General features: G+C 54.9%; 2 protein-coding genes and 2 long non-coding RNA genes across 9 annotated transcripts; 3 read left to right on the top strand and 1 right to left on the bottom strand.

Moving 5' to 3' along the window:
- The first annotated feature begins 5,219 nt into the window (after window positions 1-5,219).
- Window positions 5,220-21,718, top strand: Hk3 (hexokinase 3). 2 transcript variants are annotated; one of them, XM_005078347.4, is made up of 19 exons: window positions 5,230-5,380; window positions 8,262-8,381; window positions 12,083-12,245; window positions 12,937-13,091; window positions 13,172-13,291; window positions 13,396-13,491; window positions 14,220-14,319; window positions 14,392-14,575; window positions 14,981-15,136; window positions 15,303-15,536; window positions 15,854-16,149; window positions 16,263-16,402; window positions 16,484-16,603; window positions 18,484-18,579; window positions 18,758-18,857; window positions 20,488-20,671; window positions 20,769-20,924; window positions 21,060-21,293; window positions 21,381-21,718. In XM_005078347.4, the coding sequence occupies exons 2-19, from the start codon at window positions 8,286-8,288 to the stop codon at window positions 21,559-21,561; spliced, it is 2,811 nt and encodes a 936-aa protein (XP_005078404.1). In that variant the 5' UTR covers window positions 5,230-5,380; window positions 8,262-8,285; the 3' UTR covers window positions 21,562-21,718. The 2 variants fall into 2 exon arrangements, with proteins under 2 accessions (XP_021087641.1, XP_005078404.1); XM_021231982.2 differs by lacking the exons at window positions 21,060-21,293; window positions 21,381-21,718 and adding an exon at window positions 20,013-20,067 and having other exon boundaries at window positions 5,220-5,380; window positions 20,769-20,909.
- Window positions 21,691-77,578, bottom strand: Unc5a (unc-5 netrin receptor A). 4 transcript variants are annotated; one of them, XM_040756014.1, is made up of 16 exons: window positions 77,303-77,578; window positions 35,153-35,374; window positions 31,782-31,928; window positions 31,429-31,532; window positions 31,086-31,266; window positions 30,363-30,530; window positions 29,631-29,795; window positions 28,165-28,353; window positions 27,757-28,059; window positions 25,209-25,296; window positions 24,774-24,942; window positions 24,341-24,574; window positions 24,109-24,258; window positions 23,865-24,029; window positions 23,133-23,311; window positions 21,691-22,938 (listed from the first exon to the last, which is right to left on the bottom strand). In XM_040756014.1, the coding sequence occupies exons 1-16, from the start codon at window positions 77,370-77,372 to the stop codon at window positions 22,773-22,775; spliced, it is 2,700 nt and encodes an 899-aa protein (XP_040611948.1). In that variant the 5' UTR covers window positions 77,373-77,578; the 3' UTR covers window positions 21,691-22,772. The 4 variants fall into 4 exon arrangements, with proteins under 4 accessions (XP_040611948.1, XP_040611949.1, XP_040611951.1 ...); XM_040756015.1 differs by having other exon boundaries at window positions 31,782-31,925; XM_040756017.1 differs by lacking the exon at window positions 30,363-30,530 and having other exon boundaries at window positions 77,303-77,576.
- On the top strand, window positions 35,369-37,285 carry LOC121143668. Its single transcript, XR_005880973.1, has 2 exons — window positions 35,369-35,693; window positions 36,028-37,285. It is a non-coding gene; the product is annotated as an uncharacterized LOC121143668 (long non-coding RNA).
- An 11,987-nt stretch (window positions 77,579-89,565) lies between the features above and the next one.
- LOC121143667 lies at window positions 89,566-102,995 on the top strand. Of its 2 annotated transcripts, XR_005880972.1 has the most exons (4): window positions 89,566-92,705; window positions 93,635-95,293; window positions 96,398-96,466; window positions 100,008-102,995. It is a non-coding gene; the product is annotated as an uncharacterized LOC121143667 (long non-coding RNA). The 2 variants fall into 2 exon arrangements; XR_005880971.1 differs by having other exon boundaries at window positions 93,635-96,466.
- The last annotated feature ends 6,739 nt before the right edge of the window (window positions 102,996-109,734 follow it).

Genomic DNA, 109,734 nt, shown 5'->3' with positions numbered 1-109,734 from the left:
GTGCATGCCTTTAATCCCAGCACCCTCTGTTTCACAGAGAAACCCTTGTCTTGAAAAAACAATAAATGAAAAATATTTTTAAAAATCCTCTGACCCCCACATGCTCACTGTGGTGTGTGCTTTCCCTGTACACTCACATTATATTATACACAATAATAAAAACAACAACAACAAACCCACCCTGTAGCACCTGAAAGGATGCAGGCAAGGGCCTGAGGATTGAAATGAAGACAAAAGACAGTGGGTCATTCTTGCAAGGAGAATGCCCTTTATTGCAACAAGAGGGGAGCATTGGATACCAGTTAGCAGGCACGGTGGAGAACTACCAAGGTCAGAAGTTCATGTTCCCAGGACCTTCCGGCAGTAAGAATGGACAGATGACATTCAGGCTTCATTGGAAGGAGGGGAACAAGAAGTAAGCTCCTAGTCACAAGCTGGTCAGCAGACCCCTATGGGGGAAGGGTCCAGCAATCCCCCCTTTTTTATATATATAAAAATGAGCATCTGCCTTAGGTTGCCCAAGGAAAGGGAAGCGTTTTGTTTTTGTCTTCATAGGAAAACCCATCTCCAAATAGTGAGAAGATACTGAACGTGTGGATACCTAAAGAAGAGGGGACGGCTACCCAAAGGACCATCAAAGAGGAATCTGATGTTTGGTATCAGTGTCTAATTCTCTTAACTTTGTCTTTTTACTATGTGTTTCTCTTTACTTCCTAATGCTCTTTTGGTCCCAGTTCGCTTAAACAGAAGCTGGCTTTGGAGTTGGATTGGCTCTCCTCTAAATCCAAGCATGTTGTTAAAATAAAATTTAGAGTTTCTGTATTATATCAAGGAGCCATTGATGTAAGACAAGAAAACAAAATCTAGGAACTGTCATCTGTTTATACTCAGGTCTTTCTCTGAAGGTCTAACTTCCCTCATATTCACTGTCTTCCTTATTGTTGCCTTTCCTGGTATGCATACATATAAAAGTTGAAAATTTCTCTGTTAACATTGTTTGAGTTTTCCACAGAGAACAAAGAATTTCCTAATAGCAATATCTTCAAAAACTTCGGAAAGAAAATGGGGCCCCACATCATCGACTCCACCTGACAAGTACCATCCTGAAACCAGTTTGGGACTACACTACATCATTCTGCACAACTCCAGACCAATGAACCGACATGATGCACCTTCCACAATCTGGCCAGAGCCTCAGACAAGAGCTTCAGTCAACATTAGAACTTTAGTCAAGAACTTCAATCAAGCATCTCCTGCCAACAGAGACTGAATGCAAATGAGACTTTCGTTACACTAACATTTTCTTCCTACAGGATCCCATGAGGTTGTTGTCCCATTTCAGCAGGAAGTAATTTTGGGAATACTACGCCCCCTTTCTGTACTGTTGGTATTGCAGGATAGTTTATACCTGTTAGTGTTATTTTTCAGTTGTTTAGGGTTGGGATTGGAAGGAGGTGTTCAGACTTGGGCATCTCTTTCAGATAAGTTTAGGATTTAGATGGGATAGATAGGATAGGATATGGGTAGATTACAATTTGTCACCTATGTATGTATATATGCTTTATATATGTTTGAGACATTTTGTATATTGACACAATTTAGTTTTGTCTTAAGTCTAAATCTTTTCTTTAGACTAAAAGGGGAATTGTAGGGAGAGATTTTACGTGCCCGTAGCACGTAGAACTCCCATGTGAGGGTGTTCACAGGTTCGTAGAATGTTCAAGGGATAAATAGAGCTGGGGGGAGGAAACTCTTTGGGTTTCAGTTTCAGCCCGGAGAGCAGCGTGCGGACCTTTAGGTCTCAGCTTTCTTGGCTTTCATGTAAGTGATTTGTCCTTCAATAAAATATCATAGGACATTCCTATTTTGTGTAGTTTAATACCTCAGCATTTCCACCCAAACCTTAGACTCAGAAAACTTGAAAATTTTCATGAATCACTGGGAAAATGGGTGGAGTTTGAACCTAGATTTGTCTGGTATCAAAGTTCTTGCTGTCTTTGTTGTCTCTGAGGTCCCATTGAGTCACAACACTGAGGGCTGGAAATTTGAGCTCAGGATGGGCTCCTTACCTGTGCATCAAGGCAGCTTTAGCCTTAGGTTGATTTTAGACTGTGTGAACTGGGGAGAAGAACGGGCAAGGAAAGTTGGTGGTTACCAGTGGGAAGATGGAACATTGTGGACCCTCCAGTTAGGAAGAGTGCTGAATATGTGCACGGGGAGGTGTTGCTTGCTTGCTATTTGAAAAACCTTGGACTGGTGTGGGAGGGCTCTTCAGTTTAGCAAAAGGTAACCGATACTCCATATCAGATCTAGAACCTGGTCCTGAGGCCCTAAAGGTGTCTAAGATAACTGATATTCCATATCAGATCTAGAACCTGGTCCTGAGGCCCTAAAGGTGTCTAAGAACCATGAGAGCCCACAGCTGAGCAGATAAGGTAAGTAGATGATTTTAATAAATACAGTAATCTGGCCCCAAGCTGGGATCAGAGCTGGGCCTAATTTGTTAGGGGAGGGAGTCCATTGCTATTGATCCAGAACTAATTTAAAGATGAAGGGAAAGATGCAAAGGTTAGAGAGGTAGTGGTATCAGGAGGTCATTGTAGACAAATGAGCACGATCAGACAGACACAACAGAAGCAGTGTAGTGCTTTTGGGAGAGCTGCAAGATGCATCCAAAGCATAACGGACATGGGAGATGATGGACTGGGGCCTGCCTCGCTGGCTGTGGGCACTGTAGGCTGTGAGGAGGAAACCCAAGGCAGGGAGGGCCTGGCCTTCCAGCCAGCAACGATCTCTAGTTTTGCTGTTTGGCCCTCGCCATTCTACAGTCGCTTCTGGTGGTTGAAGACTGCACTAAGGTGTTCAGGGCACCTTGTCAGAACTTGACTTTCCCTTGTTGGTCAGTGGCCACCTGGTGTCTGCTTGAGTATTGCTGTGTCTCTGCTACAGACAGGACTGGCACAAATGTTCACAGGTCTCAAAACCTGTGACCTTTTTCTCCATGGGCCTTGACTTAGGAGGTCTATGGCACACCCCATGACTAGGGTCAGGCCCTACTTCCTGGTGAAATGAAGACAGGACTTTTGGGAATCATGGACAAAGAGTCATGAAAATAACCTTCAGGAGCATATCCTCATGTTGACTCGAGAGACTGCAGCTGTCACGAGCCACATTCAGTTCCGCAGTCTCCCTCAACTAAACAAAGTTAAGGGACTGGAGCCTCGGACTCCGCAAGGTGCTGTGTTGTAGATGGTGGTCAGTTGGCTTTCTCCAACATCATTTTTGACCATCTTTCATTGCCTGCATGTCTAGTTGGTATCCAGTAAACTACAGATAGGACTGTGCCTGCCATGTTTACAGGTCTGATCACAATGAAGCTGCTACAGGAGCCGCCTCTGCTCATCTGTGTCCTGTGGAGGCTTTCACTAACTGGATAATGGCATGACTGCTAATGCAGTAGCCTTACGTTTTAGTGCGCCCACCAGTTGGCCTGAGTTGTAACAGGCACCTCCAAGCTGCTTTGGTTAGGCATTGTTTCTGACTCCTGCTTTCTCTACATGGGCATGCTAATTACTCAAGGAGTGTACGTCTCTCCAACCTGGTGGTTCTCCACCTAACACTGTGACCCTTAATATAGTTCCTCATGTTGTAACCCACAACCATAAAATTATCTTTGTTGCTACCTCTTTACTGTAACTTTGCTACTATTACGAATTGTAATGTATTTTTTGATGGTCTTATGCAACCCCTGTGAAAAGGTTGTTCAACCTGCAAAGGGGTCACAGCCCATTGCTCTAACCTATCTCTTCCTTCAAGGCTGAAGGCACAAAGTTAAGTCTTTGTCCTAAACCTTCAGTCATCTTGTATCCAGCAACAGCAAAGTTTCTCAGGACAGTGCTTCCATCTCAAGAATGACAACTATGATATAGAAGCTATACCCCAAAGAGCTTCCAGCAGAATTCAGACTGGTCTCCTTGAATGACAGAACAGCTGATACCTTGCAGGATCAGAGCTGAGAGTGATGGGTAGAACCACACCTAGATCAAGACTGCTAAATTACGCATATCTCTCGACTGCCCCAATTCTTTCACTGTTTGAAGTACCCTGAAGAGAATCCTGGAGGGTACTGGGCACCTCTGTCTGTCTCTCTTCCAAATGCACACTGTTTTTCATTATTACTCATGTCTTTGGTATATTGGTATATTAGGGGTGTTTGCGACGCGTACACACACACACACACACACACACACACACACACACACACACACACCCCTGTGGTTATAAAGTGAAGATTGTTGCAGTGTGCCTAGTTTACTACATTAGTGCCCCAAGATTGCATTTTAGGAAAATAGTTAAATGGAGTAAGAGCATAGTGACCAGTGGCACCACAGAAGCTTAAGGACCCATCCTCTAGAAGGGAGGACTTGCAGACAAGTCACTCCCCCTACCTTGCCTGCAGGCTAAAAGCTAGACTCCTTGGTCTGGCTGTTACCTGTGGGCATCTTCATGAGGCCCCATGAACTGTACCTGATTCTGTGAGGACACCTGTCTGTATGAGCGCTGGCTGATGCTGCTGCCTTTGCCCAGCTCACACTCCTGCAGAGTCATGATGGCCCTTCCTCTTAGGTCCCTTGCTTCCTACACAGTTCTTGCTACAGTTTCAAAAGTTGCTTATTGTAACCACATATTTCCAGGCTGGTCTCTTCTTTCTGAGGAACTTAACCACTCCAAAACCTAGTGTTTATAAAACAAACAGAGCTCCTAGCATTGCAGAGAGAATTGTGGTGATATTTTGTTAATGATCTAACCAATAAAGCTTGCCTGAATATCAGAATGCAAAGATAGCCACAGCCATAGATGGCAGGCGGTGGTATACACTAATTCCGGCAGCCACGCTAGTTAGCCATAAAAGCTGGGTGGTGATGGTGCACGCCTTTAATCCCAGCACTAGAGAGGAATATAAGGCTGGGAACTCACTCTCTTTTCAGTCTGAAGATTTCATAGAGGTAAGAGCGCTCTGATGGTTGACTGCTTTGCTTTTCTGATCTTCAGCTTGAACTAAATATCTGTCTCTGGGTTTTTATTATTGGTGCTACAGGAATCCTTAACACAGCTGAGTTCTCCAGGTTCCTGTCGTCATCTTGTTTGTACCATGGCCCTGCCCACCCTGGGTTCCTCATAGGGCAGACTTGTGGGGAAGTGCACTTTCCTGAATTAGTGTGTGTCTGTTCAGTGGTGGCTGAAGAAGGAGGTGGAGCTTGGGGAGTTTATAACAAGTCATCCCCCAGTTTCAATTTTGAGTTCAGTCCAGGGTCACCAGATCCTCATTCGGGAGAAGAGCTGAGACCCGAGGAAGGTAATCAACTTGGACATATCCTAGGTAAGCAAGTACTTCCTGTAACCTGCATGCCTCATCCCAAGCCTTCTTTCTTGTATATGCTCTAGCTGATGGAGGCTAGCAAGACTATGCCACTAGTCCTCAATGGTGATGGCAGTGCCCAGCCTCAGAAGTGGTCTGTAGGATGTCATGCAAAAGGAGCACTCACTCCATGTCACTGGCTGAGTTCAAACATGGGCAGACTTGGGCTGGTTTCTGGCGATAGAGGAATGAAGACATGTTTCTCGCTCTAGGAAGAGACAGGCTGAATGCACTGACCTAGAGTTTAAATGCGGGCTCCTTGGAGGGAGCTTCTTAGTCTGCCATGTGCTGAGTAAATGTTGAGTGTGTGAGCCGATGAGAAAGTAAGTGACTATGCTAGCTGGGCCTTGCTTCAGCCGCCCCATTTCATCCTTAACAGGCTGTTTGAATGCGTGTCCTCTGCCCACACATTTGGAAACTAAGTGTTGGTATGTGTAATTTAGGGGAGACTTGTCAGAAACAAATTTTTGGTTTACTAAATTATTGATGCCTTTTGAGACAGGGTCTTACTGTGTGGCCCAGGTTGTCCTCAAACTTGATACTCCCGCCTCAGTCAACCAGGTGCTGGGTTTCCAAGCTTGATCCCCTGGCCTAAATTCCCCCAACTCTGTCCTGGCATCAAAGATGCCGAGGTGACTCAGACATCACAAGGTTGTGAGGCTAGCCCTTCAGACTGGGGACCAACTTGAGTGAAGACTAAAAAGCAGAAGACCAGCAGTCAGTGTGGCTGGATTTTAGAGAGTAGAGAGAGGAAGCTAGGGTGAGTGCATGTGAGGGTTCACAGCTCTGTGGGGAGCCACAATAGTGTGAGCAGGGTCCTGCAGTCCCACCACAGCTCTGTCTGCAGGGGGAGCCACGACAGTGTGAGTAGGGCCCCACAGTCTCACCATGGAGTTCTGCTGTCTGCAGAGGGAGCCATTATAGTACGACCAGGGCAAGATTCAATCTGAGGAGCAGAGGCGTCACTCAGGATTGTTGGAACAGTCAGTGGTCGTGGGGACGGGATGGCAAGGACAGGCAAGACAGTTCTTTCTCAGAGCCCCAGTTAGGTCATAAGTGACTGCTCCCTTCCAAGCAAACCTCGTAAAGCTTCTAGTCAAGACAGAGGGCAAGAGATGTGTGGGAGAGTAGTGGGGAGGCAAATCTGCCTTTACTGAGTTCCAGGAACCTCTCCACCAGGATAGTGCAGTCTAACAGACTGCTGGCGTTAGCATGGGGCATAGGTCAGAGGGTGAAAAAAGGAGAAAAAGAGGGAGTGTAGACAAAGGCACAACCCGAAGCTTGGAACCCTCCCTGCGGATTTAAAGGCAAGAGGACAGGAGTTCCTGATGACCCAGCCACCATAGGCTGTCTGCAGGAGCTACGGAAGGCAAGAATGCAGGTGCCCAGGGACTCCAGAGGCTTAGGGCTGGACAGAAGGGGAGGACTGGGGGGATGCCGGGGCTGAGAGAAGTTGCTCTCGGTTTTGCTTTTGCAATGAAGGTAGAGTGCCCAGCAGACTGCTGTGCCGTCTTGCCTGTCTGCTGGATTGTCCGTCTCCTTCACATTCTACCATAGGCTCCCCTGCGGTTAGCGGAACAGTAGTGAGTGACTGGTGGCAGTAGCTCAGCTCAGCCGAGTACCTGACATTTCTATGGACTCTTACAGCATGACAGGGGTCACTAGCTCCTGCCGCTCTTTATAATTTTTTCATGTGTTTGCGAGAGAACTGAGGATAGTGGAGTTGCAGTTCAGATTCCTCGGAATAGATGTAAACAAGATCTTTTTGCTCACTTTTGTTCCATGTGGCCTTCTGGCACACTGGACCTCATTTCACAGGAGAGGAAAAGGGGGCCTCAGGTTTGGGAGGTCTGGTGCCGCCGTTGTGTGGAGAACTGGAGTCCTGGCTCCAAACACAGGCTCTTCCATTCTGCCTCACTGTCCTGTCCAAAACCTAGCCGTGAGTTGAGGTTTTGTTGCACACTGAATTTTACAGTGAACCTCCCAGGCCTTGTGCTGTTTGGCACAGCAGCCCTGTGAGGGTGGACACGACCTCCTCCTGCATCACAGACACTGAGCCCGAAGCTCTGAGTCAGCAGGGACTCTTCCAAGCTCAGGCCATTAGTACATCCCTTTTCTGAACCACAGATTCAATCCTAAAACATAGGCCCCTTCGCACACCTCTCTATCCCGTGTCCTTTGTCACCTCTGTCTCATGTCCTTTGTCACCTCTTCATCCCGTGTCCTTTGTCACCTGTCTCATGTCCTTTGTCACCTCTGTCCCATGTCCTTAGTCACCTCTTCATCCCGTGTCCTTTGTCACCTCTCCATCCCGTGTTCTTTGTCACCTCTGTCTCATGTCTTTCTTCCTTGGCGTGAAACTTAAGTGCTTGACCTTGTCCTGAAAACCAGCTTGTTTGGTTTTGGTCCTATCTTACTTTACAGTTTGTCACCTCTACCAGGCCCCTGACCTCCCAGCCACATTTACCGATGCCTTCTCTCCGCCGTTGCTCGTGCCAATCCTACTGTGACGTTTGGTGAGGCTGTGAAATCCCTGAGGGCAGAGCCTGCATCTGCTTTACCAGCATGTTCATGTGGGCATTAGGAACCAGAGGAGATGCATGAATGAGCATTTGAACTTGGAATGAGCTTTCCCATGCTGTCCCAGTACACATGCTTCTGGAAAATAATTGCCTCCTTGTAGACTGCTAAAGGATCCTTGCTATCAGAAACTTTTAATTCTGCTTACAACTCCCTGCTTGGTCCCCTTTGGAAGGAAAGAAGTTGTAGGTCTAGGTTATTGTGCCTCTTGGAGCCTATAGAGTAAATGTTTTTGAATCCAGATCTCCATTTTCCCTTTTAGGTAGTCAATACCCACTGTGGAAACATGGACACCATTGGGTCTGTTGGTTTGCAGCCTCGAGAAAGAGCCTCAAACTGCCCACAGGAGGGCATGCCAAGGCCTCCAGATAGCTTAGAACTGGTAAGCCTAGCACTGAGCTCCAATTCTGGGCTTATTTAAGACTGTCACAGATATGATGACTAGAGGAATGGGTTGCTGGGCTCACACCCTCATGGCCTCTTTTCAGTTTGCTGAACTGCTAATCTCCAGCCTCTGTTCTTTGAGATTCCAAATACCTGCAAGGTGTAGATTGGTTTCTGGGGGATGGGAACTGAAGACGTGAAAAATGACTCGTTTAAGATGTAAGAGTTTGTAGTGAGGATTTTCAACTTTACTGTGCCTCAGAAGCTATGTCTAACCACAAGGGTTCTCTTGTAAAACACTTACACTTTCACTATCAGCTACACTTTTACAGACATATCCACCACAAAAAGGAAGCAGGAAAAAAATCTGACAGAATTGAAACTTTCAAAAATTAACTTTGCCAGACTTTGGTGGTGCATGCCTTTAATTCCAGCACTCGGGAGGCAGAGGCAGGTGGATCTCTGTGAGTTCAAGGCCAGCCTGGTCTACAGAGCGAGTTCCAGGTCAACCTCCAAAGTTACACAGAAAAATCCTGTCTCGAAAAAAACAAAAACAAAAACAAAAAATAAATTTTATAACCTATTCCATGACTCATTTATCCTTTCTTATAATCTGATATTACCTACTGTTTCTTAGCCCTCATTCTAAATGTTATGCTACACACACACACACAATATATATATATATATATATATATATATATATATATATATATGCTAGGAGCTGAGTCCTTGGGTCCCTTCTCTCCAGTCTCTCTGGCACAGTTTTCTCACAGGGTCACTGTGGTCAGGCTCCAGAGGTGACGAAGTGCTGAATTGGTTTCCTTAGAAGTCATCAGTCTGTCTCTCCTTCCTTCCGTCCCTCCCTCCCTCCTCCCCTATCTCCCCCCATCGGAGCCTCCCTTCCTCTTTCCCTTATCTTTCTTTTCTTCTCCCCTCTTGGTCTGGTTTTGGTGGGATGAGTATTGAATCCAGGGCTTATGCTTGGCCACTACCCCCAGCCTTTCCCTTCATCTTGACTAAGATTCACAAGTCTTACCTACCACACCCGGGAGCAGAGAACGCTTATGTAAACTATTTCATAACTCTTGGTCTCCATTTCCTCATCAGAAAAACAGAGGAAAATAACTTGAATTATTCAAATGTCCTCCTCAAAAAAAAAAAAAAGGCCTCGTGGAAATAAAGGAACCACATAGAGGCCATGCCCATGAAAGCGGCCTTGGAACACTCCCTGTTTGCAGTTCCCGTAGTTTTCTGTCTAGTTTGTTACCACCTATGGTGGCATTACTGTCACACATGCACACACCCCTTCTCATTTGTGCAACCACTCAGACCCTGCTGTAAGAGTTTCCTCTCTGTTCTGCCCATAGCTGGGCTCCAGAAACCAGCAATGACTGCCAGCCCAGGGCTTGTTCAGGGTCATCATCCTGTCCTTTCTCACCTCCTTCCCCCTCCTCCCGAGACCTCTGCTCGGGTCCCACACCTGCTGTACGTACCTGCAGTTTAGCAACGTCCCTATGGCTTTGCTTGGCTTCACGGGGACGCCAAGTGCGCTACAGCCAGGACCCCCACTCAGTACCCCTGGCCTCACTTCAGACTCCCTTTCCATAGCCCTAGGTCGAGGGGGACAATCACATCATCAGTGTCTAGCTGCGTCTTCTAGCCCCTTGCCAGACCTTAACAGAAGCCTCTTTGTTACCCACGGGTGCAGAATGAGGCCTCTAGATAATTGTGTTCCATGCCCTGGAGAGAGAACCCTTGCTTCACCGAGCATCACGTGTGTCACTGCTCTGGCACTGAGTTTAGCCCCTCACAGCATCCTTGCTCTCTGCATGTCACCGTTTCCACTTGACAGAAGCGGTCATTCACTCAAACAGGCGATGGAGGTGACAGAGCCAAACTGACGGGTACAGCAAGCTCGTTAAAAGAGTCAGCACTGAGACCACATCCAACTTTACACCCTCTCCAGCGCCTTTCCCCTCCCTCTCCTGAATGAGGCCCAGACTGCCATGACTTTCCTGGGATCACAAAGCCAGAGAGGGGCAGAGTGAGGACTGAGATTTTTCTCTTGCTCTTTTTGTCTGGGTTTTCATGGTTCTTCTCGGGGGAGGTGCTAGGTTTTTTGTTTTGTTTGTTTTTTTTTTTTAACCAAGCTTCCCATTGATGTGGGAACATTTTTGTAGTCAGATCAACCTGGGTGTACAATCCACCCTCCCCTTCAGAGCTCCTTGGGCTCTCTGAGCCTCAGCTTCCTCATTTATGACACAGAAACAGTCCCTCCCAGTGTGCACGGTGTCTGGGAGCATTCGTTCCAGTGCGAATATATAACAGGATGCCTCAGACTGCAGTTAGGGTGATTTGCCACCCCCAGACTCCTCATAAAGAGGGTAGCATTGAGTCCTCACCCCCCTTCCTCACCCCTACTCTCTTTAGAGCAGTGGTTCTCACCTCCCTGTTGCTGCGTCCCTTTTAACACAGTTCCTCAGGTCGTGTTGACCTCCAACCCATAAAATCATTTTCATTGCTACTTCATAACTGTAATTTTGCTACTGTTATGGACCATAATGTAATCATCTGTGTTTTCTAATGGTCTTAGGAGACACCGGTGAAAAGGTGGATCCACTCCCTAAGGAGTGGCAACCCACAGCTTGAGAACCAGGGCCTTAGAGGGCCTTTGTTCTCCGGGTGCTTCTCAGATTTGTGTCCAGTTTGGGGCAATGGATCTTCAGGATAGAATTCCTGTGCCAAGGAGGTGGGGCCTTGGGGAAAATCTAATAGAGCTGGAGCCCCTGAACTGTGGCCCTCCAACAAATGGGGCTTCTTTGGGTGATCAGGAGGGCCAGTCATCCAGGGATTCCTCGCAGAGCAGAGGCCTGTGCTCTCCCTATTCCTTGAGCTTCTAGTACAGTGAGAACCTGGGATATCACATCCTTTACCTCCTCTCATCCTGTCAGCCCTCCCATCAAGCTCTGATTCCCCCATGCTCCCCCAGACCCACTTGTAAAGCCTCCTTCACTCCTACCTAAAGACGTGACCTCTCCCCAGCCACTCGTTCCTGATCCTGCCTCTCCATTTCAGTAGCCACCAACACTACCAGCACCATATTGTATGCTGGCTGTCTTCCACAGGGGAATCAGGAGCGCTCAGCAGAGGGGGACTTGTCTAGCTGTGTGGTGGGGCAGGGTTTGGAATGGGGCTAGGTGTTTGGCAGGGCTTAGTTGATGGGCTGGGGGAGGCAAGCGCTAGGTGTGACGTTTGTTCGTCCGTTTGTTCACTCACTGGTGACATACAAAGAGACAGCTGCAGAGCTCTTGATCTGGAGACCGGGGAAGCAATTATAGCAGCAGGAGAGAGGCTTCACCAGACCTCACATTTCAAAAGCTTGATGGTCAGGGTGGAAGATGTAGGAGCTGAGAGGAAGTCACCAGGAGACACAAAAGGGAGGTGGTTTCTCTTCCCGGGAACCTTCAGAGGATGCAGGAGTCCTGGCTTGACTCTGAACAGCAAGAGAGCCCAGGTGTGAGGAGCAGCAAGGAGGGGGACCAGAAGACCAGGGAGGCTCTGGGAGAACAGAGCAGGGTGCTAGCCAGCCCTGGAAAGCAGGGGACCTAAGAAGGCAGGGGTGAGTCAGGCAGGATGTCCTCTGTCCCCGGTGAAGTTGGAGAATGGCTCCCTCCATGTTGGATTGCTCTTTCTCAGGTACAGAAATGCTTGCAACAATTCCAAGTGACAAAGACTCAGCTGCAGCAAATCCAAGCCAGTCTTCTGTGCTCCATGGAGCAGGCACTGAAGGGACACCACAGTCCTGCCCCTTCTGTCCGGATGCTGCCCACATATGTGGGGTCCACGCCACATGGCACTGGCGAGTAACGCAGACTAGGATGGGTGGCCGGGCATGGAGAATGTGCTCTGACCTGGGGAGGGCATGGGGAACATGCTCTGTCTGACCTGGGGAGGGCATGGGGAACGTTCTCTGACCTGGGGGGGCATGGGGAACGTGCTCTGACCTGGGGAGGGCATGGGGAACGTGCTCTGACCTGGGGGGGCATGGGGAATGTGCTCTGACCTGGGGAGGGCATGGGGAACGTGCTCTGTCTGACCTGGGGAGGGCATGGAGAACGTGCTCTGTCTGACCTGGGGGGGGCATGGGGAAGTGCTCTGTCTGACCTGGGGGGGGCATGGAGAACGTGCTCTGATCTGGGGAGGGCATGGGGAACGCGCTCTGACCTGGGGGGGCATGGGGAACGTGCTCTGTCTGACCTGGGGAGGGCATGGGGAATGTGCTCTGACCTGGGGGGGCATGGGGAACGTGCTCTGACCTGGGAGGGCATGGAGAATGTGCTCTGACCTGGGGAGGGCATGGGGAACGTGCTCTGACCTGGGAGGGCATGGGGAATGTGCTCTGACCTGGGGCAGGGGGCGTCCCTTCTCTCTGTCCACCATCGCTAAGGCCCCTTTTATTGACCTTCTCGGACTCTGGACGTTTCCCTGGGAGGCAGGCGACTCTGGTGTTGCCAGTTGCATGTCTTTTCTATGACCTGTTTGCCCTCTAGAACAGGGAGACTTCCTGGTGCTGGAGCTGGGGGCTACGGGAGCCTCACTACGTGTGTTGTGGGTGACACTGACGGGCACCAAAGAACATAGTGTGGAGCCCAAGAGTCAGGAATTTGAGATCCCTCAAGAGGTGACACTAGGCACTGGTCAGCAGGTGAGTCGCCGCCGCCGCATCCTGGCTGGGTGGCCGGGGCGCGGGTGGTCAGAGCTGAGACGCTCATCTTGTTCCCAAAGCTGTTTGACTTTGCTGCCCGCTGCCTGTCTGAATTCCTGGATGCACATCCCACGGAGAACCAGGACCTGAAGCTTGGGTTCAATTTCTCTTTTCCTTGTCACCAGACGGGCTTGGACAGGGTGAGGCGGGGGACATGTGGGGCCGGTGAGTGGGAAGGGACTGCAGCTCATGTGAAGGCCATGAGGGGAAAAAAAAAAAGACAGCTCTGCTTTTCTTCCCCCAGAGCATCCTCATTTCCTGGACAAAAGGCTTTAGGTGCAGCGGTGTGGAAGGCCAGGATGTGGTCCAGCTGCTGAGAGAGGCCATCCAGAGGCAGGGCGTAAGTGAAGGCCAGGGGGATGGACGGCTGCCTCTGCTGGCCCGGGCCCGGCAGCTGTGGGTTCCGCCTGCGTCCCTGCTCTCCTTTGGTACACACAGCCTTTGATCCAGTTTGACCCTGGGGCTAACGTTGCTCCCACAGCAATCAATGAAAGGGAGGCTAAGAAAGACTCAAATAAGATGACCGGGGCCTGGGGGAGGAACAGGAAATGAAAAAACCCTATGATCCACCCCTCAAGATCCTCTCATTCTAGCAGGCAAAGCGTTCTAACAGAAGAGTGCCCCGTGTTCAGATAGCTCTAGCGGCAGCAGAGGGCGCAGAGAAGGATCAGCCTGTCTTGTGCCAGAGCCGAGGGAGGCTTGGGAAGAAGAGCTGATGTGAGGGGAGCGTGTAGTCCTAATCTCAAGGCTCGAGAAGGCCTGACCCTTTCAGGCTCACTCCGAGGCACTGATTAGAACTCAGGTTAGAAGGTATAGTTCGGGGTGCCAGGCCAGGGTGTGGGTGAGGCAAGCATGGGTCAGTCTTCAAGGAGACACCAGCTGTGGGGCCATCTTCCTGGTGCTATGGGTAGGAGCCTCTATGACCCTGAGAGCCTGAGTTGGGGGAGGGCCCGGGGTATGTGTGAGGCAGGCAGGCAGGCATTTCATGGACCCTGGGTATTTCCTCCAAAGCCTTGGCCCTCTGGACACCCAGGCTGGCTCTGACTCCCTGTTCTCTCCATCACCCAGACTTACAATATTGATGTGGTGGCCATGGTGAATGACACAGTGGGCACCATGATGGGCTGTGAGCTGGGCACCAGACCGTGTGAAGTTGGGCTTATCGTAGGTGAGCCATGGGCCATGTGTGGAGGGTGGTAGCTGCTTGGTGGGCAGGCTCTGATGGGATCTTCCCTGCCAGACACCGGTACCAATGCATGTTACATGGAGGAGGCACGGCACGTGGCAGCTCTGGATGAGGACCGTGGCCGCTCCTGTGTCAGCATTGAGTGGGGCTCCTTCTATGACGCCAAGGCCCTCGGGCCAGTACTGACCACCTTTGACCAGGCCCTGGACCACGACTCCCTAACTCCTGGCGCTCAGAGGTGGTGGCCTGTTGTCTTCCCTGACTCTGCTCTAGTGTCACTGTCACTATTCTAAGCTACCTCTTCCCATCCATCTGAGGGTCTGCAGCTTGCCCTTGGAGGGCCCCAGGTCAGACTCCAGGAAGAAAAGCCTCAGAGTACTAGAACCCAGTTTTCAATCCTGGCTCTGTCTAGTCAGCCCTGGCTGGTTGGGGGCTGCTAGTTGAGAATAGCTGAGTGAGATACTCCTGCTGTCCTGGGTCGTGCTGCCTTTCTAGGAGATATGACCCAGAGGGTTAGAAAGGGTAAACCCACTTGTTCTCTGGGAGGTCACTTGCTTCTGGAACCTTAAACAGTGATTCCTCTTTGAGGGCTCAAGTGGGCTGAGGCCGTACGAAGGGCTCTGTCCATTTGTTTCCACCACAGGTTTGAGAAGATGATTGGGGGCTTGTACTTGGGTGAGCTGGTGCGGCTGGTGTTGGTCCACTTGACCCAGCATGGGGTCCTGTTTGGTGGCTGCTCCTCTCCCGCCTTGCTGAGTCAAGGCAGCATCCTCCTGGAACATGTGGCCGAGATAGAGGAGTAAGTAAGGGAGGCAGGAGCTTAGACAAAGGTCAGGGGGCATCTGCTTGGAAGAGGGTAAGGTTCCCTCTCCCCAGAGTAACTGTGGGGCTTTGCTGGGATGGCCAACTACGAGGTTGCCTGAGCCCCAAATCAGCACCCTGTGTTCTTTCCCTCCTCCCTGCAGCCCCGCCACTGGGACAGCCCATGCCCACACAATCCTGCAGCACTTGGGTCTGAGCCCTCAGGCCTCAGATGCTGAAATGGTAAAGCATGTTTGTGCGGCTGTGTGCACACGGGCTGCCCAGCTCTGCGCCGCTGCCCTGGCTGCGGTCCTTTCCCGCCTCCAGCACAGCAGGGAGCAGCAGACGCTGCATGTGGCTGTGGCCACTGGAGGGCGAGTGTTTGAACGGCACCCCAGGTATTGTGAGAACAAGATCCTATGCAAGCAGGTGGCGTGAGTGTGTTTTTATGATGTACACCCAGAGGGCATTCTGGTGTCACGTGTGCAAGCTGGTGGACGTGAATGGCAGAGTGAAGTTGGGCTGGGCTGTGGGAGGCCACGAGGCACATAGGGAGAGAAAAATGTTTCTTTTCGTATGTGCCAGGGAGAGGGGCACCGAGGGCAGTGGATGTATGATTGGTGCCAAGGAACAGGCTTAGGACTGAATTTATTTAAGATGGTAAGCTCTAGGGCTCCAGCATGCCAAGCTGTGTGCACCTGGTGTGTTTACATAGGTTCCACCGCACTCTAAAGGAGGTGGTTACGCTCTTGGTCCCAGAATGTGACGTATCCTTCATCCCCTCTGTGGATGGTGGTGGCCGGGGCGTGGCAATGGTGACAGCTGTGGCTGCCCGCCTGGCTGCCCACAGGCACGTCCTGGAGGAGACCCTGGCACCCTTCCAACTGGACTTGGAGCAGCTGACGGTGGTGCAGGCACAGATGCGGGAAGCCATGGCCAGGGGGCTTCGAGGAGAGGCCTCCTCCCTCCGCATGCTGCCCACCTACGTGCGAGCCACACCCGACGGCAGTGGTGAGTGCCTTGCCTGGGCAGAGACCTGGGATGCGGGTTCCTGGGAGTCGACAGCGTGTGCTAGGGCAGGAACCACCGTTTCTATCCTGGTACTGAGGGTCTCTGTCCCACAGAGCGAGGTGATTTCCTGGCCTTGGACCTAGGGGGCACCAACTTCCGGGTCCTGTTGGTCCGTGTGGCCGAGGGCAGCGTGCAGATCACCAACCAGGTCTACTCCATCCCTGAGTGTGTAGCCCAGGGCTCTGGACAGCAGGTACTCACGGTCTGGGTCCCCATGTCAGAGGTGGAGAAGGTGGGGGAGAGAGTCCGCCCCTTGACACGCCCTATCCCGCAGCTCTTTGATCACATTGTGGACTGCATCGTGCATTTCCAGCAGAAGCAGGGCCTGAGTGGACAGAGCCTACCCCTGGGGTTCACCTTCTCTTTTCCATGCAAGCAGCTTGGTCTGGACCAGGTAAGGGAGTTAAGTCCAAGAGGTGATTCCCAAGGGCCTCCAGTTCACATATCCTTAAAGAGTGAGCAGGAGGCCAAGGAAAACTGAGGCAGGGGAGCAGCATTGCTGAGGTGGGGATTGTATGCAACCCTGGCTTCCTCCAAAGATGACGTGCCCATGGTTAGGGTGACAGGCAGATGATGTGCCCATGGTTAGGGTGACAGGCAGATGACGTGCCCATGGTTAGGGTGACAGGCAGATGATGTGCCCATGGTTAGGGTGACAGGCAGATGACGTGCCCATGGTTAGGGTGACAGGCAGATGATGTGCCCATGGTTAGGGTGACAGGCAGATGATGTGCCCATGGTTAGAACAGCACTGGCCTAGGTTGGTGCTGACCAGAAGGTACATCCTAGTTTAGTCTTACCTCTAGTGTTCTGCCATGCTCCTGGTGTCAGCCATGCCTCTGGTGTCAGCCATGTCTCTGGTGTCAGCCATGCCTCTGGTGTCAGCCATGCCTCTAATGTCAGCCATGTCTCTGGTGTCAGCCATGCCTCTGCTATCTTCCTTCAGGAAGCAGCATTTGTTCTTTTCTCCAGAAGAGGCTTGAGGTCACAAGTTTCTTTGCTTGCTTCTCAGCTTGGCACACGGCTGTGTGCCTCATCTTAGTGGCAAAGTGGCAGTCATAGGTCAAACACACTCATGACACATCATCGTCTTCAACCTGTATGCCAGACTGCTCAATGCATGCCTCCGAAGTCTGGCATAGGAACAGCTAATCTTAGGCCTCTTGTCCAAGATCCCAGGAAACTTAGCACCTGCAGTTTCTGTTTGGAAGTTTTTCATGCGGAGGAGCCTGCTGCCCCTGGAGGCCTCTGCTGTGGCCTCAGGTGTCTTACAGCCGTCATGATCTTTATCTACCAGCATGCATGCATCATTTTCACCGTGTTCCTGAAGCGCAGCTGTTTTCTCTGCTGTTTCTTACACCATGGTCTCTCTTACACCATGGTCTCTCTTACACCATGGTCTGGATGGTGTAGCTGCCTAGTTTCTCCTTCAGCATGGCTCCAGGTCAAGCATCTCACTTCCTTTAGCTGCTCTCCACAAGGTGTGGGAAGTGTGTCTCAGTGTGCAAATCTGGGCATGCAAAAATGTGGCTTACTTTTTTTTTATAGCTGAATATAGCTTGTGTGTTGAGCCCACGTTCTTTCTGAGGATAGTTCAGTAGTTGGACACTTGTATGTGGCAGGTCCTGCACAGCGTCATATTCCTTTGACAGCTGTGGCTAACTCCTCCCCTCCTACCCTTTCCCTCAGAAATCCACAAAGAAACAGTGCAGCCCCTTTCCAGGTACAATTCTGCCTCTTGTTACTAAGTCGCATTGCTCACAAGAGAGGCTTGTCTGTCTCCCCTCCTCCTACCCTGCCCAGGTGGCTCCGGCTTTTCAACTCACCCTTTGCCTCTAACTCCGAGAATTCCTTCCTTCAAAATGACTCTGGGAATTTTTCTTTGAAAGGCTGGGATTTGCTGACATTTGAGCCTCTAAAGTTTCTCCATCCTCCTCTTTCCTCCATGCAGCAATCATTCTACCAGCTCTGCTCATTCCTAATCCAATTCCAAAGGCCCATTCCTTCTGGGCAAGCATCTTAAAACGGCCAGACCTCAGACCACCTGAGCACTCTGAGACTAATAATGGAAGACATAGGCCAAGCCATTATTAATAGGTTTCTTCACACCGACAGTTTCCTGGGGAGTTGAGAAGGGGGAGAAAGCAAAGCCCTTCAACCACAGGGCAAAGTGGGCAAGGAGCCCTGAGTGGAAAGGGCAGAGACTGCACACTTCTGGGGGACACAGGGTTTGTGAGGCAGAGTAACATCCCTGTCTGCTTGATCCCATCTCAGGGCATCCTCCTGAACTGGACCAAGGGGTTCAATGCATCAGGCTGTGAGGGCCAAGACGTGGTGTATCTATTACGGGAAGCCATTAGGCGCAGACAGGTAGGAGCCTACCTCCAGGGGTGCTTTGGGGGCTATGACAGGCCTGGAGGGGAGCAAAGTATCATTTGCTTCCTTGAGGGGAGCAAAGGGGCCCTCTACAATAGAGACCTCTGAGTCCAGTGCTGGTTGCCATGACAACTATGTTGCCCAGCAACTAGCAGCATCCTTTTGTATGCAGGCAGTGGAGCTGAATGTGGTTGCCATTGTCAATGACACGGTGGGGACCATGATGTCCTGTGGCTATGATGATCCCCGTTGTGAGATAGGCCTCATTGTCGGTAAGGAGGGTCTTGCCCTTTGTTGCTCCAATGCCTGATAATTCATTGCCTTCTGTTGACTCCGTAGTTGGACATTTCTCTGACCTTGGGGACAGGGGATTATTTCTGTCTGACCCAACAGTTCTGGGCCATTGGACTGGGCTAGGAGTCTGGAACTAAAGCATTCCGTCCCAGTTAGCTACTGATTTAGTCACTGGATCTTTCCGAGCCTCAGTTTGCCCATTTGGTAAATGAACCTCTATGAGACTGGCTTTGCTGCTCCCACCTGTATGACCTTGGGTAACACACTAGAGTCTTCATCTTAAGGTACAGGTAGTGACAAGAGGCTAAGAGAATGGAATGAGAGGTGCCGTGCCTGGATCAGGGTGCACACTCTGTCTGGCACGGGGAGGGCTGTGAGGGTCTTCAGGTAGTGAAGGGTCTGAGACATGGGTCAGCTCTTACCCTGGGGCTATTTGGTATCTGGATAAAGAGCTGGGAAGACACGTAAAAGAAGAGGAACTCTGCTTTCTCAGAACAGAGCACCCGGAGGGGATTAAGTCCATACCGGCCTGTGGCACCTACAGTAGCTGACTCTGACTCCACACCCAAGGGCAGACAGGCTAAGATCAGAAAGGGACCAGTCCTGAACAAGTGGGAGACGGCTCTAAAGGAAGCGCTTGGGCAGGGGAGGAAGGCTCTCAAGCCCCCGAGCATGAGGATATGGTGGCCTCTCATGGGCCTCTCAGGGAGGTGCCTAGAAGAGACGTAAACTATTACAGAATGCCCGGTGGGGCTGTCAAGGGGCCCACAGCTCACAGCTGGAAACCGGTAGGGCAGTGGTTTTCACCCTCCTAACCCTGGCCCTTTAAACAGTTCTCATGCTGTGGTGACCTCAACCATAAAATTATTTTCATTGCTACTTCACATTGTAATTTTGCTAGTTATTAATCATAATGTAAATATCTGTGTTTTCAATGGTTTTAGGTGGCCCCTGAGATCCCTGTGAAAGGGTTGTTTGACCCCCCAAAGGGGTCATGACCCACAGGTTGAGAACCACTAGTGTAGACAGAGGGCATGCCTTTTTCCCTCTGCTTCTCTCTGTGGCTTTTCTGAGTCTTTTGGTCGACTTGTGTCCCAGGGCTCCCACAATGCTCTTCTTTTTGTTTCTGTTAGGCCCTGTGGAAGTACTATCAGAGAAAGTCATTCACTGCCGGCTTCTGACCAGGCGGTAGGGTCTTCGTATCAGTGTTCTGGTCCCCAGCTCCTGGCCCACTCCAGTTAAAGGCACACGAAGCAGTCAGGAGGCTTTAACCTCTCACCAGCACAAGGGTGGAGCCACCCATACCTCCCCGGGGAGTGATACGGTCGGCGGCAGCACAGGGGCACTTTTGGATAGCACGGGGGGGAGATGCTGCACCAATGCTGGTCCCGGCAGCAGACACAGAGGAAATTCTGAGGTTTTGGTACAGACAAGGTCTACTACATCAGAAATGTCAGAAGAGGAGACCACGACCAGGGACTGGCTTTGAATGTCGGGAGGTAGAAGAGTAAGGAGCCTGCACTCTGATGCTTGGTGTAGGTTTAGAGGGAGTTTAGGCAGGGGAGGAAGGTTCTCAATCCCCCACCCTTGACCCTGGCCTGCCTGCAGGAACGGGCACCAATGCCTGCTATATGGAGGAGCTCCGGAACGTGGCAGGTGTGGCTGGGGACGAGGGCCACATGTGCATCAATATGGAGTGGGGTGCCTTTGGGGACGACGGCTCACTGGGCATGCTCAGCACCTGCTTTGATGCTAGCGTGGACCAGGCATCCATCAATCCGGGCAAACAGAGGTACGGCTGAGGCCCAGGCAGTGAGCAGTGGGCTGCACCAGCGAGTGTAGCCGATGTGCCCTCGACTTCATGTGGATATGCGCTCGCCTTCACACAGGTTTGAGAAGATGATCAGCGGCATGTACCTGGGGGAGATCGTCCGCCACATCCTCCTGCATTTAACCAGTCTTGGAGTTCTCTTCCGGGGTCAGAAGACTCAATGCCTTCAGACCAGGGACATCTTCAAGACCAAGTTTCTCTCAGAGATTGAGAGGTGCGTGCATTGCAAGGCCGTCTGCCACTGTGGGGAAATGCTGGCTGCTGCTGGTAGCGGAGGGAGAAACCCCGAGAGAGGGAGCTCACACAAGCTGTCCTTACTACTCTCTATTTTGTTCCTTCCTGGCTCCAGTGACAGCCTGGCCCTGCGTCAGGTCCGAGCCATCCTGGAGGATCTAGGGCTGACCCTGACCTCTGACGATGCCCTGATGGTCCTAGAGGTGTGCCAGGCTGTATCTCGGAGGGCGGCCCAACTCTGTGGAGCAGGCGTGGCTGCTGTGGCGGAAAAGATGCGGGACAACAGGGGCCTGCGGGAGCTGTCGGTGTCTGTGGGAGTAGATGGGACTCTCTACAAACTCCACCCTCAGTGAGTCTGGGAAGCTGGGTCAGGCGGGGAGGCGTGGCCAGGTGGGCTGGGCTAGCCTGGGCTGACCTCAGCTCCTTCTCCTCACAGCTTCTCCAGGCTGGTGTCAGCTACAGTTCAGAAGTTAGCCCCTCACTGCACGGTCACCTTTTTGCAATCAGAGGATGGGTCTGGCAAAGGTGCAGCTCTGGTCACTGCCGTTGCCTGTCGCCTTGCCCAGACGGCCATGGCTGACGGACTCTCCAAGAATGATGCGATCACACCAGACTAAGGCCTCCGCCTAGCCTGACTCCTCCTGGTGGGCCCGGCCACCCGGGACTCCCAAAGGAAGCCATGTGTGGCTCCCCCTTATAACCATCTGACCATACTCAATGGCTTTCTGAGAGAAGTCACACTCTGGTTAGCAATATATATATATAATTTATTTACATTCACGTCCGCTAAAATCCCTACGTGCCCCGGCAGCCGGGCAAGGCTGTGTACATAAGGCCAAGTGTGAGTGCACGAGAGCACTTAAGACAGAGTCAGGACACACGCTTCACACAACGGGCCCCACGCAGGGGCCCTGGTCGGGCCCAGGGACGGGCACGCTGCGGCACACACACACACACACACACACACACACACACACACACACACACTTGCCATTGTACAGCCCGGCACTCCCATTGCATATTCACACGCCCCGCTGGGCAGGGCACCTCGAGGCTGGGGGCAGGGGAAGGATCAGGGAGGAGCCTTTGGGTGTCCCTGGGTGGGTGGGAGCAGGGCAGCATGTGAGAGGCAAATGTGTACCGACACCGGGCGTGAGACACGTGAGCACGTGAGCAGCCTCCAGGTGCCCAGCATGAGATGTGTGTAGTGGGGGAAGGTCCTGCACGACCCGGGGAGGGGTGCGTGTGACATGAACACACCAGGCATGCAGGAACACGTGCCTGTGTGGTGACTGTGTGCCTGAATCCAAGGGCCAGCCCCTGTCCAGCTGGGGCCCTTAGTCCCCCAGGCTTGAAGCCAGGCCCCTCAAATGTACCCCTACCCAGCAGGCACGGAAATGTTTGCATAAGGCCCACCTCAGGCAGGAGCTCTGGGGGCCATGTCCCAAGCCCAGCATGTGTGTACATGCTGTGTGTATGCGGGGCCCCTGGCGAGGGACAGGAGGAGAGGTAGCATCACACGCATATACACACACACACACGCACAGATGGGCTGGGCTCAGCCCAGGCTCCAGGCACTGTCCACTCTGGGCCCTGGGACCAGGGCTGAGTGAGAGCAGGTGGCTATACCAACCTGGCCAGGCAGGCCATGGAGGGATGGAATTTGGGCAGGGTCTGAAGGACCAGTGTTAAGGGACAACTTCAGCCAGGAGGGGGCCTGTCCAAGCAGCTCTCCCCGAGTGTGGGGGTAGGGCCCCTGTCTGGCTTTTGCCTGTCCCTGGCAGGAGCCAAAGCTGGTGAGAGTGTAGCATTACCGGCCCGGCTAGTCTCAGCACTCGGCCTCTGACACTGTGAAGAGGCCAGCATCCGGCTGGCCCAGTCCAGCCACGGCTGCCGCCAGCTGGCCGAGGTTGCCGTTGGGGAAGTGCCGTGCCTCCCATAGGTTGAGGATCATGGCTGTGGGACTGGGCTTGGAGGCAAAGAAGCTAAGATGGCTGCAAAGAAGAGGCAGCCTTGGTCAGTGGTCTGGCCTCACTCCAGGCTGCCCTGGCATGCCCCAAGTCTAACCAAAGGTAGGTAGGCATCCCCTCAAACACACCAACCACCCTGGCCACTGGTGGTTGTGGCACAGGCCCTGAAAGCCCCCTGTCCACCCCTGTAAGCCCCCACTCTGCCTATCTCCACCCACCTGTCCAGGTGAAGTTTCTGGGCTAGGGTCCGCCAGTCGGCACCCCGGCTGCAAGGTGGGTCTAGGCTGGTAATGATCTTTTGCCGAATGAGGAAGGGGATCTTGAAGGCACTGGGGCCCACCAGGGCTGGGACCCCCCCTTCACTCTCCAGAGCCAGCAATTCTGCAAACCTCGTGTCCTGGGTTGTGTGGAGAATGCAACAGGTGCCAGTCAGAGCTCAGCACACTGCTGCCCCTGCTGAGGGGGGTTTCCAGACCACCCCAGACAATGGGGACGGCAGGGCCTTGGGCATCCTCTCCCTTATGCACCAGTGCTCTAGGCTTTGGGGTCTTAGATGTAGCCACAGTGAGTGTTAGAGGAAGCCTCTTATGACGTTCCATGCCCCCACCCGCGGCCGGCACTGATGCTCACACTCGTCCTTATCTCACCAAATGCCTCAACTCAGTTCTCACTGCCAAAAATGTGCTTCCCACCCCACTTTCTGTCAGACTCCTGCTCACCCTTCTTAAAGTCCCTCTTCGTGAGGCCCTCAGGGCCCCAGACCAACTCTACCTCCTCCTGCCCCCCCTCCCCATATCCCACTGCACTTGTACAAGTCCCCAGCAACTTGGAAGAAGCTAGAAGAGTGGATAGGGCTGGTGGCACGTTGGCAGCTAGGTCCAGGGATGAAGCGGTTCTGGCGGGGCGGGGCGGGGCGGGCGGGGGTGGGAGTACATCATCTTTCGGCCCACCTTAGTGATGTTACAGTTGATGCTGAAACTCTGCCCATCTCCCTCCACCTGCCACACCCACACCTTGCAGGCCAGGTCACTGGTGCTGGGGTTGACGCGCTCCAAGGTGAAGGTGCAGTGCAGATACTGCTGGGTGCCGTTCCAGATGTGATAGAAGGGGATCTCCTGCGGGGAGGGACAGGGAGGCCGCATCAAGTGTGCCCAGCACCGGACCGTGGCGCTCTGGCCATGGCGGGGGCCTCACCTGGTAGCTGACCAGGAGCTTGCTCTTCCACAGGGAGCTGGGCACATCGTGGATGGACAGGCGTAGGTTGTGGTAGCTGTCTTTGAAGTGCAGGACGCGAGGCTCCTGGATCAGCTGTCCGCCCAGCTGCTTCTCCAACTGCACCACCTCCTGCGGGGCCCAGACGGTCAAGCAAGGCCCGAGGGTGGGGGCACCCCCTGCTCGGGGCGGGGCGGTCAGCCCGCGTAAGTACCTTGAGTGCATCGTGGGTGTCATGCAGGCAGTACACACGGATGCTGTACTCGAGGGACGTGCAGGCCACGGGAGCAAACAGCAGGAGTTTGAGGCGCTTGGTGGCAGCCACACTGAGGGCCTCTCCCACCAGGGCAAAGCGGCCGAGCTGCTCAGTGAAGACATAGCAGGCACCCGCCTCCAGCTGGCAGTAATAGAGGTGACAGGGCGACTCCTCACCAAGGTGTAGCACATCCTGTGGGGTAGGGGCTGAAGGGTCAGTTCCTGACCTTAGGAATCCTCAGAGCCACCAGGCCACCCTCAGCTCTAAGGCGTGGCCGGAGCGAGGGAGACTCGGGACCACACAGTTATCAAAGGCCGAGGGCAAAGGAATGGGAGGCCATGCTCACTGTGAGGCCAGCGTCTGGGGTGGGCAGCTGCTGTTCGCTGCTTACCTCCCAGCTGCCCTCGCAGGACTGCTTTTTGAGGTACAGGCTCCAGCTGTCCGGGCGGGGCTCTCCGCAGTGGTCCATGGCAAGGATGACTGGCCGGGTGAGCAGGACCCCTGGAGGCCCACAGCTAACGATGGGACTCAGCAGGGTCTGACAGCCGGCTAGGGGCAACCTCAAGTGGAGAAACACGGGCCGGGAGGGAAAGGCGTCAACGGCCAATCCTAGAGACTGAGGCTAGGGGACGAGCTTTGGGTAGGGCACAGGAGCTGCAAAGCAGGGTGCCTCATCCCCGTCCTCCCTCAGGCCAGGTCAGAAAAGGCACAGCAGGGCTGGGCGCATGTGCAGGGTATGTGTGTGTGTGTGTCTGTGTGCGTGTGATTCAGGACAGCAGGTGGGCGCCCTCCCAGCCCCCAACCCCTGCAGGGCCCAGGCCCACACCTCACGTCTTCTGGCTTGTGCAGTGTGAGGTAGATCTCGTAGATCTTTCCCCGGGGGATGGCATCTGGGGGAATGAGGAGGCTGATTCCTGTAACAGCAAAGGCCAGGACTTATGGCTACACATACCCAGCACCCTGTGAACTAGCCAGACCATAACTTTCCCCTGTAGCCTGCCTTGTCTGAAGACAGAGATGCTTCAGGGACTACTGTACCGTCCCGCCACCCACACAGGCACGACTGAGTCAGGGAGACTCCAAGAACATCTGAGGTAAAACAGCCAGGAAAAAGCATAATTAGCAAAGAAGAGACCACGTATGCTGTCCCCACCTCCCCTGGTATCCAAATGATATAATTTGCATTGGCATTTTCTGCTTAAAGTCTTCCCATCTTGTGGGCCTGCCATTTAAGGCCTGCCACTCACTCTGAGCTACAATCAGCAGTTCCTTCCGCCCTGCTCAAGCTCCTCCCTATTGGTCCTGTTGCCTCTTAGAGCTGGTCACTTCCAGCCACTGTCTTCACCCTTGCAGGCAGTGACGGGCCTCTAGCAGGCCTCTAGGGACAGCATCATCGGCCCAGATGTCTTCCCATCCCACTGCTGCGCCCTGCCCCAGATGCTCTCAGGAGTGGTATCAGCGTGTGTCGGGGAGGGGAGTGTGGGGTCTCCAGAAGGATGGAGCAGAGTGAGGCCGCCCTCCAAGGATAGGACCCACACACACACGAGGAACCTCTCAGCTCACTCAGGAAAGGGGGGATTCTGTGACTTTGTCCCTAAAGCAGGGAGATGTGGCTCCAGGGTGTGCTGGGCTGGACTTCCAGGCCAGTCAGTGCTGTATAAGGACATCACAGTCTGCCAGTGTGCAGTGTTGCTCCGCGGGGCTCCACGCTCTGACACCAGAGTCGCTGGGCTTGTGTAAGTGCACTCTAGGACATCCACCACCTGTGTGCTGTGGTTAAGTGATGTGTGGCTGCCTCACAGACGAGGGCATCTATTGACCACGGCTTGCGGCTGTCGCTTCCCTCACTATCCCGTGCTGTTTCTAGAGCCCCGGGGTTGCTCTTGCTGGAGACAACCACACACACCCTGGCGTGAATGCTGGCTGGAGGGAGGTGCACGTACCTGCATGCTCCTTCAGAATTGAATACTCATGCTGGGCACCCAGGAACTGAGAGGAAAAAGGGTGCTGGCTCTGAGTCCAGCAAGGAGAGGGCCAAGTAGACGCCAGTAAGGCGCACAGGGGAAACGGGCAGCCTCCCGCACTGCCAGGGGCCACTAAGCACCCACCGCCTGTCTGTCTGCCTTTTCGGTGGAGCTGACAGCTACTGTCTCAGCTCTCTGCCCCATGAGGATTTATCGTACCCTGTCCTGTGTGGGGGGGTGTGGGGCGCAGGCAGCACCGGCAGATGAGGCAGGGGTAGCATGGTGTGTTCACGTGCCAAGGCCCTGTAGAGACTGTCACTTACAAAGTGTAAACCGGAGGCATGAGCACACTGCAGCTAGCGGGGGGGGGCATGCCAGCCTTGTCATGTGGCATTTTGGGAGCAGCAGGGAGCCCTAGAAGGAGATGAGTAGGGGAGGGACATAATCAACTCTGGGTTTGTTCAGCGAACGTTTGGGGCTGGGGATGAGTTAAGGAGTGGGACGGTCTGGGCGTGGTAAAGTATCGGGGCAAGCTGGGAAACCGGAGGAGGCAGCCGCTGTTGGGAAGGGCGAGCACAGGGAACACAACAGTATGCGACTACAGCTGACTGGTGTGAGGGGTGAAGGAGACAGAACAGGGACCAAGGTGACCCCCAGCCTGTCTCTAGCTGAGGCAAAGCCTGCGCTGAGTACGGGCTGGGGAAAGGGTGGGAGCCGATTCTGTTTTGGGCACAAAGACAGGTGCTGTGAGACATGCGGACGGAGCTGCCTGCGAGAGTGTGAGCTCTAAGGCCTGGGAGAGCTGTGGGCTGGACGGCAGAGTGGGCCAGAGCACTTGGAGAGAAATGGCAGAGAGGGAGTTCTGAGGAATGCCGGAGACGGGCAAGGAGATCAGGGGTACATGGGGGTCACCCAAAGAGAGGGAGCAGGGATTTCAGAGTGGAGGACTCAGCCTTGTTAATGGTCGCAGCGATTTCTCCACACATGGCCCGAAATGTCTCAGGGACCCTGTCTGAGACGCTTGTGCGGAGTGGCAGATAGGACCCAGGATGCAGTGGGGAGAGTCTAAGGGGTGCTCTGCTCTCTTGGCCATTTGTGAGCCTCTGGGGTCTGGCGTTTGCCCTACTTCCGAGCCTGGGGCCCAACACGGAGCCCACCACATGTAAGGCCGACTCTCTGACAAATGAACAGACAATATTTTCACGTCCACAGGCAGCAAGGACGCACTGTTCCACTGCTTCACTGTAGCTGCGTTCTTCCCTTAATGACCTCCTCTCCCGCTAGCCAGACTCAGCCCTCCACAGAGGCTGGTGCACGGGGGAGGATCACCTGGGCTGTTCTGGTCTTCTCTGGGAGGAAGAGGAGACTAGTCTGAGCCCCCATGCTCTCTGGGGAGCTCTGGGGTCCTACCTGTATTAGGGATCATCAGCCGGCCCCCGAGGAAGTTGAAGGTCCCGTAGGCCATGTTGCTGGTGCCGCGGGGCAGGGTGCGAAAGTAGTTTTGGGTGGAAAGGCGGGAGACGAATTCCTCAGCCTCAGAGGTGGGTGAGCTGTGGTGCAGGGTATGACGGCCACCACCCAGCGGGCTGAGCAGGTGACCATTGGAGAGCTGGAACTTGGGGCTGGACCCATCCTGCCGGGGACACAGACTGCCCTGGTAGGTGGTGGTGGTGGTGCTGAGGTCTGGCTGGATGGTGAGCAGATGGGGATTGTCTATGGGATAAAGACAGACTCCGCTGGTGGCTCAGAGGGACTCCTCCCGCAACGGCCCCTGCCTTGGGGACTCAGGCAGCAGAGCTGGGGGAGGGGCCACCTCACCTGCCTTGTTGGGCTTGATGCTGACAGGCTGGAAGCCTGAGGTGAGGATAGACGAGTCGGCCACGTCTGAGTCCAGCCCTTCCTTCTTGCGGCAGTAAATGAGGATGAGGACGAGCAGCAGCAAGATGAGGCACACGGCCACGGCCACGAGGCCTATGTACAGAGCCACGTCCTCCGGGCCAGAAGCAGCTGCAAGAGAAAGGATGGCCTTGGGAACGGCAGGGCTGCAGGGGGCGTGGGGAGACGGGAGAATAAGGCTTCAGCACCCCCCCCCCGCCCGGCGGTGGACGGAAGGCAGGGAGCACAGGTTGGCGTGCGTTCTAGTCCCGCACTGAACAGGTTGTATTCCTCACAGGCATAAGAGGTGGCCTGAGGTTGCCAGGAGAGTGGAGGACGAGAAGAGCTACTTCCCTGAGGTGATGGACGGTCTATGCGTGGCTGCCAGGCTGCGGGCCAGGGTGGCAGGGGCGAGGTGTGCTCCTGGGATACCCAAAGTGCGGTGCTATAGTTTACACGAGCCTCATGAGAATTCATGTATGACAGGCCTGGCCCCCAGTGTGTCAGTGTAAGAGGCAGTGGGACCTCTTAAGAGGCGGGGCCTGGTGGGAGGGCGTTAATCATATCATTTGTGAGAGCTGTTCTCATTCCATGGGGGGGGGGGGGTGTCCATCTCTCCGTGTGTCTGTCTCTGTTTCTCTCTCTCTCTTACATGTGATCTCTCTCTTGTATGCAATACTGACATGGTACCATCTGCCTCTAAGCAGTGTGGCTGCGGGGGTGGGGGGACGGGGACAGTTGCATTTGTCAGAGCCCGCCTCATGCTATTTGGAATTTAAGCCTCTAAAACTAACAAACCTCTTTCTCTATTTCATTACAGTAATGGACAAACACACGGGTGGTCAGCTTCGCGCCCGTTTCCAGGTCACTTTGAGCCCTTACGCATACCGTCAGCCCTGGAACTGGGGTGAGGCGGGGGGCTAACCACTTGGAGGAAGCTCTATTGATTTTTGAGAGTTTTGCATAATGGAAGAAATGTCCATCAGAAAGGAATTGACACAGATAATTAGGTTTTTAATTGAAAGAATAGGGGAGGGTGTAGTCTAGAGAAAAAAAAATCCAACAGAGATCTTTAATTGTTAGTTATGGCCTTGTAATTAACAGGTCTCACGAGCCCAGCATCCCCACAAGACTTATATGTGAGCTTGGGGGATGGGATAACTCCAAGGCTGTGGGAGAGCAGAGGGGTGTACACGGGTCAAGGTTCACATCTGTGGGTGTCTCGGGAGGACGGTGGTGAGTCTGTGAGCACATGGACGGGTGTTAGAGATGAAGGGGAACCCAGGGACCCTGAGCTTTGGAGAGACACAGTTGATGGCAAGAGAATGGCGGCCTTGACCACCACCTCTGTGGCCGGACAGGGTCAACTCTGGCAAACGGAAGCGACCCCTGGGGCAGAGAGGACTCACTGTGCAGGCAGAGGTCACTGGTGCAGTTGCGGGTGTCCAGGTCAGCACCCCGGCACTCCTCACCTCCGTTGCGGGGTGCTGGGTCAGAGCACTCGCGGCTCCGCCAGTGGGTGCAGTCGAGCCCACAGGCCGACCACTTGCTCCACGAGCTCCAGCTCCCATCCACTGGACAAGAAAGCAAACAGCGCAGTCAGCTCGGGAAGCTGGCCTGGGTAGCCTGCCTGTGTGGCCCACTAGTCATCCGGACCAGGCAGGGCCAGCTGGCTTGACCTTGGGTACAAAGCCAGGGTCAAGCCCTCCGATCTTGTAGGACCTTGAGCTGTCCAGCTAGCCTTGATGACACATGCTGATGACAGGGAGGCGCGATGATGCCAGGGGCTGCTTGGCTCTCCCCACCCAGGGAGGCTTGTCCTGGTCCTGAGGTGGGAAGGGCTCTTAGTCACACGACTGCCCTTCTGGTCCCAGGCACAGGTGGATGTGCAGCCCCAGGCTGAGCCTACATCCTGTCCTCAGGTTGCATTAGACCCTAAATCGAGCCCAGGCCCGGACGCAGACCGAGCCCTGACTCTGGCCACACTGCGCCCTGATCCCCACCTCAGACTGAGCCTGGCCCTGCGAGGCAGGCGGGTGGGATGGAGCCATGGGGGGGCAGGCTGGTGGGTGCGATGGAGCCAGGCCACGGAGATGGCGTGGTTGGTGAGGAGCGATGCAGGAGGCGGTGGCCGCTGGTACCTGGGCACAGAGTGGCGCAGGCTGTTTTCTGGACATTCTGCCCCTCACAGAAGGCGCCCCCGTTGAGAGGTGCCGGGTTGGTGCAGCTCCGGCTCCGTTTCTGCCAGCCACGCCCACAGCTGGCGCTGCAGACGGACCACTCAGTCCACGTCGACCACCCACCGTTCACTGGCCGGACAGAGAAGGACTGGGGTCAGGGAGCGGGGGCATCCTCAGACACGCTGGTCCGAGGGACGGGGCAGGAGGGAGAGGCCCTGTGCGCTGGGAGTGCGGCTGCTGTGCTGGACGGGTGCTGAGGAGGGCCTCGAGGCCGGGCAGCTCCTTCAGTGTCGGGCACGCAGGCTACACTGTGGCTCACAGGGCACCTCCAGCTGGAGCCCAGCTTCTCAGGGCAGATCCTCTACGACCTCCCTCTGCCTGCTCTCGGGGCTCCCAGATTGTGTGGCCACTCCCCGCTCGCTCCGAGGCCCGAGGCACACAAGGATGGCGGGCTGTGCTCCTCTGAGCCCCATCTTGTCTCTTCAGCTCTCACCCTGTGCTCCCCACGCACGCATGGCCAACACCTGTCCCATCCCTTCGCCCACACACACCTCTGGCCTCTTTCCTAGTCAGGACACTGTGTGGTCAGCCTGGCCCTTGCTCCATGCCTTCCCATCCTACGAGGCACACACCGCTTCCCTGACGGCACCTCAGTACCCTCTGACCGGGGAGCCCGGGACCCACCATAAACAACCACAGCAGCGGAGGCACTGCGGCGACGCGCCACGATGTTCTTGGCCACGCAAGTGTAGTTGGCCGTGTCGGCCAGGCGGGCCTGCCGCACCACTAGGCTGTGCTCCCGCGTGATGTACACGTTGGGATCGAGGGAGGGGTCCACAAGGTCCTCGTTCCGGAGCCACTCCACCTAGGGGGGGACGCCATGCCACTACACAGCTGGCCCAGGCTGGCCTGACCAGGGGACAGAGCCACCGCTGAGGAGGTGGCAGCCAGGGGCCTGAGCGTTAGGTGGGGCAGGAGGTCTGGGGGCCCTGTGCCCCTGCAGAGTGGGTCCTGCAGCCCCACTCACCTCAGCCGGGGGGATGCCTTCTGGGGGACGACAAGGCAGCACAATGCCCTGCTCCAGTGAGACTTCCTTGGCCAGTGGCTCCTGCTCAAAGTTCTTGCGCAGATCTGGAGGAAGAAGTGTCCTTAGGTGTTCAGCTTAGCCCGACTGGCTCTTGGCCCTTGACCGTGCAAGAACCATGATACACGGCAGAAGAGGAGCCAAGTGCACCGGGGGACCCGGGAGGATTTACGTCCCCAGGGACTTCCTCCACCCACCAAGGTAAGGCTGTGACCTCCAGGGAGTCTGCGGTCCCTTCTCCAGGGGACACCCGCTAACGACCACCCCCTCACAGCACAGGCCTGGCTCGTACTCACAGGCGATCCGGATGTAGGCCTTCTGACTTTTGGTGGTGCCGGAGGAGCTCCACGCTACACACTGGCACCAGTATTCCTCCAGCCCGAACACTTTCTCCACCTGCTGCCTTGATACATTGATACGGACCTCCATGGTTGGCAGCCCTGCTGGATTCAAGGGCTGCACTGAGTGTCCCTGTCCTAGACCACTGATGCCCTACAGCAGCCTGTGGACACTGTGCCCCCCCCAGCCTGGAGGGAACTCCAGGGTGACTGAAAGGAATGCTGACACATCTCCTGGACACGAGGAAGTATGGTTTCTAGAACTTCCATTCCAGGTTCCGGCCTCCAGGAGCCCCTGAGAAGAAGGGTGAAGCAGACAGGCTGAGCTCTTTGGAGGTAGAGGAGGGTAGGGAAGTCTGCTAAGCTCCCTGGAGGGCTAGCAGGTAGATCTGACAAGTGATAATGTAACAGCTATTATCATTACAGCTGCGAGGCAGGATGGAAATAGACTCCCGGGACTCAGGGTTTCCCTCATGCCAGGGTGGTATCTCACTCATGCTGCTCCCTTCCCTGGAACCGTTCCTACTCTGGGTGTGCTCCATGGGGCGGCCCCACTCTGGATAGAGAAGCAGGTGCAGAGAACACCCGGTTTGTCACCAGCACCAGGGTGGTCTGGATCCAGTGCGGTCAATATTCTGCAGACACCCGGGGTGGCCTAAGTGTGCTCATCCAGGGCCAGCAAGTGGGGGCTAAGGGGGCTGGTGGTCGGGGGCGTCTGGGTGTGCTGAGAGAAACCCATCTCCCACCCTACTCAGTCCCTGCCTTCTGCAGCATCCAGAACCAGGCAGTGGGGTGCTCGGGGGAGGAACCCTGGTCTCTCTGACAACCCGGAATAGGGGATGCCATCCAACTCCATGCCTCTTCTGCAGCCAAAACCACTGTCCCAGGAGTGAGAAAAGACTGTTTGTTTCCAATTTCTCCTCCTCGTGACCCCAATTTCCCTTGGGTCACTGGCTTATCAGAAAGAGAGAGAGAGGCCAGCCGCCAATGTGTTTCCATTGTTAACAGAGAAATTCAATTAGGGTTGCATTTCAGGAGCAGTGAGCCCAGCTGAGCCAGCCAGCCTGGGAGACTGTTTTCCTTCTTCATTTCTCCAACATGTCCTCCTGACCCCTTCCCAGACCCTCCTCATGGAGCCTCTCCAGCTACAGCGCCGGGACCCAGCTGTTCCCATCATCGCCCCATCCTGGCTAGTTGTTACAGGTGTGCATGTCTACAGCCGCCTGGCTGGGATGACGACTACGCGACTGGACACTTTCTCCTGCTGTCCCTGCTCTCTTGGGTGTAGGGCTGGGTGGGGCTAAGAACCAAGGCACCCTTCACAGGGCCTGGGTGCAGGAGGCGAGCCCTGGGCATCAGCTATCCGTCAAGCACTCATAAATGTGGGGCCTCTGAGACCAAGGCGTGGGTGGAGCAGGGGCTTTCTCCTTTCTTCCTGTCTCAGGGTCAGGGATGGACAAACTCCAGAACATCCTGGCCTGGGGTACTGAGTGTCCTCTGGGTAGACAAGCCTCCTGATAGCCCCCAAGCCCCAGACTTCCTCGTCTTGGGGCTTAGCTCGGAAGGAGCAGCACTAAACTGAAGCATTGTCTCTCTTTACCTCCTGTCCTCCTCCTTCATCCCCCTCCCCACATCTCCCTGCTGGTACAGGGTGCGCGCGGACCCTCGGGGCCTGCAGGATGGGAGTGGCGAGCAGCAGGTATGGTGGGCCGAGCTGGCACACGGTAGGGAGGAACCCCGCCTCTGTGAACTCGGGTGGCAGAGGATGGGTGTCCTCTCTGTGGCCCAGAAGACACGGTGGGAGCACTTTGGGGGTCCTGGACAGGTCAGGATCAAGGCCTCAGTCTTCTCTGAGAGGCAGCCTGCTTTTGAGGACTAGGTCACGCCGTGTGAATCTGGGGCTCTTCAGCTTGCATTCACAATAGCAAGTGCTCCCAACTGTTCTCCGGGCCACCGCCTCACCATCTGCCCTGTGCGATCCTCCCACAGCACAAGTCTGACTGCAGTTTTCCTGACATCTGCTTGCACCCAAGCCCGAGCCATGCTCCAGGGCCGGTGTTCTGTCTCTCACCCTATCCCTCTGGACAGGGCGACACTCCTATGTCCTTCTAAACTTGGACGCTATCCCTCCTCTTGAAGTCAGGGCAGCTACCACCCACTCCTGCTTCCCCACGGCACAGGCCACACTCTGGGTCACCTTTCTGAAACTTTCTTGTCTCCCGTTAGCATCTGTATAAATCCCGGCACTGCCTGCCTGCCTGGATGGCGCTGTTGCTCACCCTCATGCTGGTGGCTATGCGTCCCAAATGGGCTGTATACTGGGGTGTGAGCTGCATCTCAGGCTGGCTGCGGTCGTGGTGCAAAGAGGTACACGACTAAACCAATAGGCTCGATGTGTATTAGTGGCTGCTAGTATTGGTGTTAGTTATGTGAGTGTGAGTGTGGCTGCCTCTGTGACCCTGCTTTGGGGAGTACTGGAAGCCATTCAGGGCTGTCTACCATGACCGCTTGCCCAGCCTCAGGCCAAGGCTTGCAATGGGGAGTTGGTACCCCACAGGAGGGTAGGTACTCCTTGGTTTTGACCTCTCTGCCCCTTTCAGCTGGGTCTCCTTGGGTCTGCTTCTCCCGTTGGCCTCCACACTGTGTCACCCATAGCTCTGGCCACGTCACTGTGTAGTCTGAAGTCCCATAGGCCGGTGGCACTCCTTGGGCATCCCTGCTTACACCCATGCATCTCCATTGTTGAGCCGTGACCAGTGAGCCTGGACTTTGTTTGGGCTACGCCCCAGTCAGGGGTATTGTCTCCCGCTTCTCTCTCTGGTCATTTCCTAGTTCTCCATCATTAAGCCTCCCCCGAGGAGCATGTCTGTGAGCCCCGAGGCAGCCTCAGCTCTGCTCTCCTCTTACTAAGAAGTCACCCCACTGTCTGCCTCTCTTGAGGGATCGTGAAATAACACAAGCATGCTTCAGCAGAGAGCAGAAAACAACCAGAAAACACACTCTTCTGCGGAGTCTGCGCATTTCCACCCCGTTCCTTCCCAGCCTCCTCTGGGCAGGCTGTCCTGATTTTGTGTACTGCTGAGAGACCCCGGGGCATTTCAGTGGATGGGGGTGTGTGGGCCTTCCCTCTTGCGTCCCAAGCTGATGGCCAGGGAGTCTCCCAGAGAAGACCTGTGTGTATTCACAGAGTGCCAGGTGTGGGATTCTGCCGTCCCTGGTGACGCAGATTGAACCGGCCAGGAGACGGCCGCACCTGGTCCTGTTGCCTGCAGGTGCTCCCAGCCCCTCGGGCCAGCTGCCTCCCTCCGGTGAGCGCATCTGGGACTCACCACTGCTGCCATCAGTGCTGCGCTCGGTCACGTGATCCACCTGCCGCACCCACTCCCCATTGCACTTGAAGAAGATCTGGGTGGCGGGCACAGCCTTGCACACCAGCAGCACGGGCTTGTTCTTGACGATGTACACGTCCTCGGGCTCCACCAGGAAGTGGGGAAGCAGGTCTGGGCTGGCACCAGGCGCTGGACTGGCCACCGTGGCACTCTGCTGGGCACCTGCAGGAGGAAGGGCGGAGGTAAGCCGGGGCTTCCGAGACGGGCAGAGGCAGCTGGCATAGCAAAAGGCCGGCTTTGGGCGGGGCCCAGGAATAACAAGTGCGGTTGAGCCACTGGACATTCTTTCTGAGCCTGTCCTCATCTCCAAGTCAGCATAAGAAAGGACACACGGCTTTCTGAAGACGAGGGTGGAGCAGTGAGGCTAAGACAGATTCTGGCTCTCAGGAAGCTGTGGACGTAGGACAGCAATGAGGAGCCTCCGTATTCTCCTAGAAGTGTTGGGATTTGGCCCAGCAGGCCCTCGTCCCAGTAGATCTAGGTGAGGGGGGGGGAGGGCCCCGGCACTTAAGATAGGTGCCATTAAGTACAAGACGAGTGGGAGGCGGGGCATGTGCCCAGAATGTAATCTTGAGCAGCAACAAGCGGGGTGCTGGGTGGACTTACAGTACGGAAGACTGGGGAGGGGTGGGGTGGGGGAGGGCTGGTGAGGCATGATGGGCAGGCATGTCAGGGTGGCCGCCAAGAGTCTTCCTGGAACTTCTAGGACCTGAGCCACTCCCCGTCCATTCAAGAAGACCTGAATATGGGCTTCCTTCTCATTTTAACGCAAACCTAGCGCCATCCCACAAGCCATTCGTTACTCATTTACACAGGTCATTGGCTCCAGGGCACTGGTGGAGGTAAAACCCCCAGAGCAGTCCGATGTGTCTGTCTACCAGCAGGACACCTGAAAGGGTGGGGAAATGCTCACCAGTGCCCCCTGCTGGCCCGGCCAACCCTCAAGGCTGCAGCAGCTCCCACTGACACACAGATTAATAGCAGCCTCTGGGTGTAAAAGTCCCCAGGAAGTACGTTCTGCTCCCCGGTACTGGTGACCTCGGGAGGCTGGGTGAAGTCACCGGCTCTGCATCTGTGGCATGGGGTCACTCCAGTGGCTCATGGGGACTCTGGAGTGCGTCCCTGAGGCTGGCTGCTCTGAGCTGTCCCTCCTCCAGACCCCACTCCTCCGCTGAGGTCTTCCTTTCCCCTGCCGCACACCTGCTCTTCCCTCCCGTGACTGTTTCTGCAGCCACCTCCCCACAACTCTGCAACAGACGCCAAGCACAGGAGCAGTCAGTGAACACAGGGCTGCCCTTCCCAGACCACCCTGTCAGGTTCAGGAACGCGCGAGACAGTTGGAGGCGAATCCAGACTTTTCACTGCCCAGCAGAAGCCCCTCCCCCTAGGGCCCCAGCTCTGGCCCTGCCCTCAGGAAGTGCTCAGGGGGACCCTAAGACCCACTCACTCTGAGTGTGTGTGTGTGTGGGAGGGTGCTGGGGGTTGAACCTAGGGCACCGAGCTTGCTAAGCGCATGTGCTCCACGGCTAAGCTCCACCCACAGCCTTCAGGCCCAGGGAATGCTTCAAGTCTGAGTCTGGCTCACAGATGCATCTTAGGGCTCGTGCAGACTTCTGAGGTCTGGAGAGTGAGGGGGAGCTGCGGGGCGGGGGCAGGAGGCAGTTCTAGAGTGTTGGTGTAAGATGAGTCCTGGTAGGCACGGCAGCCTCTTAAGACATGAGCCGGGACAAGTCATAGCATCTCCGTAGTCCCCAGGACGGCACACATGAATGGCCAAGCCAGCCCCGAGGCAGGGCCCTGGAAGGAGCCCCACAGTTCTTCAGGGCACGTCTCAGTCTGCTTCTGCCTCCCCTCAACTGGCAGAGGCTCAGCATCATACCCGTGCCTGTCTCCGCTCAGGGCTGGATGGGTGCGGGCCCCCTGCGGCGTGTGAGGCAGAGTGGGTGCTCAGGCCTTCCGCCTCCCTATCGATCAGCGCAGCAAGCCCTACTCACGTCAGCCGCCCGTTGAACCCAGCACAATCCCTCATGTCTGCATTTAACTGCTAATGAAAAATAAATGTACTGTGACCAATAAGGGACATAGCTCACTTCTCCAGGGCCTCCGTCACGCCACTCTGCTGTGGCCTCCCTCCCACTTCTGGGGTGAGGGTATGTCTCAGGAGGCCCCAGGGGTACCTCCCAGGCTGTAGCCCTGTCCTCTATCAAGGACACTTATGGGTGAGTAGTAAATTTGGGTCATATCCTTAGGGACAGCAGGGTGCTGTCTGGGTGGTCAGATCTGGCCCCTGTGGCGGGCAGCTGCACACTCTCCCTGTCCACACGTTCCGGAGAGTTCTCTCATCTGAACTACACGCATGCAGCATGGAGAGCCTCAGGCCCGTCACAGTGTGAGCCACTACTCTGTGTTTCCATATGAACCCTCCACTAAGGGTGGGACCCAGCAGTACGAACTCAGACCCAAATGACCTAGGACCCTGGTATGGAGCACCCGAGTTCTCTGGCTGGCCCAGACCTCCCCTTCCCAACTGCCTCAGCCGGACCCTCTGGCTCCACTCTGGCTGTTTGCCTGGCTTGAAGGGGGGTCTCAGGATGGGCCAAGGCTGGCATCCCTGAACATTCCACTCTGGCATCTGACACGCCTCCATCTGGCTGCAGAAGGCCTACTCTTGGGCACTGACTCCCCACCTCCCATGCCCATCTCAGCCTGAAAACTGCACATCTGACGCTCTACACGCAGGGCCTGTCTCCACCACCATGGCAGCTCTCGCCATAGGAGATACAGGCGGGTGGTCAAGACTCTTGTCCCCGCAACTTATCCCCAGTCCTGGTCCCTGCTGTCTGTCTCAATGCTACTTAGTATACCTGCTCATAGTGCAGACCAGGCATGGATGCCAACTGCTCTCACCCCCAGGCTGCTGAGGGCCAACCACAGGTGGAACCTGCCAGGGCACAGTGGGACTTCAGGTGGCCCCTGACGCTGCATGGGGGCAGACACGAGCAGGGCTGGCTGCCACATCTGGAAGTCCACTCAGCCTAGCTCCCTAGGGGCTTCTCCCAATGCGCCCACCTGGGTCCTCCGACCCACACAGGATGAGGCCCAGCAGCCGTCTAGGGGTGGCTGTGAGGCTGTGGTCACCAGGGATTGCAGACTGGGTGTGCAGATGACTTGGCCCTGAAGGACGAGAGGCCCGTCTCTCTCAGGAGAGCTCTCACTTTGTTGGAAGGTGGCATTCCTGTCCACGCTGCTTCCAGCAAGACAGGGGCAACACCCTAGCAGTCCCCTCTCCCCATGTCTTCCTGGGGATGAGGGACGAGCACGTGTGTCTACATGCATGTACAAGTGCGCATACATAGAGGCAGGTGGGGGCCTGAGGGTGGTAGCTACATGTGGAAGAAAACTAGATGAGGTCCCAGGGCCAGCGGCACAAGCAGACAAGAGTCCTGGGTAAGGGGCCTTGCTGCCTCTTCTGTGACCTGAAATGTACACTTGCATTTAGCATACCCAAATTGAGTGCCTGCTGCATGCCGGAGGCCATCCCAGGCTTGGGGACACGGCAGGAGCAGGCAAGAGTCCTCGCCCAGAGGCCTGGGGGAACAAAATCCGGCTCAAGCACTGCCCATACTGGCAGGGGTGTGGGAGGGCAGGGGAGTGACCAGAAAGATGGGGTGACAGGAACCCAGAGGGAAGCAGGCCTCGGGAGGGGACTTTGAGTGGTGTCCCAAATGCCATGGCCAGGCTAGAGTGCTTAGGGTTAAAAAGGGAAGAGCGAGGTCGCAAAGCGGCTGGGCTTGTTTGAGACCAGTGGTCAGAGCAGAAGGATCGGAGGTGTGTGTGTGTGTGTGTGTGTGTGTGTGTGTGTGTGTGTGTGTGTACACCGCAGAGTTGCAGAGGAAACAGGACTTTAGGACCCAGGAGGAACTTGGGGCTTCACTGTCCAGTCTCTGGGAAGACTTCCTGGGCCAGGACATTGTCTTGTGGGAGGGTCTCGGGAGCGGGTGGGCATCCATGGAATGTGGTGCCTGGCCCATTGGGTCCACCTGGGAAGGACCAGGGCAGGAACCTGCTCCTGTGAGGTCTCAGATCCACATACTCACTGTGATTAGTTTAATGGTCAACTTTCCACAATTCAGAGTCTCAATGAGGGACCGTCTAGATAAGGTCATCGGCAGGCACGTCTGTGGGGACTGTCTAGATAAGGCTGTCCGTGGGCATGTCTTTGGGGGCTGTCTAGATGATAAGGTTGTCTACAGGCATGTCTGCGGGGACGTCTATATAAGGTTGTCTACAGGCATGTCTATGGGGGCTGTCTATATAAGGTTGTCTACAGGCACGTTTGCGGGGCTGTCTATATAAGGTTGTCTACAGGCATGTCTATGGGGGCTGTCTATATAAGGTTGTCTACAGGCACGTCTATGGGGCTGTCTAGATAAGGTTGTCCATGGGTACATCTGTGGGAATCGTCTTGACTGCTTACTAACTGATGCAGGAGGATGCAGTCACTGTGGGGAGCACCATTTCCACAGCAGGGCATCCTAGCTGGGCAGGAAGCACGCATTCATGCATTTTCAGCTTGTGACTGGATGCCACGTGGTCAGCTGTTTCAAACTTCTGCCGCCTTGATTTCCTCACAATAATGAGCTGTAACCTGGGATTGTAGGCTAAAGGATCTCCTCTTCCCCAAGTTGCTTTCCGTCTTGGTATTTTTATCACAGCAGAAATGAAATTAGGGCAGTCACCCACCTGAGGATCTATCTATCCCATCCCGTAAGGCTCCTCCCAGGACACAGGCTACATGCAGCATTGTGGGGGGCTTTGACTGCACGCTGTCTCTCGTCAGACCATGATTCCTGTGGGCAGGGGCCCAGGTCTTCCTGGATGGCAGTAGAATGTTTGTTGAATGACTAGATGACCACAATTCTCCCTAAAAAATTAAAAGTCCTGCAAGGTAACCCTTCCTTCTTGGTCTAAGAGAAGATCCAGAGAGCAGGCAGAGAAGCCCACGGGCAGCTGCGGGTGGCACAGGTCTCTCACTGCAGGACGCCAGCTCTGCTCACTGCAGGAGGGACGCCAGCTCTGCTCAGGTGTGCATTGGACGTGTCTGTGTGCAGCTGAGCCCATGACTTTCCTTGCTGCTGTGGGGAGGATGAGCGCTTCCTGTGTATCTCAGAGGCGCAGGGTGGGTGTGAACATGCTTTCAGATGTTTTATTTTTAAAAGCACCACGAAAATATGAGGTGTGATTAATCAAGCTATTAATGAAGTTGCATTTACTGAGTAAGGCCTCATCCCAGCCAGCAGGGTAGGAGGGGTGGGGGCAGGATGTCACCTGGTCTCTCACAGCTGCAGCCAGAAGAGAGCTCTTTCCCCAGCACAGCCAGCCTGCTGATACTTCCTCCCGCCACGGCCACGGCCACGGCCACCGCCACCACTCCTCACAGCCTCCCTGCACCCCCCCCAGGTGGGGAGAAAACAGCCAGGGGCAAGACGGCCAGCTGCTTGTCTGTCCCCTCCGAAATGCAGACTGGGACTGGAGTGTGTGTGTCGGGGGGCTGTGTGCCATCTTTGCCTGCCCCCCCAGTCCTACATGTTGTGCTCCCCCTGCTTTGAGCTGGGGAGCCCCCCAGAAGCTTATCTGTAGATGGTGGCTCTTCACAGGGTCCTCTGGCCTGGGTGTCCCAGCTCCCTAGGCAGTATGGATGCCTAGGCAGGCAGAGAGAAATGCTTCAGGAAAATGTGCTAGGGGTTGAGCTTCCCCTGTGGCCTCACCCCAGGGGACTCCTTCTACGTCAGGTGACATCTTGACAACTTGAAACCCCTCAAGAGCCTGTGCCCATCCTGTTCCAGGCTCTGCCTCTGTCCGTCCGGCATCCTGGCTGACAGCACCTGATTCTCTTCCAAGAAAGCCAAGACTCAGCAGGTCACATGGCTGACCCTACTCCTGGTCCCTCCTGTGATCACCCGGCCTGGCTCCTGGTCCTGTGGATTCCCCCTCTGCAGAGATGGGAGTCTAAGACCTTGGCGAGGATAAGGGGACAGGTTCAGAGCTCTGGGTGGCCCTGGAGTCGCTCTGTGCCTCCCACAGCAGAGGGTCAGCCCCTCAGGCCTTGTCTGTCAGACCAGAGCCAAGCACACAGTGAGGTCTGAAGCAGCAGACTAGAGATGGCCGGAAGGGACAGGTAGACTTCTGGGCAGCGGCTGAGGCCTGGAATTGTACCAGGCCTGAGTTAAAGGTAGGACTGGTTCCTGGCCATAGGGGCCAGTTCTTTCCTTAGCTGAAGCCACCTGAATTGAGGATCCTTTGCCCACCGAGCTATGTACACATCTCCTATCTTCTGGGGGCTTCTGCCCCACCTGCTCAAGCCTGCTCAAGCTTCCCTGCGGCCAAAAATCTTTCCTGACTCCAGACAGCTGGCCACACTCCTCTGAGCTCCCAGACAACAGTCACATTGCCTGTTTTGAGTGTGTAAATGCCCCGAGAACAGTGGCTGAGTGTTTTTCACCTCCTGCCTATCTCCAGAGCCAGACCAATGTCCGACACATAGCAAGCACCCAGAGGGTGTTGAATGAATGCTGAACTCACTGCCTGGAAACGGACCAGAGCCCAGAAATAAAGGGCAGGAAGCAGACAGCGCAGGCTGTAAGAGCCAGCTCTGTTCCCCTTCCAATCAGTCAACAAATCACTGGGAAGAGAAGTGGCTTCCTCAAAAAACAGAAGTAAGCCAGTCCTGGGGAGGCGAAGGCCTTCCTCTAGGGGAGCAGTTTCCAGGCTGCTCCAGGGCGCGGTGGAGACTGCCATAGTGGTACAGGAGCCTGGGGTGGCCCGCAGACAAGCAGGGTTGGAATTCCTTAGGGCTTGAGACAGCTTCAAGAGCTCTGTCAATTATTGTTTTTTAATTCTGTCATGGAAGCTCAACTATAAAGGCCTAATATACAAGGACACATACATTCTAGGAGGAGGGGGAGGAAGTGGGGAGGTGTGGAGAGAAAACATAGGCAGAAGTGCAGGAGACATGGGTAGCAAGTCCCCTGCCCCCTGCAGGCCACAGGGCATATGAAGAGCTGTGGGGTTCCAGGTGTCAGCTCAGAGCTGTGAACTTGTCTGAAAGTGAGGACAAGGTCCCAGAAATGCACTCCAGGAACCTTTACAATCCCTAGAAACCTGGAAACCCTTGGCACTGCCCACCAACCGCGTCCCACAGCCTGGCTGCAGACCCCATGCCACCTAGAAAGAGCCGCATCTCCCCATCTGTGAAAGGACACGCAGTGGTGACCCCACAGGAGGAGGCAGGGTCGGAGCAGTGGCCCACTGGCCACCTGTCCCTCCAGCTGTGGCTCCCAGCCCCACAGGACTCCCTGGGGACAGGTCAGCATCCAGGCTCTGGCGATAATGGCGGTCACGCACAAAGAAGTGCTGGGAGGGGACAGACCTCATGGTGTCTCAGAAGGTACGGCTGTCCCCAACCTGCTCTCAGACACATGCCTGCACACGCTGTGGTTTCCATGGTAATACATGTATGAAAGTGTCACAGAAGCCGAAGCCACCTTCCCAAGACGGGAGGAAAGTCGCCCTCCTCCCCGGTGGGCTCCCTGGACACAAGGACAGCCACAAGCACGGAAGACAAGCAGGCACACAGGACTGTGGCACCTGGACCGCTCCGAGGATGGACTAGCCACACACCCCGCGTGTCATCTGGGAGTGTGCTGCACTCCTGACCGCTTCCTGCTGCACACAGGAGACCAGCCACACACCCCGCAAGCAGCCGACAGACAGGTGGTCACAATATAGACGCTTCCTCAGCCTGGCTCTGCGGTAACCACCCCTCCCCCTCCACCCCTGCTTCTCACACCCACCAAACCTGCCCAGCACCGACCTTTGCCCTGCTCCGTCTGTAGCTCATTGCCCGCTCTCTTCCCATGGCTGCCCCTCTTAGACCCTCAGCCTTAGCTCTAGTGTCACCTCCTCTGGCTGCACGGTGACCACTGCTAGCCTGTTTCCCGATCAGACACCTGCCACAGCCTAAGGCCCACCGGCAGCATCCGTCCAGCACCAGGCAGGGCCTGGCAAGGAGTAGGTGTGCCGTGTTCAACGGACTAACTCAGGGGCTCCAACTCTATCCAGCACCCACCCTTTGAGTGACATGGCTGCCACCACTAGGAACCCTCAAGCCTGCAAGCAAAGGGGACTTGGAAACTCTGGAGGACAGAGGACTGCAATGGGGGACAGGCCCCTGGGCCCTCCTCAGGACCCCCTGCCCTCGCCCAAGGGGCCTTGCCTCAGGCCTGAGAAATAGTTAATAAAACTGAGGTCTAAATAAGCATTTGATTAACAAACGATAAAATAGCTATTGTGTCCCTGAATTAAGCTGTAATTGTGGTTGATAATTGGCTGGTTAGAATTTAATAAGCTACAATTAAATAGAATGGAATCCGGGGTAATTATGTGGTCACAGAGCCCAGGGAAAAGGGGGGAGGGGGAAGGAGGCCTTTTCCTGCTTTGACTTTGCCGATGGCTGTGGCTGTGGGCCTCCTCCTAGCCTGCATGGCGGTGGAGACGGCCATGGCATGCGTGCCTGCGTGCAGTGAGTCCTCCTCCACCTGCCGCCTGGTCTCTTGTCACTACTTGGTGCAAGGCAGCACACGAGCCTTGCCAGGCAACGGCAGCCTCGGCTGAAGGACACGAAGGAACGGCTGGCAGAGCTCCCCGCAGGGCACGAGGCCAGGAGGGTGCTGGGGACATCACAGAGGAGGGAGGCAGGCCAGAGGAGAGGGAGTCCTCTTGCCTGTCTAGTGAAGAACCGGGCTCACAGTGGGAGAGCACCCATCCCAGGTCTCACAGCGAGCCCCTGCAGAGCAGGGTATTCTCGCACAGCCTTGTGGGTCAGCAGACTGGAGGCTGCCCGCCCCGGTCAGCACCCAAGCCTTCCCCAGTCTTCGTCCGTGACCTTCGCCAGGTAAACTTACGAGCGAAGAAAGGATGTCAGTGCTTCCAAAAAATGTGGCCACAGTCAGGTGTGGCTGTCCCACCCCAGCCAGGTGTGGCCCCCGGCAAACTCGCAGGGCTGATGGATGGCTGCTGCCTGCGCGGCTGTTTATGAGCCCATCGGCGGTTTTACAATGTTGCCGGCAGTTAATTTAATTAAAGACCCCGTCCTGGATGTGACGGCGTTTCATATCTCACTGGCTTAACGGAGCTCGGCCAGGCTCAGCTGCAAGTGGCTCTGGGGCTGGACAGGACTGAAGGCTGGAGACACAAGGTGGGTCGCAGACATCAGCCCGGGGTACTGCGAATTACTGCGATCGCAGTCACCCAGTACTCCCTGACAGTCACAACGCACTGCCGCGCATTCCAACCGCACAAGGGTTCCAGGAGGCAGAGACCTATTGTTTCCCTCTGCAGCTTAAGAGGCGAAGAAATAAATGACTGATGTCCAGGGCAGGGAAGGGCCAACGATTCTGACCACCCAGGCAAGTGTCCCACCAGGGCAGGAGTGGTCAGCAAATCTTGCTGCACACAGTGTATGGAGCATGGCTAGGCTCAAGTCTTGCCCCAGGGGAGTGACCTAGTCACCATGGCAGGAAATCCTGGCATGGCCTCCCAGAACCACATCCTGCGATGGCCCATCCTTTAGCATCCGTGGGCCCACTGTCTGCCTGAGCCACGCCCACACCAGCACGATGACCCTGTGACCACAGGAGGTCTCCAGCTAACCAGTGCTCCAGTTCTCAGAAGTTAAGTTCTTTTGTTTTTTGTTTTTTTGGTTTTTTTTTTGAGACAGGGTTTCTCTGTGGCTTTGGAGGCTGTCCTGGAACTAGCTCTTGTAGACCAGGCTGGTCTCAAACTCACAGATCTGCCTTCCTCTGCCTCCCAAGTGCTGGGATTAAAGGTGTGCGCCACCAACGCCTGGCTAGAAGTTAAGTTCTTGACCCCACTCCTAATACAGGAAGCAGGGAGGAAACCAGACACTATGGCGGGCCCAGCTCCTCCCATGGCTTCCCAGCTGACCTCCCGGCTCCTGACAATGAGCACATTCCAAGTCAGCCTGGGGGCTCCTGACGGTCTTCTCCCTGCAACCTCAGCTGTAACCACAGTGCGGTAACCTCAAAGGGCAGAGGCCGGCTCCTCGAGCTCCTATGCTATCTGGTGCAGGCCCAGCCTGGGCAAGCCTGCATCCTACAGGGCACCCACTCACTCCCAGCCCCATGAATTCCCGAGTCATGTGACCTCCTGTGGGCTATCCCTCCTGGGCATGTGAGGCTTGTTCTTGGGCCCTCCGTGGGCTGTCAGAGGCCAGCTGTGCAGGTGGTCTCCTCCATCAGACCGTGTGCCTGTACACGAGCTGGAGTCATCAGAGAGGAAGGAGCTTCGGGTGAGAAAATGCCTCCATGAGATCCAGCTGTGAGGCATCTTCTCAATCAGTGATCAACGATGGAGGGTGCAGCCCATGGTGGGTGATGCCACCCCTGGGCTGGTGGTGCTGGGTTCTGTAACAAAGCAGGCTGAGCAAGCCATGGGGAGCAAGGCAGTTAGCAGCTCCCCTCCATTGCCTCTGCGTTGGCTCCTGCCCTGCTTGAGTTCCTGTCCTGACCTCCTTCATCGATGAGCAGCAATGTTCAAGTGGGAGCCAAATAAACCCTGTCCCCCTCAACTTGCTTCCTCAACAGCGTGTCATCACTGCAATAGAAACCCTAGGACAACACCCGCCAAAGGCACACCCATGTCCTTGCCACCTCTTCTCAGCGGTGTCCTGCTTAGGGACTAGAATGTGGAGGCCAATGACAGCCGTCCCCTCTGCCCTACCCGGCTGTGTTGATCCTGTGAGGGTCAGAGGGGTGGGACTGAATCTGGGATGGCCCAGAACTCTGCTGGAGAGAGAGGTGGAGAGCGTTGTGTCCACCCCAGGGTCAGCTCAATCCAGCAACTGCCACCACTCAGGCAGGGTGGCTGAGAAGCTGGGAGGCCACACTGGCGTGGAACCTCCCACAGCAAAACGTTGACAACTGATTTAAACATTTTAGGCATCGTGCTGGCCAAACAAGCTGGCAGGCCGAAGCAGAACTAGACAATGCCCAAGGTCTCTCAACTTTACAAATTAGGGTCACAGCAGGGCAGGGTCCCTTCCGAGACCATGAGCCTCTGCCACACCCCCCCCGGCTCTGTTACCACTCCACGGCTCAGCTTCCTGACCCCAGCTCTCCGGGACAGAGCTCACCCTCCCTGGACCTGCTCTCTCAGCCTCCAGTGGATGCCCTGATGCCAGGCAGCGGCGGGGACACATCTGCCATCCACAGGTGCCTGGAGCTTCATTGGGATCAACTGGTGTCCACCTTTACCTGAGGACTGAGACACTGTCCCTTCTAGAGGCTGAGGGGCCCCAAGAGCCACGTGATGCTCTCTTTCTGGGGAATGAAGAGGCAGCGAGCCTTCAGCCTGGGCTTCCAGCTGCAACCGAGGAGTCAGAGGCTGCTGCAGGCAGGGAAAGAGGAGTTGGGGACCCCAGAGGAGGAGGGAAGGAGCCCAGGGCCTGGCTTCAACTGTCAAGCTGGGAAGAGGGTGTCTGACCATGGCCATCACACCCTTGACAATATAGTAATGAGCCCTCACCCCATTTTAATTATCGGCTGTCCAAATAATTACCAGCTTGTTTCTTTCACTTAAGGGCTGCCGTACTTTTTTCTCCTAATATTGATTTCTGTGTTTTCCTGGTTGGTTCATTATCTTTCCTACCCCTTTAATAGGCTCCTGAGGTCTTGGGCGGAGAACACTTGGCTGCAGGAAGCAGAGAGAGGGAGCTCAAGGGAACATGGAGAAGGGAGAGAAATGAGCCAACCCTTACTGTGGGGCCTGAGGTGAACCACTGCCCTCTCTGGGCCTGCAATCCCAGAACCCTCACTCCCACCACACCCCTCTCTCATTTTGATGCAGTCAGGGTGGACTTTCTTTCCTTTTTTCTGAGACAGGATTTCTCTGTGCTGTCCTGGAACTCACTTTGCAGACCAGGTTGGCCTTAAACTCACGTAGATCCTCCTGCCTCTGCCTCTGAGTACTGGGACTAGAGGCCTGCGCCACCACACCTGGGAAGAATGTTTTAAAAAGAAAGGAGGGAGGAGGGGGTGGCAGGGCTGATGTGTCCTCCTTGTCAAGGGCCCCTAGAGGGACAGGCAGAGACAGAGTCAAGGGAAGGAATGGAGGGCTTTGGGGAGTGGGGCAATGGGGTCCAGGAGGCTTTGGGGGTGGAGGCCTAGCTTTCTCCTGGCCCTCAAGAGACTCCACCCCTCCCTGGGTCTGTCTCCCATCCTTGGCTTCGGCCTCACCTTGCTTGCCATCACCATGGAAACAGGCGATGCTATGATGTCACATGGTTGCAGAAGAGCAGCCCCTTTCTCTGGTTTGGGGGTGGGGCAGAGCAGGGGAAGGGAGGGTCAGGGTCTCTTTTGGTGAAACTTTAGAACTTTCTAGAAGAGGTCACGCGCTCTTTAGTAAATCGCTAATAACTGTATGAATATTTAAATCTTAATAGAAACCTGCAGTGAGACCCCGCCCCCCATGTGGGTATTTATGGCTGTCGGGCTGGAATATATAAAAGCTGGCGTCAGTCTGGTTGAACCACTGTTACGATACGGCTAAATGGGTAATCGGGAGTGAGAGGCGCGATCTGTGGATATAAATTACCTACAGTAAACTCAGGGCATTCACGGAGAGTTTATTATCAATTATCTCTTGCTTGTCCCCCTTAAAACGAACTTTAAGTATATTAATGAGGAAATTTACAGGTCTTGATGAAATGGGGGAAGTGCAAAGTGACTGAGCCCCTCCCCCCCCAGCTTGGCCACCCTGGGACACTCGGCATAGTGGGTCCCAGCTGGGTGTGGCCACTGTGCAAAGTCCCTGCTCTTCCACCTGTCTCCCAACCCTTTTCCCAGAGGGTAGCACGGGGTGGGGGTGGGGGACAGCTTCAGTAACACAACTGTTTGTTCAGCCAACAGTTCCCACCAGGGCCAGCCGTGTGCAGACAGTCGGCTTCAGAGACTGAGGGCAAGGAGACCTTCATCTGCCCCCTCGGCACAACGTGGGCACTGCCATCGGAGCGGCACAAATGGAGTGTGGCGGGGGATGGGAAGGCAGGGGAGGGAGAGAGAGAGAGAGAGAGAGGTCAGCTCTCCTCCCAGGCTTGGAAGCTGCTCCCAGGGGAAGCCAGGGGCAGAACCTTTGTGTATCTGTGTAACCATCCTGCTCCTCACCACGTCTGCCCCCCTGAGATGCACTCCAGACACAGGCTGGCTTGCTTCAAGGTCGGCTTGACCTCCTTCTGGTCCAATTCACCGCCGCCCAGCAGCCCTGGCTCCCTCAGGACCACAGCACCAGGACTGCTCACTCTCCCTGCTGTCCTTGGCTTCTCCTGACACCAAATGAGGTGCTGGGCCCTGAGTGGTGGCTTGAGATTGCCATGCAGGGCAAAATCCGGTTTGATCCTCTCTCTGGAGCCCGCCCAGTGGTGGGAGACGGACACTGGCCAGACGGGCAGAGTGGCGAGTCTAAGGTTGTAGCCCTTGTCACTCACTGTTGGCTCAGGGACAGTGCTGGTGGCAGCAGCAAATCTGGGTGCTGTGGGCAGGTCCCTGCAGAAGGCACCGCCACAGCACAAGGCTCAGGGGCCTGAGGGGATGTCCTTCAGTGTCAAAGCACTGCTCACTGGAGTTTTGCCCCCCACCCTGGGTCTGGGTCCTTCTGAGGCGTCTCTGCCCCCGCCTGCTGAAGGCGCTCTAGGTCTGACTGCTCCCTGGGGCCCCTCGCTCCCTGGGGCCCCTCTACCTTGCCCTCTCTTTGCACCCACAGAACAGTGGGCTTCACAAGGGCCCCAGAGCAGGACACTTCCCCTCAGCCACCCTGTGGCTGCCCAGGAGTGGGGGTGAGGGGTGTGTGATCAGCTTCTCACTCGCAAAAGGCACCATCCTGGCTGGAGCCCTGCCGGATGTGGCTCCTGGTTTATTCTTCTCCTGTCCTTTCGCAGCCGCTGAGCCTCTGCTCTCCCGGCTCAGTTGTACCTCAGGGCCTTGGCTTCTGCTGAGCATGCTTCCACACATGTGGCCACTACACTCCGAACTTCCTCAAGAAGCCACCCCCCCAGTCCACTTGCCATGCTTTAGTGCCCACCTTCTAGTGGGATCTCTGCTGAGCTTGTTTTCTTTGCTGTCTGCCTGCCTGACTCACTTGCAACATGGCCAGGCAACCCACAGGTCCTCCGTCCATGCTGCCACGGGAACCCCAGGCCCTGTATGGGCTGCGGGGGCAGTGTTGGTGGGCACATCAGGCTGGCTACTGCAGAAGCAAGGGCGTGACACCTGGTGACAGTGTCACTGGTGGCCACGCCGCTGGATATGGGAGAACAGAGAAGGGACAAGGCCCACGGAAAGGGTGACAGTGTCCCACGGTGGCAGGTGGGAGGCTGCCCTACCTAGCAGGCCCCGGAGAGGGGGCGTGTCTGCCTCCTGGCCCAGGTCTGAGGCTAGGTGAGGCAGAGCAGAGATGACTGTCATTCCCGGCTCAGTTGACTGAGTAGAAAGCAGGGCAGTGGGCATAAATAAACAGCCTACGGTGCACTGTGCGGGGAGGCGAGGAGGGGCTCCTCTGGCAAGCTGCGGAGGCGCCAGCCCGCTCTGCTGCGGACCCTGCGTGTAACGGCCCGCCAGCTGAGAGCACAGGTCAGCGAGTCCACAGCCGGCACCCAGGTCTGATGCCAAGAACGCTAGTGGATGGGGTAAGCCTCTGAGCCCAGTGCCGGCGGTGCCTAACTCCAGCTGGAGAGCAGCAGGCGTGGCGCCTTTGCCCAGGGGTTGCAGCCCACTGGCGTCAGGCTGGGGGTCCAGCCGACATAGGACCAGGCAGCCCCACACGAGCCTTGCCTTTCTACGTCTCGCTGAGGGAGTGAGGGGACCTCATCCAGGGCCGTGTCCCCTGACTTAGGTGCAGCAGTCTGCCCACCGGATCTCCACAACCCGTCTGGAGGCAGTGGGCACCAGCTGAACCCAGAACTTTTCAGTGCCCTCCTAGCTCTGTCTGGACACTTCAATGTCTCTGCGTGGAAATCACCCATCTTTCTGCTGTCTCGGGTGAGCACAAGGAGGACCCCGGAGAGCAGAGTCATGCTGCACGGGGCGAGTTAGACCTGCAGTCATGACATGGAAGAGGACATCCCACGGCTGGCCCACGCCCTAGTGTCCCCTGGGATTCCAGGATCTGTCCTGAGGATCTGCCAGCTCCTAGGGCTCGATCTGTCTTCTGACATTTCAATCACCTTGAACCTGAGTTTGGCTGTGTTTATTTTAAAAGTGCCTTATCCACCCCACGCCATTATGCGGCTCATGGGCTTTAAGTCTCTCCAGCCTGCACCCCATTCCAGCCTCAGGGCCTCCCTCCCCCCCCTCCCCACACCCCCACCTCCTGTCTCTGTAAACACTCCGCTCCTCTGTGCCTATAATTAGCCCCAAATAGAATAATTCATAACAAACTTTATTTCTTGTGGCATCTTTCTTGCTAATGTGTCACTGAGCACCTCACAGCATCAGCAGGAGGGAAGCCAGTCTCCGGGGAGGATGGCTGAGAACCGTGCCCCCCCTAGCCCCAGCAGACACACATCCTGCGACACCTGCCTTTTCTAGAACATCACAGAAACGGGCATACGTAGCACGCAGCTTTTGTGTCTGGCTTCGTCCACAGAGTCCTGCACCTGCCAGTCCCCTGGGGCTGCTCTCTGAACACACACCGGACACCTTTCTGTCGCTGGTCAGTCACGATGCGGGTGGGTGCTGCGCACCCGATCATCCTCCCGGGGTCTTTGACAAGCAGCCCCTGCCACCCCAGACCTTTGTTTCTCCGGGAGCGAGGCTGCTAGGGCCCACAGTAGACACGCTGAATTAGCAGGCGACACTGTCTCTGCCATGCGCCCTGCCGCTATCTACCGTGACGTCTCAAACGCTTCTCCCGACAGCTTTCACTTACTATCCCCATTCTGCAGATGACAAACTACAGCCGGTGCCGGGTCACACAGGGCGGGATGCCGTGGAGCCAGACAGCCTGTGCCCTAAGCCCTCTGCTCTGCTGCCACCCACGGCTTCTCTGGGCTCAGTCCAGAGTGAGGCCCTATAGTGCCGGTTGGAGCTGTGACCCGGACGCTAGAGACCCCAGTGCCAGCACACTTCAGACCCTGCCATGTCCCGGCCTGGCAGTGACATCCACAATCGCCTTCGTCACTAAGGACCTCTATGGGTAGAAGGAAGTAAATTAGAGTCAACCCTGGGTGCTTGCTACGAGCTCTGAACCCCAACATTACAGGCTCAACTAAGGAGTCAGAAACCGCTTCTGGTGTTCCCACAGCCTGGCAAAGTACGACCATGTCCCCACTCAGCCGAGTCTCGCCCCCGTTTCTGGTGAAGAAAGGGATGGGGCGGCTTAGCTAGTGAGGAAACAACCAGACAGTCAGCGTGCGGGGTGTACGTAGCTCTGCTCTGTGTGGTCAGGGGGCCACGGGGACAGGTCTCCCCACTGGAGCCGCTTGCCCCACACGGAAGAGGTTCCTTTGAAGTTGGCCTAGACTCAGTCAGTCCTCTTGGTTGAGAGTCAGGGAACAGACAAGTGGGGAGGCTGGCTAGGTGAAAAATACTTCCTGTGCCCTTACAATCAGCCCCCTCTAGGAAATGTTCCCGGGACTCCCAGGACAGAGAAACCACAAAGTAGCCACTGCCAGCCAGGCATGAAGCAGCAGCCCCTAGACGGGTCCTCCCTAGGGGAGGAGGAGGGGAGGAGGTGGGTCACCCCCCTTTGGGTCCCAGGAGTGAGTGAGGGTTCTTTAGGGAGGCTGTCAGACTGGTTGGTGGGAATGAATAATGGTTCCTGGTTCTTGTACCCTGTGCCCCGACTCACTACCCAGCTCCTGCCTCCACACCCTTCCCAACCTCCCTCCAAAGCCTGAGCCCCTCCCTTCTCCCCTCCTACATCCAGCTCCTCCCTTCCCTTAGACCCACAGGCTCCCCGCCCCCATACTCTAGTGACACCGAGGTGCAGCTCCGTGGAAGCAGGAAAAGGAGCCCAGGGTGCCTTAGCCTCACCCCACAGCGCCTCTCTCTTGGTTCCTCCACTGAGCCTTCTCCAAATGCCTCTGCCTCCTCCATGCACCCCCCCCCCGTCACCTGTCACATTTATACTGACCCCTGCTAGTCCGTTTCAAGGGCAAGAACTCTACTCCCAGGCCAGAGCAAGCCCAGGCTGCATGATCTGGGCACAGCACAGCCCTCCACTCCCTGACCAGAGGTCTTCTTGGGGTGCAGGGGTGCTGGCATCTCAGTCCACTGGGCCAGTGTGACCGTGGCCACCCATCGCTCCAGCCCTGCGATGCATGTCTGCTCTCCTCGTTACCTGCAGACCTTGTTGTCACAAGCTGGGGTTCCTGGCTCTCAGTGGGGCCTCCTCTGACACCCCCATGTCTAAGTAACCCGGCTTTCCCCCCCGACTCACTGGAGATGTGCTAGGTGATTTGGAGGATGTGGCAAGGGTGGGGACACAAGAGAGGGACATCCAAGCCAAGCGCCGTGGAAGCAGAGACGGTGGCAAGAATGAGCTTGTATGGAGAACACGGGCTATCAGCAGGTAGGGCGGCCGGACACAGCAAGTCAGGCCGGGGGCAGAGAGGGGGCTGCAGGCTCAGTTACTGGATGCCTTTAGCTGCGTCCCTGGCCTCCGTCTCTCTTTTTCTCCCCACACAGCAGCTCCATTTTCTTGGAGGGGTCTGCCACTGTTCCCTAATTAGTTTCGACGAAACTGTGACTTGAGAGTTCCAGGATGCATCCTGATTGCCTCCAATCAACTGCGTCTCTTGTCTTGGGAATGGCAATCGAGTTGAGTGGGCCTAGAAAATAGCGAACGGAGTCCTAGGAGTGGGAAGAGAACCGAGGGCTGGGGCTGCAGCAGCCACCCTGTCACCAGACGGCACGGAGGGTCTGGGGCTGAGAGAACAGTCCGGAGCGGCTGAGCCTGTGGACCAGGTTTCTCTAGTCAGCCATGCCCTCGGGCTTCTCAGCGACAGGAGTCAATGATACCCACTCACTGTTTAAGTCTATTGGAGTTGAGTTTTCCATCACATTGCAACCAAAGGATTCTTAACTGAGAATCCAGTTTGGCTAGAAAATGGAAAACATGAGCAGAGAGACAAGAGATGAACCTGGCGAGACAGAGCGGAAAGGATCTTGAATGACAGGTTATTTCTCCAGGCACCGGGGAGCCGGAGGCCTTCTTAGCAGGCTTCCTGGTGTCTCAGTATGAGCGTCACTGAGTCCTGGCCTCCAACCTCAGTAGCCCCCTGACCCCCCTGACTAGCCCCCTGACCCCCCTGACTAGCCCCCTGATCCCCTCACTAGTCCCCTGACCCCCTCACTAGCCCCCTGACCCCCTCACTAGCCCCCTGACCCCCTCACTAACCCCCTGACCCCCCCTCACTAGCCCCCTGGCAGTCAAGCACTAGGACCAGGTTTGCTAAGAAAGCTTGGAAACAGTATTAGTGCTTTTTTAATTCCTGTAACATAATACTGGAGACAAGCTAACTGTATAAAGGAAAGAGGTTTACTTAGTTCTCAGTTTTGTCTTTGCATTACTGAGACTGAACTCGGGGCGTTGCACTTGCTAGGGAAGCATTCTGCCATGGAGCTTAACCTCCCCACCCCTTAGCCCACGGACTGTGGAGGTTGAAAAGCCTCCCTGGTTCAACCTCTGGTGAGGACCGCATGGAAGCTGGCATCTCGGCAGCAGACGTGTGCCTGGGAACGAGAGGGCTGGTCACCAGACAGAGCCAGACGTTGGGGAGGGCCAGGCTTGCTCTTACAACCAGCATATGTATGTGGGAACTGAGGGGCTGTGCATACTCCTTAAATCTCACCTGAGGGCAGAATCTCCTACACACCAGGAACGCCCCCAGGTCCACCTCGATATTCCTTCACCGCACCGAGAACCAAGCCTCCAGCTTGTGAGTCACTGGGGGAAACGAGCCATAACCAACGCAGCAGCCACTTTGCCTGGGGCAAGATCTGAGAATTCCAGTGGCCGGCTACGGGACGGGACGGGAGTCCCCACCCACAAAGGGAGCTCCACACGGGACGGCCCTCTTCAGTAGCGCTCCCCTTTGAAAATGGGTAAGTGAATCCTCCAGAGAGCTTTTAGGGGAGGTGGTGGGGACCCCACAGGAGCTAGCGGAGGTCACGGCTGGCCAAACACAGCTCTAACGAAACCGGCTTTAAGAATGTGAGGCATGGGGAGCTGTCCACGGGCTGAACCACTGTCCAGGGCTGAACTACTGTCCATGGTACTAACGCGCCAGTCATGCCAACTTCTCAGCCACTTGGCTCGCTCTGTGGCTGCTTGGGAAGAAGTAAAAGCGTCTTAGGACCCTGGGTGGGGAAGCAGACTCCGTAGCCTTTCCATCCTGCTCATCCCTCTCCCAGAAGGCCTTCTGCAGAGGCAGATAGCCTGGCAGAGGCCCAAGCAGCCTGCTTCCTCTTCATGACCATGCCTCCGTCCCAGTGTCTAAGCTTTCCAGGGCCGCAGGGCCCTGAAGGGCTCAAACACCAACCCGGTCCAGCAGCTGTGCTGGGGGCCCTGGAGAAGCAAGCCAGGCAGAGACAGGCACTGTGGGGGGGGGCAGCTGGACAGACAGCCTGCATGCCAGCAGCCGTCCCCGGAGGGCCTGGCAGGTGACTCCAGTCTCCACCATCTCACGGGGCCTGTGCTGGACAGCAGTGTACAGAGCTTTTCCTGTGATGCTAAGGGCAAGGGGCTGGCACTGTTGAACGTGGGGCTACAAAAATCCACGGCTCAGAGCTGGAGCACCGGTGCTGGAGCACCGGTGGGGAGGAGGGGAGGACAGGCTCAACATGGGTGCTTGAGTGTCGGTGTGGGGGGTAGGGGTAGGGGGGAGGTGTCTCCAAGCAGGAGTGGGCTGTGAGAGGGAAAAGAGCCGTGTCCCGTGGCAGACTTGCATACAGATGGGGCTAGCAGGTGGTCATGGCTGCCCAGGCATCTGACATGTGGAGGGGACTTCCTCTATGATATCATTTTCATGGGGCAGAGGGCCCCTCACACTCTAATTTTGCTCAGGAACCATTCTGGTTCTGCAATCCACCAACTTATCTAAACCCTTCTGGAAGCAATTTATATTTCCAGCCCGTATCACCTCTAGGGGAAATGATTTTCAAAGTCTGTTCCCCACCGAGTACAGCAGGATTTCCTGTTATTGGTTTTAAACCTGCCTTCTCCTGAGCGTGGCTGGGGGCCGGGGTGGGGAGCGGCTGCCTGTGAGGCAGCAATTTAGCCAAGACCCTTCTCGTTGGTTTTATAGACTTCTCCCGTGTTTTCTCACTCTTATTCCTGAGCTTGTTCCAGGTGGGCCAGGGTGACTTCATAACAACTGGTCCCCTTTCCACCTCTCTCTCTCTCTCTCTCTCTCTCTCTCTCTCTCTCTCTCTCTCTCTCTCTCTCTCTCTCTCTCTCTTTCTCTCTGTCTCTCTCTCTGTCTCTCTGTCTCTCTCTCTCTCTGTCTCTCTCTCTCTGTCTCTCTCTCTCTCTCTCCCTCTGTCTCTCTCCTCCCCCCCCCCCCCATAGCTTTCGGTAACTTTACCATTCCCTGCATCATATCGTCTCTGAGATTTCAGTGCCTCCATTCCACAGATGTGCAAACTGAGGATCTGTGACTGAACACCGCTTCCCCGGAACTCTGACTGGCATGCCTCTAAGAAACAACCGCAGTGGGCCACATTTCAGGGTACGGTCACTCTCAGCCCTGCGATGGGGGAGGGGCGTGGATGACTTCTCCAGCTCCCTTCCCATCACCATCCAGCTCACTGCCGTCCTTATGGGCCCCAGGCTCTCTCCACCTAGACAGCCTCCACACCACGACCCCAATCCAAACTCAGTGCCGCCTTCTGCCCTACCCAGTGCCTTTCCAGTTAAGACCTCCCTAATGCCATCTTCACCAGGGTGGCATTTCACCATCACTCTAAAGAGCTGAGATGTAACTGTAAACGCCATCATTTTACATGCATAAACTATCCCAGATCTTTTATTTAAATGCAGAAACAGACAGACAGACAAGCAAAGATGAGCTCTGATTCTGTCCAAAAGCGTATCTCCTACTTCTCCAAGAAGGTTGGTTCGGCCTCCACATCTTCTTTTCTTCCTTTCGTCAGTCCTGTCTCGACGAGGAAACAGCTGCTTCACACTCCGGATGAATCCATCTCTGAGACTTTTCTTTTGCACAGGGGTGCCTCCACGCTCCTGCTCGGGTGTACATGTAGTTACAGTCATCTCTACACCTCCCTCCTCCCTGCTCAGCCGCACACCTGCACGTCGCGAGGGGTTCGGAGCTGTCCTCTGCCGAGTTCAGTGACCTCTGACAGGAGGGAAGAGGAGGGAGCCAGGCAGGAAATGCCAGCGTAGGAGAGAAACGCATGAGAGGCTGAGGAGCATCTGCAACTGCTGGAGAGCATCAGGGCTCTCCTGAAAGTTGCACCTCAGGGGCTAGGGAATCCTGGCCACCAGTAGGGGGCCCGGTGGCCCCACCCAAGAGCATTTGTAGGGGATGTGCATACTGCACTGGCCAGTGGCCACTGTTGACAGGGGACAGACATGACTGGCAGGAGTCCCTGAGCCCCATGGGAGGGCTGGCTTCTGGAGCCGGCAGTAAGGTCACCTTCACCCATGGGTGCGTTCAGCCCGGTGCCTAGGGCCAATGTCCACTGCTAGGTTGACAAGTCAGCAAGGCCCCATCCTCGGGCTCAAGTGGTGTGTGAGGACACCTGCCATCCCTAGCAAGTCAAGCCAATCCCGGCAGTCCTTGGCAGTGCTACCTACAATGTGAGGGGCTTGCCCATGGCAACTGGGATTTCTGAACATTTCCGTGAGGTGCAGTGGCTCCCCGAAGCCCCAAAGAGATGGTGACTCCTCCCAGCCACGGCATGCAAGTGCCAGAGAGGGCCCACACACGACTGTCCCCTGCACCCTCGGTCTGCCTTTTGGCTGCTGCACTGCCTACTGTCTCTCCTCACCACTGGCGCCAAGGCCCAGCCTGACAGCAGCTCTGGCCTGGAACACTGAGGCTGCTCCCTGGGGAGCCCTGACAGCAAACACACATCTCTGCAGGGACCTGGGAGGGGGGCAGACACTGGAAAATTGAATTGTAATCAGGGACTACATCTCCCAGCACTTGGGGACAGCTTCTCTCAGAGGCTGGGGTGGGATGGGCTCACAGGGACACAGGTAGAGGGGTGGAGGGACGAAGGGGGAGTAGGGATGGGGGGGACAGGACTGGAGGGGAGAGACTATTTACCCAGCCCACCAAGCCCGTCCCTAGCAAACTGCTACTGCTTGTGGCTCTTACATCGGGTCTCTCTGGCTCCCCCTTTCCTCCTCTTCCAGCATTTTTCTTCCCCTCAGGGTCCACAGAGGAGAAGACTCAATAGAAAGATCTGTAAATGAATGGCCCCTCCCCGGCCCCGGGGAGTGTATTAGAGGCTGAAGTGATGGCCAAAACGGGACAGTAATCCAAGGAAGACAGGGAGACGAATCAGGCAGGCCAGGCCACTAATGCCATCCATGCATCACAACAGGGTCTGGGAACAGAGAGCCACTTCTCAGCCACAGACAGGACAGGGACGGAGGAAAAGCGGCGAGGGGACCCTGCCTAGCTCCTTTGTTCTCTTCTGCATGCCCAACAGCGTGTGGTTATTTCATTTCTTCATCTGCTCACTGTGTCGCCTGTCCCCTGCCCTAGAGTGTCAGCTCCTCCGGGGCAAGCATGCAGCATCGCTGGACATCCCGGCAGCCCCAGCACATGGCTCAGAGCCCAGAGCGGACAACAGCACTGCACAGGCCCTTGCTGAAGACGTGAGGTGACGCTCGAGAGAACGGGTTGGCAGGCGAGGGGGCCGACAAGCAAAGTCACCACGGGTCAACCCACAGCCTGCACCCCAGGTTGTCTGGGAGAGGAAGCCACCCCTGGGGATGCCTAGAGACACCCCACCGGGGCCCTCACAACACAACCTACACTTTCTCTCTCTGGTTGTCTCCTCTTTACTCCAGCGTCTCGCTGTGCCCTGGCCTTAGCCAGGACCTCTGTTCTGGATGCCAGACCGGCCACTGCACCTGCCAGGGGCCTTAAAGAGGTGTCCCGAGAGAGGTGAGCCCCACCAGGCCCCGATGCTTCCCCTTCCCCTGGGCGAGCAAACCCTGCCCTCCATTCTGGTTGGTGCTTTCTCTCTCCCGCCGCCCGTCTTCCACCAGCCGCTCATGCGATCTTTCTAAAGAACGGATTTGGCCACAATGTTTTCCCATCATCTCTGAAAAGGACAAAACTTCTTGATACGGAGGTAATGGCCTTGTACACTGTGGACCCTACAGATCTTCCCAGCCTCAGATCACGCACCAGCCCCATGGCACGAGAATGGATGGCCATTGCATTCCTTCTGCAGGTAAGGAAGTAAGGGACAGTCAAGCAGTTACGTGGTAGACTCTGGCTTAAACAGTAATAATGAAAACTGTAATTAGAAGCCGGATGGTGGTGGTGCACACCTTTAATCTCAGCACTCGAGAGGCAGAGGCAGGTGGATCTCTGTGAGTTCGAGGCCAGCCTGCTCTACAGAGCGAGTTCCATGACAGCCAGGGCTACACAGAGAAACCCTGTCTTGAACCCCACACCTCCCAAATTGTGATTAGAGCAAAAAATGGAGCCAAGTATATGCCCACACAGCTTCTCAGGAGTCTGAGGCAGGAGGATCACTTGAGCCCCAGAATTCAAGACCAACCCAGCAACATACCAAGATAATTGTCCCCCAAATTAGAAACCAAGTGGACGGGCATGGATTCCTTCCTGACACTGTCCTGAGTGAGTCACAACAGTAGCCAGTTAGTCCTCAGCAGCTCTTAGACACCAGGCTGGTAGCCTGACCTTTGAACTTCTCTGCGCCTCAGTCTTCACATGGGAAAGATGGGGCTCACACTCAGAACCCTCTCCAGTCTCCACTGTGAGGGTTCAGAGAAGAAGCATGTGAGCATGGTCAGAGCAAGAGTGACATCTGGGTCAGAGCCCAGGCGCAGTGGCCTCTGGGGAAGATGGTATGTCCTGATGAGGGGCTGAAGACCTCAGCCAGGGGGCAGTTGTCATTGTCCAGGATCTTGGAGGAGCAAGTGGGGAGGGGAAGCAGGTGGCATGTAAGGATTTCAGGAAGGACCAGTTCTGGGCAGGACACAAGAATCCAAAATGGAGCCAGGGCACCAGCCAGGTATGGTGGAGGTGTGTGTGTGTGTGTGTGTGTGTGAGTGTGTGTGAGTGTGTGTGTGTGAGTGTGTGTGTGTGTGAGTGTGTGAGTGTGTGTGTGAGTGTGCCTGTGACACGGAACCAGGGCACCAGCCAGGCACGGCGGAGGTGTGGCATGGCACAGCAGGGTGATGGGGGCAGGCCTGCACAGGGACCAGTCCATCCCCACAGCAGCATCTCATTCAGCGGTAAGAGACGTCAAGCCACCAGTCACCGAGTAAGGGGCCTGCTGGTCGTAGGCTTTCCTGGGAGGAGAAGACAAGTGTCCCCATCATGTTAGACAGACATAGGCAACATGGGTGCCGAGCACAGGGATGGGGACGGGGGCTTCGGGATTCCACACCAGGTGACTGAAGTTGCCAGCTGCAGCCACATAAATCGCACCCTGGCCCGGGCTGGCGTCCATTAACATGAAAGATTCCATCGCACTTTACAAGCTCCCTGTCTTGTACGGCGACAGCAGGTAATTAAAACAATAATTGTTTTCTGATGTTGCTTCTGCTGAACGATAAAAGCTTCTAGTCATTTTCCTTTCACTGGGGGGGAGGGTGTGGAGGGTCCGACCCAGGGAGTGGGGGCAGGACCGCAGGAGCTCGGGAGGTAACGGAGGGAAAGAGAGCTTTCTGTGTGGCTACCACAGAAGACAGGAACCTGGTTCTGGCTTAATACATGCCACACACACACACACACACACACACACACGAATACACATACATATACGCGCACACACATCATACACACAGACATACATACATGCATGAATACATACACCACACACACATATGTACATGCATACACATACACACACACAAACACCACACACATACACCTCTCTGGAGAGAGACACACAGCTTGGAAGCCCCAGGAAAAAGAGGGGAAGATCTCCACTAAGAAGGCTATCAACAAAGGAGACAGTCTGCCCCCAGCACTGGGGAGCCCTGCACCGTGACTCTTGGTACACCCAGGGAGGCAAGGACCACCCTGGAGAGGATGGAGAAGGGAGAGGCAGGGAGAGGGCCTGGAGTACCAGTGCTTTAACACATCTGCTTCCTACGGATCCATCCGCCATCCATGCCCCCATGTGATCAGTGAGCATTAAAAAAAAAACCACGGTGCCCGCCCTCAAGAAACTTAAGCTTTAGTGGAGGGAGGTATGAAGTGAATAAGGAAGCGTTTCAACAGAGAAGGCCTGCCCCACTGCTGACAGTGTCATGAAGAAACCAAGGCAGAGAGGGAATGATGGGACGCTGGGTGGCTCTGGGGACCTAGGGAAGGCCTCTCGGGGACAACATGTGAGTGAGGCTGGATGGACACGGAGAAGCCAGGAGAAGATGGAGGCCGAAGCTTTGGGCCCAGGACTGACCCGGGGATGCGTCCTTAAGCTCCACCGCCTCCACTCCAGCGCCCTGCTGCCTGCTTTGCCACGCTCGCCCCATGCCCAGCAAGCTTTGGAGGGGGGCAGAGTGACGGCTGCTTACACAGACAACACGAATGGCATCACACTTGGGGGCTCCCTCATCTCGGCCCCCACTGCCGGGGAGGCCTGCAACGTCACTCTAATGCTTAAGACAAATACTTCTTAATCACTAAAAAATGAAATGATTTCATGTGAAAATGTTAATGCATTCAAGATCACAACCATGGACCGTGTCTGACAAATTAGCACCGGCCTGCAGCATTGTTGGTAGCTACATTTATCCTGGTGATGAGACACATACATATGCGCGTGTGAGCGCACACGTGCACACACACACACACACACACAGACACACACAGGTGGAGGGAGTAGGAGGGAGGGAGGGAGGGAGGGGTGAGAAGGCAGCTTTTGGAGGGGGAAGTGCAGAGAAAGGGGAGCAGTCATACAGCTCACTGTAACCCACTGCCAGCCACAGGGACACAGAGTCTCAGCTGCCCCCACTGCCCCATCCTGGACCACGAAGCCTATATCAGGCCGGACTGGATGGCCTTGCAGGCCATGGACTCAGGGACTCAGGGACTCAGGGACTCAGGGACTCAGGGACCAGCACCGTGAGATGAGAAAAACAATTTTACAAGAATTCAGTGTTCAAAGACACGAATCAGGATGTCCAGAAACAGGAAGCCCATGCGCTACTGGGGGGGGGGGTATATAAAACGGTGCAGGTGCCCGAGGAAACGGGTTGTTGTTCCTGAGAGTGCTCAGTGCAAGAGCCCCTGACCAGCAGAGTACCCGAAGGGACGGAAACTGGGTGTTCAAGCACATCGGTCCAGAGATGCTCAAAGCAGCATGGCTCATGACAGCCAGAGGTGGGGGAGGAGCAGGCGGGTTTAAACAGGCGCCTCAGCCTTTGGGGCCAGAGATCCGGAAGCTGGTTGCTTCCTTTAGACCTCAACTCCAGTGTACGGGAAAGTGAGGCTGGGACCTGAGAACACAGAATTAATGGGAAGCACAAAGCAGGAACCATGCTCACGGAGGCAGGCGTGGGGAGAAGGCCCCTGGAGACACCTGGTTCTCAGTGCAGTGCTCCTCAGCACGTGTCTCTCGGGGGCTTCTCTCCCCTCCCCCACTTTTCCAGCCCCCTTGGTCAGCATGTTTCCTTCTCTGTGAGGAGTGCTGACCTCTGCTTCCCTCCTGTCCCCTCCCCCCAGCAGTTGCATTACCCAGCATTCTCTGGAGGGGGGTATTCCAATGACAGCTGTCTCGGCAGAGTCCTCCTGGCTGGGTGGGGAGGGCTCTGTCGTCAGAGCCCTCTGACCTCTGACCTTCTTTCTCCTTTTCTGTCTGCAGGAATTCCCAGGTGGATTTCATTAGGGCAGAAATGCATAGGTGCTGCAGGCTACCCAGAATTTAGTTTTTATTTTTATTTTTGTGGTTCCTTCTCTCTTCCATGCATAGAATGTTCTGTGTAACCTACATTTCATTTGGTACAAATCACTCTCCAGTCTGTGGTGCCAGAAAACAAAAACTTGTTTCTCTAAATGCAGTAGGGCTGGTGAACCAGGCGGTGGTGGCACACTTTTAATCCCAGCACTCGGGAGGCAGAAGCAGTCGATCTCTGTGAGTTCGAGGCCAGCCTGGTCTACAGAGCGAGTTCCAGGGCTGCACAGGGCCATTGAGCTGACTCAAAGAGCAAAGGCACTTGTCACGAGAGCCTGACTAGCACAGGGGACCGATCAGCTGTCAGCAGGGATGATGACCTAGCAGTGGGGTGGCTGCTGTCATGTCACAGAGGCCACAGGTGGTTCAGTCCCATTTGCATGCCATTCCCACAATGGGAAGGCCCAGAGAGCATCAAAGCAGGGCGATGTTGGTCAGGGCCTGGGAACATGGAGAAACCAGGAGTGGGTGGAAAATGAGGTCCTGTTGGGATGATGAAAATCCATTAGAAAGAGGTGGTACACACACACACACACACTCACACACACACTCACACACACGCACACACACTCACACACACTCATACACACTCACACACTCACACACACTCACACAGACACACAGACACACACACACTCACACAGATACTCACACACACAGACACACACACACACTCACACACACATTCACACACACTCACACACACACAGACACACACAGACACACACACACTCACACAGATACTCACACACAGACACACAGACACACACTCACACACACACTCACACAGATACTCACACACACAGACACACAGACACACACTCACACACACACACTCACACACACTCACACACACACAGACACACACAGACACACACACACTCACACAGATACTCACACACACAGACACACAGACACACACTCACACACACACACTCACACACACACAGATACTCACACACACAGACACACACACACTCACACACACACAGATACTCACACACACAGACACACAGACACACACTCACACACACACTCACACACACACACTCACACACACTCACACACACAGACACACACTCACACAGATACTCACACACACACTCACACACACAGACACACACAGACACACACACAGACACACACAGATACTCACACTCACACAGATACTCACACACACACAGACACACACACTCACACACACACAGACACACACACAGACACACAGACACACACACTCACACACACACAGACACACACAGACACACATACACTCACACTCACACACACAGACACACACAGACACACACACAGACACACACAGACACACACTCACACAGATACTCACACACACTCACACACACAGACACACTCACTCACACTCACACACACATACACACAGATACTCACACACACAGACACACACACTCACACTCACACACACACTCACACACATACACACACAGACACACACTCACACACACTCATACACACAGACACTCACACACATAGACACATATACACACACACTCACACACATACACACAGTCACAGTCACACTCACATAGACACATATACACAGACACACTCACACACATAGACACACACTCACACACAGACACTCACACACATATACACACACTCACACACATACACAGTCACACACAGTCACACTCACATAGACGCACAGACACACTCACACAGACACACACACATAGACACATATACACACACACACATACACACAGTCACACACAGTCACACTCACATAGACACAGACACTCACACACATAGACACATATACACACACACACACATACACACAGTCACACACAGTCACACTCACATAGACACAGACACACTCACACACACAGACACATACATACACACAGACACATACACAGACACACACACAGACACACACATACACATACACACATACACACAGACAGACAGATAGACAGACATACACACACACACACACACACAGTCCAACTTCACTAAGCTATTTTGCAGGTTGGTATTTGATGGAGACTGGGAGACAGCACACATGCAAACCTTTGCTTGGCAGTCCAGAAGCTCCAAGGGGCTCAGGTGGCCTGCCTGACCTTCTCCCCGCACCCGGTCCTGCCTCACCAGGGCTGACTCTACAATAGCACAGGCCCAGGCCCTTCTTTCCATTGCGTAACCAAAGCAGAGGAGTATCTGGCCTTGGGCTCAAGCTGTAACACAAAGCAGACCAGAGAGCCAGGCCTTCTGATGTCCTCCAATCGGTTAACAAGATCAGATGTGGCCTAGAGGAACTTGCAGGCCTCTGATTCTCCACCGCGTTTTCCAGAAGTAACGGTGGCTTCAAGTCTCACTGAACACAGATGAAGCCGTTGTGTTCTCTTCATCTGCAGGATCTCAAGTTCAAACCCAACACACCTTCTGCCATACCCACAGCTCCTTCCTCCTGACAGTCCCTTCTCAGCTCAAATGCCACTCCACAGAGGGGCCTTCTGTGACCATTCGGTCTCATCTGTGATCCTGACTCTAAAAGGCCACGCCCATTCGGTGCACCTGTGGTCACATGGTCTCTCTGCCAAACAACAATAAAATAAACATTCCTCATTTCTGTCTGCTAGTTTGGGATCGTCACCAACCTTAATGTGGGTTGTCGGAGGGGGGGGAATTGCCTTGCTCTCTGTACTACTGTAGTACCTAATGAAGTGCCTGGCACACAGTAGGTGCTTAATACATATTTGCTTCATGGTGAAGGCACACTCATCTTGCCTAGCCCTGTCCCACAGTCTGTCCATTCTGTCTTCCAAAGAGCTGAGGCTGGGACCTGGCTATGAGTGGTGCTCATGTGACATTAGCCAAGTCATTTCTCTGAGCCTACCTCAGAAAGAGCCTGTGGGCAAGTATGTTGTAAACCCTCAGCAACCATGCTGGAACTTCCCCTCTCCTGCTCAGCTTCCTCTCCCCCCCTCCCCACACCCCCACCCTCCGCCCCTAGCCCTGAATAGCTTCCATACCTCCCAGCTCTAACATTCTTTTCCTTTCTTTAAGTTCCCAGCAGCCTCGGTGTCTGCACACATCTTCCCTGGCTCTAATGTCACCTACCTCCCTGGCATGCTTCTGAGCATAGCCTCCAAGCAATGGCTCCTGGCTTTGGCACAGCAACCCTCCAGGCCCCGGTTGTCTGCAGCCCTCCCTTCCGTCTGCCTCCTAGCCCCCAGCTCCTTCCCGGTGTCCACTGATTGCTCTTTGACATCCTCGAGGCCTTCTCAGCCGTAGCCATTTTCCCCAGAGGCCCCTTAGGGAGGGACCCAAGCTCACAGCATCCACAAGCCGCTTCTCAGCACAGGCCTCACGTCTGTGCTGATGCCCTGGTTGCATCTCAGACAGAGGCAGGCTTGGGATATAGCCTCAGTCTGAGCCCTGGCTTTTGGAGCGGGAAGGGAAGGGGGTTTACAGTGCGTGTGTGTGTGTGTGTGTGTGTGTGTGTGTGTGTGTGTGTGTGTGTCTGTGCATGCATGCTGAGGGCAGTGCCCTCGGAGGCCAGAAATGTAGGGTTCCCCCTAGATCTGGAGTTACAGGTGGTTGTGAACTGCCAGATGTACTGGGAATTGAACCAGAGTCTTCTGTGAGAGCAGTACACACTCTTAATTGCTGGGCCATTTCTCCAGGCCCCAGCTCAGGTATTTTGATACATCAAGAAAAGTCTGTGATGGTGGCGCACGCCTTTAATCCCAGAATTTGGGAGCCAGAGGTAAGTGGATCTCCCGTTTGAGGCCAGCCTGGTCTACAGATAGAGTTCCAGGACAGGTTGCAGAGAAACCCTGTCTTAAAAAACAAAAACACAAACAGACAACAGCCTGTGGTCTGGTTTTCATGTGGAATCTGTTTTTTCGGGGTGCAACAGCTGCTGCCTGAGCTGCGTGCCCTCACCCAGGCCTCCTGGCCACCTCTGGGTGGGAACTCTACCTTCCTCCTGGATCAGGGTGCTGGGCACCAAATTGTCATCCAGCCTAGGTTGGAGCAGGGAGTTCCCTGATCAAGGTTTAGAAGTTGCTAGATCAGCTCACAGGATCAAGAGCTCTAGGGACCAATCTCTGGGGCCTCCAAGCCAATCTCCTCCTGCTGCCCCTCCTCACTCTCCCATGCCACGGCCTCACTCCACTCATCAAATAGACTCTTCCACGTAGGAGGAAATATTCCTCACCCTCCATTCAAGCCTGCTAACCCCTCCACCTCCAAATGAGGAGAGCCGATAGGCCCTGATCGACTGACCCGAGGCTGTGGTCACTCCGGACCAATCGCTGCGTCCAGGGTTTCTTTTGCGGTTTGGCCAGCCTGGGTCCCCTAGGCTGGCAGTCTCGCCACAGGAGGGTTATGGAGGTGTTGTATCTGGATAAAGTATGTTAAGAGATCTAAGCAATGGGGGTCAGAGAAATTCCAAACCCTGGAAGTTGGGACGTTACTCCAACAAGCCCATTTCCCTAAGGGAAGAACCTTCCCAAGCCCTTGGAGATGGAGTAAACCCAGCTTAGCTCCAAGCTGCTTTTACTTTACTACAAGAGTCTTAGGCCATCTGCCACCTGCCACCCTCCCTTAGTCTCCCTGCTGGGTCCCCATAGGCTGCAAACATTCCCACCTCCACGGCCACCTCTCCTGTTACTTGTTACGAAGGCCTTTTCTCCACGCATCTCCTCCCAGCTGATCCAGACAGCTACTCAGTACAGAGCAGGCCACTGTCCCCTGGGACACGGCTGTAAGTTAAGACAACACTACTACAATCCTCAGCTTGGTCAGAGCCAGCTCCAGCTGCTTACGACACAAGTCCACACAGAAGCGGCAGCCTGGTGGGGTGGGGTAGGGTGGGGCCACCACAATGGATCCAGAACTCTTAAGGCTTCTCCCCCAGTCCGGTTTCCCGGTTTCCCATCCATTTTCTGTTTCTAGCATCGCTTCCCCAGCTCGGAGCTCTGAATCATGTTTGCCTCCTCCCCCTCCTTGCCCCCCACATGCACCATCCAGATGCAGCATCCTCATCCGCGGAGTCTCCCGCATCTCAGCATCCTCATCCGCGGAGTCTCCCGCATCTCAGCATTCTCATCCGCGGAGTCTCCCGCATCTCAGCATCCTCATCCGCGGAGTCTCCCGCTCATCTATCTCTCTTACTCCAGCCTTGCTGCCTGCTCACTGGGAAGGGAGGCTCCGTCATTTCTTGCCTGGATGACCGCCGCGGCCTCCCGGCTGGTCTCCTTGCCTCCAGCCTCTCTCTGCTGCCATCCATCCTCTTCGCACCGCCAGATTAATCTTCCTTAAGCACTGTTCACTGCCTGTCACTCCCCAGCTCAAAGACAGCCAGCTCCATTGCTTGCCGGCCCCCCACGGGCACCGTCTGCTCCAGCAGGCCTCTCCCGCACAGGCCAGCTCACGGCCTGTCCCTCTCCACCTCCTCCCACGACTCTCTGGCCACCACAAGCTGAGATCCTGGCTTATGTCACTCTCTGAAGCCCCAGGACACCAAGTGGTTTGTCCTTTCCCAGCTTCCCTTGGCTCTTAAATGTGACTATGGCGCTGCCACCTCTCTTCTCTGCAATCCCGGGGACCAGACCTGGTTTCTAGGCTGTCACAAGTCATACCTGGCCAAGTCACTCTGCGTGACTCAACCTTCACCTTATCAGCCTTCTTTCCCAAGCTTCCTCATGAACACTTGTCAACCCAAAATAAGCACCTACCCAAGATGACAGGCCTTGACATATTCTGCCTGTTTTGTCAAGCAAGACCCCCCTCCCAGACGTGCGCGCACGCGCGCGCGCGTGCACACACACACACACACACACACACACACACACACACACGCATCATCCATGAGACCGAAGTTAAAGAGCATGCATGTGTGCAGTTGCAGACAGCCTGGCCCGGAGCTCATACCCACCAAATGTTTGCTGTAGCCTGGCAAGGCTGTATACTCTCAGGGAAGCGCTCACTGGATGCTAGCAACCCTAGTCACAGGAGTCCTTCACTACCTGTATTGCCTTCTAGATGAGGAAACAGGCGAGGGCTTACATAATCATCTAACCTGAGCAGGGTGAGGCGCTGAAGCCAAACCAGCAACTCCTGACTGACTTTTAACCCTTAGCTCAACAGGAGAGACTGCTAGGGGAGGCCGCAGGCAGCAGTCAAAGGCCCCACAAGGAAGTCTGGAGACTCTGCTTGTCAGTCACATCAAAGGGCTGGGACAGCCTGGTCTGCAGTTATGATGTACTGAGACCAGTGCATTCAGGCTCGGGAGCGCCTACTGCTACAATCTAGACTTCTATAAGCTAGTTGATACCATGCTGGCATTTGAAATAGGCTGTGGTAGAAATATTTACATGAGGAGAATTGTCTGTCAGCCTTTCTGAGCACCTGTTTTTCAGACCCAACCCAGACCCAACGTCTGGGGGGAAAAGGTGCTGACCCCTCTCAGAAGCTGTCTGGGTCTGAAGGGAAGAGGTCTCTACAGGCATGTGTGACCTGGATCCCAAAGGACTGGAAGGAGGTTTCTAGAGAAGTGTCAGTCAAAGAGAAGATACCCAAGTAGACTCAGTTTGTGAACAACCTACCTAGCAAGAGATGGCGGCCAAGGGCAAGGCCACGGGGGGGGGGGGGGGGCTTGCAGCCCTAGCACAGAGATGTGTGGGTGCAGGGACAGCTGAGACCCACAAGGGATGCCAAAGGCATCGGGAAGGTGGGAGCTAGAAGACCACGGAAAGCAGGGACCCTGGGAAGTCCTGGCTCTGGGAAGTGCTTTGCTCCTTGGCGTAGTTATGAAATAAATGGACAAAGTGGATGCCTGTTTCTGCCCGTGCCTCCCAGACAAGAAGCTTCAAGGAGTGGCAAGCCATCTGGATGACAGGGCTCCGGCACTGTGGTTTAAGCCCAAGTATTCCACAGCATCATAAACTCTGACTAATCAATGGCTCACACATGAGTGGAGCCTTTGAGCTGGAGAAGTAAAAGAAGACTAGGGCATCTGGGGGTGTCTGAGGGAAGAGATACTCCATCATTTGCCCCTACCTGGGCCTATGAGGGTATTGGAAAGTATTGTAGTCTTGGGAGTCCCTGGCAGCCACTTGGGATCTGTGAGGGGAGAAGTTGTTGGGGAGTGACACCAACGCCCCAAGAACTGAGACAAAAGATGGGTCTTGGTCACACTGTTCTCTTTGAATCCAGCCATGTCTGAGACCAAGGTTACCACTGGCTTTGCCATTACATCTGCCATTAAATTCCCTATTTTTTGCTTAAGTGAGAGTTGGCTTTTTCCAGTATTTGCAACAGATGCACTTAGTGTCCCACGCTACTTAGTGCTGAGTCATCACCAGTGAGAAGAGCTCCTGGGAGGTGCTCCTAACTACACTGGATAAAACATCCCTTGAGCAGGCTGGAGATGTGCCCCGCGGAGGGGCAAATGGGGCAGGCAGGTGCCCCATCTTCACCAACACAGGGAAGCCATCTAGTGTAGTCCCGGAAGAAACAGCCCAGAAACACCTGGAGGAATTTACCAAAACTTACTCGTTATAATAAAATAATTTTGAACAAGTTCCTTTGGCTTGAAGCTCTAGGGCATAGGTGAGAACCTCCTTCCTAATTATAATCATAGCCCTGTGACCTGGCCAGCCTTTTCCAGGTGCAGCAAACAAGAACTCGGGTGGGGTCAGAATGTGAACTAGAAAGGTGGGAAGGACCACATAGCCCATGGCCCGCTTCCTTCTACCCGGCGGGCGCCAATGGGACACACGACAGGAACTGGAGTGTGGTCACAGCCGCCACTGTCGCATGTCTTAACCTGCCTCGTGGACTGCCAAGGTTTTGATGAGACCTCCAGGCACACTAGCACTTACCACCATCAGGGTGCCAATTAAAATAAAAAACGGTGGTAACAGGCTACAGCCGCCCTCCTCTTCCCACCCAGAGTTCTCTCTCAGTAGGAAAAAAGAAAAAAAAAAAGCATTAGGAAGCCCATCGTGATGGCGCACGCCTTTAATCCCAGCACTCTAGAAGGCAGAGGCAGGTGGATCTCTGAGTTCGAGGTCAGCCTGGTCTACAGAGTGACTTACAGGACAGCCAGAGATCGATACACACTATAAAGAGCCTATCTCATATATATATATATATATATATATATACATATACATATACATATACATATATATATGCATGCTTTAGGTCGGCAAAGATCTCGATTGGGCCTCCAGCCTGCCTAGGGTTCCGGGTTCTGAAGCAAGCAGGTGCTGCCTCATCTGCAAAACGGGAACGATGGCCTCCGCCTACATGAGACACTTGGGCAGTTGTGGGGCGTCCTCCTTCCCCGGACCTTGGACTACACCCCTCACCGCACGTCTAAGGGGTCCGGGCAGGGGAGGCAGAGGCGGGGCTGAAGCCTCGGTGGAGGCTGGACAGAGCTCCCCGGGCGGCAGCCAAGCGCTCAGCCAGGAACTTGTTAACAGACCCCGAACAAAGAGCCGCTAATCCTGCGGGCGGCCGCGGGCGGGCTGGCGGGCGGAGGGATCCCGCCCCTTCCCGGCTCGGCCCCAGCTCGCCGCGCATTAATTAGGCCGCGCGGGGCGGGGACCACAGCGCGGGCCTCCCTCCCGCGGGGACAGCGCCCGGGGGACCCGCCCCTCCCGCAGCAGCTAATTGATCCCGGGCTCGGGGTCTCTCTGGCTCCACGGCCGCCCACGTGTCCCGCAGCCTCGCTGGCTGGAGGAACCCCGCCCACCCTGACAACCGCGTGGGGAGGGGTGCGGGTCCGGGGGCTGTGGGTCGGGTCACGCAGCGGGCACAATCACGAGAGACGGGAGAAGGAGCGGGAAGAAACGCACACCCGAAAAAGACCTTCAATGCCTCGGCTTCGCCGGGCTCCGCCCCAACTAGGAGAGGGTGGAGTCTAATTCGGGGGCTACTCCCCCTACACGATCCCGGGTGGAGTTGCGAGGGAGGGACAAGGAGAGTTCACTTTACAACCTGGCTTTAGGGTCTGGTGGGACACCGGGCCAAGAGTTCCCTCCCCAAGGTCCCTGTACGGCCCCTCGGGTATGTCAATATAGACAGACTCCCTAGCCCCTCATTCCCCAATCAGCTAGCAACGTTTTTGCCTGGAGCTCAAGGTGACCCTGAGCCTTCCAGAGAGACACAACGGTGACATCCAGACTGAGGAGGAACCCAGCTTTGGGGACTCACCAGTCAAGGTGATGGCTCGCCTCTGGTGCTCCCACCATGATCCAATTAAGATGCAGGGTTTCTCCCCTACCAAATTGGGCCCTAAGACTCCTTCCACCGTTTATACTCTTCTGTAGGGCCAGCTGCTCCGGCCTCCCCAGAACCCCGAGTCTCCCCACTCTCCAACAGGGCGAGACCCAGTCAGTCAGCAGGCACACCGGAAGAGGGAAGAACGGCTTGTGTATGTTCTGCCCTCTGCATCCAATTGGCAAAGAAAAACAAGCCAGACATCCTGGAAAAACGGGTCCTCAACCCCTAGGCTACGCCCAGCAATGTCTTCTTCTAGACAGCCACACTCTCCTGCTTCCCACCGAAAAAGATGGAGCTCCTGCTCTACACTCCACAGTCAACTGCTCACATGTATTAAGTGCCTGCCAGGTGCTGGGGGTGCTCCTTTGTGGATGAATTCTACACACTGAGCCGAAGAGGTGCAGGGACGTGGGATCCAGGGTGAGGATTAAGAGGCATGGCAGGTACCCAGGGCAGGGATCCCAGGAGGTACTCACAAGGCATGGCTGTGTACTTGGCTATGTAAATTTGTACCCTTCAGCAAGCCCATGCCTCACCCTGGCCCTGGCTCAAACCTAGTCCCCGAGCTTGCCAATTCCCCCATTGTCTGCCTGAGATATGGGCTCTGGGGTTAAAATCTTCCTATGCTCTGCCCTCAGTATCTGGAAAAGGGGCGGGTCTTCAACACGCTGACCTTGGGGTCCCTGCTAATCACCAGAAATACTCACAAGCTGTAGCAGGACCTAGCTCCTTGGTTTGGGGACTGGGGCTCACAGTTCCAAGCTCTGGCTCTGCCCCAGAAGCCACCTGGCTCCCAGGCAACACAGCCAGCCACTGCCAGGGCTGCTGGTGTCTTTGGCAGGTGTGAGCAGTTCCTGGGAGAGCCTGCAACAGAGTGCTGAGTCCACCCTGGGCTCCAGAGACAGTTTCCCTGGGCATCAGCCTCTGCCTGGAGCTAGCCATCAGGTTCAATCCAGACAGTTTGAGCCGTTTGTCCGACATCACACAGAAATCAAACAGCAGACCCGGAACTAGAATTCACACCCACCCAGGGCTCTGGTGGCCACATCCTGTGTGGTCGGGATGGAATCAGCACAGGGTCCCGGGATAGAATGGACCAAACAAGAGATAGCAAGAATCCCCCAAACAACACCCTTTGAGCATGAATTAAAACCAAGTCCTTACAGCATGACACACGCAGAGCGGGCTGGATACAGAGTTCAGTTGTTCATTGAAGCTTCGTCCGTCTGTCCCATGTTGGACCCTGGGCCCTGCTGCAACTCGAGGCTCATCTCTGTCCTAATTCATTGTCTCCAGTGCCAGAGAAAAGGGAGGCAGAGGGCAATAAGCCATGAGCCCCTGGGATGCTGCTGCGCACCCATGGTTCAGACCCATGCTACAGATGAGGAAACAGGCTGGGAAGGTGACAGTTTCCTGTCCAATGACACGCTGCTTAAATTGCAAGACTGCCCTATTTGCCTCTAACACCCCTGCCCTGTCCTACCTGGCAGAAAGAGGCCAGAATTCCCCTAAGAGAGAAGCACCCTCGGGGAAGGGGTGGCAGGTAAGAGGGAGGAAGGGACCTGGGGGGGTGGCAGGTAAGAGAGCGGAAGGGACTTTGGGGGACAGATAAGAGGGAGGAGGGACTGGGGGAATGATTACAGAAAGCTGAGCTTCCACCTGAGAGGCAAGGGCCCTGGGACCAGACAACACACTGGTGATGTGCTTAGCCACCCAAATCTTGGTATCAACGCTATTTGCACATAAAATACTACTGAGGAAATCAATGTCAGGACAGGGACAGGGTGGGCTGGAACACACCCGCTCATCAGACACAGGCACACTTTTGGGGGTGGCTCACTAGCGTGCACTCACGTGGGCTGGCTTGTTGTTCACATATATGTGTGACCAGGGCATGGTGCCTGCCCCTGTGGGGGTGGGGGGCTGGCCTTAGCAGTCTCTACTCTGACAGCGCCGGGGAGTTTGTGGTCAGGAATAAGGATGGGCGCCGCTCCCGAAGGGGACAGACTAAATTTCTCTCCTCCCCCCTGCTTGGCCTTCAAGCCCAGACTCCAACCAAGAAAAGAAGGAAAAGCATTAGACACTTGGCTGCTGTCATTTGGAGCATGTCCGGGCAGACAGCAGGGCATGTGGTGTCACAGGCCATGACAATGTTGAGGAGAAAGAAGGGTCAGGGGTTTGTCTTCCTTTAGCCCAACCAGAGCACATCACGGAGCCCTGGGGAGGAGGGTCTGAAGTCAAGGCTGCAATAAAGGACCTGGCCAGGATCGGGACACAGCCAGGAGCTAGGATGCCAAGCGGGGAGCACGCCGTCAGGGCCAGGTGGCACCGCGTTCTGCAAGTCTGTAAACAGCTAGCTTAATGGTGCCAAGCCCACAGCAGGCAGAACCTAGCAATGTGGCTGACCTCTGGGTGCATGGACCAGGTGCTTCCTTCAGGTTCCCAGCCCAACCTAGGGCTCAGACAACCTGCAGGATCCGGAGAGCCGCAGAGAGGCTTCCGGGGGCCTTAGGATAAGAAGAGGCCTGGGGTGGGCGTGAGGAGATGGCCACTGTGGTGCCACAGGTGCGAGCTAAAGGAGCCGGGGATGGGAGGAAGCAGAGAAGGCTAGGGACGCAGCAATGTCACAAGGAACACCGAGCCAGATGACTTGATGGCAGATTAAATGTGAAGCGTGAAGGAGAAGGGAGAGCCCCGGGAGACAGTAAGGCTCCCGCCTCCTCCAGGCCGTGGGTGAGGGATGGCAGCCATGGTAGGGCCCCTAGGAGGAGGGTACAGAGGGACTGGCTTGGCATGAGGGGGTCTGGCATTTGTGTGCACAGAACAGGTACCTAGGTGGCAGCATTGGGGCCTTCCTCTGAAAGGGCTGTGCACCCCAGGCTGATGGTACACAGCGGAAGCCTGCAAGCCCGGGAGTCAGGGCAGCACCAGGCAGGGAAGGGATGTGACAAAGGCCAAAGGTAGCTTGCTCCTAGGCACCGGGCCTCTGGGTTGGGAGTGTCAGCACCAGGGTCAATACTAACCCTGGCCTCCCGGAAGAAAGTCTTTCCCAACGTGGGCAAGGGGGAGCAAGCAGGTTCCCGCAGTACCTTGGGCAGCCCACCCCACGCACAAGAAGCAAGAACACATGGTGCTCTCTGTTCTAGAACAATGGCCTCCCCCAGTCCTGTTAGCCTAGAGTCCGGGTGGGCAGAAAGTCCAGCAGCCCTGGGGATGGGGACAGGGATGGGAGGAGGAGAAACAGGGCAATGTTAAGCCTGGTACCCTCAGCTCCCACTTTCCAGGGGCGCCTGCCCCCTCCCCCCGCCACGCCCCTTCTCCCTAGGAGGATGGGGACAACCGAGACAGGAGGACCCGAGGGTAAGGAGTTGTATGAGTCAGGTGAGTGTCTGCGGGTGCAGCCACAGACAGAGGTGCCCAGGCGTCTGTGCTGAGGGGTGGCTTTGTGTGAGTGGTGGCGTGTGATACTGGGTGACGAAGACTGGGTGCTTGGCCTGGAGGGCAGAGTCTGCAGTGGCTCAGCAACGCTGACCCCCGCCATGCCCCCTTTGCCTGGTTGACCATTTTTCTCCAGCCACTCACAGACACATTTTTCACCAGCTGCTGTTGCCAAGGAGCTGACGGGCGGGTGCGGGAGCTAGGGTCATGGCAGGGGCAGCCTGCCTGGGTATCTGATCACACATGCCCAGAGCCTGTGGGGGACAGTGAGGTGGAGCCTTTGAGAAGTGGGGCCGCTCCTACCCCCAGACCCTTCAGCAGCTCCTTCCGCGGGCCTGAGAGTTAAGGCCAGAGGCAGGCTCAGCTCCAGAGAACCCCAAGGCACTAGTGCTCACCTGTCAGCCCTGGGGAACCTCCGGCCAGGCCCCAACAGGTGCCCTGGCAGTGGAAAGCTCGGATTTCCAACTCCATGGCTTCTTGAGGTGTAATCCTTCCTTCCTGGTTTCGGTGCCCTAACCTACCAGTGCCTGTCACCCCATCTATAGTGCTCACCGGTGCAATAGCGCACGGCTACCACACGCATGCAGCATATCGATGCTCATCTGACCACACACATGACAACACTGCCCATGCCACACCAGGTCCCCCATTACCCGGGACACATGTCGGTCCACAGCCTTCACACGTGCTCACGTGGCGAAAGGCAGTCTCTGACCACACAGCCCTCACACACATCCAACTCAGTAAACACTTCCTGGGCACCTACTCAGTGTCTGGCAGCACGTCCTCCGTGTGCAGAAGCGCCGACCCCCCGCAGGCAGCTCATGACCACGGCCGGTGGTGCAGCTCCCACCCCTAACATGAGCATGCTACACCCAACAACAGCTCGACCTGGAGATTGGATTAAAGGGGAGGGCCGCTGGGGAGGGTTTGTTACAGTGAGGATTTGGGGTGCAAAGGCGGGGAGGGAGATAGAGCAGGCAGGACAAGGTGGAGGAGTTGGGGGGCAGGACGTGGGGGGCAGTGAGGCAGTGGTGGGCCTTCAGGGAACCAGCCATCGACCTAAGTCATCAGGCCCTTGACTGAGCTGTCTTCATTCTGGATTGGCAGCTCAGAAATCCACACCCTTAGGATGAACTGTGGCCTTGCCAGCCTGGGGGGCATCTCCCCCAAGCAGGCTCAGGGGGCATCAAGTATGAAGAACTGCTAAGGCGCCCTTCCCCATACACAGAAACTCGGCGCTGCCAAATCTTCGGGGGCCAGAGATTAGGGGACCCCCAAACACAGGGTCCAGCCTAGGTGCAGGCTTCGAGAGAGCAGACAAAGCTTTCTCCAAGCCCCCTCATGCATGGAGGTGTACCAAAAGGCTGGGTTATGAAGGGGCTGGTTAGGGCAGCCAACGAGACAAGTGGGAGAAACCGGGGCTGAAGAGTTTCCGAGAGGAGAAGCCCGCCAACCAACAGCCAACAGCAAACAACTCCCCCACTCCCTCCCCTCCCTCCTCCCGCCTCCACCGGCGGCGAGGCCAGGAGCCACAGACCATCACAGGGGCCCGGTGCTCTGACTGCTGGCTGAAAGAGCTGGGGGCTGTTGGATGCCTCCACGCCTGAGTGTGTGCGTGTGCAAGCGTGTGTGGCGGGGACAGAGGAGGACACTGTGTTCTAGACGTGGGCAGAGGCCAGGTGCCAAGCTGGGAAATTGTGAGTGGCTGTTTGGGGCAGTCCTACCTGGAAGAGCTATCTAAGCCCCCCAACACACACCCCATTTACTGGGCATTAGTATATGATCCAAACCCGCTAATCTTCTAGCCCATCAACTCTTGTTTTTCTAGGGTTATTCTAACCCCCGACCATTCTCTGGGGCCGTAAAACCAGCAAACTTCCCCCCACCCGGAGGCGTGGGGCGTCTACACTCGCCAGCCCGGTGCGCTGGCAGCTGTTCCTGGACTTGGCAAAACCCAGGCTTCCGGGAGAGCGCACCGGGAAGCTGCGCAGCAGCGAGAGGCAGCTCCTGCGTCCTGCCCGGCAAAGTTTGGCCTCTGGGGGCTGCCAGCCCCGGTCGGCCGTGCGGGTCAGGGCCACCTCCTCCCCAGAGCTGAGCGTTCGCGCGCACGGTCCCCCGCAAACCTCCCCAGAGCGCGCGCGGCGTGACTCACCCGAACCACGAAGCCAGGCGGCGAGGACTATGCCCAGGATCGCTGGCCACAGGCCGGGCCGGACGGCCATGGCCGCGGGCGGACGAGCGAGCTGGACTCGGGGCCCCGCGGGCAGGAGAGAAGCTGTCAGCGCCTCAGCCGAGAGCCCCACCTCGGGGCGCCCCCGGGGCCCATGCCAGAGGACGGCGCTGCCTCCAGGCGGCCGGCTGCGGGGCGCACGCGGCGCGTGGCTCCCCTGGGCACCCGGAGCGCAGCAATGCAGCCGGGGCGGAGCGCAGCGCCAGCCGCGCCGCGCACCGAGCCAGCCGCCGCGCGGAGCCCGCAGCCGGGGAGCGGGCCGGCGGGCGCCGCAAAATCCGGACTGGAGCGGCGGAGCGGGGCGGACGCGGGGCGGGGCGGGGGAGGAGGGGCCGGGCGGCGCTGCGCACGGGGGCCACCCCCGGTACCGGGGATTCCTTCGGGCAACGCCTGAGGCTCCCCCAGGGAGGAGCTGGGGTAGTGGGCGGGGAGGCCTCCCACCACCCCTTGCTGTCTCCAGGGACAGAGACAGGAGTCTGGAACCCGGAGTGGATTGCTCTTCCGGATCCGGCATCACCCCAGCCCGCCAGTCGGCGCACAGGTGGCCCGGGAGGGGCCCCGGGCTGCGGCGACCCCGGCGCAACGCCAGCCTGCGGAGAGCAGCCCGACTGTGGAGTGCCCCGGGCAGGTTCCGCTGCAGTCCCTGCTCACACCCCTGCCTCCCGGCTGCGCTCCGAGGTCGTCAGCGCGCCGCCGCACTGAGCTAGCGCGCGGCTTGGATGGGGGACTGCAGGAGAGGTCGGGGGGGGACAGGCGGCTCGCAGGAGCGGCCGGGTCCCCCAGTGTCGCACTACCTGCAGCCCCAAAGCAGCCTGGTGGGCTCCAGGGGCAGGCGTAGCCCCAGCTTTCCCTAATCCCTTGGCGCTCTTGGCCCAAAGGAAACAACCTTAGGGCGCAGCGCAACCTGCAGGGCGCGTGGTGTTGTTTGCGCCCCGAGCGCGCGCGGCGCTCGAGACGTGGGCGTGATGCAGGAACCAGAAGGGCTTTGGCAGCTACAAACTCCTGGGGTAGAATGGAAGCGCTTTAGTCTCCTGGCTCTGTGACCTTGGGCAAGTCTCGGGCGTCTCTGATCCTGCTCAAGGTCCGCTGCTGGAATCTCCTATTCCCCACCCCCATTCCCTAAACTGGTTAAAATAAACAGAGGGCTGCCCTAGAGAAGAGAGATAAACGCTCTCCCTGTGCACCGGGTGAGGGATCTGAAGGAGAGGGTCCCACTCCCGGTCAGGAGGGGAATGAGAAAGGCGAAGACAGTCGCAAACTCAACCGCCTACAGCACCGATCGATAATATAAATTGGTGCTGCAGGCTAGACGATGTAAGAATGGTCTTGGCTTTCCACAAAGAGATATGAGCTCTCCTATATTTCTTGAGACACGAGGCCCTCTCTCGGTCTGTCTTTTGTTTCCCACTTTTGATAGAGAAGGTTATGAAAAATGTTTTGCTTCTGCTCCCTCCCTCCCTCTCTCTCTCTCTCTCTCTCTCTCTCTCTCTCTCTCTCTCTCTCTCTCTCTCTCTCTCTCTCTCTCTCGCTCGCTCGCTCTCTGTCTGTCTCTCTCTCTCTGTGTGTGTGTGAAAACCACAGCAAAAGCCCCAGATGCATACCTACAGATCTTGGGCCTCAGGACCAGTCAGGAAGGGAGGCAGGGCACAGGATCATATCTAAATGGCTCTTCTGTTCAAGTGCCCCTGGTGGGGGAAGTTGGGACCCCAATTGGCTTTATTTTCCAGTTTTCAATAGAAGCCTTGCCTAGGAAAATTACTTAAAAACTTTAAAGGCGTGTGTCTGTGTGCCTGCACACGAGTGCCTGTGCAGAAGCCAGAAAACAACAAAACCGCGGGAGTCATTTCTCTCCTTCTTATGTGAGAACCGGGGCTGGAACCCAGGTCGTGAGACTTGATAGCAAGCCCCATTATTTACTGAGCCATCTTGGTGGCCCCAAAGTTGATTTTTAATACATGTGCGTATTTATAACCTCTTGTAACCCAGGCGACCTCACTCCCCAACTTTAGCTTTTGAACTCTGCTTTGGGCGCTGATTGTGCCATGCGTTAGAGAGGGGAGCTGATCTGCCCAGAGATTTGGTGTGTGTGTGTGTGTGTGTATGTGTACAAAAACAGTGTGTCGTGTGCCCAGGCTATTCTCACTGATCCTCTTACTATCCCTTCAGTGCTCTCCTGGCCATGAATTTGGGTTCCACGGTGTGGAGGAAATGTGGAGGGCTGGGGTTTAGACACAGAAGAGAGGTGTCTGGGGAGTAGGGCCTGGGACGTATGAAGAGGTTACAATGCATTTGTTGGATCCTGCTATGTCCATGCCTACGTCTGTGGTCTGCTTTAAGCAGTGCATGGGACCCTATTAAATCACTGTTTCCATTGCGCAGACGAGACAGCTGAGACCTGGACAAACCAGCTGAGAAGGGGCCCTTGCTCCACGCACTTCCTTCTCCCCAAGCTTCTGCTCTGGGGTTAGAACCCGAGAGTAAGGTTAAAGATACGGGAAATCCTTTCTTCTCTCAGTTTTCCGCCCCTCTCTTTCCTCCTAGAGTAGAGGGGCCTGTGTAGCAGTCAGGGTAGAATAGGTTTTGTCATGGTAACAAATGGTCCCCAAAGTATCAGTGGCTTTAATCAACAAAGATTTATTTCTCACGTGTCCACTGTGGATCTACTGCTCCAGGTCATGTTCACTCAAGGACCCAGGCTACCAAGGAGACAAAGGAACAAAGACTCTAGTGACATACCTGACAGCAATGAATGGCTTAACCTGATAAAGGATGTGCCACTTTTACCCACAACCAGGACCCTACCTGAGAGAGCCTGGGGCGCAGAGCTACAATTACTGAACGGCGCGTCCGTGGCCTGCCTGTAAGGTGTGACCTCACTCCGGCCCGCATTCACAGCTCCCTGGGCCCATTTCCCCAGAAGCCAAGCTGCTCCTGGATTCCAGACTTTTCTTTTCTTTTCTTCCTAGAACACTTTATGCTCTGCCTGTTAGATGGCATGTTTCTTTTAGTCACTGAGACCTCACCTCAGCTGTCCATTTTAAGTGGCACTCGGGCATGCCAGGAGAAAGAGGAGGGATGCTTTGTGAACGTCTCACGTGCCTTCTGTTTGTGAATCCTGGCCGTAGGGCTGCCAGGAAAGGGCTTGCGTTACGTCCAGGTGGGAGGAGGCCTCCTGACATCCTTTGCCCTCCATTCTCCTAATCCAGGCTCAGGGTGAGCTCAGGCCTCTGCCCTCACAGAAGCCCCAGGCTCAAAGGTCACGTGGAACAAACCCCCCTCCAACAAGTGTTCACAGACCCTCCCCGCTTCAATAGCTCAGGGGCAGGGCACAGAATTCACCAGAACCACTTTGCCGGCCAGAGAAGCCGCTTCTCTGGGGAACAAGAATCAGCCCCCTCATTGGCTCCCCCAGCCGGCCTCACCATCATGCTTTCCTCCCCCTCCAGTTCTGTTGTTTCAGAAGACAAAGCCTGCACTTTTTTCCACTAGGCCAAATGTTTCTGCCCCAGCCGCTAGTGTGTCAGTAGGGTCTGGGCCCGGGCCTGGTTACTTGGATCCCTCTCCCCCTCCTACAGGTGCTCCCCAATAAGAACAGATACTCCCCAATAAGGGGGTGCTCCCCAACAAGGGCAGTCCTTTCAAGACATCTGCAGAGCGCCAGCGTGTTTCCTGCCCCCACGGTCTGACAGGCAGAGGTGTTCCAATCAGCTGTCAGCCAGGGACATCACACCTCCTGACGCCCACTGGAGGGGAGCCCGGAGGCTGTGGAAAGGCCACCTTTCGTGCAGAGATGTGCCCAAGTGGCCATGGTGTTGGACAGAATGCAGGTGACTAGGTCTTTCCCTACTTTGGTTCTGATTCAGGGTGTGTGAGGGGCGTCGCCTTCTGCCAGCTACTGCAGTGGCCGGAAGACGCACCCCATGCTGAGGAACACTGCCCTGGCATTTGCCACGGCCACTGCCAAGCACCCGGGCTCCCTCGTGTCCCTGTGGACTGCCGGTTTCCTGCAGTTCATCCCAGTCGCATTCCATACCACCGAATCTAATCTCTCTCCACATGGAGCTCTCTAGGAGGTGGGTGCCGTCAGGCAGAGCCCTTGCTAGTCTCTTGAGCTTCTAGTCATTCCCAGGTGAGACTGGGGAGTCATATAGACTTTCAGCCACGTCCTTGCTGAGAAGACCCTGAAGCCAGAGGTTAGGGCGGAGCCCGGCAGCTCTCCACCCAAGACTACCCTGCAGGTTGCCCTTTAGGGGAGCACTCCGCTTAGTTGGAGCACTCTGCTTAGTTCAGCCTTGCCTCTGACATCACTTCTCAGCATCCAACTTCCTTGTGTCTCAGAGCCCAGCACTTTTGTTGCATCTGAAGGGTCACCCCTTCTGCCTTCAGCACACAAATCCATTTGCTCAACCCACCCCGGTTCCAAACCACGGAGCGAACTTCTGCCTGATTCCCTGAACCACAGAGACAGGCCTGGAGTGGGCACTGATCTGAGCCCGTTCACTAAGGCTCATTTCTGGAACTTTTGTCGCAACTGAAGAGTTCCCTTTCTTAGGGACACGGTCTGGTCATGAAGCTCTTGCTGTATGACATGCAGCTGAATGGCATTGCAGACCTGCCTGAGACCGAGGCATTGGCAGAAAAGCCAAGCCTAAAGAGAGCCCCAGAACGGTGGTGCATCATACCAACTGCTTCGGGGGCTGCTAGGACTACCCCTGGAACTTTCTACTCTCTCAGCCAGTGTGTCCCTGTTTTGATTGCTTAAACCCATGTGGGTTTCTGTCATTTGCTTTAGAAATAATGACACATGATTATCCTTTATAAGGGCTGGGTGTGCAGCTCAGTTGGTAAGGTGCAACTGAGCATGCTCAGAGCCCTGCACTGCATCACCAGGCAGGTAGCAGGGACCTGCAAACGCAGCGTTGGAGGCGGAGGCAGGAGGATTTATGGAAGGTCTTCCCAGCTATATAGTGAGTTCGAAGCTACCCTAGGATACATCATACCCCGCACACCCTTCCCAAATTATCCTTTTTAAAGTCTGTTCTAAGCTGGACACAGTGGCTCACAACCATCACCATAGAAAGCAAACTAGCAGGAAGCCAGTCCCTCAGCACAGACTCTGGCGGCCTCACATTGGAGATCCCAGGACCAAGGACAGCGCCCAGCACACCCAGGGCGTTTCATTGTCACAACCCTGGCAAAGTAGACTCAGGTTGTGTAGATGTAAAGCTTGAGACTCACAAAGGGTACATACAACGTGCCTGATGCCTCTTATCTGGTAAAGACTCAAATAGGAAATCACTTTAGAAACGTTTGCTGAGTGACTGAAGGGTGTCACTCTAACAAATGGGACTTTTAGAGACACACAGTCCTATGCGGGCGCGCGTGCACGCGCACACACACACACACACTCACAGAGAGAAGAGAGAGACAGAGACAGAGAGACAAGAGAGTGCAAACACACACATACAGAAAGAGAAAGAGAGAGAGACAGACAGAAGAGAGACAAGAGAGAGTGCACACAGAGAGAGAGACAGACAGACAGAGAAGAGAGACAAGAGAGTGCACACACACACACACACACACACAGAGAGAGAGAGAAAGAGAGAGAGAGAGAGAGTGAGTGAGTGAAGAGAGAGCATGCACGTACAGAGACAACCTTCCCCAGCCCTGCGACATCCGTGGCATTTTAGTCTCTAAGGTTTCCCTGGCTACAGAGCCCTTGTTTCTAGTTTCCCCACTGGGCGCTTCCAGGTAGGTTTGGAGGTGAGCAATTCCATGCTGAGGGGCCCATGTAAAAAGGAGGGGGCAGAAAGTGCCAAGAAGGAAGAGGTAGGGGGATTGGAACATGCTGAAGCTTGGCACCATGCCCTCTGCCGATGACCCGATGAGTCTTTTGCAGAGATAATTTCATTAGCGTCTCTGGGAGGTGAACGATTAGCAAGATGCCCTGATGCTTTAAAGTCTTAAGAGAAGGGCGAGGACGCCTCTCTTGCCCCTCCCCTTTCATTCACGCACTTCCCATGTTTCCCTTGCACATTGCCATTCTCCCCAGAGGCACCTCCACTCCAGCCTAGCCAACGTGCTCCCGGCCTCCTCCTTCCTCCCTCGTCCATGCTCCCATCAGCCTGTGCTGGATCTCTGCCCGCACTGCATCAATAGGTCCCCTGTGCTCTGATCACTCAGACACCCAGGGCTGAGGCTTGGCATCGGTCCAACCTTCCAAAGGCTCTGCTGCTTTTCTGTCTGTAACAGAGAGGGCAGGGCCAGGTAAGGCTTTGCTGTTGGATTGATTTTGCTACCGGGTCCCTGGCAACTTCCAGGAGAGACTGGGGCCCCCTGTTGCAATCCCAGGGCTGGTCCAAGAGACAGAGTGGGGGAAAGTTCCTACCACCTGTCCTTGTGCCTGGCATACTGTGTCCCAGGGCTGGGCGGAGACTAGTGTTCACCAAACGAGACTTGGGTCAGCCGGAAGGACATCTGTGGTCTTATCAGATAGAAATGGGACTCCAGACACCCAGGTCAGTGTTTGTCCCTGACTACAGCAGTGTGTCTTGGTCTTGGGGATACACCTCTCACACGTCTTGGGCATAAGAAGGGCTCTGTCCATCCAGCAGCATGATTGGGGCAGCCCCCGCTCCACACAGGCAGTGCTGGGGTAGGGTTCATGGCTGACATCACATTCTCCAGGGGCTGCAGATGGATGTTCCAGTCAGACTAGACAGTCCCTACAGAGAAGCTTCAGAGTTCTCCTTTCAGCAAGGTATCAGGGTCTCCCCGAAACGTATAGAAACTGAGTTTCTGACCCCTCCCCAAGTCTGCTGATAGGATGTTTAGGGGAGGGTCTGGAACCTCTGGGGGTTTTGGATTATTTGTTTTAGAGCCCTTTGCCTTTTGTTTTTAATATAAAATATTTGTATAAACCTTTGAGGATTTCATATATGCATATGAAGCGTTTTGGTGATATCCACCTTATTCCTCTCCATATCTCTTCCCAGATACACCCCTCCCACAGAAGTCTGTGTTAAGAGGTCTCAGGTGGCCCTGGAGACTTGGGACCCTGCACACACATGGGTAGGAAGGGAAGAGGAAGCCATGTGACCTGCAGTGGGAACTCCAATAGCACGGTTCAATTGTCAAGGACTAAGGCAGCTCACAGAGAGCAAGAGAAGCCTCTTTTTATAATGCACGGGTATACAAGCTGTGCAAAACAGATACACAATGCACTGTGTGTTATACAAGCTATGCAAAGCAGATGTACAAAGCACTGTGTGTTGACATTTCAGGCATGGTTACAGAAAAACCTCTACAAAGGTTCCTTGTGGCGAGACAAGTAAAACAGACTGAGAAACACCGCTCACCACTGACAGGGGTGAAGATGTACAAGACACAAGACACACTACTCATGCCTGTGACTAATGGCACACACATAAATGAACACACGAGCACAGCCCACACGCAGACACACATACATACCCAGCCCACACCCGGATCTGCGCATGCAAGCACGTGCATGCACAAATACACTGGTAAGCATAGCTGGATATAAATACACATTCATATCACACACACGCACACACACACACACCTCCCTCACACATATGCAGATACACTCGTCTGCAGCCCACACAGGCATCAGGAGACTCCAACCGCACTGCAATAGTGAAGAGGAGACTGGGTTAGGATTTTTAATAAGCTCTTACACAAATAAATTTATAAAACCGGGCTACCAGGGTCTGTGGGCTGCTTCTTCTTATTGCATTCTGTCGGTGACGCTCCTGGCCTCTTGTCTGTCATGAACAGAGGAGTCATGCAGCTGTCTTCACATGTGGGCATTGTGCACACATGCAGGAGAGGGGTCTTCTGAGATGAGCGCATGCCCATGCTGTGAAGGGGGGAGGTCCCCTGTGCCGGCACACAGAGGCAGCATCTGGGAGGCATGCGTTGGCACTGGACGATGTCTGGGCTCTCAGAGGACTCAGCCATCACATCATCAAGTTCTGTTTACCTTTTCCAGAATGTAATAACCTCCAGGGATACATGCTGGATCCGTAGATGGACAGATGAATGAGTCTCAGAATCCCTCGATTTGGCCATGACCCGAGGAACTTGTGCTCACTTCGCAGATGAGAAAGTGAGGCAGTCTTGCACCTGCCCCGCACCCAGCACTTGGAAACTGAACCCAAGCTTTCTGGCTCCCAGGCTTTCTGTGAAACAGGTCCATGGGGGACGACTCAGGCTGATTTCCCTGTGACCTGCCCAGATCACCCCAGTCATGCATCACAGAGACCCTTATTGGAATCTAGCACCCATGAAAAGACTCTCTAGAGAAGTCCCCAATGCCTCCTCCCCACTGCTTTTCCCTGGTGCTCCTGAGCGCTTGACCCTCAACCTCTGCTTCCCAGGTCCCCGAGGGCCAGCTAGAGTCAGCAGCACAAAGCTGATCAACAATGCTCGCCCAGCACAGCACTCTGACTCAGCCCCTTGGGGGCTGGTGCAGACTGTGTGCCAAGGTTAATTAAACTAGTAATTAGAAGGAGAGATGCTTAATCGATCTGGTTAATAAAATAACCCCCTTGCGGGAGCATGTGGGTGCTGTCACTCTGCTGGGCATCATGGGATCAGCCAAGCATGATGCTCCCTCTGTGCCTGGCTCCTCCCCTCCCTGCTCTCCAAGTCCCAGAGCAAATTCCTGGGTCCTCCTCAGAGTGGGACCATGGAAGCAGCTTCAAGGGGCATCAGCTCTGTGTGCCAGGGCATCAACAAGGTAAGGAGTCCTTCAAACTGTCCCCCCAGGTGAGGGCAGGTGCTGAGGTCTTAGGGCCTTCCATGTCAGCCAGGAGCTTCATGGCCTGCTCTGTGCCTTCCCGCCACCCTCTTTGAAGACTACATCTGTTGGATCTAGCCCTCACATTCAAAATCATATCCTCGGTGAGTATCTTTTAAAAATTAATTTTTAATTTTACATACTTAACTGGAATACTTTGTTCCACGTTAGAGGAGAGAAAGAGCAGGAGGAAGAAGAGGCAGAGGAGGAGGGGGAGGAGGAGAGGGAGGAAGAGCAGGAGGAGAGGGGGAGGAGGAGGCAGAGGAAGAGCAGGAGGAGGAGGGAGAGGAGGAGGGGGAGGAGGAAGAGCAGGAGGAGGAGGGAGAGAAAGAGCAAGAGAAAGAGGAGGTAGAGGAGGAGGGGAGGAGGAAGGGGAAGAGGAAGACGGAGAGGAGGAGGGGGAGGAGGAGAGGAGGAAGAGCAGGAGGAGGGAGAGGAGGAGGGGGAGGAAGGAAAGGAAGAGCAGGAGAAGAAGGAGGGAGAGAAAGAGCAAGAGGAAGAAGAGGTAGAGGAGAAGGGAGAGGAGGAAGAGCAGGAGGAAGAGGAGGAGGAGGGAGAGGAGGGAGAGGAAGAGCAGGAGGAAGAAGAGGTAGAGGAGGAGGAGGGGAAGGAGGAGGGGGAGGAGGGAAAGGAGGAAGGAGAGGAAGAGCTGGAGGGAGAGAGGAGGAGGAGATCTGCCCAACCCCAGGCTTTCGGGGGGAGCCTCGGGTGTTGGCGTGTGGCCTTCTCCCCACATGCAGGTATGTATGATGTATGTGGACGTAGCTCTCCTTCCCAGACAGAAGCTGTCTTACTGTTGCCTCCCTTCCTCAGAGTGCTCCCTCCATCCCTCATCACTCAACGATGATGTGAAACACTCGATGTTTTTCTTCAATCAGATTTCACCAAGATGGAATTTTCCAGAAGAGGGGAAGAGCCTCCTTTGCCCTGAGGGCCTCGTGTTAGAAATAGTCTGATGCAAGGCGTCCCCTCCACTCAGTGCCTCCTCTCTGCTAGTGCTCCTTAAAGTGCTCAGTGGTGAGAGCGGGGCGAGGCCACAGCACCCCCCCCCCAGTGCTACTGTCAGACAGCACCAAAGTCCATGGCTGCCTGGTCACGTGTAAGGGCGTCACTGGGGATGCCTGCTTTCACCCTCACAGCCCCCTTGATGCAGCTCAGCTCAAACACAGAGTCCTCAGAACTCCAGATTCCCGTTCTCCCCTCAGAGACCAGTCCTGGAGGGGCAGACCCCAGTGACCTCCCCTCTGGGGCCTTCTGGGAGGGCAAAGGTGCTCAACTCACCTGGCATCTTGCCAGGCAAGAGGGAATCATCGAGATCCCTCCGCGACCCTGCTGATGGTACGGCGACGAGCCTAGGCAGGGACAGGGTTTCGCCCACCTTCTAATGGCTAGTTTAAGGGGTCAGAAGTCAGGAGAGCTGAGCAACCAGAGCAGGCCACACTGAGGCTGCAGGGTGGCAGCTGGGGTCTGGAGCGCTACCAGCCATCAGACTGTCAAGCCAGTTTCTAGTCTGAAAGGAATAGCACATTTACTCACAAAGGAAAAGATACGAAAGCAAGACAACGAAGACAGGAAGAGGCAGACAGGCTCGGCCCCGCCTGCGGCCGCCGCCACCTGTGGAACACATCTCCATCAGAGCCCTGTCCGCTCCCCTGACACACACCCACCTACCCTCTCTCCCATGACAACACCCACCCATCTGCTCATCACTCTCTTCGTTCACTCAAGTCCTGGCTGAGCAGCCTGGACGCGAGATATGAAATGCACCCAAATGGCAAACTTTTCATCCATTAACATGACCACACCACGAAAATTCCATGCCGCGAAACTTTGCTTCATGTGCAAAATTATTTAAAACACTGCATAAAATTACCTTCGGGCTCTGTGTATCAGGTGCATAGGCAAATATAAATGAATTCCATGTTTAGTCTTGGGTCTAACCCCAAGACGGCTCATTATATCTGTACAAATAATCCAAACTATGGGAAGACATTCCAAATTTTCTTCAGTTGTGGTCCCAAGCATTTCTGATAAGGGTTGCTCAGCCTGCATTCATCACCTGCCCCCGATGCCACGCCTGGTGCCGGCTGTCGAGTCTGTCTTCTTGGAGCAGAGTGCTCCGGTGGGGACAGAGGCAAGGGTGGCCGGTGAGCATAAGCTAATTCTCGATGGCAAGGTAAGAGAGAGGAGGCGGGAAGATGGCGGGAAGGGAACGTTTGAGAAGGCGCTGCTGCTTCGGCAGACACAGAGGCCTTGGGGAAAGACACCGGGGCTGGAGGGAACAGCACGTGGGAGGCTGGCGGCTCAGCTTGCGGGACCCAGCTCAGGCTGTTGCCAAAGCCAAGGCTGTGGTGGAGCTGGTGGGGGGGGGAGGGGATGGGGTGGAATCTGAGAGGTGTCAGAGGGCAGGACCCAGATCTCCAGAGTTCTGGAGAATGGGAGTCTGGGCTCAGGCCGGAGAGCCATGTGGGGACAGCAAAGGTATGCAGTCTGACCGACCCCCTAACACATCTGTCCAGCTGTTGCTTAGTGACGATGATAACTAGGGGCTTGCGACCCAGGGTCATCACCGCAAGTGCAAGAGGCCTGTGGCGGAACCTCACAGGAAGGAGCTTCAGGCTGCTGTGGAGCGAGGCTGAGTGAGGGAGTGAGGCGGTGGAGCTGGAGGTTGGAAACGGGGAAGGGATACGCCCCTGGGCCCTCGGAAGCCATGCTAACACTCCACTTTATTACTGGTGTCGTGGGTACCGTGGAAGGGGGCAGCAGATGGGGCATAGACAGATTGAATTTCATTCTAGAAAGAACCATCTGGTGGCTGCGGGAGGATGTGTAGCAGGTACCCAGAGTCCACCCTATGCCCCCAGGCTGGCTGCTCAGCTGCAGGTGCCTGGGGGGGGGGCGGCTGTGAGCACACAGGGAAGCAATATGGACAGGCTTCTGTGGACGCTCTGTCTCCTCCCATCCTCCACAGCCTTCACTTGCTGACTCATCCCCAGGGATTAGCAACCTTTGGAGATGCCCTGCTGCTTCTCACTCTCTCCACGGAGGTGTAGGTGTGCAGCCCGGCTCTCCCGGGGACTGTTCTCCAACTCAGGCCCTGCCCCTGCCCTGCCCTATGGTGCATTCAGAGAGTGTGTGCCCACAGGCCCGGATGCATGTGAGTACATGCCTAAGGGTGGCAGCAAAGGGGAGGGGGGAGGAGGCCCTGGAAGGGGCCTGCTGGAGGAGGGGCGAGTCTCGGAGCTACAGCAACCCGGTTGTCTCACAGCCTCGTCGGTTCCCAGCAGGAGAGCCATCGCCTCGCAGGCTGTTTTATCTGTGTTTATTTGTCTGTCTTCCTGTCTTGCTCGATCTGCTCATGTGTCTGTCTCTCAGCCGTCACATGCTCCTCGGCTGGAGCCAGCGGTTCAGAGACAAACTCAGCCTGCCTCCTTCTCCTGAGGCCAGGCACACACACGCGCGCGCGAGAACCCAGCGACAGCAGCTCCTGGGCCTCACAGCACTTCACAGTTTGCATTTCTCCAGCCCACGCACGTGTCTAATTATATCCCTGCCTGTTCCCGAGGGAGTTTAGTCGCCGGCCCTCCGTTTGTTCTTCACAGTGACATTGCGGGTTAGCCAGGCACAGACTTAGCTGGGGCAGCTGAGGAATCCAATGTCCGGAGGGGCGTTGTCAAGGTCATGGGGCTTGTGTGTGCGTGGATGTATTCTGTGTGCACAGATGTATGCATATGCATGGGTGTGTGCGCAGGGATGGGTCCACATATGTGTGCCACGTGGTTGTATGCATATACACACATGTACATTTATGAGCATGTATGCCTATGTGTGTGTCTTGTGTGTGCATGTGCTTTTGCCTGCACATGTGTAATCATGTGCATCTGTGCATGTATGTGCACCTGTGAAGATGTCTTTGCATAAACCCATGAATATGTGTGCATGCTCATATAGGATGTATAAAACTGGGTGCATGCATGTATGAGCATGCATTTGTACATGTCCACAGTGTATGTAAGTGTGTGAACACACATATATGTGCATGCACTCATGTGTACACATGTGTGTCTATGTGTGTATTCCTTTGTGAGTACGTATGTATGCATTTCTCAATGTGTGTGCATTGAAGTATGAAGTGTATGCCTGTGTGGACATGAATCCCTATGCAAGCATGTGCATATGCATGTTTGCATATTTGTGTGTGCCTGCGTGTGAGCTTGTCATGAGCATTTGTATGTTTTCATTGGGCACATGTATATTTGTGTCAGTGAATGAGCATTTGTGTAGGTGAACGTGTGCGCTTATATGTACATGTTCGTGGATGCCTTATGTATGTGGATTGTACATACATATACATGTATATTGGACACCTGTGTATCTGTATGTATGTGGGCATATTTGAATGTGTATGTGCCTATGTATGCACATTCATATGTATTCATTGTTCACATGCATATGTGTTCATGCATGCATGCTTGCTCATATGCACCTGTATGCTTTTGGATGATGGTGCATGTGTGGTCACACATGGGGGCATATGTGTGTAAACACATCCATGTGTGCACATATGTGTCCGTAAATGGCTATGTGCATGCATTTATCTGCATCTGTATGCATGCATGTATGTGTCTCCTCACATGACTTTATGTGTGCCTGCACACATGTGCTTGTGTGTATCCATGTGTGCACATGTGCTTGTATGTGCTTGCGTGCACGTGTATGCATGCATTTGTGTGCATATGCTTGTGTCAGGGCTAAGTGGTGAGGGCCAAGTGACTACTGGCTGTGTGCCTCACCCGACAGCCTGTCTTGAGGACCTGGGGTCTGGAAGGGCTGGATAGGGGTTGTGGCATGGAAGAGAAGGGGCTGCCCAGCTGCCAGCAGGTGACAGGCTGACTTGAAGCCAGAGCTGCAACAAAGGAGGGGAACAAGGGGGACAACGAGGCTTGGCAACCGCTCTCCCAGCTGCTCTGGGCTTGAAGCAGGGCCACTTTGCTGGCTCCGGCACAGCACGAACAGGTGGCAGCAAGATTGGCACAGCCAGGGAAAGCTGTCTTGTGGAGGCCAGGACACAGCAGAACAGTGGAGAGGGGAGGCAGCACCGAGGGGGTGCAAGGAGGAACCCCCACATTGATACCTGCCGCCTACCTCTGTCCCTCCAAGCCAAGGTACTCAAGAACCTTCAGAGACGGTGAGCTGCCCTGGTCCCCTCAGCAGTAGGAGCCCACAGGACGACTGCCTCTCCTCTTTTCCCTGATGTCTACAGCTTTCAGCTCCCTAGCACCGTGGGGCTTCTGGACACTGAGAAAATTAGGCACTGAGGGCTCCCTGGAGGGTTCTGAGCCCAGCATCAGTAGCCATGGGGACTGAGTGCCCCCAACTCATGCTAAGGGGACAGATGACTCAGCCTGTATTACAGTTATGTGAACGCCATCAGAGCCCCCTGAGTTCTGTTCTGGTGAGATGGGGGGTGGGGCATCCAGAGACCAGGCAGGGGTGGCTGCTGCTGGCCAAGGGCTGTGCTGGAGGTAGGGAAAACACATGGCGAGAAGCAGCTAGATCTGGAGGCTTCTAAGGGATGACCCTCAAATACCTGCTCTGGCGGTGGCTTCACGGGGAGAAGAGGGGTGAGGACAATTAAAGTGGGGTTCAGATTTGAGCTAAGGGGTGCGTGTCCCCTGGACTATGGAGGATTGGTGTTCTTCTGAAGGAAGGGCGGGACGCCAGACCTCCCCTCTCTTCTCCACAGCACACTCTTTAAGGGCTTCTCACCCTGCCTCCTCCTAGGCCAGCAGAGCTGGGGCAGCACATCAGCTCCCCGGCGCCCTGGAGACCCGGGGCATACACTTACCCTGTGCACACTCCCTGACTGCTCTCCCGGGCATCCTGAGGAAGTTGTGTCCCTTCTTTAAGATGGACGGCACTTTACAACCTCCATATGCTCGGCTTTCTTTTTATTATTTTAATTTCTAAATACTTGGGAAGCTTTCCAGCCCTGGCTTCTGCTGTGATTCTGGTGCCAGCAAACACACTTGCTCCCCCACCCCACCCCTGCCTCATCTTAGCCATAAGGACTTCTCCCAACGCAGGGCTGAGGGAGGCTGGGATTCAGGGAGAGAGATCCAGCCAGCAGTTCCTGCTCCTAAGTCTGAGCACAGTCCTCGGGAGGCCTGCGGCAGCAGAGGGCTAGCCTGACCTGCCGTGGGGCCCAGGCACCAGACAGGAACTGCAGGCTTCCTCACCCAGCCCAGTCCACAATGACCTGTTACACTGCCTTTCTCTGCTTATAGCTGCACTTTGGAGTGCTTTCCCTGCCCCTAACCTCTGTGGCATTCAGTCTCTCCCATCCCGGTGTCATCTCTTCTGTGGAGTCGTCTCTGGATCCCTGAGTGTCTTCTGTCACTGGCAGAGTCTCACAGTTGCTCTGCCGACATATCCAGACTACGGCATCTCTGCTTGCACAGTGCCGAGCAATGGAAATAGTGCCTGGCACATAGCTGGCCAGTAAGTACTTGCTGAATGAATGGACTTCTGCACTTCCTGTTTATCTCCTGAGACCCCTTCCTGGAGAAGGGGCATGAGGTGTTCTGAGTAAGGCAAGGTTAAGGGCATAGAAGAACAAGAGGCCATTTATTATTAACCGGTCACATGGGCCAAGACAATGCTGTGACCTCATTCAACATGTTATTCTCATTTCAGATTAGAGCTGACCAGAGCTCAAAAGAACAAAAGGGAGGGAGGGAGGGGGCTGAAGAGCTGCCTTGTAGATTAAGAGCTGAGTGGCTTAAACCACCTGTAACCTCAGCTCCAGGAGAGCTGACACCCTCATCTAGCCTCTTGGTAGACATGAGGCTGACACACACACATACACACACACACACACACACACACACACACACACACACACACACACACACACAGAGAGAGAGAGAGAGAGAGAGAGAGAGAGAGTCTTAATTTTTCTTAAAAAAGGAACAAAAGAAACCTCCAGAATCAGACAGTTTACAAACAGCAGAGCCCCATTTGAATTCTGGCTCTCCTACCCAGGCGATTCCCTACCCTTTTCCTACCAGGCTGTAGACGGACCACAGAAAGATGGCCAATTTTCAAAGAACTGAAACACTAAAGTACACTTGTCACCACACTGTTGACCCTTTGATGGCTCAGAAAGTGAGTTCAGAGCCAGCTGGTGCACCTCCAGGGAGTCCTGACCTCCTGGCATGGGGTAGTCCTGTGCAGCATGGGGTGCCATGAAGCCGTGGGATCCCGCACCACTGCACAGAGGCCGCTTTAAAGGGGGGCAGGTACCTTGATGTGGGGCTCCCCACTGTGTACGGCCTCCAATAGGGAGTCTCCAAAACCAGCCTCCGCCAGGAGGGGCTGGCAGCACCGCTGACTCTTTGGAGCTGGGCTTCTGTTCTTTGTCTCTGCAGTGGTCTCCTTGCTTTAGGCTCAGTGCTGGCCACTTTGCTGACCATTCCTGCTTCCTGCTTCTCCAAACTGCTAACCACCACGGGCGCACGAGCAACCCCTGAGTTGCTCCAGCTTCCCCCAGCTTCTGGACTCTGCTATAGTTTCAGCTCTATCAGGACAGGGGTTTGCGTGCCTGGTTTTGCTAACTCAGGACTCAGCCCAGTGGCTGGCAACAGCGTCATGTCCCTGCAATGAGCATTTCTTAAACTCGCATCCTTAAAGTCATGTCATCACAGTCACGGTCCTTATCCACACCCCACTTGTGTTGCTTAAGTATTTCTCTTCCCATCAGCCACCTTTAAAACACTTAAAGAAATAAAATGTAAAAAGAAGCTTTTTTATCACTGCCGTAAGTGGAAAGCCAATATCACGAGCCATAAATAGAAGACAACTGTTAAAACAAATGCCACAAAACAAAGCGACGCGAAGAAATCCGAGGAAACGCCGGGCGCTGCAGAACGTGCCTGGGCTGGGCTGAGGCCGATCTCTTTTTGCCAACTGGGCAAGTGTTACAAGGCTTGAAAGAAATGTTAGCCCAGACCAAGAGTCCTCAGGCAGCCGAAAGCATCCGAATCCAGTAGACATGGCCTTGCCAAAGGCCACACGATTGCATTCTGGGTACCTCCTAAACTGGTCCCGACATCCATGGCCCTCATCCTGCACATCAGGGGACATAGATCCTGGAAAACTCAGGAGAACTCCAAGAGACACATGTGAGAGCTCTATGGAACTCGTGAGTCTTGAATGGACATGGGGCTGACTGAACTACAAAGAGCCACCGCTCCCCTGGTCCAGAGAAATAACCGCCGAGCCCATCTGCCCCTCAGCTCCGGTGCTCCTCCCGACGTTTGCCTGGCAGCAGATCAGACCTTCTGTCTCCCACGGCCTTCAGAAGAACTCTGTCCTCCTGATTCCTGACTCCCCCTTTTGATCTCATGCCACATTTGTGGGATCCTGGGTGTCCATTGCTAGGCAACAGAATCACACACTCAAGTCTCAAAGGGATCTAGGGCCGAGAGGAAGTGTGCTAAGAGGGGCCACTGCCCACTCAAGGCTGAGCGGAGTCTGCTGCTGGAATCCAGAGGAGAACTTGGGTCCCCGCCTTCTCCAACAGAGTACGGGGGCCACGCCCCACGCCCCCTCCTGTGCAGGATGCTTAGCCTGTGCACTTCAGTCTTCTTCAGGACCCTTCTGCAGTTGAAAGAACTGAGGTTCTGACGCCCGGTTCACCAGATGCTCAGTGAACTTATGCCCAGCCCCGACTCTACCAGGCGCACCACAGATCTGATATAACCCAGTCACTCTCCACTGATGCCTTGAGTTCAGGCAGCACTTTCTCAACAGCTGCCAGTGTGTAGTCTCTACAGGAGACTGTGGCCTCTGAGGGGGACTCCATTTTGCTGTGCCTGCGAGGTAGGTGTCCACCTCAAGACTGGTGGCTCCTAGCTGGCTCCCTTCCCCTGTCTTGCCACTTTGAGCCAAGACAAAGTCCGTGTCTGCTCATCAAGACAGCATGGACCTGCCTGAGCATCATTTAATTACATTATTTCCTTGCAAGCCTGTCCAGGAAGTGCCGGGGGCCTGGTAGGGAACAGCCTGGACCTGGCAGGGTTCACAAGGTAACTGACCATGGGAGGCCCCAGCCACCCTTGGGGCCCAGTGCGGGGCATGTAGGGGACTTCCTGTTGCTGTGCGTGAGGCTGCTGTCACTGCCCGCTGCTCCAAATGGCTCCACAGTCATAAAGCAGCTGAGGAAAAATGACAGCAGGGAAGGGAAACGAGCCACAAAGGAAATTAGCTCTCACTCGGGGAGACCTCGGCTTTCTGCTGACAGAGGACTCTACCCTATGAAGCCAAGAGCTTAAACTCCACTCTTACAGTAATTACCATGCCGGAGGCACCTCTGCCCTTGGCCCAGACCCAGATGGCCCCTTCCAGGGCACTGAGAGAGACCCACAGCCTAGAGCTGGAGTCCAGGGAACAAGGAATGGGAGGGAGGTTTGGTGCCAGAGCCAGGGTCCCCTTCATAGAGAAGACTATCTAACGGATGCTAGAGCTCAGTGTGGACTTGGGGACCAGGTGCTCCAACCTTCTCATTTGACAGGTGAGGAGCCTGGAGACTCAGAGAGGGTTAGTGACTAAGTGAGGGCCACCCAGCCAAAGACCAGATCAGATTGAAAGTAGCCCCTACTCCTGTGAGCCAGAGCCGTTTCTGTCAAGTCCTGCACCCGCCCGATATGCGTATTTCCCGTAGACCTGGTCCATGCTAGGCCCAGTGAAAACACAAAAGGCAGCGTGCCGGCCTCAGTTAGAGCATGCACCCAGGACCCGCCATTGTGTGGTTTCCCTTTACCTGGTGATGCCATCCCCACAGCAAAGCTCTGTGCAGTGTGGCTCTCCCGCAGCAGCCATTCTTAGGGAGCCAGTCTGGGAGATTTTGGAGATGCCCCTACAGAAGGATAACGAGCTCTGCACATCTGTCAGGGGTAGGCACCCCTTCTGGGGGGATTGGGTCTCTGCCATCCTACCCTGAATCCAGACTCCCAGCTAGCCCAAGGCAAGCCAGGCCTCCACCCTCCTCCCCGAACTGCAGTGAGATATCCACCTCGCCTGAACGGATAGCACCGACCACGCCCATTTGGGCGTGGCAACAGGTGCAGACATGAAGGAAAGTGGGTTTAGGTCTGGGGTCTGGGCAGGTGACTCTCTCTCTCTTGCTTCAGGTCAGGTCACAGGGAGCAGCCTGTGAGGATCCTTAGAGCGGGACCCTGCGGCGGCCGTCTGCTTCTTGTGTAAGTGACCTCTCCCTGAATAAAACTACATTTAACCTATACTGAGCCTAGCCCCGTGAGTCTTGACCCGTGCGTCCACACCCAACCAAGCGTTTGTCTCCACACAGCTGGGGACTGCAGACCCCCACCTCACATACATCTTTCCAAGTAGGGACATGTCCCTCTGTGGACCCCCCCCTTCTCCTTGCTAGTCCTTGAGCTTCCAAAGACGCTGGGGGAGGGGCGCACACACCTCAGGCTTGGCTAGTGGTGATCTTATCACCCCGGTTACCAGGGCAGTTCAAGACTGTGTGGGGAGCTCACAGCCTAATGGAAGAGAAATCTGGGACTGCAGGGAGAGGGCCTGTTCTTCCCGCTGGAGTTGCTGGCCAGAGGTGCAAGGCCAATGCTGCTCGCCTTTGGGATGATAGCAAGGCAGAGGAGGCCGGGCCTGAGGCGGGCACATGCAGCTTCCTGACGGCTGCTGAGCACCTGGATCCAGCCAAACCTGAAGTCAGGAAATGGAGATGGTTGTTCCGCAATTGCTTCTCCCCGCCTGATACACGGTACTTTCTGTCACTAGTAACCTCACTCACCGCCACTGCCTCTCTTCATGTCTTCCTAATGAGGGCCCCTGAGCCTGCCTGGGTCTGAGTTTAGTCTATCTACAAAGCAAAGAGCTAAGTCTTTTTTGCTGGGTTTGAAGATTCTGTCGCCTGTCACCCTGGTGACAACTACATTGAACCGACCTCTGAAGGTCTGTATTATGGCTCCCTACCCCACCAGGCCCTGGCTCCCAAGATTGATGTCGACCTAGCCAGGCCTCTGGTTTTATGTCCACAGTCATTTGCATGAATATTCTTGTATTAGAAGGCCCCGGGAGTGCTGGGATGAACAGGATAGGAGTGTGTAAACACTACTTTCTGCTTTCTCGGTTCCCGCACACATCCCTGCCTCCCCACCCGATCTCCTTGCAGGGTGGATGGACATAGACACCTACCTAAGGCTTGGTCACACACAGCGTGCCATCTCTGACACTGGGCCAGGGTAAGCATGTTATCCTGAAAGCCAAGGCCCTCATTTCATCTAGAGTTGTTGAGCCTGCAGGATATAAATCTGGAGTTGCCAAGGACCACCATGGAGAGATGGCTGCCAAAGTTTCCTTGCTCGTTCTCTTACAAACATCTTTATTCATGTGAATGTGTGTGTCTGCTTATCTGTATATGCACAACATGTGTGTGTGTGTGTCCAAGGAGGCCAGAAGGGACATCAGATCCCCTGGAGCTAGAGTTACAGGTGATTGTGAGCTACGGGTGTGACTGCTGGGAGCTGAACCCCAGCCCCGGAGCCGCCCCAGCCCCCTGGGCCGCCCCTCTAGTTCCCATTGTTCCTCGAATCAGTCGAAGTTCAGCTTCCTATTTCTTTTATTTTTATTTTTGGATATATACGTACATGTGTGGGATCCACATGTGTGTTAGGGTGTAGGCGTGCATGTGGAGGCCAGAGGTCCTCCTTGGCTGTCTGTATTCCTCAGGGATCTCTAGAGGGACAGAACTGACAGAAGGCATGCATATATATGAACAAACATATACGAATGTACATATATACATGCACATATGCATATATGCATAAACATACATACACACATGTGCATATAACATATACATATATACGTAATATATAAACTAAAAGGTGATTTATTAGGTTGGTTTATAGGACATGGCCCAGTGACTGTCTCAGTCAGAGCAGAGAAGAATCCGGTAGTTTCTCGGTCCACAAGGCAGGACGTCTCGGCAGGCCTAGTACCACACTGAAGGCCTGGGAGATTCCAGGACAGCCTCAGCCTTTCAGTCTTCTGGAATCACAAAAAAAGCAGTTCTAATACAGCAAAGGAGTGCAGCAGCAGAGTCTGTGTGTGTGTGGGGGGGCTTGGCAGCAAGGGCACCAGCAAGCTGTCGGAAAGCAAGCTTCCTTCTCCAGAGCCCTTTAAACCAGCTGTCACAGAGGGTGGCACCACACTCAGAACGGGTCTCCCTGCTTCAGAGAGCCTGATCAAGAGAACCCCCCACAGGAGTGCCCAGAGGTTGGCATTCCAGGCAAAGGCGGGGCAAGATTAGGCATCACAGGGGCCATCATTTGTTATTGGAAACAGTCTCTCACTGGCCGGGCCTCAGTGACGAGGCTCTCGCGGCCACCGCCATTTCTGCCTCCTTGGCAGTGGCTGGCACACTGAAGCCACTGTGCCTGGCCACTTTCACCTGAGTCCTGGGGATCAAGCATAGGGCCTGGTTCTTGCATAGCGAGCACTGTTGATTGACTGCTGTCTCCAACAGCAAACTGGCCTTCCGACTGCTGTGGACCAGGAAGTACTGACTGATACGGAAATTGTCACAGGAAATAGTGATGATACACTCTGGGTTCGGGGACGCATGCCTTCAGTCTCAGCACCCAGGAGGCAGAGGCAGGCACAGCTCTGTGAGTTCAAGACCAGCCTGGTCTACATAGCAAGTTCCAGACAGCCAGGTCTATGCAGTAAGACCTCTAATAAAAAAGGGGGACAGAGAGAGGGAGGGAAGGAAAGAGAGAATGATAGCAGGTGTGGCATATGCCTATACGCCCAGCCAGCACTCGGAGGTAGAAAGATAGAAACAGCAGGATCAAGAATTCCTTCTGGGCTACACAGAAAGACCTTGTCTCAAAAAATAAACAAAAGAAAACAAAAAATAGAAACTAATTATGTTTAATAAGATGCTCAAGTCATAAATGAATGTTTCAGTAAAAAACATAACAAAAGCACAACCAAGAGAGACTGGCCTCCTTATATGAGCAGACTAATATGTGGGGTAAACAGATGGGGCTTTTATTTTGCTCCTTTGGTATACTCTGTAACTCTAAGCTGCCCTATTAGGCTTTGCTCAGCTTGGTGCAATGACTCAGATTTTTTTCTCCCTCACATGTGTAAAAAACCAACAAAAAACAGAAGGCACCTTCAGCAGTCAGAACCAAGAGGATGGATGAGTATTCCACCTCCATGCAGAGGACCACTGAACAGGGCATCTAGGCAGAGCAGGGGCCCTGACTCAGAGGCCTCCTACCCTCCTGTTCTGCTCCCAGTTCCTTGCTGAGTCCCACACAGCTCCAGGTACTTCATGCCATAGCCTCCAGTGTGGCACCCTTACCCAGAAAGGTATCCCTGCTGGCTCTGAGCTGCTGAGCATGGCTGGCAGGGCATCCAGCTAGCGGCATGTCACTCAGGGAAAGAACCAAGGCCAAAGTCAACACACTGACTGTAGAGCTCTGTTTATCTCTGTTTCCCATTTGTGTAGAAGGGAAACAAGACACAGACTGCTTTGAAATTCCTCCAAAGGAAGTTGCTGACATCTCTGCCTGCCTGCCTGCCTGCCTGTCTGTCTGTCTGTCTCTATTTGTCAGGCGGGCTGTCATTTCCCTGCCCACAAGCTCTCAACAGCTACTGTTCTGGGTTGATCTCTGTTGCTGTGATAAAGTGCTCTGACCAAAAGCAACTTGGAGAGGAAAGAATTTATTTGTCTTACACTTTCAGGTCACAGTTCATCACTGCGGGAAATTGGGGTGGAAACTCAAGAGAGGAACCTGGAGGCTGGATCCATGAAGGATGCTGTTTGTTGACTCTCACTGGCTCATACTCAGCTACCTTTCTTACACAGCCAAGACCCACTTGCCTAGGGGATGGTGCTACCCATAGTGGGCTGGACCCTCCTGCATTAAGAAAATGCCCCAGAGACCAGGCTAGTTGAAACAATTCTTCAACTGAGATTTCCTCTCCCCAGGTGACTTTGGGCTGTGCCATGTTGGCAATAAAAACTAACAAGGACAGCAAACCTCTTCCAAAAACAATGAAACCACAGTCCAAATATCTTGGGGGCTCTCTGCTGCCTGCTTTCTTCTCCAGCTCCAACCACTCTTGCTGGTTGATGCTTCCTGGGGTCATCTGAAGCCTGTCCTCATGTGTACTGTCCTAAGATCCTTGGGGCCGTGTGGGGGCACGTTCATAACTTGTAGCTGTGCAGCCCCTTTGCTCCCCAAATCTACCTGGAGGCTAAGCTCATTGTCACCCCTTCTAGGGGTGAGCAAAGAAGTTGTCAAGAGGCCAGGGAACTCACTCAAGGCCATTGTGGAGTGGAAACGTCCCCACATCCTATAGAGGTCAGATGGCAGCATCGGGAACATCTTAAAACGACCCCACCCTGTGACAGACAGGAAGGCGTGGAGCTAAGATCTTGAGGGAGCCACTGAAAGGCCTTCGCATAGAGGAGTCGCAGGCGTGTGGAGACACCATGAAGACACCACACAGGATGCCACTGCCATCCTGCTTGGGAAGGGAAGGAGAAGGAGCAGTGTGACAGAGCTGGAAGAACAGAGCAGTGACAGCCACTTGGCAGGTGCTGGTGTGAGAACCGCCACCCAGACAAGGAGAATCGGGGAGGAGATTCCCGGCCCGCCCCACCCCTCCCAAGGATGGCAGCCTCAGGCTCATTCTAAACATAAGCCAGGGACCAGGGAGCCTGGGTGTTCAGAGAGGTCGGGCTCCTCACCTGGGGCTCAGAGCAAGAAAGAAAAGAAGCCAGGGAGCGGGCAGCAAGAATGACGCTGGATTCGCTTCTGGTTGTTGCTGTAGCTTAAGGATTACAACACCCACTTAACGTAGTACTCCATAGTTAGCTGTGGCTTCAGATACTCACAGGAGCTGCGAGCCAGATACTTACGGGAAGTTCCAGGCCCAGCGCGTTTGCAAGCTTCAAATGGCGTGCTGCTCTGAGCAGTGGTGAAGGCCTGCACCGTCTCTTTCGCCTCGGCCAGCGAGTCCACAGTGTGTGTGTGTGTGTGTGTGTGTGTGTGTGTGTGTGCGCGCGCGCGCGCGCGTGCGCGCGCACTGCCTGCCTGGTGGGCACCCAGCACTTACCTAGGTTATTCCTGCCACTGTCACCAGTCATTGTACCTGTGTTCAAGTAACTGTATTTTCAGTCACAACAACTTTAAAATATCAGAAGAGCAATGTCACCCGGGCATAAAGTCTGGAGGACCAGGATGAGCAGGGCACTGCGCTGAGAGGCTTCACAGAAAGTAGGAAAGCATTAAATATAGGGCTTGGTCTACTATCTGCAGTTTCAGGCATCTGGGGCAGAAAGGTCTTGGGTAGGAAGACTGTGCCACCTGTTTGGAAGCCATTAGTATGAACCAAGTGTCCCCCACTAAGGGCAAGGTACAGGTAGGGCTGTGTCAGTTGAATCCTGTGGGTCTCAGATGGACCACTGCAATACCTCATCTTACTGTGGATTGTCTGCGTGGCCTGACCTCATCGGGCCCTCATCTTCCCCAGACACTGGGCCAGGAGGGCGGACCCATCCCGGAGAAGGCCAAGTGGGCAAGAAAACACGCAGTCCCTCATGAGGTCGGCCTCAGAGTTATCACTTCCAGGTGTCTACCGCTGGCCAAAGCAGCTCCTGTGGGCCAGGCGGAAGCCAAGGGCTGTGTCAGGCCAGAGCCAGGGTGACGGCAGGCAGAGCGAAGTGGGGTGTGATCCCGGGTAGCAGAGCGAAGTGGGGTGTGATCCCGGGTCCAGGGGCCACAGCTTCATCACACCCGCTTTCCCTCCTGTCCTAGACTTGTTCTTTCCTGAGTTCTAGCGATGCGTGAGAGAGTGAGCTCCCAGGAGGAAGGATGGACTAGTGTGTTTTGCAGCAGCAGGGACAGCTCCATGCTCGGCTCTTGCCCTGGGCATTGCAGCTGGCGGAGCACCACTCTCTGCACGGTGTGTGGGTGAACAGCCTTCAGCGCCAGCAGGAGAGTGTGTAAGGGGCTGGACTCCCTTCTGGGGGCCCAGGGAAGGCTGTGGGGTGCCCCGGCACCAGGCAGGTACCAGGCCACGCCCCTCTTCCACACACTCCCTCTTTCAGCCGACCCTTCCGTCCTGGCCCGGCCCACAGGTGGCTTTTGCAGAGCTCAGGCTGAGCTGAGACTTGCCTGCTGTCTTGATGCTTACAGTCTCCCAGAGGTGCAGCCTAGCCGCAAGGGCGGAGTGGGGACTTCGTAGGTCTATAGTGGATGCTATTCCACGGTGGAGACAGCTCGGAAGCTGGGGCCTGACGACCAAGATGGGCAAACAGGTGGGCATAGCCTCCGGGAGTCGGCCAGGATGCTGGGGGACACTCTTGTCCCTGTGTGCGCCAACCGTCCTGGAGACTAAGGTGGTTTAGTCTTCTGGAGAAGAGTGAGCACTGGGAATGGATACACAGGTAACAAGATGGGGCAGTGGATGGGGGCACAGATGGCTGATGGGGAGGATCCTTGTGACCAAGGCCTCTCTTCCTGGCCACGGAGGAATTAGATTTATCCGTGAGCTAGGATTAGCAATTTTTTTTCCTACAAAGGACAAGGCAGTGAAATTCTCAGGCTTTGCATATGTCATCTTCTCAGTGCTGCCCTTATGGGTGAAAATCCTCCGCTCAGTGCATCAGTAAGTGAGCATGGCTATGTCCCAATAAAACTTTATTATAATTGGGGCCCCCCAGCCACATTTGAGCCATGGGCTATCTGTGATTTGTTAATCCCTGCTGCCAAGGGATCAAGGTAACAGCCTTCAGGCTAATTCTGTCCCTCCAGCTTGGGTTTTGTTTGTGTATGACGGAGCTTTTAGGTAGCCAGGTTCCTTAAAGGCTCACGGTGGCAGCCAGCTCATCCCTGGCCTCTGTCTGTCCTTGGCTGTCTGATTTCCTGAGTTGTCATTTACTCCTGGAGTGCTGGTATTTGTTTGGGGTTTCTTCCCCAGTTTTATTACTATCCCAGGGCTGCCTGGCAACACAGTACTGCAAGCTGGATTTATTCGTCACTAGGCTGTTGTGAAGGTTACAAGGCCAAGGTCAAACGTCAGCAGGGCTGGCTCCCTCTGAGGGTTGGGAGGTGGGGGCACCGGACAGGAAGAAACTAAGGGGGGATGGTACACTTAGAGGTGGGGGCACCGAACAGGAAGAAACTAAAGGGGGATGGTACACTTAGAGGTGGGGGCACCGAACAGGAAGAAACTAAGGGGGATGGTACACTTAGAGGTGGGGGCACCGGACAGGAAGAAACTAAGGGGGGATGGTACACTTAGAGGTGGGGGCACCGAACAGGAAGTCATGGTTCTGGCAGCCTGGCAGCCAGTTCAGGACTAAGGGGAGAGGAGACCAGAGACCTTAAGCACAGGATAGGAGTTGGTGGCACTCTAGAAAGCCAAGTACCCTGCCCTAGCCCAAAGGATACCCTGAGTACATGACATTAATTATCAGATGGTCCAGAGGGAGAAGGTTCCACTTTCTTCCTCTTCACATGCCTGAGAAAGGTGGGCATCAGGGATTAGTCACTGACCTTTCCTTTCACAGGGCTGTCCTGGCTCAAAGAGCCCTGTCTCCGAGCCCTGCCTCTGAGTCCCCGACATTGGCCACCTGGAGCAAAAACAGACAGCGTATGAGAACCCCCATTTAGCAGGAGAAGGGCAATCAGGACAAGGCTGGCAAGAAAATTTCAGGTAATTGATGCTATTTTCCCATTGACTATGTTCTGCTAGAAAAGATTTTGGTTACAAGGTGTAATCAAATCACACTTAAGAATTCCACTAAAAGATTACTTTTATAATGAGAAAAAAAATGTACTTTCTAAAAGGGATCTGCAGCATAAGCTCAGAGGTCAACTTGGCAATGCCTTTAGCAATGTGACAGGCACATGCTCTCCGAGAAAGCAGTTTCATTGGGGGCATTCCGCCCCACAGGTGTGTGGGAGAAGGTTCCCTCTGAAGCCTTGCCTGTGACTGTAAAATATTGGAAACAACCCCAGCATCTTCAATCCTGGGAGAAATACACAGATCAGTGGGACGTGCCCGAGCTGTGATACAGTGCAACCCTAAAAAGGACCGTGGGGGCAGATGTCTTCGAGAAAGGTGTTCTAGAAACGTTGAGAAGGCTAGAGGAAGGGTACAGGGCACAGCAGGCACCATGTACACAGACACCCCAGGAGGGGGGCAGCCAGGGGCACATGCGACTTCTCCCTCATGGCCATAGCAAGCCCACACACTTAGAATAGCTTAGAAGAGCAGACATTTATTCATTCTCGGTCCTGGGAGCCAGAAGCCTGAAAAGCTATCAGTGGGGCTGCATGCCCTCAGGAACCTCCAAGGCAAGGTGACGGTTGGTTCTGTGTGCCAACTTGACTGGGCCACAGGGTACCCAGGTTGGTCACATAATGACTGGGCTTTTCAGTGTGCACGTTTTGGGGACAAGGTCCGCATTTGAATTGGGGGCTGACTCAAGGGACTGGTACTCCTTGAAGTGGGTGCTCCTTGAAGTGGGTGGTCCTTAAAGTGGGTGGTCCTTAAAGTGGGTGGTCCTTAAAGTGGGTGAGCCTTCAAGTGGGTGGTCCTTAAAGTGGGTGGTCCTTGAAGAGGGTGCTCCTTAAAGTGGGTGGGCCTTCAAGTGGGAGGGCCTTAAAGGCTTGAGGAGAGCAAAGAAGCTGACTCTCTGTCCAGTCCCGAGCTAAGAGGCAGGGGTGCTCCTGCATGACGCTTCTCACTGAGACAGTGGCTGAAGGAGACCGTGCCAGCTTCGGGTGCCTGCCGGCATTGCTTGACTTGAGGCTGCACCACTCCAGTCTCTGTTGTGTGGTCAGCTTTCCTCACTGTAGCATGCACCTGGGACCATCGCCTTACTAAGAAGGAAGGTTCATTTCGCCTCACAGTCCAGGCGTTTTCAGTCCATGACTGACCCAGCTTGTGGTGAAGAAATCACCTTGACAAGATATCACCTTGACAAAAGGTCACCGTGACAAGAAGTCATGGCCAGGAAGCAAAATAGAAACCTAAGGGGACAGAGTCCTACTTCACACCCATGTCCTGGTGACCTAAAGAGCTCACCCACTTCTCAGAGCCTCTGTTACCTCCAGATGGAGCTGCCCTGGGGACCACGTGGGCCACTCTGGAGCACAGCCCTGCTCTCCATGTTGTTTATAACCGTGGCTATGGTTTGGAATGGAATGTTCCAGAAGGCCATGTGCTGAAGCTACTGGGAGGGAGAGCAACCTTCAGAGATCAGATCTTAGAAGGGGAAGCCAATGTGGCAGGCGTACCCTTATCTGTTGGCTTCTGACTCTTTCCATCCACACTCTCTCCCTGCTTCCTGGCTGCCCAGAGGTGAGCAGCCTCCTCTGCTGGGAGCTTCACTGCTCATCATGAAGTCTTGCCAGCCCTAATAGCAATGTGTCCAGCGGTGCACTGAGCCGCTAAAGCCTCCAGCTAGAGCCGTTCCTTTTTAGAGGTTTTCAGTCACTTTGTCACCACAGTAAAAACTGGCTTAACGAAGACACTGTCACTGGATCTGTGATGATCTCCCCATGCCAAAGCTCTCAGTCACATCCTCTGAGGCCTCCCTAATCAAGTCACACTCACAGGTTGCCAGGCTAAGGACATGAGGTGTGACTTAGGGTTCACCGCCACTTCAGATTGCAGCTTCATGAGGCAGTGAAGGCTCCTAGAAGGAGAAGTCAGGAGCTTGGGGTCTAGGTGAGCAGAGGTCTTGTTTTTTGTGGCAACCCTTTCTCTGTTTGGCGTCTCTCCCCTGAGTGTGTGTTGGCTATTTTCTCAAACCTCAAACAATAGCTGGGCAACTTTTAAAAACACCTTGAACAGGTCTTTTGCATATGTCAATCACCTCCCTCCTTCCTATCTACTGTCCTTCAGCAAGGACACACATGCCCACAGACTGACAGACGGTATACACACACACACACACACACACACGCTCACACACACACACGCTCATACACACACATGCCCACAGACTGACAGACGGTATACACACACACACACACACACATGCTCACACACACGCTCACACACACACATGCTCACAGATACTACACTTATATATACACACTCTCTCTTACACACACACAGACACTACACTCACACACACACAGACTCACAGGTACTATACTTTTATATACATACTCCCTGTCTTACACACACACACACAGACACTACACTCACACACACACACATACACACACTCCCTCCCATTATTCCATTCTTGATATTTTGTTTATTTTTGAGAAAGAGGGACTTAGAGAAATACATTAATTGTTTCTTGAGTCTCCATAAAAATTGTCAGCTGCCCAGCCAGGCATGCCCTTGGAAAGCAGAAGCAGGAGGTACACACCTGTAACACCTGCCCTTGGGAAGCAGAAGCAGGAGACTGAGAAGTTCAAGGCCATCCTGGCTTCTGTATTCATTACTTTTTCCTCCTTTCTTTCTCTCTGTGTGTAGTGTACATACATGTTCACATAGGTGTGTTCACATGTGCATGCAGGTATGTGTGTGTGGAGCTCAACAATTGTCTTCGTCAATTGCTCCTCACACTATTTTTTCAGACAGGGCCCGGGTCTCTAGGTGAACGTGGATCTCTCAGTTAGGCTCAGCTGTTGGGCTAATGAGTTCCAGGAACACAGACATCTCTTCCTCCCTGGCTCTGGGATTGCAGACTCGAGTGCCCTGCTGTGACTTGGGTGCTGTGGGATCTAACTCAGGTCCCCATGCCTGTGTAGTGACCACTTTACCCACAGAGCCCGGGTATGAGTTACTCTTCTCTTTGCTGTAACAAAGCATCCAATGAGAAGTAACTCAAGAGCCAGGGTTGATTTTGGCTCCCAGTTCCCGTTCATCTTGGCGGAGAAGTTATGGTCACAGGGGGGTGTGAAGCAGATGGCGACATTGGGCCACAGTCAGGAAGCACACCTCAGCATACCTCCCTTTTATTCATCCCAGGACCCAGCTCCCTCAACGCCGCCCCCTCCCCCATTCAGGATTCATCTCACCGCTTCGAGATGAACTTTTCTGAAATACTCTCATAGAGACACACTCAGAGCTGTGTTTCCATGGTGAATCTAAACCCAAGCAAACTGACAATGGATATTAACAGTGAAGTCTTGGCCTCCGGATCTGTAGAACTTCGGGGTGGGGGTGGGGGCGGGGGCGGGACTGGCTGAGGGTCTTCCGTTACCCAGCTCCCAGACCGGCTGGCTGCTGCTTCAGAATGTGGGCCCAGGAAGCCAGAGCTCCTGTCCTCTCGGGAGAAGCTGATCAAGCACAATTTTACGTGAACAATTTAATGCAGGAAGCTGATTAAAATTTTTTAACTGTTGTGTAGGGCGAGTAAAATATACTCAAGTCAGATTTCGCCTCAGGCTTTCTTTATGGACCCTCCATCCAACACGTTAGCATTCCAAGTTCCGGGCCAGCCTCCAGCTATGGCCTCACCTCCTCTCTGGTGCAAAGCACGCCCTCCCGTCCCCTCTCCTCCCCTCCCCCTCCTACCTTCCCATTCTGTTTTGTCATTTTTCTCCATTCTTGAGCTCCAGCCTCCTGTAGTAACAGTAGTAACCAAGAAGCAACCAAGAAGGAAATCTGGGGAAACTGAGGCTAAAACTGGGCTCAGCTTGCTTGCCTGGGAGGGCGGGCCTGTCCAGCAGGGCTGGGAGGGGGCAGTGGCTGGTTCCTGGCTGGGAGCCTGGTTGTTTTGGACACTCGTGCCTGCAGACTGTTCTGTTCTCAAACTAATGATGCCATTTTTAGTGAGTCATTAGGATATTCATTAAGAGTTGTTAGCACATCAAAACAGTGTTGGTGAGGGCTGGCAGAGGGCGGCTTCCTGGACATTAGCAAGTGTCTGAATTTCCTTGGCAGCAGGGAAGGGACAGAATGACAGGAAGCAGATTCTCAAATGCCATCGATTCAGGGGGTACTGCTTCTTCAGCCTACACATATTGAGCACCTACTGTGTGCATTGTGGACCTTCCGTGTCTCCCTCCGGTACAAGGGTGATGGAGGAAGTCTCTCTTTGGCATGCCCACAGCTACCCTGCTCTTCCCGTGTCTAAGAAACCGTATCTGGGTCCTGCCTCCGGATCTCTGCAATTGCTGTGTCCCTGCGATGGAGTGCTCTTCCCAGACCTCAGCCCCTAAAAATGTGTTCTTTCTGGCCATCTAACTCTGGCTCCCTGTCTCCTACTGGCAAGCCCTTGCCCATCCACGGTGGACCTGTTCCTCCCCCAATCAGTGTGTCGGCTTCCGGAGCGCAGAGGCCTGGTCTATCTCTCCCTGGATCCCAGGCCACAACAAGAGTCCCGGGCAGGCGCACGCATAGTAGGCACACAACTGTTTTGCTTAACACAGAGATAAGGAAGAATCAGCCCCGTGCTCTCAACCCAGGTTGACAAAGGGCCTGGTAAATCTGCCCCTCGGTAAATCTCAGTAATACTGCCCGTGGCTTTTCTCAAAGAGATCGCTGGAGGAAGGCCACGTGAGATAGTGTGTCAATTTCTTGCGCTCCCAAGTCTTTGTGCGGGAGTGCCAGCGGCCAGCCCCGCCCACCTCATCTCTGCTTGCAGAGCCCCGAGCTCACCTCAGGTGCTGGCGGCAGCAGCAGCGGGCAGGGATCAGGCCTGGCGTCCCGGGGCCAGGTTCTGCCAATAGATTATTTCTCTGAGTAATTAAGATGGAATTCAAAATTAATTCTTTCCTTCAGCTTGATTGCATTTCAAGGGATAAACCGGGTGTTAAGGCTTCTCTGCAGTTTTTCTACCTAAACTCCGCTGGATTTCGAGGTGAGGGAAGAGAGATGGGCTCATCCCTGGAGAGGGAGCTGGGATCTGCCTCAGGAGAGGAGGAACAGGAAGCCACGGTTGCTCTGGCCCTCGCGGAGGACTTGGAAATTTGCGTGTCTGCCGAGGACCCTGTGATTCTGTTCTGCTTGATGCTGGGATGCCAGGACTCAGACCCTGTGTGCTCCAGGCCTGCTGCAGGCTCCCTCAGGCTCTGCATGGATGCCTCCTTCCTTCCCGGAGCCCAGAGTCTTTGTCTGTGAAAGGGGTAGGCCACCTGCCTCAGGGAGGCTGCCTGTATGAAAAGGAAGCTAGTTCAGGGCATAGACCCTGTACACATCTCCTAATCCCCCAACGCCAGCTGCCTGTCTTTAAGAAAAGTTCACTTAACCTGGCCATGGTGGTGCACGCCTTTAATCCCAGCACTCGGGAGGCAGAGGCAGGCAGATCTCTGTGAGTTCTAGGCCAGCCTGGTCTACAGCACGAGTTCCAAGACAGCCAATGTTACACAAAGAAACCGTGTCTCAAAAACCCAAAACAAAGCAAAACAAAAGGTGGGGAGAGGGTTCAATTGCCTGTCTCCAGGTCATGCAGTCCCACGACTCAAAATCAAAAGGTGAAAAAGTG

The sequence above is a fragment of the Mesocricetus auratus genome, unplaced genomic scaffold (genome assembly GCF_017639785.1).
Source record: "Mesocricetus auratus isolate SY011 unplaced genomic scaffold, BCM_Maur_2.0 Super-Scaffold_100013, whole genome shotgun sequence".
In the NCBI taxonomy this organism is placed as follows: domain Eukaryota; kingdom Metazoa; phylum Chordata; class Mammalia; order Rodentia; family Cricetidae; genus Mesocricetus; species Mesocricetus auratus.
This window is presented reverse-complemented; position numbering and strand designations above follow the sequence as displayed.

Excerpts from the sequence above, each read along its gene's own strand:
- Hk3 (XM_005078347.4), top strand. The coding sequence starts at position 8,286 with ATGGACACCATTGGGTCTGTTGGTTTGCAGCCTCGAGAAAGAGCCTCA. Across the intron at positions 13,492-14,219 it reads AGGCCATCCAGAGGCAGGGC|ACTTACAATATTGATGTGGT; the intron begins GTAAGTGAAGGC and ends TCCATCACCCAG. Across the intron at positions 21,294-21,380 it reads CTCTACAAACTCCACCCTCA|CTTCTCCAGGCTGGTGTCAG; the intron begins GTGAGTCTGGGA and ends TTCTCCTCACAG.
- Unc5a (XM_040756014.1), bottom strand. The coding sequence starts at position 77,372 with ATGGCCGTCCGGCCCGGCCTGTGGCCAGCGATCCTGGGCATAGTCCTC. Across the intron at positions 35,375-77,302 it reads CGCCTGGCTTCGTGGTTCGG|GTGCCCAGCAGAGTGCCACG; the intron begins GTGAGTCACGCC and ends TTCCTCCTGCAG. Across the intron at positions 28,060-28,164 it reads CATCAAGCCCAACAAGGCAG|ACAATCCCCATCTGCTCACC; the intron begins GTGAGGTGGCCC and ends TTTATCCCATAG.